Consider the following 111441-nt stretch of genomic DNA (forward strand, 5'->3'; position numbering starts at 1 on the left):
TCACTCATTCAACAAACAAACAACTTCCATCTGCTGTCACTAAATGCCGGCCTCAGCCAGGTCAAGAGCTGGAAACTCAATACAGATCTCCCACCTGGGTGGCAAGAACTCAATTATTTGAGCCATCCATACTTCCTCCCAAAATCTGCATTGGCAGGAAGCTGGAGTCAGGAATCAGACCCAAGAATCAAACCTATGTTCTTTCAGGTAAGATACAGTCATCCTAACCAGCATCTTAACTGCAAAAGATGCCCCCACTCCAACTTTTTAAAAAAATTACTGACTTGCAAAAGTTCAATATCACAAAAATAGCTGTAGCATACATAATACAAATATAATTTTCTTGCTTATATTTGCATTAATATGCCTTTTGTTTGATATCAAACTTAGAAGACATTTCAGGGCCTAGCGCCATAGCGTAATGGCTCAAGTCCTCACTTTGCACAAGCCAGGATCCCATATGGGCATTGGTTCTAATCCCGGCAGCCCCGCTTCTCATCCAGCTCCCTGCTTGTGGCCTAGGTGAGCAGTTGAGGATGGACCAAAGCCTGGGGACTCTGCACCCACGTGCAAGGGAGACCCAGAAGAGGCTACGGGCTCCTGGCTTTGGATCAGCTTAGCTCTAGCTGTTGTGGCCACCTGGAGAGTGAATCAACAGACAGAACATCTTCCTCTCGGTCTCTCCTCCTCTCTGTAAATCTGATTTTTCAATAAAAATAAATCTTAAAACAAACGTCTCCACTGCACCAATATTGAAAACAAATATGCAAACATGTTTTCTTCTAGTATTGCCAATGGTTCAATTTTTTAAAAAAGATTTATTTTTATTGGAAAGTCAGATATACAGAGAGGAGGAGAGACAGAGAGAAAGATCATCTGTCCAATGATTCACTCCTCAAGGGCTACAACGGCTGCAGCTGCGCAGATCCGAAGTCAGGAGCCAGGAGCCTCCTCCGGGTTTCCTACGTGGGTGCAGGGTCCAAAGGTTTTGGGCCGTCCCCGACTGCTTTCCCAGGCCACAAGTAGGGAGCTGGATAGGAACCAGGGCCACTGGGACACAAACTAGCTCTCATATGAGATCCCAGCACATGCAAGCTGAGGACTTTAGCCACTAGTCTACTTCTTCGGGCCCCAAACGGTTCAATTTTTATTTTTAAATACTTAATTGACACATACTTTGTTTTGGTATAAGGAAAGATAAGTAATCCAGTTTTTATTTTTCTCTAATGTTTAGCCAATTAGCCTCAAATTGCATGTTGATTATTCCATTCTTTCCCAACTGATTTAAAGTGCTTTTATTATGTACTGTATTTTCATATATGACTTCAAAGTTTGTGGGAAAATAGATTTTTTTAAAGATTTATTTATTTTTATTGTAAAGTCAGATAAATAGAGAGGAGGAGAGACAGAGAGGAAGATCTTCTGTCCGATGATTCACTCCCCAAGTGAGCCGCAACAGCCAGTGCTGTGCCAATCTGAAGCCAAAAACCAGGAGCTTCCTCCAGGTCTCCCACGTGGCTGCAGGGCTTTGGGCCGTCCTCAACTGCTTTCCCAGGCCACAAGCAGGGAGCTGGATGGGAAGCAGGGCTGCCAGGATTAGAACCAGTGCCCATATGGGATCCCAGCGCGTTCAAGGTGAAGACTCCAGCCACTAGGCCACCGTGCCAGGCCCCGGGAAAATGGATTTTTAAAAATATATATTTTTGTTCAAAAATGTTGTAATTTATGCCTAGTTTATAATATGCATTTTAATTAACTTTCTAAAGTTTATATGCATGGATATCAAAAAATTTTGCACCAAAATAAACACCTTTTAAATCAATTCCAAGAATTTTCTTAAGTATATGTATATTTGAAACTATTTTAGGACCTCTGCTCTATGGTCCGTACTTTCTCCCATATTACACGTTATATCTTGGTGAAAAAGGAAAACAGGGCACTGTTGCATAATCGACACAACTCAAAAGACAAACAGCTATCCAAAAACACCTCGGACTTACTGTAAGAGAATACTTCGTCTGGGTCACTCTAGAGGACAGCACAGCAAATAGGGTGGGAGTTAAATTACAACAGGTTTGAAATGCATCATATTAAAGATCTTTCCAAAACTTGTACATTCAACAACACACTCTCTCTTCATAGGGCTGCAAACTCTTGGCTAACCGTACTGTTAACACTGAACATTCTAAAATGCTTCACCATTCTTACTTCATGACTAAACAAGTTATGCGCATTGCTAAATGAAATAAATATCTACTTTTAAATAAAGTTGCTTAGCCAAAAGAGTAAAATTAAAAGGACTAGAATATACAATTTTTCAAAACTCACCAGTCATCATCCTTGTCATCCGACTCGTCATGTTGGTCAGGCTTTTTAACCGACCTGTCCATGACTGTAATGAAGACAAAAATAACGCTTTAAAAAAACCAAATGAACCTGTTCTGTTGTGCAGCATGGTAAGTCACTGCCTGAAACTCAGGATTCCCACATAAGCATGGGCTCAAATCCTACATATTTCTGTGAGTTTCAAACAAAGAAAAGTTAAAAGAAAGAAGGCCCGGCGCCGTAGCTCAGTGTCTAAAGTCCTCCCCATGCACGCGCCGGGATCCCATACGGGCGCCAGTTTGTTTCCCAGCGGCCCCGCTTCCCACCCAGCTCCCTGACTGCGACCCGGGAAAGCAGTGAAGGGCAGCCCAAGGTTTTGGGACCCTGCACCCGCGTGGGAGACCTGGAGGTAAAGGTTCCTGGTTCCCGGCTTCGGGCGGCTCAGCTCCGGCCGTTGCGGCCGCTTCGGCCGCTTCGGGAGTGAACCAGCGGACAGAAATATCTTTGTCTTTCCTCCTCGCTGTATATCTGCCTTCCCAATAAAAATAAATAAATTTTTTTTTAAAAAGTTAAAAGAAAGAAAACCAGAACTCAGAGAAAATGCGGCATTTCTACATTACGCATTTCTTTTTTCTTTTTTCTTTTTTTTTTTTTTTTGTTAAGATTTTCTTTTTATCGCAAAGTCAGATATACACAGAGGAGGAGAGACAGAGAGGAAGATCTTCCGTCCGATGATTCACTCCCCAAGCGACCACAACGGCCAGAGTTGAGCCAAACCAAAGCCAGGAGGCAGGAATCTTTCCTTCCAGGTCTCCCACGCGGGTGCAGGATCCCACAGCATTGGGCCATCCTCGACTGCTTTCCCAGGCCACAAGCAGGGAGCTGGATGGGAAGCGGGGCCACTGAGATTTGAATCGGCGCCCATATGGGATCCCAACGTGTGCAAGGCGAGGACTTCAGCGGCTAGGCCACCATGCCGGGCCCCATCACGCATTTCTTTTGCGGTAGCTTTTTCAGTCTAACTTAAAACCAAAACTGTGTTCTATATATCAAGAATTACAGGTGTTGCTGCAGACTTAAACATGGACGGAGAAAACTACAGCGCCTACCACCAATATCACTTTGCTTTAACCGGGTTCTTGGCCGAACAGAAAGCCTCAAACAAACCATGGTTCCCACGTTAAATCAAATGGTTCACATTACAACAGAGACATGCAAGGAAGACATTAACACCAGAGAACTTTTGGCCGCACTGTGAAGCTTCAGCGTGGTAACTCGTACTAGGGTCTACATTCCGTGCTCTGTCTCATGCTCAAATGGATTCCAGCGTCTACTCCCCGCAACATACATTCCGCGGCTCTTGCACTGACTCATCCTTTCCCAACCCCTTCGCAATACCTTCAGTCCTAACCTCACCCACCCTACGAATCTGCCTAATGCGCGTGGTGACCTGCTGCCCTCCTCTATTGCGCCCATGCCTTTATTCTTACCTGCTCTATCCTTGTCCTCCTCAACCCTCAAGCAGCTCATCTTCTGCCTGTCCCAATTTAAGATTCCTGCTTCCCTCTGGTCTTACCAACAGCCGTTTTCCCAGCCGTTCCTTCCATGCACAGCCTGTTCCCCCCTGGACCTGGGAACCGCCACCCGCTTATTCTCGCGGCGTTTCTCGCTGTGTAGCCACCGCCAGCCCCCTATCGGGTCTAGCGGGTCTTGAAACCGCCTCCCACAACCCCCAACCTCTCACGTATTCTCGCGAGTGTGTGCCTCACCCCACCCCGCTGCTCCCCTCACCAATCACTTCAGTCACTCTTCCACCAATCAGGCCTCAAACCCGCCCCCTATCACGAGCTTATTCTCGAGGAATACCACCCCATCCCATCACCCCCCCTCTTCAGTTGGGCCTTGAAACAGCCTCCCATCCCCCACCACGAGGTATTCTCGCCGAACCTCCTCTCAGGCACCCGCCATTTTTGCACCAATTAGGCCTTGACCCTCCCACCCTTCCCCCACTACTCTCGCTTCCCTTCTATAGACCCCCTTTCATCGCTTTTTACATTTCTCACCACATTTTACATCTCCCACTACTTTCGAATGCACCAGACATTAGACGCCCCCAACACCCGTCTGCCATGTTCACCGGCCGTCATTTCCAGTCCTACCACCTCAACTTGCCAGCCATCAGCACTTAACCCACTCCCACACCTCTACTTTCCGTACTTCACAGACAAATCACCGTCTGTCCTTAAGTCCCCCACAACCATAACTGGGCTCCCCATTCTACCATCCTCTACCCCCGACTCAAGCCCAATCGGTTTTCCGCAGTCACAGTCTGGACCGGCCCAGAGCTGCTGCCCCCTCTTCTGCCCCTAACCCCATAACGCCCTAACCAACACCCTCTATGCCTAGGCATCCAGTCGCACATCTCCGTAAAAATCGACATCCACCGCCATTCCCAAAACTCTATTTCAAAGGATTTTAAATCGCCGAGGCAAAGAGCCTGCCCGAATTTCAGTACCAAGTCTCACAGGCAAGGAATATGGTGGTCCCCAGATTTAATCTGACCTGCTTAACTAAGATTCATTCTTTTTTTTTCTTTTGATTCATTCTTAAATCATTCCCACTTTTACACCCATTTCGAATATCTCCACTACTTACTTGTAATTGTAGCAACTGCTGGGTGCAATTGCAGGAGCGCGAAAGCGACCCGAAGTTGTTCTCACTGACTCCGGAGCAGTTATGACGCCAGCCGCTTCTATGAAGAACAGACGATGGGGGAGGGTAAGAACTGACGCACTCACGCATTGTGTGTGCCAACCTATCAGCGTGATGGCGGGCAAATTTGAATTTCCCCAGGCTGAGATTTTTCAATTTCGCGCCCAACTACAGTTAGGGAAATAACCAATCACGTCCCACGATGGTTGCTTACTTATAAAAAAGGCAGCTTTTGACTAGAGTTCGGGGTCCCAAGCCTGTAAGCGAATATACAACTTTCTGCGATAAAGCACAATTTCACTATGCCTCAGCGTCCTGAGCCCATTCTGTGAGTGAAGGTCTCAAACATTTGAAGTGATGAAGTTAAATCACTCCGAATTCCCCCCGAGGTTTGAGTTCGAGTATTGCGCCAGGCATAGCGCAGTTGGAGCCCGTACTGACTGCACGACTTGTGCGAGAAAGCGCCATTTCACTACACCTCAGGGTCCCGAGTACATTTTGCGAGTAAAGGTCCTTAACATTTGAAATAATGAAGTTAAATTATGCCTAATTTCTCCGAGCTATGAACCCGAGTATTGAGAGGATTAAAGACCAATTTGGGGGCCTGGCGGCGTGGCCTAGCAGCTAAAGTCCTCGCCTTGAACACGCCAGGATCCCATATGGGCGCCGGTTCTAATCCCGGCAGCTCCACTTCCCATCCAGCTCCCTGCTTGTGGCCTGGGAAAGCAGTCAAGGGTGGCCCAAAGCGTAGGGACCCTGCACCTGCGTGGGAGACCTGGAAGAGGTTCCTGGTTCCCGGCATCGGATCGGCACAGCACCGGCCGTTGCGGCTCGCTTGGGGAGTGAATCATCGGACGGAAGATCTTCCTCTCTGTCTCTCCTCCTCTCTGTATATCTGACTTTGTAATAAAGCAACTAAATCTTTAAAAAAAAGATTTATTTATTTTTACTGTGAAGTCATATATATATGTGTGTGTATATATATGTGTATACACACACACACACACATATATATATAGAGAGAGAGAGAGACAAAGAGAGAGAGAGAAGGAGGAGGAGGAGGAGGAGAAGGAGAGATGATTCAATCCCCAAGTGAGCCGCAACGGCCGGTGCTGTGCCGATCCGATGCCGGGAACCAGGAACCTCTTCCCGGTCTCCCACCGGGTGCAGTGTCCCAAAGCATTGGGCTGTCCTCGACTGCTTTCCCAGGCCACAAGCAGGGAGCTGGATGGGAAGTGGAGCTGCCGGGATTAGAATCGGTGTCCATATGGGATCCGGCGTGTGCAAGGCGAGGACTTTAGCTGCTACGCTGTCGCGCTGGACCCAGTCTCTTTTTAAAAAAGATTTATTTCCGGGATTAGAATCGGTGTCCATATGGGATCCCGGCGTGTGCAAGGCGAGGACTTTAGCTGCTACGCTGTCGCGCTGGGCCCAGTCTCTTTTTAAAAAAGATTTATTTATTTTTTGGGCCCGGCGGCGTGGCCTAGCGGCTAAAGTCCTCGCCTTGAACGCCCCGGGATCCCATATGGACGCCGGTTCTAATCCCGGCAGCTCTACTTCCCATCCAGCTCCCTGCTTGTGGCCTGGGAAAGCAGTCGAGGACGGCCCAAAGCTTTGGGACCCTGCACCCATGTGGGAGACCCGAAAGAGGCTCCTGGCTTCAGATTGGCTCAGCTCCAGCCGTCACGGCCGCTTGGGGAGTGAACCATCAGACGGAAGGTCTTCCTCTCCGTCTCTCCTTCTCTCTATATATCTGACTTTGCAATAAAAATATATAAATCCTTTTAAAAATAAATAAATAAATAAATAAATAAAAAGACAAATTTGGGCCCCTACTAACCTGGAGAGGGTCAAGGTGGATGGTAAAAGTGAGTGAGATAAATATTTCAATTTCACTCATGCAACCCCGGGCCATACCGACTAGGGGGTGTGAGGGTGGGGGAGTGCACTGCTATATATTTTTGTCTGACTATATCAGTGCCAGGAAACAAAGTCCTTCATTGTCAACCTAGAGACCCCATAGGGTTAAGAACTTTCTGAGGGTGTTACGTGAATGGTCTTGATTGTTCTGAGAGAATTTACTGACTTCATTGTACCAAAGGTGAGAAATTCTAAAGACTGTTGGCTATCCATAGCTACTTCAGTATGTCACAAACTTAGAAGCTTGCTGTAAAGCCTGACCTGGAGTGTTGTTCAGTCTGCTGGCCTTTACATCCTTAGTAGAGATATTTGAAGTCTTCTGTTGGCTTAGATGAGCCAGCTATCTTGTCTTTCTTGTGTTATCTGGGTATGCTCTCCATTCTTGTATGAGAGTCATCAACTGAGGTTGCTGCAATAAGTTCTGCCACGAGTGCTCTGGGGTCGGGCCACCTATCTAAGCGATTTTCCCTATGTAATTTCCCTTGAGGTCAGGGATCAAGCACAGCAGTCTAGCTGGGGATTCCACTAAGAAACCCCTGAGTTGGGCCCGACGGCGTGGCCTAGTGGCTAAAGTCCTCCCCTTGAACGCCCTGGGATCCCATATGGGCGCCGGTTCTAGTCCCGGCAGCTCCACTTCCCATCCAGCTTCCTGCTTGTGGCCTGGGAAAGCAGTCGAGGATGGTCCAATGCTTTGGGACCCTGCGCCCACGTGGGAGACCCGGAAGAGGTTCCTGGTTCCCAGCTTCAGATCGGCGCGCACCGGCCATTGCAGCTCACTTGGGGAGTGAATCATCGGACGGAAGATCTTCCTCTCTGTCTCTCCTCCTCTGTGTATATCTGACTTTGTAATAGAATAAATAAATCTTTTAAAAAAAAAAAAGAAAAGAAACCCCTGAGTTGCCAGGTCTCCTAGAGTGATAAACATGTAAAAATTGCAGGGTGGAAAGTGGGTTTGGGGCCATGGCATGGCCTTTGTTTCATAAAATAAAACCCTGGATTCAGAAAAAGAGGAAGAAAGAAAGAAGGAAAGAAAGAAAGAGAAATAACAAAAGACGAAAACCCTAAGAGGTCCTCTAACCTGGCTCCCTGTGCTCTGGCCAAGCCCAGGCCACCCACTGCACCATCCCAAGCACATGCTGGTAGGTGCTGCTGCCTGGCCAGTCCTGCCCCCGGCCCAGATTTACACACATGCTGGCAGGTTCTGAGGCTTAGTTGGAATAACTGCAAAGAATCACTACCAGACCCGCCTCCAGCCCCAGTTCTCACACATGTGGAAAGAAAAGCGTGACTTGCCCCCCACCTCAGCACTGAAGTGTACTTACAGGTGCAGCAGCTTACTCCACCCTGGCTCATCCTAGTCCTAGCTCTTGCCAGCCCATCACAGCCCCAGTGCTGGGTCTCATGCATCTCAGCAGGTGAACCCAAAGAACCCCTACCAGGCTGACCTCTAGTCCCAGTTCAAATGCATACAGGCAGGTCTGAAGCCCAGCCCAGCATGGCCCGCACCCAGCTCCAGCACTCACTATCGGATACTATGGCCTAGATCAGCCCAACCCAATCCCAGTCTCATCTTTCACCAGCAGGTGCGATGACCTAGCCCAGCCTCAGCTTTTGAATGTTGCAACCTAGTCCAGTCCAGTCCACCCCAGCTAAATTTAGTCAAGGCAACTCCAAAAATACCCTACTAGGTCACTTGTATTTGCGGCCACTTGGGGAGTGAATCAGTGGATGGAAAATCTTTCTCTCTGTCTCTCTTCCTCTCTGTATATCTGACTTTCCAATAAAAATAAATAAATTTTTAAAATATAAAGATAAAGATTTCTCTGCACACCCCTCCTAAAACTGTTCTGCACCTCAGGTGTTAATATATGCCTTGTTAGAGTTATAAGCCAGTTTAGACTATCCTAAAATCTGCCAAGTTCAGCAAAATTATGCTTCAACACTATGAACTGCTAAATACTAAAATGAAAATAGACACGAGACAGCAGAATAGAACCCTATAGCCATTTTAAGAAAAATAGAAGCCGGTAGTATATAAGCTAAAATTGAAATGTCAATGAAGTAGTCACAGGATGTGGTTAAGAACTTGCATTTTTTAGCATATTGGTTACTCAATACCATGTCAATTCCATAATGTTGTAAATTGTTGTTGATGCTCTGTTGGGGCTTTTAATTGATAGGGATGATATTCTGCCAACTCTACCTTCAGACCAGAGATGGTCTCCCCAAGAAACTGTTGAATTTATCTGGACAATAAGATACTGGACTCTATGCTTGGTAGATGCTTGCAATGAAAGAATTTTGACTGAATTTGAACTGTAACACTGGAACAAGGTGGAGGAATCCACTATGGGGGGGAGGGCATGGGGAGGGGTTGGGGAAATTTCAGAGCCTATGAAACTGTGTCACGTAATGCAATGTAATTAATAATAATAAAACAACAACAACAAAAACCGAAATCCCCAAATGGGGAAAAAAAAAAATAGATTTACTGGGAGAAAGAGAGACAAAGATCTGCCATCTGCTGGCTCACTCCCAAAGTGGCCAAAACAGCCAGAGCTGAACCAATCCGAAGCCAGGAACCAGGAGCTTCTTCTGGGTCTCCCACACGCATGCAGCATCCCAAGGCTTTGGGCCTTCCTTGACTGCTTTCCGAGGCCACAAACAGGAAGCTGGATGGGAAGTGGAGCAGGTGGGATACAAACCAGCCCCCATCTGGGATCACAGTGCTTGTAAGGTGTGGATTTAACCACTAGGCCATCATGCTGGGCCCCAGGGAACATTTTTAGTGATAAGGAAGATTGCATTGAATCTTCCAGACTATAAACTTCAGCCTTGCAAGCAGGCACAGTGCTCCCAGAAATAATCCACCACTCCACTGCAGAATACTTACTTGTGACACAATGTGCACTCTCTGTAGAACACGCAGTCCTGTGGTTAAAGGTCCCTCATTTTTTTTAGGATTTATTTATTTTTATTGCAAATTCAGATGTAGAGAAAGGAGGAGAGACAGAGAGGAAGATGTTCCATCCACTGATTCACTCCCCAACTAGCTGCAAGGGCTGGAGCTGAGCCAACCCAAAGCCAGGAGCCAGGAACTTCTTCCAGGTCTCCACATAGGCACAGAGTCCCAAGGCTTTAGGTTGTCCTCGACTGTGTTCCCAGGCCACAGGCAGGGAGCTGGATGGGAAACAGGGCTGCTGGATTTAGAACTAGCCCGCATATGGGATCCTGGCGCTTGCAAGGCGAGGACTTTAGCTACTAGGCTACTGTGCTGGGCCCAAGGTCCCTAATTTGTAAAAAATGACTTATTCAAAAGGTAGAGTTGGGAGAGAGAGAGAGAGAGAGAGAGAGAGAGAGAGACAGAGATTGCTGATTCGTTCTCCAAATGGGCATGTAAGCCAAAAAGCCAAAGCCAGGCCAATTGAAAGCCCAGAGCCAGGGTTCTTCCAAATCTCACCAGGCTACAGCAGTCCAAGCACTTGAGCCATTCTCCAGTACTTCCCCAAGCACAACAGTAGGAAACTGGGCCATAAATGGAGCTGTTGGGATTCCAACTAGCACCCACACGGGATGCTGGCAACACATAGCACTGGCCTAGGTCCCTAAATTTTTTGTGCCCCTAGATTTTTTGTAAGTTTTTGACACTATTTTAAAAATTCATACAAGGTGAATAAAGATCATGTATATCACCCTGCATATTTGAAAGCATAGCAACACTTCCCAGCCTACCCTCCCTCTTGCCCACATTCAGCACCCACTCTCCTTCTTCCTCGTTTATTCATATGGGCGCCGGTTCTAATCCCGGCAGCTCCACTTCCCATCCAGCTCCCTGCTTGTGGCCTGGGAAAGCAGTCGAGGACGGCCCAAAGCTTTGGGACCCTGCACCCGCGTGGGAGACCCGGAAGAGGTTCCAGGTTCCTGGCTTCGGATCGGCGCTCATCGACCCGTTGCGGCTCACTTGGGGAGTGAAACATCGGATGGAAGATCTTCCTCTCTGTCTCTCCTCCTCTCTGTATATCTGGCTTTCCAATAATAATAAAAAAAATCTTTAAAAAAAAAAAGACATGGGTTGTTCAACTTGTCCTTTTTTCCATCCTTTAAAGAGGCATTTAAAGTCTTCTGTTGGCTTAGATGAATGTCTTGTTATGTTCTCTATTACAAAGGAGTCAGCAACTCAGATGGCAGTCCTGAAACATGTGCTGCAGAGTCAGACCACATGTCCATGTGATATTTCTGAGATCAGGGATTGAGGACAGTGATTCACTTGGGGAGATCAATTAGTGCAGGGCTGGGCCCCATCCGCTCCTTGCACCAGACCATGCATGTACCGGTAGGTGCAGCTGGCTAGCCAGCCCAACCCCCCACCTCCAACCCTCACATGAACCAGTGGGTGCCTGCCCACTCCAAGGGCTGGCTCACCCAAAAACCAATAGCTGCTATAATCTAGTTAAGGTAATCCCAAAGAATCCTTACCAAGCCAACCCCTACCCCTAGTTTTTGCTCTTGCCAGAATGTACTGCAAGCTGGCCTGGCCCCGGCCCACCCCCTGTCCTAGCTCACATGCACGCTGGCAGGTGTTGCAGCCTGACCTGGGCCAGCCCACTCCCAGTCCCTGTGTTTGTGCATACCAGCAGATTCTGTAACCTAGCAGGGATGCCCCCAGAGCTCCCTTACCAGGCTTATCCAAGCCATGGATGTCAAGCACACCAGAGGGTATTGTGGTCAAGGCCAGGCGTGGCCCATCCCCCACCCCCCAGCATCTGCTGGTGGGTGCAGCAGCCTAGTCTAGTCCAGCCCTGCCTGGACTAGGCTTCCAAGTTCTGCCCTGGCTTTCAAGTGTGCCAGTGGGTGCTGCAGCCTAGCCCAGCCCTGCCTGCCCCCAACTCTAGTGCACATCCCAGTCCTAGCTTTTGTGCACAGCAGCAGGTGCTATGACCTAGTAGGAGCAACCCCAAAGAACCCCTACCAGGTCTGTCCCAGCCCAAGCCCTCAAATGTGCTAGTGGGTGTTGCAGCCTAGCTAAACCCAGCCTTTTTCCAGTCCCAACTCTTACTGGTGAGTGCTACAACCTATTACAACATAGCCCGGCCTGTCCCCAGGCCAGTGGATTCTGAGGCCTAGTTGGGGTGAAACCAAATAATTCCTACCAGACCCACCCCCAGCCCCAGCTCACAAACACACACCAGCCTATGCCTTGGTCTAACCCAGGGAAGCCCTCTGGTCTCCCCTATCTGATCTACCCCATCTCAGCTCCCTCAGTTACCTGCAGGTACAGTGGCCTGCGGTCCATGGAAGACCCCAGAAATCATCATATACCTGCCAAATAACCTCTCAGTGACCCCACCTTCCAATATGTCCTCAGACTCCCTTCCCTGGGTAGTACACACACACACACACACACACACACACACACAATGCAGCACATGCCGGTTGGGCATGATTGTGACCCTGGTCAGTGTGGGGCCCACATTGGTACAACAGACACTCTGCCTCCTATCCCAGCTGGTGATTCACTTCCAAAGTGACTGCAATGGCCAGTGCTGCACTGATCCGAAGCCAGGAGCCAGGAACTTCTTCCAGGTCTTCCACATGGGCGCAGGGTCCCAAGGTTTTGGGCCGTCCTCGACTGCTTTCCCAGGCCACAAGCAGGGAGCTGGATGGGAAGTGGAAGTGCCGGGATTAGAACCGGAGTCCATATGGGATCCTGGTGCATTCAAGGCGAGGACTTTAGCTGCTAGGCCATCACGCTTATTCTTTTTGCTTATTTCTTAACTGGACTGTTTTTGTTGTTGTTCAGTCTCTTGAGCTTTTTTAGATTCTGGATATTAATCCTCTAACAGTTGCATCATTAGCAAATCTTTTCTGTTATACTGTGAGTTGCATCTTCGCTTTGTTGATAATTTGCTTTGCAGTTCAGAAACGTCCCAGCTTGATGTAATTGTATGTTTATTTTTTTGCTTGTTAACTGCTTGTGCTTCTGTGATCTTTTTTAACACTTCTTTTCCTACACCTATATCTTGCAGAGCGTTCCCAATGTTTTCCTCTAGTAATTTGATTGCATGTCAGAGATTTAGATACTTGATCATTTTAAATTTAGTTTTTCTAACAAAGAAAAGGTAGGGGACTAAAGTAGGGGTCTTGTTTCATGCCTTTGCATAGATTCAATTTCCCCAGCATCATTTGTTAAGAGACTGTTCTTTTCCCTGGATTTGTTTCTTTTTGCTTTTCAAATGTTAATTGGCTTTAGATGTGTGGGTCTATTTCTGGGATTTCTATTCTGTTTTACTGATCTTCAGGTATGTTTTTGCGACAATACCAGGCTGTTTTGATTATAACTGCCCTGTAGTATACCTTTGCTACTAATTTTACTTAAATTTTTTTGAAAGATCTATTTATTTTTATTGCAAAGTCAGATATACAGAAAGGAGGAGAGACAGAGAGGAAGATCTTCCATCCGATGATTCACTATCCAAGTGGCCGCAACGACTGGAGCTGAGCCAATTCAAAGCCAGGAACCAGGAGCTTCCTCCAGGTCTCCCACGCGGGTGCAGGGTCCCAAGGCTTTGGGCCGTCCTCGACTGTGTTCCCAGGCCTCAAGCAGGGAGCTGGATGGGAAGCAGGGCAGCTGGAATTAGAACCAGCGCTCATATGGGATCCCGACGCGTTCAAGGAGAGGACTTTAGCCACTGCGCCACTGGACCAGGTCCTAATTTTACTTAATTTTTAATATTGATTGTGTAAATGAGAGGATTGCATACCCATGTAAGCCTCTGATTAGGGTGGGGAAGGAGGAAGTATGGAGAAAATGAGTGAGATACATGTTTCAGGGTTTTTTTTCTCCTGTGTTTGCAGGGACGAGATGGAAGGGGAAGAGAATGGAAGAGGCTGCTGCTCGCTGTCAGATTACATCAGCATCCAGGGAAGGAGACAGTCATTTGATGTCGTTTTGGAAACCTCAATGTGCGGAAGAATGTTCTGAGGGTATTACTTGAGTGTCGTGATAGTTTTGAGAAGTTTTCAACTTTGTGCATCAGGGTTGGGAAACTCATTCAAGGGTCTATTGGCTGACAATATCTTCAGTATAGCCTCAGACCTAGATGCTTCCTGCGAAGCCTGTCCAGGAGACTTGTTTAGCCTGTTCTGCTTTCCATCTTTTAATGAGGTAGTTGACATCTTCTGCTGGCTTAGATGAGTTAGCTGTCCCTTCTTTCACATGCATTTGGGTATGTTCTCTATTACACAGGCATCAGCAACTGAGGTGGCCCAGTCCTGCAACGTGTACTCCACAAGGACGGACCACATGTCCTTGTGATTTTTCCTGAGGTTGGCATTTGAGTCCAGCTGTCTAGCTGGGGAGTCCCTCAAGAAACCTCACCAAGTCCTCAGACATGACTCTTGTGTGTGTGTGAGCCAGTTAGTGGAGGGTCAAGTTTGGTCCATCTCCTGCATCAGCCAATGCATATATCGGTGGATACAACTGCCTGGTCAGTCCCACCACCAGACCTGGCTCTCATGCTAATCAGCAAGTGTTGTGGCCTACCCAGCTTAGCCCACCTCCAGGCCCAGCTCTCACACACAGCAGCTGGTACTGTAACCTAGTCAGAGTACAAATAACCCTCACCAAGCCCATCTTTGGTCCCAGTTTTTGCATGTGCCAGCAGGTATTATAAGCCTAGCCCAGCCAGGCCTGCCCCCATCCCCAGCTCTCACACTCACCAGTGGGAGCTACAATCTAGCAGGAAACTCCCCCAAAGTTCCCCTACCAGACCTGCTCCTAGCCCTGGATCTCATAGATGCTGGCTGGTGCTATAGCCTAGCCTAGCCCAGCCCAGCCCAGCCCCAGCTCTCAGGTGAGCTAGCAGATGCTACTGTCCAGCCCAGCCTGCCCTCATCCCCAGCTCTCATGGACACAGTGTTCGTGCTGCAGGTACTGCAGTCTAGCGCAGATCCCCTATCAGACTTCCCCCAGCCCTGGTTCTTGTGCACGCTGATGGGTGTTGCAGCTTAGCCCAGTCAAACCCTCCCCCAATTCCATTTCTCATGCACACAGGCGGGTACTGTGGCCTGGTTGGGGAGACCCCAAATAACCCCTATCATGACTACCCCCGAGTCCAGTTCTCACATGTGTTGATAGATGCTGTGAGACAGCCTGTTCTGGATGGCCCCAAGCTCCAATTCTCATGCTTGCCAGAAGATGTTGTGGCTTAGCCTGATGCGGCCCTCCCCCGATCCCAATACTCACTAGAAGGTTATACAGCCTAGCCCAGCCCGAACTTTCACATCTGCCATCAGGTGTTGTGACCTAGACTGGACAGCTCTCATGCATGGGAGGATGCCTTGGCCTAACCCAGACATACCCTCCAGATTCCCCTTTATGAGCCACTCCATTTCAGCTTCATCAGTTGCTTGTGGGTGCAGGGCTGGCCCATGGAAGCCTCTAGAAGTAATTCCGTAGACTGTCAAAAAAAAGCTCTCAGTGTTGCCTATTCCAAATGGTCCCCAGACTGCCTTCCCTGGGCAATCTAAACCCCACTGCCCTCACATGGCAGCTCCTGGTAGGTTCCAGAGCCAAGATCCCTTGTTGTACATCTTTAAGTCTGATATTGTGGTGCCTCCAGATTTGCTTTTGTTGTTTAAGATTGTGTAAGCTAGTCTGGGTTCTTATGCTTCCATATGAAATTTAACATATTTTTTTCTAGATCTGAGACTATCACAGGTATTTTGATTGGGATTGCATTGAATCTGTATATTGCTTTCAGTGATATGATTTGATTATATTAATCCTAATAATTCATGAGCATAGAAGTTTAGTATTTTGGGGTTGTTTGTTTTTTTTATTATTATTTTTTAAGAATCTTACTTAGTTGATTAGGGTACAAAGGGTCAAGGGCTACAGGGTGGAAGTGGGTAATACCATTGTTTCCACATCAATATCATTTTACCCTGTATCTGGGGTCAGGGAAAAAACAAAGGGAAAAGCCCCACCCAACCTCCCACCCATCCCAGATCCCCAACGGGAGGTGCTCTGAGGGTCCTGCTCATACAGTTTTGATAGATCATCAGTTCTGGATTGCTGCCAATCTCTCAGTTCCAATCGCAATGAACCCTATTCAGAATCCACTGGCTGACAGTCTCTTCATGGTTGGGGTTCTAAGATCAGCAGTTCAGTTGGAGGGATCTCCAAAGAAGCTTCATCTGAGATGATCCCAGGCCTGATTCTTGTGCGAGTTTGCTAGTACAGAGTCCAACACCATCCGTCACACCAATCAGCTTATGCTCATGCTGGTCCTTGGGATTGCTGGGTTCATTCTGTTCTGTTTCCAGCCCTGTCTTCCTCGTGAACCAACGGGTGTTGTAGTCCAGCTCGATCCTGCCCACTTCATGTTCGGTTCTCAGGCAAACCAGTTGGAGCTGCAGCCTGTTTGGGGCGACTCCCCATAGCCCCCACCAGTTCTGCCCCCTACCCTGGTTCCCATGCTTGCCAGTACGCACTGCAGGCTTGTCAAGTCGGTCCCACATCCTGTTTAGCTCTCGTACGTGTCAATGGGCATTGAAGCCCAGCTCAACCCAACCAACCTACTATCCAACCCACACACCTACTGGCAGGTGCCCTTCTGTACAGCCACCCCTGCCCCTGTCCTGGTGTTCGTGCTGTCCAATGAGAGTGGTAGCCCCGAAGGAGGTGCCCACTATTTCCCTTCTAGGCCACACTCACTCCCAGATTATGCACTCTCCAGGTAGTTCTGGCATTTGACTTGACAGAATTAGCTCCAAGTGCCAGCCTCTGCCAGCTAATGCTGCGGCTAGCCCAACCAACCCTCACCCACTCTAGTTTTGCTTGCACCAGTCGGAACAGTCAGCCCACCGTGGCCCTTCCCACGGTGGGTCATTTGTTTTTTAAATTTTTTGTAATTTTCTTTTTTAAAAAAAAAGACGTATTATTTTCATTGGAAAGGCAGATATACAGATATAAAGATATATACAGATATACAGATATACAGGAGAGACAGAGAGGAAAATCTTCCGTCCGATGATTCACTCCCCAACTGACTGCAATGGCTGGAGCTGCACTGATCCAAAGCCAGGAGCCAGGAGCTTTTTACAGGTCTCCCACCCGGGTGCAGGATCCCAAAGCTTTGGACCATCCTCAACTTTTTTCCCCAGGCCACAAACAGGGAGCTGGATGTGAAGTGGTGCTGCCAGGATTAGAACCGGCGCCCATATGGGATCCCAGTGCATTCAAGTTGAGGACTTTAACCGCTATGCTATCGCGCCGGGCCCTTTTTTGTAATTTTCATCATACCGATCCCTTACATCTTTGTTAAATGTATTCCAAGATATAATTCTTGCAACTATTTTAAATAGGACAGATCTTAGAAGTTCTCAGCCATGTAATTGTTTATGCATGCAAAAGCTATTGACTTTCATGTATTGATTTTATATACTGAAAACTTACCAAACTCTCTTATGCATTCCCACAATCTCTTAACAGAATCTTTGGCTCCCCTATATAGAGGATCACATCATATGCAAACAGAGATAACTTGACTTCTTCTTTTCTAATTTGTAGCCCTTTGATTTCCTTTTCATGCCTTATAGCTCTGGCTAGAACCTTCAGGCATACTGAAAAGCAGTAGGTGTCAAATTTTCCGGATCCTCCTGAAAATACCTCTAACTCTTCCCTTTTGTTTTTTTTTTTTTTTAAGATTTATTTAGCTTTATTGCAAAGTCGGATATATAGAGAGGAGGAGAAACAGAGAGGAAGATCTTCCATCTGATGGTTCACTCCCCGAGTGACTGCAACGGCCGGAACTGATCCAGTCTGAAGCCAGGAGCCAGGAGTCTCTTCCAGGTCTCCCACACGGGTGCAGGATCCCAAGGCATTGGGCCGTCCTTGACTGCTTTCCCAGGTCACAAGCAGGGAACCGGATGAGAAGCGGGGCCGCCGGGATTAGAACCGGTGCCCATATGGGATCCCGGTACGTGCAAGGTGAGGACTTTAACCACTACACTATCACGCCGGGCCCAACTTTTCCCTTTTCAGTATGGATCCTGGCAATGTGTTTTTTATACATTACCTTTATTGTGTAGAAGAATGTACTTTCTACACAAAATTTGGTTATGATTTTTGTAAAGATTTATTTATTTTTATTTGAAATTCAGAGTTACAGAGAAAAAAGGAGAGACAGAGAGAGGGAGAGGTCTTCCATCCACTGCTTCACTCTGCAAATGGCTGCAATGGCTGTGCAAAGCCAAGTGCCAGCAGCTTCTTCTGGGTCTCCTTGTAGGTGTAGGGACCCAAGGAACTGGGCCAACTTCTGCTGCACATTAGCAGGAATATGAATAGTAAATGGAGCAACTGGTACTCAAACCAGTGCCCATATGGAATGCCAAAGATACAGGTAGAAGCTTAGCCTACTACATCACAGAATCGACTCCTGCTTAAGGTTTTAGCAAGAGAGAATGCTGTATTTTTCAAGTGCTTTCTCTGTGCCTATTGAGATAATCGTATGGTTTTTATTCTCCATCTTGTTAATGTACTGTATCACATTAATTGGTTCGCATAACTTGAACCATCCCTGTATGTCAGGGATACAACACAGTCCAGGTGAATGATCCTTCTGATACGTTGTTGGATTGGATTAACTAGCATTTTCTTGAGGATTTTTTCATCTATGTTCCTCAGGATATTGGTCTATGGTGCTTTTTCTTTGTCTCTTTTTCTGGTTTTGAAATTAAGGTAACGCTGGCCTCATAGAAGGCGTTTGGGAGGACCCCTCCATTAGAATTGTTTTGAGTAGTCTGAGAACTGGAACTAGCTCTTTTCTTTAACATTTATCTTATTTTATTTGAAAGGCAGATTTCCAGAGAGTACAAGAGTTACAGAGATCTTTCGTCTGCAGATTCACTCCCCCAAAATGGCTACAGCAGAGGAGCTGAACTGATCTGAAGCCAAGAATTTCTTCCAACTCTCTCAACATGGTACAAGGACCCAAAGACTTGAACCATCCTCCCATGTCTTCCCAAGCCATAAGCAGAGAGCTTGATGGAAAGTGGAGTAGCTGGGGGCCAGGCACGGTGGCCTAGCGGCTAAAGTCCTCACCTTGAACGTGAAGGGATCCCATATGGGCACTGGTTCTAATCCCCGCAGCTCCACTTCCCATCCAGCTCCCTACTTCCCATCCTTGTGGCCTGGGAAAGCAGTCGAGGATGGCCCAAAGCCTTGGGACCCTGCACCCGCGTGGGAGACCTGGAAGAAGCTCCTGCTCCTGGCTTTGGGTAAACGCAGCTCCAGCCATTGCAGTCACTCGGGGAGTGATTCATCAGATGGAAGATCTTCCTCCCTGTCTCTCCTCCTCTCTATATATCCGACTTTGCAATAAAAATACATAAATCGTAAAATAGAGAGAGAGAGAGAGAGAGAGAAGAACGTGGAGTAGCTGGAACATAAACCAGTGCCCATATAGGATTCTGGCACCACAGGCACAGGCTTAGCCCACAATGCCATGGCACCAGCCCCTAGAGTTAATTCTTAAAAATTTTGGTAGAATTCAAGGCCCGGCGCGGTGGCCTAGTGGCCTAAGTGCATGCCCCATATGGGCGCCGGTTCTAATCCCGGCAGTTCCACTTCCCATCCAGCTCCCTGCTTGTGGCCTGGGAAAGCAGTTGAGGACGGCCCAATGCATTGCGACCCTGCACCCGTGTGGGAGACCTGGAGGAAGCCCCTGGTTCCTGGCTTTGGATTGGCACAGCACCAGCCGTTGCAGTCACTTGGGGATTGATTCATTGGGCGAAAGATCTTCCTCTCTGTCTCTCCTCCTGCCAGTGCACCTTTCCAATAAAAATGAAATAAATCTCTTAATTAATAAAAATTAGAGATGCTCTTGTAAAAAAAAAAAGTTTGGCAGAATTCAGCATTGAAATTATCAGATTCCCCAGCTGCAGGCATCTTCTTGGGTGCCTTGTACATAGACAAGCGTTAAACTGCTGCAAGAAAAGCAACCAATCGCTGGCAGGAATTCTGGCCTTAATTAATGCCAACTCTGTGCTAATTATACCATTGTGTCAACATAGTTGCCTTTTCTATTTTTTTTTTTGAACATACGGGGAGAACTTCATAGACAACAAGGGGCAGAGGATGGCAGGCTAGGACACACCACCCAGCCCCCCCAGCAGGGGCCTACAGATTGCCTGTGGAAGGGGGTCTGGGTATGCGTTAGGTTAGGGACTGCCAAGGGCATATTTGACAGGTGAGGAGTGATTTCAGTGGGCTTCCACTGATCGGGCTACTGCAACTCACACCTAGGTGAGAGAGCTAAGATGGGGTGGTTTACAGCTGGGATGCCAAAGGGCATGTCTGGGTTAGGCCAAGGCACCTGCCCACATGGGAAACCTTGGGCTGCACTAGGTAGAATCATCCACTACCTGCTGGTACATGTGAAAGCTGGCGCTGAGAGGCTTACCTTACAGGGCCATTATGCATCCATGAATTTTGCAGCAAAGGGGTGGGCCATGTCAGGCTGGGAAGAGAATCAGATCTGGGGGAAGATCCTTTAGGGGATTTGTGGGTTTGTCCTTGTGGGACTGCAAGGCCTGCCAGTGTGCACAAGAACTGGAAGCAGTGATGGGCAGAGCCAGAACTATGAAACTCCTCTGATAGGAACTCACCTGGCACTCACAAGAACTGGGGGGTAGTGACAGACCATGCCTGGCTAGACCACAGAACTCACTAACATTCATGGGAACTGGAGATAGGAGGAGGCTAGAATAGGCAGGCTGCAACTGCACATGCAAAGGCCAGGACCAGAGGGTGGACCATGCCAAGTAGGGCCACAATACCTGCCACTAAGATCTGGGGCTGGGGGCCCGGCGCCGTGGCCTAGTGGCTAAAGTCCTCGCCTTGAATGTACCGGGATCCCATATGGGCACCGGTTCTAATGAAGTTCCTGGCTCCTGGCTTCGGGTAAACGCAGCTCTAGCCATTGTGATCACTTGGGGAGTGAATCATCGGATGGAAGATCTTCCTCTTTGTCTCTCCTCCTTCCTATATATCTGCCTTTCCAATAAAGATAAATAAATCTTAAGAAAAAAAAAAAGATCTGGGGCTGGGAGCAGACCTGATAGGACAATTTGGGGAACTGCTGCTAGCTGCAGCTTCCACTGTGGAGCACAAGAGCTAGAGCTAGGGGCAGGCCGTGCCAGGTCAGGCAAGGCTGAAGCACTTACAAGCATGTACGTGGGTCAAGACTGGGGGAAGACTTGGCTGGGCCAGGTCACAGCACCGGCTGGCACATGCAAGAGTCAGGAATGGGAGTGGGCCATGCCAGACCAGACTGCAGCACCCACTGGCGAGAGTTGTAACTGGGAATGGGCCAGACCAGATCTGGCTGAAGCACCTGCTAGCAAGTGCCAAGATTGGAGATGGACCATGCCAGGCTGAGGCAAAGCACCTGCCAGCACATGCCTGGGAGTGGCTCTGGTTGGGGAACTTTGGAGATTCCCTTGCTAGGCTGTAGCTCCCCCTGGAGTCTGCAAGATTCAGAACTGGGTGTGGACCAGGCTGAGCAAAGCCACAGCACCTGTCAGCTTGCGTGTAGGCTGGGTCTGGGGATGGGCTAGACTGGAATAGGCCCCAGCACATACTGACACTTGCAAGAGCCAGAATCGATGTGCAGAAGACTGGGATAGGTGGAGGCACTCCCTGCTTCATGTGAGAGGGGGACCTAGGGGTGTGCGAGTGTGGGATAGACTGTGGCACACACGAAAAGAGATGGAGTAAGTGTAGGCCAGTCAGGCTAGGTCTCAGTACCCACTGGTTAGTCCCAGAACTGGAGGCAGGCATGTCAGGCTGGGTCACTGCACCCGCTGGCATACATGAGATTTGGAGCTAGGAGCAAGACTGGTAGAGGAACTTAGAGGACTCCTCTACTAGGCCTCAGTCCTACCAGTGAGCATGAAAGCCATGTCTGGAGTAAGCTGGGTCAACCCAGGATGTGGACTGCAGTATCCATCAGCATACATATGGGCCGGCCAGGATGGGCCAATCTGCAGCACATGCTGGCATGAGTGAGAGCCAGGACAGAATGCAGGCCACACTTAGTTGGGCTGCAACACCTGCCAGGATTGGGTGTGGGTCAGACTGGATTAGGCTGCAGCACACACCAGTGAGTGGCGGGAATGGGGGCAGGCCGAGCTGAGCCAGGCTGCAGCACCTGCCAGTGAATGTTGAGACTGGGGGCAGACCATGCCAGACTGGACCACAGTACCCACCAGCATGTGCAAGATCCAGGGTTGGAGCAGGCCTAGTAGGGGAACTTCAGGGTCTCCCTTTCTATGCCACTGCTTCCACTGGTGAGCATGAGAGCTGAGACAGAGCAGGCAGGGCTGGGCAGGGCTGCAGTACCTGTCAGCCAACATGTGGGCTAGGTCTAGGGGCGGGCCAGGCTGGGCTAGGCTGCCATACCCACTGCTGAGCGCAAGTGCCAAAATAGCTACAGGCTAGTCAGTTTAGGCTGCAGCACCCACTGCCAAGTGCTGGGACTCGGTGCAAGTCATGTCAGTCTAGCAAGCACAAGATCTGGGGCTGGAAGCAGGCCTTGGTAGGAGGACTATGGGCACTCCCCTGCTGGGCTGAAGTCCCATTGATGAACACAGCAAGAGCCAGGCTGAGGGTGGGCCATGATGGTCAAGGCAATAGTAACTGTCAGCCTACAGGTGGGTTGGGTCTGGGGGCAGTTCAGGCTGAGCTAACGCTCAGCACCCATGGATGTGTATAAGTGCCAGATGGGGTGCGGGCAAGGCCAGGCTAAGGCACATCACATGCTGGCATGTGCAAAAACTTGAGGATTGCCCTAACTAGGCTGCAACACCTGCTGGTGTGCTTGAGGATCAGGTCTGTGGTGGGTTGGGCTGGGCTAGGCTGCAGCACTTGTCAGTTCCCATGAGACATGGGGCTGGGCGCAGAACTAAGCAGCCCGCTGCATCCACTAGCATGTGTATTGGCTGGTGCAGATGACAGACTGAACCTGACCCTGCACTAGCTGGAGCACACAGGAATCAAATCTGAGGTCATACTAGATGAGGTTTCTTGGGGACTCCCCAAATAGACTACTGAACTAAAACCCCAGTCACAGGGAAAATCACAAGAAATGTGGCCCAACCTTGGAGTGTACATATTAGGCCTGGGCCTCCTCAGTTGCCAATGCCTCTGCAGTGGACAGCATGCAAAGATGCACATGGGATACCTAACAACAAGCGCATCTAGATCAGCGTGGGACGTCAACTGCCTAATCAGAGGATGGGAGACAGAACAGATTGGACAATGTTTCTGTCCAAGTTTGGTGGCATTTTCCCGGGTCTGTGAATGCACTAAGGTGGACTTTGTCAAGCAATAGGCTTTGGAAAGATTTTCTCAACTGAGGTATAACAAAGCCACAACATCTGAGAACTATCAAAACCACTCAAACAACACCCTTGGGACGCTCTTCCCCACATTATGGTATCTAAGGCTTCATCAAATGACTGTCAGCTATCTCTGGGAGGTAATGTAGCTTGACAGCAAGGAGTGGCCCCCTTCACTTTCCCCACTGCAGACACAGTAGAAAAAATGAAGAAAAAAAAAAGAATTCAACAATTTTATCCCACCCACCTCCCTCAATACCTTAACCCTCCTCACCCTAATCAGAGACAGATGGACGTACGTTTCTCTTAACTATTTAAATAATATTAAAAACAACATAAACAATTTAAACATTAAAAAAAAAAAAACAGATGAGGGGTCCGGCGCCATGGCCTAGCAGCTAAAATCCTCACCTTGAATGCACCAGAATCCCATATGGGCACCGGTTCTAATCCTGGCAGCACCACTTCCCATCCAGCTCCCTGCTTGTGGCCTGGAAAAGCAGTTGAGGACGGCCCAAAGCTTTGGGACCCTGCACCCGTGTGGGGGACCTAGAGGAAGTTCCTGGCTCCTGGCTTCAGATCTACTCAGCACCGACCATTGCGGCCACTTGGGAGGTGAATCATCAGATAGAAGATCTTCCTCTCTGTCTCTCCTCCTCTCTGTATTCTTTGTAATAAAAATAAATAAATCTTCAAAACAAAACAAAACAAAAACAGACTATCTAGCCCTCCTTTGTTGGGAAAATCTTTATTACTGATTTAATCTCTTAGTTATTGTTCTAAATAGGCCTTCTATTTCTTCACGACTCAATTCAGGTAGACTGTATGTGTCCAGAAATTTCTCTGGTTTCTCTAAAATTTTCAATTTCTTTGCATACAGCTGTTTGTAGTAATTCCTGATTTATTGTATATTTATGGTCTCCTGTATTATATTTCTTTTCAAGTCTGATTTTACTGATTTGTGTCTTCTCCAATTTTTTTTTGGTTATTATTCTGCGTATTGCTTCAAAAAAAGAACTTCAATGAGCTTATCTATTGTTTTTTTTTCTATATAATCTATACATAGTTGATTAGGACAAAGGGTCAAGAGCTACAGGAAAGTGGGTAAGACCATTGTTTCCGCATTTTTTGTGTGTGTATCTGGGGTAAGGAGGGAGATAAAGGGAGAAGCCCCACCCAACCTCCCACCCATCCTAGGATCCCTGACATGGGGCATGCTCCGAGGGCACTGCTCAAGTGGTTTCGATCATTCAACGGTTCTGATTTGCTGCCAATCTCGCCACTTCAAGCACAATGAAGTCTCTCCAGAATTCACTGGCTGACATAGTTCATAGTCTCTGTTTGCCCAGATCCTCACTGCCAACACATGGCTAGGGTAGTTGATTGATTCGTTCTGTCCTCCATTCTCTGTTATGCTACCAAGTGTCCTCTGCAGGCTCCAATGGACCACCATTTCCTCCAAGTGGATATGCTGTCCACTGCTCAAGGCTCAGCTTTGAAACATGCACTCCATGGTTGAGGTTCTGAGATCAGCAGTTCGGTTGGAGGGATCCCGGATCCCCAAAGAAACTTCGTCTAAGGTGATCCCAGATCGGATTTTTGTGTGTGAATGCTAGTACAACACAGTCCGTCGCCCCAATCAGCTTATGCACATGCAGGTGGTTGCATTTGCTGGGTCATTTCTGTTTCCACATCTGTCTTCCACATGAACCAATGGGTGTTGCAGTCAGGCCTGATTTTTTAAAAAAGATTTATTTTGGGCCCGGCGCCGTGGCCTAGCGGCTAAGGTCCTTGCCTTGAATGCGCCGGGATCCCATATGGGCGCCGGTTCTAGTCCCGGCAGCTCCATTTCCCATCCAGCTCCCTGCTTGTGGCCTTGGAAAGCAGTCGAGGATGGCCCAAAGCTTTGGGTCCCTGCACCCGCGTGGGAGACCTGGAGGAGGTTCCTGGTTCTCGGCTTCGGATCGGCACAGCACCGGCCGTTGCGGCTCACTTGGGGAGTGAATCATCGGACGGAGGATCTTCCTCTCTGTCTCTCCTGCTCTCTGTATATCCGGCTTTCCAATAAAAATAAAATAAATCTTTTAAGATATGATGACAGATGCTGCCACCTCACACAGCCTGGGCCTCCCCTAGGCCTGACTCTCATGCACACCAGCAGAAGCTGCAGCCTAGCAGATGAGTGCCCACAGTGTCCCTACTAGGCCCTCTCCCAGTCCCAAATCTCCCCAATCTTGCACTTTCCAGGGAGTACTGTGGTCCAGTCTGACATGACTTGACCCTGTACCAACACTTAGCAGAGGCTGTGTCAAAGCCCGGCCAGTCAGCACTTATCCTGGCCCTTGCATATGCCAGCAGATGTAGTGGCCTCGCCTAGTGCTGCCCTCCCCCAAACCCAGCTTACATTTAGGCTGATGGTCGTTGCAGTTCTGCCCAACCCAGTCCACCCAATCCCAACTCTCATGTTCACCAGTGGAAGCAGTGACCCAGCAGGGAAATCCCCACAGACCCCCTGCCACGCTGCCCCGCCAGGTTCGCTTCCAGGCTGGGGTCTAGCTTGTGCTGGTGGGTGCTGTGGCCTGGTTTTCCATGGCCTGTCTGGCCTCAGCATTCACCAGTAGGTGCTGCAGCCTTGCTCTGCCTAGTCTGCACCCAGTTTCAGCTCATGTTAAAGGTTGCTGTAGCCTAGCCCAGCTCTAATGTGAATTGGCTGGTGTGGCCCAAACTGACCTGGTCCACTCCCCATCCTGACTCTCGCTCCTGTCAGTGGGTGTTGTAGACTTGCTCAGGCCGGTCTGCCCCTAGAACTGAATCATGTGTGCTTATGGACAACTGTAGCCTGACCTGTCTTGGACTGCCTCCAGCCTTGGTTCTTGCATACACCAGCCCGGGCTGCAGCTTAACAGGGCCATTCCCCAAGTTCTCCTATTAGACCAGCTCCCAGGCATGGATCGAGCTCACACTGGTGGGTGTTTGGCGCAGTCTGACTTGACCCATCTCCACTCCCAACATTCACCAACGGGCACAGTTGCCTTGCCAGACTAGACCACAACCGTTATGACTTACCAGTGGATGCTACAGCCCAGCTCTCATGTGCCACTAACTGGTCTAGCCTGTCCCACACTCATTCTGGCTCTTGTGCGCCAGTAGGTGCTGGAGCCTGGCCTAGTCTGGCACACCCCTAGATCCAGTCCACACAGATGCTGAGGGATGTTGTAGTCATGTTTAGCCCAGTCCCCTGCCCCCGCCCCATTCCCAGCTCTTGTGTTCACCAGTGGGAACTGTAGTCCAGCAGGGCCATCCCCTCAGCTCCTCTACCAGGCCAGCTGCCAGCCACAGATCTTGTGTGTGCCAGTGATTGTTCTGGCCCAGCCTGGCATGGCTTACCCCCTTGTATTGGTCTTCGCCATCAGATGTTATAGCCTGGTCTGGTCCAGCCTGCTCCTAGACCCAACTTTTACTGGTAGGTGCTACAGCCTAGCCCTGCCCAGCCTGTCTCCATCTCTGGCTTTCATGTAAACCAGTAGGTGTGAGAGCCTAGCCCGACATTGCCCATTGCCAGTGCCCCATCCTGGCTCCTGTGCATGCCAGTGTACTATGGCTTCGCCTGGTCCTTCCTGGGCCTCTCCCTGGAGTCAGTGCACATACCTGTCATTAAGTGGAGTAGCCTTGCCTGGCCTGGCCCACACCCAGCCCTGACTTGTGTTGCTTACCAGTGGGAGCTACGGTCTACTAGGGGAGTTCAACCACCAGGCCCACTCCCAGACCCAGAGCTCGAGTGTGCCAGCAGGTACCAAGCCCCTACCTGGCAAAGTCTGTCCCCCAGTTTCAGCTTTTGTGTTTGATGGTAGATGTTGTGGCTCAGCCTGCCCCACACCCAATTTTTGGATGCTCCTAAGGATGCTCCAGCCTGGACCAGTCTGGCCTGTTTCCAACCCAAGTTCCCACAAGTGTCGGTGAGTTCTACGGTGATGCCTAGCTTGACTGATAGCCACCCTCAGTTCCTGAGCCAACTGGTGGTTATTGTACTCCCACAAGGGTGAGCTGACGAATTCCCCACAGAATCTGTTCCCAGACCTGGCTCCCTATGTGCCAGTTAGTGAGTGTCCAAGATTAATGTGGCTAACCCCTTGCACTGACACTGGTGGGTACTCTGGACTAGCCCTGCCAGGCAGGCCCTCTTCCCTAGCTTTTGTAAGTGTTGGTGGGTGGTGGTCAATGCTAACTAGCTCAGTTCAGGTCTCCTGTGTGGGTGGGTGCATTGTTCAGACTCCAAAAGGTCCTCCAGTTTCCATCTTCCAAACCACCCGGTCTCAGACAACTTGTTTACCTGAAAGTATGGTAGCCTGGTCTGTGGAAGTCTCTCAGAAGTCACTCCTTACCTATACCATTCTCCCTTAGTGGTTTTCCGTCCCACACATTCCCATACACCCTTCCCTGGGCAATCCACAGCCTCTATGCCTGCAAGCATGCAGATAACCAAGCTCGGTCTTCCGGTGGTGTGGTGTGCTAGCCTGGGAACCTGCTTACCTGCCTGGGTCTTGCACATGCTCAAATGTAGGTGCCCAGACCCTATCTGCTGGCGTGCTGGGTCTGCCAGCATTCTGGCATCTGCCTCCACATAAATTAAAAAAAATAATAAAAAAAAGAGGGCCTGGTACGATGACTCAGCAGCTAAATCCAAGCCTTGCGGGCACCAGGATCTCATATGGATGCCAGTTTATGTCCCAAAAGGTTCCATTTCCCATCCAGTTCCCTGCTTGTGGCCTGGGAAAGCAATAGAGGATGGCCCAAAGCCTTGGGACCATGCCACCTGTACGGAGACCTGTAGGAAGCTCCTGGCTCTTGGCTTTGAAATGGCTCGGTTCTGGTCATTGTGACCACTTGGGAAGTGAATCAGCAGATGGAAGATGTTTCTCCTTCTATCTCTGTAAATCTGACTTTCCAATAAAAATAAATCTTTTTAAAAAGTAGAATAGGCAACTATGCTGTCACACTGCTCTAGATAACACAAATTTGGCATTAACCACGCCCAGAATTCCCTCCAGCTGTGCTATTAGTTGCTTTTCTCTAAGCAGTGTAACAATTGCCTAGGTATAAGGCAATACATGCAGTTGCCAACAGATGGGGACAATGCATTTCAAGTACCTAGAAAAACAAGCCAAGCCCCAAATTAATAGAAAGTAAACATAATTAAAATTAGAGAAGAAATACACGCAAGTGAAGCAAAAACAGTAGATAGAGTGTTCGGCTGTGAGGCTGGGGCAAAAGGAGCCCCCTGCAGCGTGGTGGTTGTAGGTAGTGCCCGAGCCAGGCCTGAACCAATGCTTGGGACTCAGGTTGTGATCACTGCTGCCACGTGGGGAGCAAGTCCTAGGCTTTGGTCAGCCAGTGCGCCTATTGGGCTCCAGGCTCAGCCTGCTGGCCATCCAGTGGCAAGCTATAGGGATTTTAGGGTATGTAATTGCTGCTTAGGGACGTCCATGGATAAGGCCAACGTGACTATAGGTGAGGGATGAATCCTGTGTGACTCCAAACGACGGGGTCATGAAACTTGCTGACAAGCGTGGGGACTGAGATCTGGTGGTTGACAAGGTAGCGTTCATAAGATCCATTTTGGCCAGACTGATTCACCAGCCCACATGGGAGTCCTGAGATGGGCTGTTAGCACACAGCATCACTGATTGCCACACACCAGTCCACATGAAAGCTATGGCTGGGGCCTGTCTGGCAGTGCTAGGTACTAGCACCTGAATGAGTGTTGGAACATGAGGATGGGTCACATTCGGCAGTGTCATGACATAATCAGCACGTGAGAGAACCAGGTTTGGAGGTAGATTCTGTGGGGGATGTGTGGGCCCAACCCTGTGGAAATACAAATCCCACTGGTTAGCTCAAGAGTAGGGTGGTGATGGGCTGAGCTAGGTGTGAAATGGCTCGGCTCTGGTCATTGTGACCACTTGGGAAGTGAACCAGCAGATGGAAGATGCTAGCTAAGGCAGCAGCACCTGAATGTGCATCCTAAAACAAGGTGTGGGGTGGGCCGGGCTGCAACGTTCAACACCTCGTACAAGGCCAAAATGGAAGGGCAGACTATGCTGAGCACTGGCCTAACACCTACTGGCATGTATGAGATCTGGGTCTGGGAGTGGGTCAACTGGAAGAACTTGGGAAATTCCCATAGTGGGTCACAACTCTCACTGATGATCACATGGTCCAGGCCTGGGGGTCGGGCAAGCTGGGAACAGTAGCTCCAAAGGCTGGCTAATGTGTGGACTGGTTATGGAAGGGGGCAGACCGGGCAGGGCCGAGCAAACCTTTAGCTCATAAGCAAGAACAGAAATGAAGATGGAGCACAGGTCATGCTGAGCTAGGCTCTTACACTGGCTGGTTTGCATGAGACAGGGATGCCAGGACACAGCATCGAAGGCAAAGGCCAAGACAGGTGAGGGGCTATGCCAAGCTGGGTCAGAGCAACCACTGGCATGCACACGATCTATGGCTGGGAACAGGCCTGGTTGGGGAGCTAAGAGAACACCCTGGCTGGGTTGGGGTTCCCACTGGTGAGGGCATGGGCCAGAGTGGGGGCTGTGTTCTGCTCTGGATATGGCTGCAGTGTTCCTTGGCACAAGTGTGGACTTGGGCTGGGCATTCTGAGCCTGGCTAGACTCCAGCACCATCTGGGTGCTCTGGAGGACCAGGGTAGATGTGGAACAGACTAGGTTAGGTCTCTGCCCCTACTGAGCCATGTATGAGCTGTGTCTGGGTATGGACAAGCCTTGGCTGGGCTGAAACATCCAACAGTAAGAACTGGAATGGGGTGAAGACCAGCAAGGAAAAGCCACTGTTCCTGCCAGTCCAGGCCAGGAGGTGAACTAAGTAGGGCTGGCCCATGTACCCCACCAGTATGTGCAAGATCTGGCATTGGGAGAGCCTGGGCAACTCCTCTGGCAGGACACAGTCCTTGCAGGTGAGCTCAAGAACCATGATAGGGAGCAGCCCAGACCAGGCCAGGCAACGGTACCCACCGTCATGCATTTGGCAGAGGTCATGGCAGACCAGGCTGATCCAGTTCACATCACCCGCTGGCGAATCCTAGCACCAGAATAGAGTGTGGGTCATGCCAGGTTCGGACGCAGCACATAGCAGTACTCATGAGGGCTAGGACAGGGTGCCGGCTGGGCTGGGCTAGGCTGTAACCCTCACTAGTGGGAGCCGGGATTGGGGGTGGGCCAGGCCAAGCTACAGCACCCACTGGCAAATGCCGAGGTGAGGGGGGCCCTGTCAGACTGCGCCGCAGCATCCAACCAGCACAAGTGAGAACTAGCAGGGGAGGAAGCAAAGCAGGCAGGGGGAATGTGGAGGGCTCCCTTGCTGGACTGCCACTCCCAGTGGAGAGCAAGAGTTAGGATGGTGGCCGACCAGACCAGGCAGGGCTACAAAACCTGTGGGCCTCATATGAGCTAGATCAGGGGAAAGCCAGGCTGGCCTGTCTGTTCCTACTGGCGTAAGCATAAATCAGAGTGGGTGAGGTTTAGTTGGGCTTTGCCCCAGCATCAGCTGACAGAGGCTGGCACTGGGGCCTAATTCTGTCAAGTTAAACTGCAGAATCACCTGCAGAGAGCATGATTTGGGAGTTGGAGTGGCACAGTAGGGAAAAAATGGGCACCTCCCTTTTTGGCTAACACTCCCACTGGAGAGCATGAAAACTAGGACAGGGGCAGGGATGGCTAGACAGAATGACACTCACCAGCATGTATGTGGGCTGGAAAGTAAGGCTGGTTGGGTTGAACTTGGCTTCAATGCCCATTGACATGTATAAGAGCTGAATGGGATGTGGAATAGAATGGACAAGTCTGAGGTACATACTGGCAAGCACAGGAACCAGGGTAGGGGGCAGGTCTGGTGGGGTTATGGGGAGTTGCCCCAACTAGGCTGCAGCTCCCACTGGTTTGCAAGAGGTTCAAGTGTGTGCTGGGCAGAATCAGGCTTGACGGGCCTGGCGCCGTGGCCTAGCGGCTAAGGTCCTGGGGTGGGGTGGGGTGGGCTGAGCTAAACTGCAACACCCATAGGTGTATAGAAGAGCACAATTGGGACAAGACCAGTCTGCTGCACGTACTAACATGTGCAGGAACGGGGCTGGGGGTAGGCCTGGTGGGGATTATCGGGGGTTGCCCCAACTAGGCTGCAGTTCCTGCTGGTGTGCAAAAGGGCCAGGTCTGTGGCACACTGGGTTGGGCAGGGCCAAAGCACCTGTTGGTTTGCATGAGTTATGGGGCTGGTACGGAACTGACCAGTAACTACAAGCACCAGTATGTCCATAGGCTTACATGGGCAATGAAATGAACTGAATCCTGTATTGGCTGGCACATGCAAGAGTCAGGTCTAGGGTCACCCCAAGTGAGGTTTCTTAGGAGACTACCCAACAGGACCAAGGGACTCAAAACATAGTATTTGTGATCCAACCTAGGAATGCACATATCGGTACTGGGCCTCCTCAATTGCTGATGCCTATGCAGTGGACAGCATGCCCTGATGCATACAGGGCACATGACAGCCAGCTCATTTGGGCCTGCAGAAGACGTTAAGTGCCATATAAGAAGACATCTCTTCTATGGGCCTGGCGGCGTAGCCTAGCGGCTAAAGTCCTCACCTTGAAAGCCCCGGGATCCCATATGGGCGCCGGTTCTAATCCCGGCAGCTCCACTTCCCATCCAGCTCCCTGCTTGTGGCCTGGGAAAGCAGTTGAGGACAGCCCAGTGCTTTGGGACACTGCACCCGCGTGGGAGACCTGGAAGAGGTTCCTGGTCCCGGCTTCGGATCGGCGCGTACCGGCCCATTGCGGCTCACTTGGGGAGTGAAACATCGGATGGAAGATCTTCCTCTCTGTCTCTCCTCCTCTCTGTATATCCGGTTTTCCAATAATAATAAAATCTTTAAAAAAAAAAAAAAAGAAGACATCTCTTCTGGCCAAGCTTTGACAGCAAGTGTCTGGGTAAGTGGATACACTAGATGAACCTTGGAAGGACATACTTAGCCTTGGAACAGTGAAACCAACAGCATCTCAGAACTATCAAAACCATTTAAATAATACCCTCAGAACGTTTCTTCTCCACATCAGAGTGTCTAAGATGTGGACATGGGCCCAGCACAGTAGCCTAGTGGCTAAAGTCCTCGCCTTGCACACGCTAGGATCCCATATGGGCACCGGCTTCTGTCCCAGCCACCCCCACTTCCCATCCAGCTCCCTGCTTGTGGCCTGGGAAAGCAGTCGAGGATGGCCCAAAGCCTTGGGACCCTGCGCTCACGTGGGAGATCCAAAAAAGGATCCTGGCTCCTGGCTTTGGGATCGGCTCAGCTCCGGCCATTGCAGCCACTTGGACAGTGAATCAGCAGACAAAAGATCTTCCTGTCTCTCTGTATATCTTTGTAATTAAAACTAAATAAATCCTTAAAAAGGAAAAAGGTTGGGCCTTTGTGATTTGGCTTTTACAAAAAATGTGGACACTCCCCACCCCCAAGTAATTATGTAATTTGGCAGCTTGGAGCAGCCCCCAACCTTCTGTTCTCCCTTCCCCTTGCCCCCACTCCCCATACCGGAAAAAAAGAGAAGAAAAACAAAATTAGAAGCATTTGTCCCACTCTCTTTCCTCCATACCTTGACCATCCGCACCCTAATCAGTGGTACCCATGCACATGCATTCTTGTCAACTATGCAAACATCAAAAATAAAATTAAATTTAAAAAAATGCACATTTGGGGCCCGGCGCCATGGCCTAGCGGCTAAAGTCCTCGCCTTGAACGCCCCAGGATTCCATGTGGGCGCCGGTTCTAATCCCGGTGGCTCCACTTCCCATCCAGCTCCCTGCTTGTGGCCTGGGAAAGCAGTCCAGGACGGCCCAAGGCTTTGGGACCCTGCACCTGTGTGGGAGACCTGGAGGAGGTTCCTGGTTCCCGGCTTCGGATCGGCGCAGCGCCGGCCGTTGCGCTCATTTGGGGAGTGAAATATCGGATGGAAGATCTTCTCTGTCTCTCCTCCTCTCTGTATATCTGACTCTGTAATAAAATAAATAAATCTTAAAAGAAAAAAAAAACACACATTTGGCATGACTCCCCAAAAGTGGGGAGGCCCAGCAAGGCTTCGGCATAGGTGCTTTTTGGACTGGCACAGGGACAGCCAGCCAGGTGGCATGACTCCCCAGGAGAGAGAAAGCCTGGCAAGGCGCCAGAGCACGCTCCCCGCCCCCTGCCTGGATGGTATTCAGACCAGCACAGATACGAACAGCTGGGCAGCATGACTCCACAGGGGAGGGGAGACCCAGTAAGGCCCCAGGCTTCCCAGTCTAGGTGCTTTCGGACCAGCACAGGTGTGCACACCCGGGCAGCACACTCTTGGGATTGGGGGTGTGGGTTGACATTTGGTCTGGGGGATAGCACAGGTGGGGGCAAGCAGGGACCTGAGGGTTCATGTCCAGATGAGGAAAAACTTCTGAGGCTCCCATGGACAAGGCCACTGTACTTGCAGGGCTACATCACGGAACACACCACTGAGTCAAGGAAGGGTAATGTGAGGCTGGTCCATGACACTAACTAGCACATGAGTGAATTACATCTGCTGAACAAATCTGTGAGGGAGTATGTGGACTCACCCATGTGGAACAGCAGTCTCCATTGGCACACACAAGCTATGTGACTGGGAACAGGCCTAGTTGGAGAGCTAAGAGGATGCCCTGGCTAAGTTGGGATTCCCACTGCTGAGCACGAGACAGAATAGGGGCAGCGGGCTGGGTTGGTCATGGCTGCAGTCTCTCCCAGCGTGGGTGGGAACTGGATCTTGGAAGTGCCAGATTGGGCTAGACTCCAGCATCCACTGGTACTCATGAAATCCAGGATGGGTGCAGAACAGGTTGAGCTAGGTCCTGTCTCCCACTGAACCACGTGAGGGCTGTGTCTGAATGTGGACCAGGTGTGGCTGGGCTGCAACACCCAACAGCAAGCACTGGATCGGGTATGGGCCAGTTTGGCAAGAACACTGTTCTCACCAGAACAAGAGCAAGACAAAGCCAACCTGGGCCAGGGACCCACGGGTGTGTGAAAGACCTGCGCTGGGAAGTGACCTCATAGAGGAGTTTGGGGAATTCCTTTGTCAGTGCAGTCCCTGCAGGTGAACACAAGAACCAAGGCAAGGAACAGCCCACACCAGGCCAAGCTAGAGTACCCACGAGCATACATGTGGGTCAGGTCAGGGGGTGGGCCAGGCTGGGTCAGCTCATAAAATCCACTGGCAGATCTGAGGAGCAGGACTGGGCACAGGAGGGCCCAGGTCATGCCACAACCAGCCAGTTCACACTGGGGCTGGGACAGGGGGCTGGCTGAGCCAGGACAGACTGTAGCACAAACCAGCAGGAGCTGGAACCAGGGGAAGGCTGGACTGATCCAAGCTGAAACACGCACTGGTCAATGCCAAGCTAAGGCGAACCATGCCATTCTGGGGGTAGTGGGTGCTGGGTCTATGAGCTCTGGGAACAGGGCTCTGGCGGGGTTTGGGTCGCCTGCCCCAGGTACTTAGTCCTAACTGCATAAGCACCTCGGGTGGGGGTTTTCGTGGGGCCTGGGTCCTTGGGTCTGTATGTATGGTGGTTACTGGGTCTGTGAACCCTGGGGGAGGGAGTACCCAGTGGGGCCTTGTCTTCTAATCCAGGTCCTTGAACCTGCCTGTGAGGTGGGTGCTGGGTCCATGAGCCCCAGGTGCGGTAGACCCAGCGGGCTCAGGGTTGCCTGGCCCAGATCCTTAGCCCCACATACACGGTGGGTGCTGGGGTCTGCAAGCCCTGGGGGGTGGGGTTCTGGTAGGGCCAGGTTGCCTGGCCCAGGCCCTTAGGCCTGCCTGCTAAAACTGGGCCTCCTCAGTGGATAAGACATAGTGGATTCTGGCTGGCCCAGAATCACACAGAGAACGTGGCAGCCCATGGGGGCCAGCAGAAGACATCTGCTACCACAGCAGAGGAAGGAGAACAGAACAGATTAGACAACTACCCCAGCCTAATGACGACAGCAAATATCTAGGCGAATAGAGACTCTAAAGTGGACTGTGTCAGCCAATGGACATTGAACATGTTCCCTTATCCTTGGATCAGCAAGATCAACATCTCAGAACTATCGAACTCGGAAAGGATGATCTGAGCGTATGCTACATCGGGACCTGGGTTGATATTAGGTGGCCACTCCCCATCCCTGGGTACTGGGGCAGATGGCAGGCTGGGTGTGGCTTCTCCCCTTATCTCCCTCCTCCCCCCAGATACAGGAAAAAGAATTTCTACTTTCAGACCAAGGATGGTCTCCCAATGAAACTGTTGAATTTATCTGGACAATAAGATGCTGGACTCCCCACATGGTCCATGCCTGCAATGAAGGAATCGTGACTGATTATGAACTGTACTACTGTAACAATATGGAGGAATTCAATATGGGGGAAGGGGCTAGGGAATCCCAGAGCCTATGAAACTGTGTCATAAAAATGATACAAAAATAAATAAATGGGAAAAAAAAAAAGAATTGGAAAACTTGGTGCTTGCTTCAGCAGCGCATACACTAAAAAAGAAAGGGAAAACTTGGAAACAATGATCACAACCACTTTTCCCTTGCCTGTGATCCTTTCCACCCTGATCAACTATGTATGATAATCTAAAAAAAATTAAATATACGTATATATGAATCATTAATTTTAAATAAGCCAAATCATTTACTTATATAAAAAAATCCTCCCACCTGGGTGCAGGGGCCCAAGCATTTGCATGGTTGTCCGGTGCATTCCAAGGTGCACTGGAAGGTAACTGCAAAAGCCTGTACTCCAACTTGTGCCCGCATGGGATACTGGCATCCCGGACATGGCATTACACGTTATGCCACAACACTCACCAGTTTCTAGCTTTTTAAATAAGCAAAAACCACACTGAATCTCGCAGACTTAAGTTTTGCCTGCAGGAACAGTTCTTTCAGCAAGAATTCATCATTACACAAGACTGCTTACTTACACCCCTGCGTATGTTCACTACAGTTCAGGATCCTGAGCAGATTCTAACAGTTAATGGTCCAGGCCCGGCACAGTAGCTTACAGGCTGAAGTCCTCACCTTGCATGCGCCGGGATTCCATATGGGCACCAGTTCTAATCCCGGCAGCCCCATTTTCTATCCAGCTCCCTGTTTGTGGCCTGGGAAAACAGTCGAGGACGGTCCAATGCATTGGGACACTGCACCCACGTGGGAGACCTGGAAGAGGTTCCTGGTTCCCCGCTTCGGATTGGCACAGCACCGGCCGTTGCAGCTCACTTGGGGAGTGAATCATCGGACGGAAGATTTTCCTCTCTGTCTCTCCTCTCTGTAAATCTGACTTTGTAATGAAAATAAATAAATCTTTAAAAAAATACGATTATATGTGCAGGTGTTGTGGCACAAGAGGTTAGGCTACCATTTGGGATGTCCATGTTCTATAACAAGCCCCATCTCTGCTTCCAATCCAGCATCCTACTAATGTGCGCCGCCCAGGGAGACAGGAGATGACAGCCCAAGTACTTTGGTCCCCTGCCACCCACATGAGTGATCTAGATTGAGTTCCAGCCTCCTCACTTTGGCCTAACACCCCTAAATGTTGCAGGTATTTCTGGAATAGATGAGCAGATGAAAGATCTGTCTCGAGAACAAGGAAAGCTTAGAACCAGACAGGAAACGGCCAGCGGGGATGCACTTACACCTCACTGGGTGGGACACAAAGATTAGTTACTCCTCACTGGGGTATGGAAGATTTCTCTGCACACCCCTCCTAAACATGCTCACCTAAACTGTTAACATATATCATGTTAGGATTATAGAGTTAGACCACCCGAAAAACAGCCAGGTTCAGCGAAATCATGCTTCAATGCTATAAACTGCTGAAGACTAAAATTAAAATAGGCATGAGACAGCTGAATAGCAATTTAAGTCATTTTAAGGTGTATAGAATACGGTTGAATATAAACCAAAATTGAAATGTCTATGAAGAGGTTGCAGGTTGTGGTTGAGAACCTGCATTTTCCTATTAACATATTGGTTAATCAATACCATGTCAATTAATGCCACAATGTTGTAAATGGTTGGAAATATTATGTTGGGGCTTTTAATTGATTGGGATGATACTCTGCCGGCTCTACCTTCAGACCAGAGATGGTCTCACCAAGAAACCATTGAACTTAGCAGGACAATAAGATGCTGGACTGTATGCTTGGTAAATACCTCCAATGAAAGAATGTCAACTGAATTTGAACTATGGAAATGCAACAAGGTGGAACAATCCGCCGTGGGGGGAGGGTGTGGGGAGGGGCCGGGGGAATCCCAGTGCATAAAAAAATGTATCACATAATGCAATGTAATTAATTTTAAAAAAATGAAATGCAATAAAAATATATGTTTAAAAAAAAGAAGTATCTGTCTATACGGCTTTCAAGTAAACTAAACTTAAAAAAAAAAAAAATAGGCAGGTATTTAACACCAGAGTGAATGGGTTTACTGGGAGTGTGGGGGTCACAGGCTTTCTCGCTGTCTTGATAGGATTACATAGTAGTTATGCCCCTCCACTAAGTATAACTGAGCAAACTCTTAACTTCACAAATACATTAGAGAAATCTGTTCATTCTATATAACTTAGAGCGTATACAAAAGCAAGCTGTATCACTAGATAATCCTGATATTCTGTCTAGTACTCAATATTTTAACAAGAAACAAAATATATCAGCCATATTAAGGGGAAATCATTCATTTATTATTTAAAGATCGCAAGACAACATCTGAATTTCTGTCGCACAATTTAAATGTTTTACTTTTTTGATAAAGCAGAATATAATAGAAAAAACAATTAGTTTCCAGTAATATCTATATCTCTATTCAGAATTAAGTCTTCCACAGACATGTTACCTGGAAATAAAAGCCTGTTACAATAAGCAAAGCTTCAACCAGAGCGGCTACTTTTCGTGCCAGGAAAAAGTTCACCCCTATAGGAGGAATGGTGTGCTATGTAAAATGACTGTGAAGCCACAGCCTTGAGGGCATTGTCAGTATATTATCCTATTCCACATTAAGTAATTCGGTGAACTACAAACATCAGTTTATCTGCAACCATACTGGCAACTTTCAACTTTCAATCAGGTAAAAAATAAATTAAGAAATCCCTTAACTGATGTTTCTTGATTCATAACATTAATGGGTACACAGTTCATTGACATGTAATCCAGCTTTGGAATTACATTTGAGGCTTCTTCCTCAGAATTTGGCTAGCAGTAATCATCTTTCAGAAGTTCAAGTTCTTATTCAGTAATTTGTCAGCTAGAATACATTCAGGTAACAGCTGCAACTACAGAAGAGGTGCACTGCCTCAGCACTTTGGAAAGACATGATCTAGAACACTACTAGCAGACAAAAAATGATCTGGGATTTGGATAGCATAATTGCAGTACAGCAAGACGAAAAACAGATTCATATGTTGGCTTCTTTAAGCCTCAAGCCCTCAACCCTTGGTTGAAAACTAGTAATTTTATTCCTATCGGTTTTAATGCCAAGAACTCAAGCTCCAGGAGGGCTAAAGTCTAACTTGTATTCCAAACCAAGTAGCAGTGCAGTTCACTATTACTGAGGCTGAATTCATATAAACTTCAAGACCAAGTTCAGAAGACATTATTATATAAACACCCTAGAAGGCCTGAAAAATAATTATTCATATACACAGATGGTCCTTCAGAGATTTTTACCACTAACAAGATTTTCAATTAAAGTTATACTATGTATTGAAGAACTGTAACGCATTGATCAAATATTTGAATACTTATACTTACCTGGGATTTCATTTCTGCTGAAAGAAATAGGAAGAACAGGACTCACTTTAAAAAAAAACAAACTTTAGAAAAGAAGGTAAACATCTTATCACACTATCACTTTTGGAAGCAGCATAGAAGGGGCAGTAAAAGGTAAAACACTGGCGAAAAAAGTCAAGATCAGACAAAAAAAAATTCTACATTACTATCAATAACAGTACCACAACTGTATCCTTTCTAATAATCACTCCTAAGAATTTTCATTTGGCACCAGATGATGTGATTAGGAAAACTCTTGGATGTTTTGAATCAGACTTGGTTTCATTCGCTGAGTTCTAAGAAAAAAAAAAATGTTTAAGGTGGGAGGGGGTGAGGGGAAGGGAAGGAGCTTGGACCAGAGGGGGGAAAAAAATCAAGAGTCATCATCTAAATCAACAAAGCACTGATAGCTCCAAACATCAGGTCAGACACTAAAATGACTGATATAGGCTCAAGTGGTTTATAAAACCTATAAAAAAGACTACACCAGCAAAGTCCCTGTTAATCTGTCAAAGTTCAGAAACTAAAACAGGGAACCACATTTTAGCTTAAAACCTTAGCTCAAGAGAATCATCCACACTTCACATGAATAAAAATACCTGAAAACCAAACATTTTAAAAGCTCCAACATCCAAAATATAAAGAAAAAAAATTAATTCAGAAGACTCATTCAATCCATGGAATCACAAAACGGCTGGACAATCTATATCTCCACTCCACACTAACCATCCCATGGAAGACCAAGGGAGATCAGACCTTCCAGACTTATGCACCACCTGGTTGCTGTCAAACTCTAATGAAGACTCCTTGTGGAACAGCAGTTTCCCATCGCTTGTGTCTCTCCCTATCATGCAGGAAGCAAGTCTGGCTGTGCTATCTATTACCATTACAGATCGCCCATCTGCAATATGGTACTGTACAGGTAAGCAAAAAGTGTGTTAGCTCATTCCCTTTCCCCCAGAAGGTTGAGGCTCAGGTATAGGACAATTCTCCTGTGCAGTCTTTATTTAGGCTGACTCAGTGACTTCAACAGGCTTAATCATGTGATCAGGCTTGTTGCCAGCTGCATAATGCTCCCACATCTGTAGATAGAGCCGCTCTAGTTCCATTGTGTATTGTTTGGTGTTGAACAGAGGGCTCGATATTCTCTGCTTCCAGACTTTGCCACGAATTTTCTTCAGGCTGGGTAATTAAAACAAGAGAGAACCAAGTTTACAGATCACAGCAGAAACAGAACTACACCTAAAAAATGTCTACTCACCTTGGCAGCAAAATATATGGCCAATGTTCACATTGTCTATTTAGCCCCTGTAACCTCAATGTTGAAAAAGGGTCACATAGCTAGCCCAGTGCATAACCAAGTTCACCCCAAGGTCATCAGAAAACATTTAGTTCTTTCCAATGCAAGAAATAAGCAGGGGACATGAATACAAGCAAGAATTGATGATGACACATGACTACTCTTAGCTCTTAACCTGTTACAACATATGAACTACTGAGGTCTGATGTTGTGGCGCAGTAGGTTAAGCGTGGCTCATGAAGCCAGTATCCCATATTATTAGAGCATCAATTAGAGTTCTGGCTGCTCTGTTTCCAATCCTGTTTCCTGTTAACACTTTTGGGAAAAGTGACGAAAGATGGTCCAAGTGCACCCACATGGGAAAACCCAATGGAGTTCTGGACTCCTGGCTTTGGCCCAAATCAGGCTCAAGCAATGCAGCCATTTGGTGAGTAAATCAGTAGATAAATTATCTGTCTCCTGTTCCCCTCTGCCTTTCGAATAAATTTAGAAAAGAACTATATAAACTGCGTATCTTTGTGGTAATTAAGAAATATGTATATTAAGAATTGTGACCCGGCACAGTAGCCTAGTGACTAAAGTCCTTGCCTTGCATGCGCCAGGGTCCCATATGGGTGGGCGCCAGTTCATATCCCAGCAGCTCCACTACCTGTCTAGCTTCCTGCCTGTGGAAAGCAGTTGAGGATGGCCCAAACCCTACAGTTGCATGGGAGACCCAGAGGATGCTCCTTGCTCCTGGCTTCAGATCAGCTCAGCTCTGGCCATTGCAGCCACTTGGGGAGTGAATCAGAGGAAGAAGGCTCTTTCTGTGTCTCCTTCTCTCTGTAAATCTTTCCAATAAAAATAAATCATTTAAAAAAGAGTAAGTGTTTATGACACTCTGACCTAATCAGTAACATTAAGGTATTGATTATATTCAAAATAGGTAACAAAGCATAAATCTAAGTATTCAGTTTATGAAGATCTTAATGAAATGGGATAATACTAAAGAAAAAAAAGGCATTTCTACTGCCATAATTTTCACTTGTACCTGAGTTAAAATACTTCTTCAGATATGCTTCTAATATCACTGGCACTATGGTACTGTTCCAATACAGAGAAAAGGGGGGGTCAACATTGTTGTACATCAGATTAAACTTATATTTGTGATGCCAGCAGCCCACATCAAAGTGCCATTAAATAAAGAACAGAATGCTGTAGTCAACACTACGGTTGAAGGACTATATTACTGCAAAACACCGGGGACAATGGGAAGGGGATTAAGGGAAGGGAGGAAGCCCTAAACTTGTTAAACTGTAAAATAGGAAAAGCAAAAACAAAGCAAACAAACAAACAACAACACCAAAAAAACACCCTGAGGTATCTACTTTCCCCTAGAATTATATTCCTGTTTCACAAATAATTTTTAAATTAAGCATTTAAAAAGAAAGTGCCATTGCAAATCCTAGCTGCTCCTCTTTCTACTAACATGCCTGGAGACAGAAGATACGTCTCCCCGTGTGGGATACCTGGATAGTCCTGGGCTGCTGGCACTGGCATGGCCTACTCCAAGCTATTCTAACTATTTGGGGAATGAGCCAGCAGATGGAAGATCAGTTCATCCCTTTCTCTCCATCCTTTCTGTTGCCCTGCCTTTCAAACATATATAGTTTAAAAAAAAAAAAAAAAAGGAAAGCAATCAATTCTTCAACAATAGGGGTTACGCTGTTATTTTTCACACAAGTATTCTTAGTTGAGGAATTACTTCAACAAAAAGCCAAAGTAATGCTGTGCATTTTAAAATAAAAAGTATTTGTTGTCAGAAACAGAAAAAAAAAAAAGCTGTGCATATCTGTAAGGCGTCTACCGAGTTGTGTTGCTATTACTGCTACCTCCCAAAGTGAAAGACGTCCACATCATGTTTTTATGTTTTCCCCATAAACTTGTGTGTTGGGACACGCACAGCCTACCAGAATGTGAAGAATTAGTTTCTAGCTTTGACTCAAGCTTCCTGACCATGGAGAGAAGAAGGGTGATGGCTCAAATAATTGAGCTGTTGTCACCCTTGAAGAAGAACTGAGTTTCCAACTCCCATCTTTGGTCCCTCCCTAGCCATCGCAGGGATCTGAGGAGTAAGCCAGATGAGAGAAGGTGCACTCTTTCTCCCTCTTATTCTCTCAAATTAAGTAGTTATTTTTAAGTCCTCGGTGTAAATGCAATGGTTTAAGATTATGAAACACCCATGATGAAATGCTGCTCAATAACAAAAAGAACCGCAGCGCATACTGCATGGTTCCATTTCTACAAAGAAACAAAACTAATTTTTGGTGGAAAAAAAAAAAATAATCCAGAACAGGGGCTGTCTCTAACGGATGCTGAGGGGGACTGATTTAAAAAGGCATGTTGGAGGGCCTGGCGCAGTGGCCTAGCGGCTAAAGTCCTCGCCTTGCACACGCTAGGATCCCATATGGGTGCCGGTTCTAATCTCGGCAGCCCCATTTCCCATCCAGCTCCCTGCTTGTGGCCTGGGAAAGCAGTCCAGGACGGCCCAAAACCTTGGGACCCCGAACCCGTGTGGAAGACCTGGAGGAGGTTCCTGGCTCCTGGCTTTGGATTGGCGCAGCACCAGCTGTTGCCGTCACTTGGGGAGTGAATCAACGGGTGCAAGATCTTCCTCTGTCTCTCCTCCTCTCTATATATCTGACTTTGCAATAAAAATAAATAAATCTTCAAAAAAAAAAAAAAAAAGGCATGAGGGAACTTTCCAGAATAATAGGGTTTTTTTTTTCCCTCTTTTTAAAAAACTTATTTATTTGAAAGTCAGAGGAGCCAGCATGGTGGTTCTACAGGTTAATCCTCTACCTGCTAGTTTTGGCATCTCACATGGGTGCTGGTAAATGTCTCAGCTATCCCAGGTGGCCTGGGAAAGCAGGGAAGGATGGTTCAGGTCCTTGGACTCCTGTACCCACGTGACATCCAGAAAAAGGTCCTGGCCTCTGCTTTTGCATCAGTTCTGCTCTGGTCATTGCAGCTACTTGGGGAGTGAGCCAGTGGATGGAAGAACTTTCTATTTCTCCTTCTCTCTATAAATCTGTCTTTCCAATAAAAATAAACAAGTAGTAATAAGCTGTATTAAATAAGAGTTAATAGAGAGGAGAGACAGAGAACTTTTAAATGCCTGCAAAGGCTGAGCCAGGGGGAATCCCCTGGCTCAGATCTCCCATGAGGATGCAGTAGACCAAAGAATTGAGCCAACCTCCAATGCTTTCCCAGGCACATTCACAGGGGGTTGGATCTTAAGTGAAGAAACCAGGACTCAAACGGGTAACCACAGCGGATACTGGCACATCAGAGAGCAGCTAGACATGCTACGCCACAGTGTCAGCCCCAATGTTTGGTATCTTGTGCTAGGTCCAACAGGGTAGCTGGGACAGCAGAGGCCTGTGGGATCCTGCCGAGAAGAGGCTCCAGGAAAGAGAAGGCGGAGGGCCTCTCACCCCGAGTGCACTCTTGCCCCCAAATAGTCCTTAGATGTGCTTTCGTGCTTCCCTGATACATGGTGAACATCTCTGCTTGGTTAGTCAATTATCCTAGACCAAAGTAGTGCTCCTTATCAGTATCTCACACCAATGATGCTTTGATCCAGGTACCTTGTTAGCTCTCCTAGAATTCCCTGGCATGAGTTGTATATCAAACCTGATCACTGTAACCGATGTCCGAGCTGAAGCATGAAGATGCTTTGCTGAATGTACACAGACTGGAACCCTAGAAATACACTCTGTCAGTTGCCCCAAGAGAGCACTGCCCCCCATTTATTTTCGATCACATCTCCTCGCATGGTAAACTTGCAGATGTGAGTTAGAAAACTGAACGGTTGCTTCAGATTTGTTCCACTGTATGGAAACTTTTGCCTCAAAAGAAAAGGAAATACTGATGTCTAATTCATGAAACTCATTTGGAAGTATTTAAGGAGAAGTATACCGATGCCTTCCATTTACTTCAAAATCTGTACTAAAGTGTAATGAAGTTAATCATAAAATAAAAGCAGTAAAAAAAAATTAAAGCAGTAGATATACAAGTGTTTATTCTAACATTTAAAGCATTCACAAGAAGATGTTGGGAAAAACAGTGTACAAACAAAAGAAAGTTCCAAAGACCTGAGAATCTTCATGCATCTGCTAGTTCACTCCCCAAATGGCCTCAAGGATCTGGAACTCCATTCATGTTTCCCAAACAGGTGCAGAGCCCAAGTATTGGGATCATTTTTTCCTGCCTTCCCAGATATATTGGCAGGGAACCGGACTGAAAGCAGAGTAGTCAGGGGACAGTGCAATGGCTCAATTGGCTAATCCTCAAGCTACACGTCCCAGCTACTCCTCCTCCCATTCAGCTTCCTATTTGTGACCTGGAAAAGCAGCAGAGAATGGCCCAAAGCCTTGGGTCCCTGCACCTGTGTGGGATACCTGGCGGGGGGCGGGGGAGGGAGTGCTCCTGGCTTTGAATTGGCTCAGCTCTGGCAATTGTAGCCATTTGGGGAGTGTCCAGTGGATGGAAGATTTCAATCTTATCTCTCCTCCTCTATGCAATCTCTTTCCAAAAAAAAAAAATACATAAATAAAAAAAATTAGAACTCAGGACTTGAACCAGCACTCCTAATGGGATGCCAGTTTAACCGCTGAGCCATGACACTGGTCACCTACATAATGTTCTAAATGATATATTAGGAAATGCCTTTTCTAACCTTCATAACATCTTCATAAATAGCATCACTAAACTCCATCTTGCAGGTAGAAAAACCAAGGCTCTTAGAGATCAACCTGCTCAAAACCACAAAGCTTCTAAATGGAGAGCCTGGATTCAAACTTAGGCAATCCGAGTTTTGTTTCTTTAACTTACTACTCCTCACAAAAATCATTTCAAAAATCAATCATAATACTCAAGTAATATTTGGGCTGATGTGTGAGTGAAGCCACTACGGGCAAAACCAGCATCTCATATAAGGGTGCCAGTTCATGGCTGCTCCACTTTCAATCCAGCTCCCCACTAAAGCTCCCGGGAAAGCATCAAAGAAGGCCCAAGTCCCTGAGTCGCGACACAGACATGGGAGACCAAGATGAAATCCCCGATTCCTGGCTTCAGTCTAGCCCAGGACCAACTACTGTGGACATCTGGTGAGTGAATCAGCAGATGGAAGACTTCTGTCTCTATCTTCTGTAACTCTGCCTTTCAGATAAACAAACTATTTAAATAAGAATTGTTTTATATGCCAGTAATGGATATACCTCAATATTGTTTTAACTGGCATGTCTACATAGAAAGCTTGAAACTGTTTCCTGTTAATTGTGTGTTCTACTTCACTGACTTGTCTGTTCATTTCCTGGTTATGTAGTCACGCTGCTAATATTCTGATACATGAAACAAACACTGTCTCCTCTTTTTTTTTTTATTTTTCTTGGATTCTTTTATTCAGACGTTACTCTTTAGATAGTAAAACCAAGTGGTGACTTTTCTAAATTTATAAAGTTCTCCCACCCAGGAATCAATCAGCTTTCTATTAGCCTTATTTTATGGTTTCATTTTGTAACAATATTCCCTATTCTTTGCCATATAATTTGTCCATGAAAAAGTTTACTTACTATTCTAGATCAGTTCCCAGTTTCACAGCTATGTCTTCATATTCTTGTCTATTTTTAGCAATAAGCTCAAGACAACCTAAGCAAGTGAGCTGGGAAGCGGCAACTCGAGAAGCAAGAGTCTCTCCTGTAATAGAAAAGAGAACTGTACATCTGAGAATATAAAAAATAGCACACATTTATCAATGTTATTTATGTTAAGCATCTACACAATACAGATAAGTAAAATGCAGCCAAGTATTCAGACTTGAATTAATCTTATTTTCTATTATCTTGGTTTAAATATTGTTCCAATATACCCAATTCCACCCAGGAAGAATTATCCCAGGAGATTTTTCAAAAAAAAAAAAAAAACCACTCAGTGGTGTTTTTTTTTCATACTGCTATAATTTGTTGTTGTGGCTGTGGTTGTTGTGGCTATTGTTCTAATTCATACCAGTTGTTGACCTTGTTTCATGGCTTCTCATTTATGGAAATGTATAGTGATGGAGTACTGGGATCTACCACATCCAGAGGTAGGGGTACAATGCAACATTCATCCCTGTTTCCAAACAAAAGATGAACTCCCAATGAAACTGTTGGAAATGTGTAGACAAGGCGATGCCAGACTGTCTGACACTATCTGTACCAGCAATATCAGGGTACACTTAAATAAGAGACTGATGGAATTATGAATCCTTATGAAGGACTATACCACAGCAATGTGGGGAAAACCTGTCGGCGGGGAGGGAGTTTGGGGAGGAATTCCAAATTAAAAAATAAATAAATAAATAAAACACAGAAAACACCAATGATTTTGCCCAGTGATCAGCAGCTTACCTGGCATAGTCACCATGGGTGTTCCTGCCCAGAGGACATCCATCCCCGTGGTGTGCCCATTACAGAGTGGAGTATCCAGGCAGACATCAGCCAGCTGGCCTCTTCTGACATGCTCTTCTTTAGGAGCCACAGGTGAAAAAATGATCCGGTTCTGAGGAAGGCCCATGTTCTGTGCATATTGCTGAATATTAGGTTCTCCCACTGCTGGAAAACGCAACAGCCAAAGCACACTATTGGGAACCCGCTTCAGAATCTAGAACAGGGAAAATAAGAATAATTACCAACAACAGGTGTGCCCTTCTCAACAGAGACTCCCATAGATTTCTAATAAGTCTACCGCACTCTATTCTTTTCCTCCAGCAAGTCTACTGTGTACCAAAATCTTCCTTACATCAATTAAATTTTTATTCCTCTTCTGCTGAGCTGTCCCCAGAGAGAATTTGAAAAAAGACAGAAGACTGATGTTAGAAGATGTAAATTAAGTTACTAATCAGCAAAATCTAAGGTAGCTATACCATGCAGGAACTGAAAACAAGCAGTGGGTTTTGTTAAACAAATTTCCACTTCAAATTTGAACTGTGCCACAATAAAACAGCAAAGTTAGTTATGTGATGGCACATTGCCAAGTGCTTAATGGCCAAGAGCTGAGCCAGGCTAAAGCCAAGAGCCCAAAACTCGATCCTGGTCTCCCACATGAATGAACAGCAGGGACTCGAGGAGTTGATCCATCACCTGCTATCATCCATGGAGGCAGAACAGTAGGAAACAGGATCAAAAATGAAGCTATGATTCAAACCAGGTACTCTAATATGGGAGACGATTATCAAAGAGGCACCATATATACCCACCGCACCAAAGGCCTACTCAAAGGGTACTTTTTCTGTTAAGGGGCCAGATAGCAAGTATCTTTGTGGCCACATGAGCTTTCACAATTGCTCAACCACTGTCACTTGAAAGTAGACACAGACAGTATGTGAACAAACAGGCAGGGCTGAGCCAATAAAATATTTACAAAAATAAGCAACAGGCTGGATTTGGCCCATAGGTCAGTTTGTCAACTTCTGATTTTCGTTTCTATTTTCTCAAGGTACCATGGAAATTCACAATCCGTTCTGTGAAAAACCATGAGAATGGATAGATTTCCAAATTCAGAATATTTCATATCTTAAATAGTACAGTGCAAATATATTACAAAATACCCTCAGTGGCAACTCTATAAACATATTAACATCTCTGCATTGAAATGCTAAAATAGTCATAACAAATAAAAAGACAATCAATAACCTAAGTGAGCTTAGTAGTTTCACTGCCAAATAGACATGATGCAAACTTATGAAAGTTTGGGGCCAGCACAATGGCTCAACTAATCATCTACCTGGCATACCATATGGGCGCCAGTTCATGTCCTGGCTGCTCCTCTTTCCCATCCAGCTCCCTGCCTGTGGTACAGGAAAGCAGTGGAGAATAGTCCCAAGGGCTTGGAATCCTGCACCTGTGTGGGAGGCCTGGAAAAAGCTCCTAGCTTTGATTGGTATAACTCTGGCTGTTGCAGTCATTTAGAGAATAAACCAGTGAATGAAGACCTTTCTCTCTGTCTCTCCCTCTCTCTGTAAATCTCCCTTTCCAAAAAACAAAACAAAACAAAAAACAAATAAATCTTCAAAAACAAAAAAAAAGACAAAGCTTTCAATTTTCAAGATTTTTGAGTACTAGAAAATGAGAATTAAGGTTATATGACCATAGAGGGGTAGAACTGTATGCATCTGCTTCCTCTTTTTTTTTTAAGATTTATTTTTATTGGAAAGTCAGATATACAGACGAGGAGAGAGAGAGGAAGATCTTCCACCCATTGATTCACACCCAAGTGACTGCAACAGCTGGAGCTAAACTGATCCGAAGCCAGGAGCCAGGAGCTTCTTCCGGGTCTCCCACGCAGGTGTAGGGTCCCAAGGCTTTGGGCCATCCTTGACTGCTTTCCCAGGACACAAACAAGAAGCTTGATGGGACGTGGAGCAACCAGGACCCAAACCGGCACCCATATGGGATCCGGGAGCATGCAAGGCGAGGACTTTAGCTACTAGGCTACTGCACCAGGCCTCACCTGCTTCCTCTTTTACTCCACCCTCCCCTTTCCTTTGAAAAAAAAGAAATGGGTGGAGGAAAAAAAAATGGGCGGAGGAAAAAAAACAGGTATTGGGTGGAGGTAAAAAAAAAAAAAAAATCAATTAAGGAATTATCTCTAGAATACCAGCAGGCAAACTGTCTCATTTGAATCCTAGGGATTAGCCAACTATGGATAGCTAATATCCTGTTTATTATACAAACAGGTCTGAGGAACTGATCAAGAAAAATTGGTGCAAATAAATTCCTGGTTACAACTCTATAATCTTACAAAAATGTTAAACACAGATAAGGTGGGGAGAGAGGGGGAATATGGATATACATGACAGCTTTTTTGTTATCACTTAAGTCCAGAAGATGACAAATTACAGCCTCTGAGCCACATCTGGCATGTTGCCAGTTTTTGTAAATAACTTCTTTGGAATACAGCCATACTGATCTGTTTATACTCATGCTGAATAGATGCACCAGAGTACAAACCACACAACTGAAAATATTTACTTCTGGTCCTTTAAGAAAAAACTTACTGATCTCTGACTTAGACATAACACCATTTTGAATATATAAGTGTAAAATTAAGATAATGTGATACTTAGATGCTGGGAGAGGAATCAAAAATGACTGAAAAGTGTACAATAGCTCCTAAATGAAGATAGGGAATCAACCTGAGCAAAATGGTCTGCATATACTCACATTCGCCCACATTTGCAAAGTAGACGGATCGATTTTATACAACTGATTGAAGTTACAGTACACGATGGCATCTTCCGGCAAGCCATACTGAGAACGGGTGGTTACAATAATGGTACGGGGAACCTCCTCACCAGTTGCAGCTTTGTTGTTGATCTAGAACAAGGAAAAGCATATGATTTGACTTAAATCCAAGACAAGTCCCTCTGTTTTCATGAGTATCTGCATCTTTTGGATAAAGGAATCATTAAGATGCAAAATGGTATTAATTCATGTCTTTAATAGAAAATATTCATATTTTCAGTTAAAAAAGGAAAATTGTTGCAACATTCTTAATTTGAGAAAGACTACACTATGAAACATTTTGCTCTAAGCATAAAATTCCCAGAACCCCATTAACAATTCAACAGCAAGCTTTTACTCACGTTTTTCCTCATGAATGAAATACCTCTTTTCTAAATCACATTTGCCTTTCAAGGCCAAAATGAAATATCCCTCCAAATGGTCTCTTCTTCTACTCATCTTTCTTCACACCAATCATCACTTCTGAGCTTTTATTTTATCTTGCAAACCCACACATGTGACAACTGCCCCACACAGTTATGTAATAATTCTAAGCAATACAGCTTTTCAACAGAATTTTCCACTCCTAAGAGGTCTAGGATCCTAGGTTCACACTCCTTAACAGAAGTAGGTACTCATTTATTCAAGAACACAATAGATTATTTGTGGAGTGCATATTACCATTACTGTGGTTAACACATGTGCCTTTGAATAATTCAATTCACTGAAGGACACAGACAATATAATGTCTCATGCTGAATGTAATTACATTATTTCAAATATTATAAAAATGCAGCAGAGAGGGGCCCGGTGGCATGGCCTAGTGGCTAAAGTCCTCACCCTGAATGCGCCGGGATCCCATATGGACACCAGTTGTTTTTTTTTTAAAAAAAGCCAATTTTTTTGAAGATTTATTTATTTTTATTACAAAGTCAGATATACAGAGAGGAGAGACAGAGAGGAAAATCTTCCGTCCGATGATTCACTCCCCAAGTGACCACAACAGCCGGTGCTGCGCTGATCCGAAGCTGGGAACCTGGAAACTCTTCCGGGTCTCCCACGCAGGTGCAGGGTCCCAAAGCTTTGGGCTGTCCTGGACTGCTTTCCCAGGCCACAAGCAGGGAGCTGGATGGGAAGTGGAGCCGCCGGGATTAGAACCGGCGCCCATATGGGATCCCGGGGCTTTCAAGGCGAGGACTTTAGCCGCTAGGCCATGCTGCCGGGCCCTGGACACCAGTTTTAATCCTGGCAGCTCCACTTCCCAGCCAGCTCCCTGCTTGTGGCCTGGGAAAGCAAACGAGGACAGACCAAAGCCTTGGTACCCTGCACCCATGTGGGAGACCTGGAGGAGGTTCCTGGCTCCTGGATTTGCATCGGCACAGCACCAGCCATTGCAGTCACTTGGGGAGTGAATCATCGGACAGAAGATCTTCCTCTCTGTCTCTCCTCCTCTATGTATGTCTGCCTTTCCAATAAAAATAAATAAATCTTAAAAAAAAAATACAGCAGAGAGGTAGTAATAGAGTAGGGTGCCAGTGGAGTAGGGTTGCAGAGGTTAGATTAATTACAGGAGCAGACTGTTGCAAAGAGAGATCTGAACTAAAAAGTCCAAGTACAATTTAGCCAGGGAATAGGCTAGACACTTCACCAAATCATAAGAGTAAAGCCACAGGCAGAGAATAATGAGATATTAACACAGTGAACCATCCCTAAGCAACCTGCTGGCTGAAAACCAGTCACTTTTAGCTTAGTAAGATACCAATTTCTACTGACCTCATATACTCATGTGTTTACTTCCTAATAAATGTTTGCTTGGTGACACATGCAATGCTCCCATTATTCTTTTCTCACCTGTGTGGTTGCCAAGCCATTGCTAATACTAAACCCATTAATTGTTATCTGAATTTGTCCTCTGTTAATCATTTCAATAACTGCTTCGGCAATAGTGTTCATAGGAATGACAGGCATGTTAAGAGCTGTGTTACTGCTGTCTGCATTGTCTCCACCATCAGGACATTTCATCTACAAACAAACAAACAAACACACAAAGGATACAATACACATTAGAAAAAAGATCCCAGGTGCAATTAAAGTTACTTCACTGAGAATACCAAGCAGAGTCTCACCTTCACAATTTTTACATCTGGTAGACTATCAAGAAATGCTTTGAGGTCGATGCCATTCAGAACTATCCGATTGTCATAAATGTGCCCATTGGACTTAAAATCAATGACTGCTTTTTTCTAATAGGAAAAAATAGTTCAGACACGTTTTAGGGTGTGCACGGACAACACGAAGAAAACGAATGACTACAATTCCTTGAATTCTTACTGCCCCCATCACTGTTTCCTACTTACCTTCAGATGAGGGAACATATTAGCATGATCTCCAATAAAGAAAGTGTGGGGCATATAAGCCAGTTTCTCAGAATATTGCTCAGCGACTTCCGCTGGTGACGTTTCTTGATCAGTGATGATATAATCCATGAAAAGTGCACCGCTAGTCCCAGGATAACCAAGCCACATTGCCTTCAAAAAGAGAAAGACCAGAAACCGATCAAAAACCTTCATCATTATACTTATCTCTAAACGCAAAAAGCCGCATGCATTAAAGGTGGACACATCTTTTTGTATATGAATCACATCTCAATACGGCAGGGGTTTTTTTGGGGGGGGGCAGGGGGAGAGTATTGTGTGTTTTTTGTTTTGTTGGGAAAACTCATTAAAAGGTTCCAAATTGAAGGGCTAGCATTTTGGCAGTGGGGTAAGCCGCTGCCTGCAATGCCAGCATCCCAAGAGTGCTAATTCAAGATCCAGCTCTTCTACTTCCAATCCACTTTCCTGCTAATGTGCTCAAGAAAGTAGTAGAAGCTGGGCCAAGTGCTAGGACTCCTGCCACTCAAGCTGGAATCCCAGATGAAGCTCTTGGCTCCAGACTAGCCCAGGTCCAACCATTGTTACTTGGGAAGTGAGCCAGAGGATGGAAGATTGATCAATCTCTAATCTCCCTCTCCACAACTCTGCCTTTCAAATAAATAAATCTTTGAACAAAAGAGGTTCCAAATATAAACAAATGAAAGCTAATTTCTTTAACCAAGGACAACAAAGTATTAGTTTAGCCATCTGATATATACTAAAATGCTTTTCCAATTTGTGTGATAGACCAACTGGCTATAGTTCGACCATAACTGCATGTCTCCATCCATGTACATATCCCCAGAAGCACTGTACTGGGCACTCAAAATTGTCCCAATACATTTCAAATAAAACACAAGCATGTGTGTTGTACCATTTCAAATGTCAGCTGCAGTCTAATACACAATTCCTTTACCTGAATAGGAGCTGGTCTGAGAGCAAAGAGTTCATTTCGTGCACCCTTGGTATAACCATTCATATTTACAAGGATGTGAATTCCATCCTGGTGGATACGATCAGCTGCTTTTCCATTGCATGGAATCTATGAAATGGAAAATAAGAATCCAACACATAGAATCTCAGAATAATTAGTTTTAACAGAATTCAGATTCCCAGAAGCACAAATGGTCAAGAACAGAAATTACACTGATAAAAGGCAAAATACATGTAAAAATCATGGACTCAAAACGTAACAGAAACAGGACACAGAGGAAGGAGACTGACAATAAAACCTCGGTAGAGGAACAGTGTGAATAAAGAATCAAGTTAAAGTACAAGTTAGGTTTAAAAATGTGACAAGGGGCAGGTTCTGTGGTGAAACAAGACAAACTGCCACATGGAATGGCTGCATGCCACATCACAAAGCCAGTTCAAGTCCCAACTACCACCTTTCCAATCCAGGTCCCTTTTAATGTCCCTGCAAAGAAGCAACCAATGACGATTCCTGCCACCCACACAGCAGATCACCTAGGAAACCTGGTTTCAATCTGGCTCAGCCAAAGATATTAGCAGTGAATGGAACCAGGGAACGGAAGCACTCTGTTGCTGAACTCTCATTTTATTCTCCCTGTGACTCTTTCCAATAGATAAATAAATCTTAAAATAGATATATGGCAAGTAGGTCACTTCTGTCTGGTACAGGGTTCACATGAAGGCAAATGCTACCAGCAAAAAAAAACAGGCCAGCATGTGGCAGAGCAGGTCAAGCCACTGCCTATGATGCAGCCACAAAAAAATCAGCACTGGTTTGAATCCAAGTTGCTACATTTCTAATCCAGCTCCCTGTCAACCCACTTGGGAAAACAGAGAGAAAATGGGCTGGGTGTTTGGCCCCAGTAACCAATGTAAGGCCCTGGATGAAACTCCTGGCTCTTGGCTTTAGCCTAGCCGAGCCAAAGCCATTTGGGATGATCTCTCTCACCCTTTCTTTTTTTAACTTCGAGTTTCAAATAAATAAATGAATCTTTTCGGGGGACCCAGTGCAATATCTCAATTGGCTAATCCTCACTTCTAATCCAGGTCCCTACTTGTGACCTGAGAAAGTAGTAGAAGATGACCCACAGCCTTGGGACCCTAAACCCATGCGGGAGACACAACGCCTGGCTTTGGACCAGCTCAGCTCTGGCCATTGTGGCCATGGCAGCCATTTGAGGAGTGAATCAATGGGTGGAACAGCTCAATCTTATCCCTCCTTCTCTCTGTAAATCTACCTGACCAATAAAAATAAATAAATCTTTTTAAGAACAAACACACACATTTTTTTAAGGTATTAAAAAACAATGTTGTGGCAAATTGAGTAAGGCCATGAAAGCCATATAAGGGTTCAGATTTTAGTCAATGACAGTGAGTAAAGTTGTCAGAGATATAGTGGTATTCTCTTAGTCACAAGAGTCCAATCATGCATCAGAAATACAAGGCTGGGAACAGCATTGTGGCATAGTGCGTTAAGCCAGTGCCTATGGCACCTACATCCTTGAACACCATTCCACTGCCAATCCAGCTTCCTGCTAATGTGCCTGAAAACGCAGCCAAACATGACCCAAGTGCTTGGGGTCATGCACCCACGGGGCAAACACGAAGGACACTCCTGGTTCCTGGCTTCTGTTTGGCCCAGCTGTGGCCATTACGGCCATCTGGGAAGTGAACCACCAGATGGAAGATTTCTTTGTCTCTCTTTAATTCCCTCTCCCTTTCTGAACTCTTGCCTTTCAAATAAATAAAACAAATCTCTTTTAAAAATTAATGAAAAGGGCCGGGTGGCGTGGCCTAGCAGCTAAAGTCCTCGCCTTGAACAAACCGGGATCCCATATGGGCGCCGGTTCTAGTCCCAGTAGCTCCACTTCCCATCCAGCTCCCTGCTTGTTTTTGGCCTGGGAAGGCAGTCCAGGACAGCCCAAAGCCTTGGGACACTGCACCCACATGGGAGACCCGGAGGAAATTCCTGGCTCCTGGCTCCGGATCGGCGTGCATCGGCCCGTTGAGGCTCACTTGGGGAGTGGATCATCGGACGGAAGATCTTCCTCTCTGTCTCTCCTCTCTGTATATCTGCCTTTCCAATAAAGATAAATAAATCTTAAAAAAAAAAAAGAACCAGATAAGATGTGGGACAGATACACACAGAAACCGAGGTAGGGGGGTTCTGTGGAGGATTACTTGGGGGACAGGGGGTCAGGGCATGAGGACCAGGCCTGTGGCAGGCTGAGCTGATATAGGCCATAACAACATTGGTTAGGTGAGCAATGAGGCTGGGGGGGTAGAACTGACCAGGCATCCAGCGGTTTGTGCATTGGCTAGTTCAAGTGACAGACTAAACCTGACCCTGCACTGACTGGTACACGCAGTGACCAAGTCTGAGGTCACACAGATGAGGTTTCTTGGGGACTCCCCAATTAGATGACTGGACTCAGACACCAGCCAAAGAGAAAATCACAAGATACGCGATCCAACCTTGGAGTGCATATACCAGGACTGGGCCTCACCAGCTGCCTATGCCCATGCAGTACACAGGATGCCCAGATGCACACAGGAAACATGACAGCCAGCTTATCTAGGCCAGTATAGGACCTAGAGTGCCTCATCACAGGATAAAAAAGCAGAACAAGTCAGATGACTTTCCTGGCCAAACTTTGCAACATGTTCCTGGGTCTGTGGATGCACTAAAGTGGACTTGATGAGCCAACAAAGCTTAGCAAGATTTTCTCAATCCTAGCACAACAAAGCCAAAGACATCTATCTGGGAACCATCAAAACCACTCAAGTAACACCATCAGAACATTCTTGCCCACATAGAGGTCTCCAACGCATCATCAAATGACTCCCCCATCCCTAGGCTGCTAATGTAGTTTGACACCAAGCAGTGGCCCCCCGCAACCTCCCCTGCAGACAGGAAAAAAAAAAACTGAAACATTTGTTCCACCTACTTTCTTCAATTCCTGACCCTCCCTACCTTAATCGCTGGTCCACATGGGAATATATTCCTCATCTAAACCATATTAAAAATAAAATTTAAAAGTTAACATAAGTTTAAAAAAAAAGTTAACATAAATATTCAAGGAAAAAATTCTATCTGAACTGAACATACACAGATGCTTTTCATGTCATCTTTCTCTGAACATAAGAACAGCTACTATTTACATAGCATTTACATTGTTCCCTGCTTTATGGAGCCCTGCACCTATGTGGAAGGCCTGGCTGAAACTCTTGGTTTCAGCTGTTGCAGCCATCTAGGAGACAGCCAGCACATGGAAGATCTTTCTCTCTCCCTCAGTCTGCCTGACTTTCAAATAAATACAAACTATTTTTAAAGATTTATTCATTTTATTACAGTCAGATATACACAGAGGAGGAGAGACAGAGAGGAAGATCTTCCGTCCGATGATTCACTCCCCAAGTGACTGCAACGGGCCAATGCGTGCCGATGCGAAGCCGGGAACCTGGAACCTCTTCCAGGTCTCCCATGCGGGTGCAGGGTCCCAAAGCATTGGGCCGTCCTCAACTGCTTTCCCAGGCCACAAGCAGGGAGCTGGATGGGAAGTGGAGCTGCCGGGATTAGAACCGGCGCCCATATGGGATCCCGGGGCTTTCAAGGCGAGGACTTTAGCCGCTAGGCCACGCTGCCGGGCCCAACTATTTTTAAAAATACAAACTATAGGGGGTCCCCTAGCGGCTAAAGTCCTCGCCTTGAACACACCAGGATCCCATATGGGCACCAGTTCTAATCCCAGCGTCACTGCTTCCCATCCAGCTCCCTGCTTGTGGCCTGGGAAAGCAGTCCAGGTGGGCCGAAAGCCTTGGGACCCTGCACTCATGTGTGAGACCCAGAGGAGCCTCCTGGCTCCTGGATACAGATCAGCTTACCATTGGCGCCTTTTAGGGAGTGTACCAGCAGATCTGTCTTTTCTTCTCTCTCTCTAATTCTTCCTTTCAAATAAAAATAAATACTTTTGGGTCTGGCACAATAGCCTAGTGGCCAAATCCTTGCCTTACATGTGCCAGGATCCCATCTGGGCACCGGTACATATCCAGGCTGCTCTACTTCCCATCCAGCTCCCTGCCTGTGGCTTGGGAAAGCAGTCGAGGACAGCCCAAAGCCTTGGGACCCTGCACCCACATAGGAGACCCAGAAGAGGATCCAGGCTCCTGGCTTCAGATCGGCTCAGGTCTGGCTGTTGCACTCACTTGGGGAGTGAATCATCAGATGGAAGATCTTTCTCTCTGTCTCTCCTCCTATCTGTATATCTGCCTTTCCAATAAAAATATATCTTTAAAAAAAGAATACAAACTGTATAGCCACAGTTCTATTCAAATTTGCTCAAAATAAAAATGGTGGAAATGCTAAGGGTTTCACTTACCTGAGAAAGATCAATGAAATGATTGGCTTCTGCCATCACCTTCACTCGGAAGTTTGTGCCATCATCGGGACTCAGGGCATAACAGAATACCTGAAGGGATACCACAAGGTATATTTAACAACTTGGGCTCCCGTCTTTCCAAAACACACTGGATTTAGCACCTTATGATGACAATAAGGCCACCACTATGAAGTTTTATGTTGTTTTCAAACAGCAGTGATTCTAGAGAATCATTAGCCTTACCTCAAATTTCTCTGGATTGTGCATGCCTGGAATAGACTGCATGAGGTGAGAAGTAGGATGGTTCCCAAAGTCAGAGCTCACGTATCCTACACGCAGCCGACCATCACTGAGCTTCAAGTCTTTTGGATGTTCATATGGTGGTTTATGAAGGACATTAATCTGCCACAAAAATCCAGTGCTTGTTAGCAAAGTTGGGTCTACACATTAATTTTCATCTGTGAAAACTGGCTAAAAACACACCAAAACTACATCTCCAATTTTTCGAAGTCTGCCCACGACACTTCATCTAATCCATAAAATCAGCACAATGAAACTCAATAGCAGCTAACAAGCTGTTATTTCTCAACTTAAACAGTGTTCACTAGTTAATTCATTAAGGCATACATTGGTTTGCATATTTTTTGCATCTGGGTTTTTGCTTACAACAGAGAGATTGAAATAAAAGAATCATACCTTATCTAAGCAGAGGTTCCCATGCCTCTCAGCAATGGCCTTCCTGAAGCCATGAGAAAGGGGATAGAGCATACTATGATGAGGATGCACAGAGGGCAACCTATTCTTCTCCAGCTGGTCGGCCACAATACTGACCAACTTCTTCATGCGCTCATCATAGTCTGTCCAATCACAGACAATCTAGGAGAAGTTAAAACACAACAACTGAGAAAATCTCACAGGACGTAATATCTTTTGTCTTTGACCTAATGCCACATAACCTATTAAAAATACTGTTTCTTTTACAGGCACTTAGCCTACCATTTAAGATGAAACCCAGCCCCAGCAAATTCTAGGTTCCCATTAATACGGCTCCCACAGATTAGTACATTATCACTAAACGAAGCGGGTCCCTAACATTCACATGGGAGATACAGACTGAGTTCCTGCTTCCAGTGCCAGCTATTTTGGACACCTGAGGAGTGAACTGCTTGATGGAAATACTTTTGAGTGCTTTCTCTTCTGGGGAATGAAACAGTTAAGGGAAAGGGAAGTCAGGCCTGGATTAACACACATTAACAATGAAAAAATTATTTTAGTGACTATACCCTAAAGGCCAGTTACTGCTCTGTTTTTCTTTACCTGTAGGCAATGAGCCAAGTTACAATAAGCATCAGGAAAATCAGGTTTAAGTTTCAGAGCTGTACGGTACGAAGCTATTGCTTCTGGAATATTCCCTGAATCCTGGAGGTACACAAAACGGATGGTAAGAACATCCCATAAAAATCAGACATCAGGTGCTAAGACCCATTTCCTCTAGTAAATAGCAGTACCTTGTGAATGGAAGCCAGGTTACTGTGAGCATCTGCAAATGCTGGGTTAATCTGGATGGCACGAGTATAACACTGCAAGGCTCCCTGAACGTCCTGCATCTCCTTTAATGTGTTTCCCATATTAGAGTAGGCGTCAGCAAAGGTAGGGCTGATTCTGAAGGACACAAGGGTTTTACTTCTCAACGGCAAAAGTCTCTAACTCCTTTGTACTGGTCCCTTTTGGTGTTAAAATCCACTCCATACTTGTCAAAGGCCAAACATTTCAAATTCGAAATTAAATTTAGTAAGTGTCTTACCGGATAGCCTCCTTATAATGCATCAGAGCTTCCTGCAGTTTTCCCTGCTGCTGCAATACACTTGCTAAATTTGAATGAGCAGCAGCAAACTCTGGGAAGACCTATAAATGAGTCAAAACCATAACTGAAGTTTAAGCAAAAAAAAAAAAAAACCAACTGCTGAAACAGCAGTAATATTTAGTACAATCTTAAGAACTTTATCCAAGTATCTTTATACCACTAAGCCTCATTTTGAAGGCTTTGCAGCTCACCCACTCCGTCCTCTATTTTATGCCTCCCCTTGTTTTCAACATGGTGCAGTAGACCTCTCAGTTTATGTTGAGCACTCCAGCACCATCGAAATTTCTCTATTCCAAACTCCTAGCCCTAGCAACAGTCATTAGAAATGGTATTTGTTTATTCACTGGTAACGTCTCGTTAACTGTGACTTACTATTCTATTTTACTGTAAAGGTCTTATCTATCCATAAAATAATGAAGTCTGAAGACAGGAATTTTCCTGAATGTCACATAGATCTTCCTATCACAGCTTTGACACTCTTTGAAATAGTTCAGGCCCAGCGCAATGGCTCAATCAGCTAATCCTCCCCCTGCAAACACCAGGATCCCATACGGGCACCAGTCCATGTTCCAGCTGCTCTACTTCCCATCCAGCTCTCTGCTTGTGGTCTGGGAAAGCAGTGGAGGATGGCCAAAAACCTTGGAACCCTGCACCCGTGTGGGAGACCCAAAGGAAGTTCCTGGCTCCTGGCTTAGGATTGGCTCAGCTCTGGCTGCTGCAGCCACTTGAGAGTGAACCAGTGGATGGCAGATCTTTTGGTCTCTCCTTGTCTCTGTAAATCTGCCTTTCTAATAAAAATAAATAAATCTCAAAAAATGATTGGTCCAATGAGTAACACCCTTAAACCACTTGTACTTTTGCCAAAGGTAGATGACATGGTAAGCCTGCCTTCCTTCTACCATCTCATAGACTAAATACCCAGCCTCAGCAGCCTCAACGTACTTCTAATGCTTTACGATACAAGCGAACGGCCTCTTCAATGTTTCCCTGTTCTCGTTTGATATTTGCTAGATTGTTCAGAGAGTCAGCATGAGTGGGACACAAACGGAGTGCAGTATTGTAACAATCCTCCGCTTCAGCAACCTAGAAAACAAAACAAACTACTCAAACACTACACGTAAGAATCATAGAGCTACCAATGATACTGTTTTAGCAATTTTAAAAATTGCCTTGGAAAGCTGGTAATGCTCCAGAAAAAAATAATATTTCCAATATTCATCCCATTAAAACTTCAAAGCAAACCAACATACCATATCAATACTCGTTAACAAAATGTACAAAAGAACTTTCTTAATCCTACCAGATAAAGAAAGAGATGGAATAAAAGTCCTTACACTGCCCTTTTCCTTGAGAGCATTAGCTAGGTTGCAGTAAGCATCAGGGAAATGTGGCTGTAGTTCAATAGCTCGCCTGTAGGTATCTATTGCCAAATCTATCAGGCCTTGCTCATAGTACACACAAGCCAGGTTGCCGTGCACCACTGCATGATTTGGACTCAAGCTTAGGGCGCGAAGATAAGCAGCCACAGCTCTATAAAAATAAAGAAATATAAATTAATAAATAAAACACACACACAGCCAACTCATCTTTAATAGATGCCTTGCTACAATTAATTCAGGCTGCAGAATACCAATTAACCCGTTCTATGCTATATCTCAAACCCAAATCATATCTTCATCAAATTAAGAAATGTTCGATTCCCACATAAGAAATGGATTTTCATTTAATGACTGAAAGTCAGGATTCATATGGCCTTCTGCATCACATCAAAGGAATAATCGAGGGACCAGCACTGTGGTACAAACGGGAAATCAAGCCACCACCTATTATGCTGCCATTCCTTATGGAAGCTACTTCATGCCCTGGCTGCTTGACTTCCAATCCAGCTCCCTAACGGCCTGAAAACACAGAAGATGCCCCAAGTGTCTGCGACCCTGTACCTACATGGAAGACAAACATGAACCTGGATCCTGGCTCTAGCTAGGCTGTTTGGACCAGCTGGGAAATGAACAAGCAGATAAAAGATCAATCCTTCTCTTTCCCACTTTTCTGGCTTTCAAGTACATAAATATAAAAAAAAAACTTAGTTAAAGAGATAAGCATTTCAATAGTTCAACAATAAAAAAAATTCAATTTAACTCTCAACGAGATGAACAACAGCTTTGAGGAAAGCAGACAATGAAAACTCAGGCAACAACATCTATAAATAAAAGGTAACCACAGACATTACAAGCTTGGAGAAACACACTAGAAAAGTGTTTTAGTGGACCATTATCACGATTTCAAAATAATGCAGACGTGAGAACTTCATCAAATAGAGCACTCTCTTACCTGTCAAAAATGCGTGCCTCTTTCAATACATTTCCTAAATTAATATAAGCATCCAGAAAATTTGGGTCAAGAGTGACAGCCTAAAAGTACAAAACAGAGAAGTTTGCCCGATTAACTTCCAATTACACTTTTATGAAAGATTTATTTTTAATTGAAAGGCAGTTACAGAGAGACGGAGAAACAAGACAGAGATCTTACATTTGCTGGCTCATTCCCCAAACAGCTTCAATGGCTCCAGTCAGGCCTATCTAGTATAAGCCAGGAGCTTCCTCCAGGTCTCCCACGAGGGTATTAGGGCTCAAGGACTTGAGCCACCCTCTGCTGCTTTCCCTGGCCAAAAGCTGTGATTGCAAACGAACAACTAGGACTTGGACCAGCACTCATGTGGGATGCTGGTGCCACAGGAGGAGGATCAACCTACTATGCTACAGCGCTGGTTCCACAACTATACTCTCATTCTAAGGTCATTTTAGACCTCCAACTGACTTTCTAGGCAAAATCTTATGATTAAAATCTAATTATTTAGGGGCCCGTCGGTGTGGCCTAGCAGCTAAAGTCCTCGCCTTCAACGCCCCAGGAACCCATATGGGCGCCGGATCTAATCCTGGCTGCTCCACTTCCGATCCAGCTCCCTGCTTGTGGCCTGGGAAAGCAGTCGAAGACGGCCCAAAGCCTTGGGACCCTTCACCCATGTGGGAGACCCAGAAGAGGTTCCAGGTTCCTGGCTTCGGATCGGCGTGCACCGGCACGTTGTGGCTCACTTGGGGAGTGAAACATCGGATGGAAGATCTTCCTCTCTGTCTCTCCTCTCTGTATATCTGACTTCATAATAAAAATAAGTAAATCTTTAAAAAATCGAATTATTTAGTATCTTCATTATTTACAAACCTCAGTGTTTATCAAAGCAACTTAAGACTCACATTCTTATGAACAAAATGGGACACAAAGAGAAAAATTAGATCGGATCTGCTCCAGTTTTATTGAGTTGTAAATCTTCAAACATAAAAAAATCAGAGCAGAATAACTTTTGCAGATCATATATTCCAACCTGCCAACTCCTCCCCCGCAACGGCCAGAGCATTTGACCAACTCCAAAGACATCATTCCATTTGAAATTATTCCGGGGATGGCATTACGGCATAGCAAGTTAAGACGCTGCCTGTGATGCCGACATCCCAAATGGGTACTGGTTCATGTCCTGGCTTCTCCATTTCTAATCCAACTCTCTATGAATGGCTTGGGAAAGCAGCCTAAGATGGTCCAAGTTGGGCCTGCTACAATGGCCTAGTGGCTATATCCTTGCCTTGCACACACGGGAATCCCATATGGGCGCCAGATGGCCCAAAGCCTTGGAACCCTAAACTTGCATGGGAGATGGGGAAGAAGCTCCTAGCTCTGGATCAGCTTGGCTCCCTTCAGTCGTTGCAGCCACTTGGAACTGAATCAACAGATGCAAGATCTTTCTCTGGTATGTCATTCTCTTTGCAAATATACCTTTCAATTAAAAAAAAAAATGGGCCCGGCGTGACAGCATAGCAGTTAAAGTCCTCGCCTTGAACGCACCGGGATCAAATACGGACACCAGTTCTAATCCCAGCGGCTTCACTTCCCATCCAGCTCCCTGCCTGTGGCCTGGGAAAGCAGTCGAGAACGGCCCAAAACTTAGGACCCTGCACCCGCAAGGGAGACCCGGAACAGGCTCCTGGCTTCGGATTGGTACAGCTCCAGCCGTTGCGGCCGCATGGGGAGTGAACCATCGGATGGAAGATCTTCCTCTCTGTCTCTCCTCCTCTCTATATCTGACTTTGCAACAAAAATGAATAAATCTTTAAAAAAAAATTGTTAAGTAAAAACTTGGGGGCCCAGCGCAATAGCCTAATGGCAGTCATCAGTTCTAATCCTGACTGCTCCACTTCCCATCCAGCTACCTGCCTGTGACCTGGGAAAGCAGTCAACCACATCACAAAGCCTTAGGACCCTGCACCCACGTGGGAGACCCAAAAGCAGCTCATGTTTCCTAACTGGCTCAGCTCCGGCTGTTGTGGCCGCTTGGAGAGTGAACAAGCAGTCAGAAGATCTTCCTCTCCATGTCTGCCTTTTTAATAACTAACTAAAATAAATAAATAAATAAATCTTTTTAAAATAAATACAATCAAAAGATTGTCCAAGTCCCTGGGTCCCTGCCACCAAGCAGGAGAATGGATGAATTTCATGGCTCCTAGCTTCAGTCTGGCACAGCCCTGGTTTTGTGATCATCTGAGGGACCCAGTGGATGAAAGATCTCTCTCTCTCTCTCTCTTCAGTGCTTTGCCTTCCAAATAATCTCCTTAAAAAAAGAAAGTATTTCAACATGTATTTCAGGGGCAAGGCAAGAATGTTCTCCTAAGCGGTTGACATCACTGGCCCAGTAACAGTTACTCAGTCGCTTGTGACACCAATATCCCACATCTGAGTGTTAACTGGAGTTCCTAGTTCTATTTCTGTCCCAGCTTCCTAATATTTCTAGGAAAGCAGTAGATGATGGGCAAGTAATTGGGCCCCTATCACCCACGTCACGGACCCAGATGAAGTTCCTGGCATCACTGGCTTGGGCCTGGCCAAGACCTAGCTGTTGTAGTTAAGACAGTTTATAAATAGATAATATTTCTTGGCTCCCTCTGCAAACTCTGTCACTCTACCATTCAAATAAATATTTTACAAAGAAGGGAAAAAATGGCAGCCAGCACTGTGGCACAGGAAGTTAAGCTGCTATTTGTGACAGTTCAAACCCTGGTTGCTCCAAAAACGATCTAACACTGTTATCATGGCCTGGGAAGGCAGCAAATGACAGCCCCTGCCACTCATGTGGAACTCCAAGATGGAGTTCCCAGCTCCTGGCCTTCACCTGTGCCACACCAGGCCATTGTAGCCATTTGGGGAGTGAACAAGTGAATGGAAGATCTCTCCCTCGTGTCACTCTGCCTTTGCAATAAATTAATAAATTGTTTTGTCAAATACTATTTCCCTTGTCCTCAATGCTGCCCCCTCAACAGCCCCTAGTTACCGCCTTTCTACTCTCATTTTGTTTTTTAAGCTTCCACATGTGGGCCCGGCGCCGTGGCCTAGCGGCTAAAGTCCTTGCCTTGAACATGTCCCAGGATCCCAAATGGGCACCGATTCTAATCCCGGCAGCTCCACTTCCCATCCAGCTCCCTGCTTGTGGCCTGGGAAAGCAGTCGAGGACGGCCCAAAGATTTGGGACCCTGCACCCGCGTGGGGGACCTGGAAGAGGTTCCAGGTTCCTGGCTTTGGATCGGCACAGAACCGGCAGTGGCACTCACTTGGGGAGTGAATCATCGGATGAAAGATCTTCCTCTCTGTCTCTCCTCTCTGTATATCTGACTTTGTAATAAAAATAAATAAATCTCTTTTTTTTATTAAAGATTCCACACGTAAGTATAATCATCCAACATGTTTGTCTGACGGGCTTATTTCACTTCACATAAAGCCCAGCAATAAAAGCAGAGAGATAAATTAACATTACATCAAATTAAGGATCATCTATGCAGTGCAGACAACCCACAAACTGGATGAAAACCTTTGCACACCATATCTAATAAAAGGCTGATGTCCAAAATACATAAGGAACTCACACAAGAAAAAATAAATCATCTGATTAAAACTGGACAAAACATCTGAACAGACATTTCTCATCAGAGAGAAAGAACTGGGGCCAGCCTGTAGTAAACCCTGTAACGACACTGTCTTCGATAACAGCATCTCATGTGGGCACAGATTCAAGGCCTGTTTGCTCCACTCCCTGATAATGTGTGTAGGAAACAACAGAAAAATGGCCCAAGTGTTTGGGCCCCTGCCATCCACATAGGAGACCCAGCTGGAGTTCCAGGCTCCTAACTTCAGCCAGCCCCAAGCCTGCTACAGCCATTTAGGGAGGAAATCAACAGATAAAGGATCTTTCTCTCCCTCTCTCTTTCTCCTCTTCTTCCTCCTTTCTCCTACTCATCCACCTCCTCCTTCCTCTCCTTCCCTCTCTCCAACTCTTTCAAAACAAATAAATCTTTAAAATGTAAATAAACGTTTATCTTAATCATCAAAGGAAAGCATATGACCTCACTTGTAACAGAATGGGTATGATCAAAAGGACAATTTTAAGTCTTGGTGGAATATAGGAAAACACTTGGGTTGGTGCCGTGGAATACAGTTAACACTGCCATTGCAATAACACTGGAGCTTTCTCAAAACATTCACTATCCTCTTTTTCAAAATGAGCTACTCCAGGGGCTCAACAGACTGATACTCCACCTGCAAGCACCAGCAATCCATATGGGCACCAGCTTCACGTCTCAGCTGGCTCAGCTTCCAATCTAGCTCCCTGGTTACAGCACAGGAAAGCAGAGATAGCCCAAAGCCTTGGAGCCTGCACCCAAGTGGCAGACTCAGAGGCGGAGCCTGGCTTAGGATCAGCTCAGCTCCAATCATTGCAGCCATCACAGGAGTAAAACAGCACATGGAAGAGCTTTCCGTCTCTCCTTTTTCTCTGTAAATCTGCCTTTCCAATAAAAAGAAATAAATCTTTTAAAAAAAAAAACTGAGCTTAAAAAAAAAGAGCTGCTCCCTATTATCTTCCAAAACTAAACACTATTTCTAGTATAAACTAGTATGATGGATTTAAGAAAAGTTGACAAACTTTACTATATTTTATATCATATTCCTATTAGTCACTGGAAATCTCAAAATTACTTCCTGAATTCTTCTGATACAATCTGAGTAATTCTGACACAAAGATATGAAAAGATATTCAAAGCAAATTTAGTGCATCTACTGCCAGACGTAGAATCAGCTTTTTAGAAGCCCAGTTTCTGTTTATTTAAAGTAAATACACCTAGGACTGGCATTGTGGAACCACAAGTTAAACCTCGGCCTATAATTCTGGCATCTCATGTAAGTGCAAATTCAATCAAGCCTCACTAGATCCACTTCTGATCCAGCACCCTGAAAATGCACCTAGAAAAGTAGCAAAAGATGGGCCCAGTCCTTGGCACTCCTGCCACTCATGCTATACACCCCAAATGGAGTTCGAGGCTCCTGGCGGCCTCCCTTGTAACAGTTAAGATTCTGTCCTTTCCTTTCAAATAATCTTTACAAGAATGTTTCTAAGTGAGTGTTCAGCCATGAGGCTGGGGCAAAAGGAGCCCCCTGCAGCGTGGTGGTTGTAGGTAGTGCCCGAGCCAGGCCTGAACCAATGCTTGGGACTCAGGTTGTGATCACTGCTGCCACGTGGGGAGCGAGTCCTAGGCTTTGGTCAGCCAGTGCGCCTATTGGGCTCCAGGCTCAGCCTGCTGGCCATCCAGTGGCAAGCTATAGGGATTTTAGGGTATGTAATTGCTGCTTAGGGACATCCATGGATAAGGCCAACGTGACTATAGGTGAGGGATGAATCCTGTGTGACTCCCAACGACGGGGTCATGAAACTTGCTGACAAGCGTGGGGACTGAGATCTGGTGGTTGACAAGGTAGCGTTCATAAGATCCATTTTGGCCAGACTGATTCACCAGCCCACATGGGAGTCCTGAGATGGGCTGTTAGCACACAGCATCACTGATTGCCACACACCAGTCCACATGAAAGCTATGGCTGGGGCCTGTCTGGCAGTGCTAGGTACTAGCACCTGAATGAGTGTTGGAACATGAGGATGGGTCACATTCGGCAGTGTCATGACATAATCAGCACGTGAGAGAACCAGGTCTGGAGGTAGATTCTGTGGGGGATGTGTGGGCCCAACCCTGTGGAAATACAAATCCCACTGGTTAGCTCAAGAGTAGGGTGGTGATGGGCTGAGCTAGGTGTGAAACGGCTCGGCTCTGGTCATTGTGACCACTTGGGAAGTGAACCAGCAGATGGAAGATGCTAGCTAAGGCAGCAGCACCTGAATGTGCATCCTAAAACAAGGTGTGGGGTGGGCCGGGCTGCAACGTTCAACACCTCGTACAAGGCCAAAATGGAAGGGCAGACTATGCTGAGCACTGGCCTAACACCTACTGGCGTGTATGAGATCTGGGTCTGGGAGTGGGTCAACTGGAAGAACTTGGGAAATTCCCATAGTGGGTCACAACTCTCACTGATGATCACATGGTCCAGGCCTGGGGGTCGGGCAAGCTGGGAACAGTAGCTCCAAAGGCTGGCTAATGTGTGGACTGGTTATGGAAGGGGGCAGACCGGGCAGGGCCGAGCAAACCTTTAGCTCATAAGCAAGAACAGAAATGAAGATGGAGCACAGGTCATGCTGAGCTAGGCTCTTACACTGGCTGGTTTGCATGAGACAGGGATGCCAGGACACAGCATCGAAGGCAAAGGCCAAGACAGGTGAGGGGCTATGCCAAGCTGGGTCAGAGCAACCACTGGCATGCACACGATCTATGGCTGGGAACAGGCCTGGTTGGCTGGGTTGGGGTTCCCACTGGTGAGGGCATGGGCCAGAGTGGGGGCTGTGTTCTGCTCTGGATATGGCTGCAGTGTTCCTTGGCACAAGTGTGGACTTGGGCTGGGCATTCTGAGCCTGGCTAGACTCCAGCACCATCTGGGTGCTCTGGAGGACCAGGGTAGATGTGGGACAGACTAGGTTAGGTCTCTGCCCCTACTGAGCCATGTATGAGCTGTGTCTGGGTATGCACAAGCCTTGGCTGGGCTGAAACATCCAACAGTAAGAGCCGGAATGGGGTGAAGACCAGCAAGGAAAGGTCGCCTCTTCGTACCAAGGCAGCAGGTAGACTAAGTAGGGCTGGTCCATGGACCCACCAATATGTGCAAGATCTGGCATTGGGACAGGTTCTGATGGAGAAGCCTGGGCAACTCTTCTGTCAGGACACAGTCCTTGCAGGTGAGCTCAAGAACCATGATAGGGAGCAGCCCAGAGCAGGTACCCACCGTCATGCATTTGGCAGAGGTCATGGCAGACCAGGCTGAACCAGTTCACATCACCTGCTGGCGAATTTGAGCACCAGAATAGAGTGTGGGTTGTGTCAGGTTCAGATGCAACATATTTGGCTAGGACAGGGTGCAAGCTGGGCTAGGCTGCACAAGTGCACATGGAGGCTATGGCGGGCCATCAGAACCGGCAGAGGACACCAGGTAGCACAACTGAGGACGGAGGACAGAATAAATCGACTATCTGCCCCAGCAATGTGTTGGCAGTTAGGATCTGGGCAAATGGAGACCCTAAGGTGGACTATGTTAACCAGTGGATTCTGGAGAGATCTCATCGTGCTTAGAATGCCAAGACTGACAGCAAATCCGAACTGTTGAACGATCAAAACCACTTGAGCAGTGCCCTTGGAGCATGTCCCACATCGGGGATTCTGAGATGGGGTGGGAAGTCGAGTGGGGCTTCTCCCTTTATCTCCCTCCTAACCCCAGATATACACACACACACACAATGTGGAAACAATGGTCTTACCCACTTGCCTGTAGCCCTTGACCCTTTGTGCCCTAATCAACTATGTAAAGATTATCAAAATAAAAGAAATAACAACAACAAAAGAAAAAAAGAATGTTCCAAAGATATAAAAACATTTGGGGTTGGTGCCATTGCATAGCGAGCTAAACTCCTGACTTCAGATCAGCCCAGCTACTGTAACCATTTGCCAAGTAAACCAGTGCATGGGAGATCTCTTTGTTTCGCCTTTTCTCTATGTAAACTCTGTCAAACTAAAAGAAACAAATCTTTAAAAAAAAAAAACTTTAATTGTGCCCGGCGCAGTAGCCTAGCAGCTAAGGTCCTCTCCTTGCACACATAGGATCCCATATGGGCGCCGGTTGTAGTCCTGGCCACCCTGTTTCCCATCCAGCTTCCTGCTTGTGGCCTGGGAAAGCAGCCGAGAATGGCCCAAAGCCTTGGGACCCTGCACTTATGCGGGAAACCCAGAAGAGGATCCTGGCTTCTGGCTTCGGATCCTCGCAGCACCAGCCGTTGTGCTCACTTGGGAAGTAAATCATCAGATGGAAGATCTTCCTCTCTGTCTCTCCTCCTCCATGTATATCTGACTTTCCAATAAAAATAAAATACATCTTTAAAAGACAAATAAAATATAAATTTAAAAACTTTAATTATAAAAAAAATGTAATTACCAACGTACATTCTCAATGCAGAACTACAGACTTCCATACCACATACTGTCCAGCAAACTCCACAATGTTAGAGAAACAAATGCATTATGAGACTGGTTACAGAAAGGCCTACTATTTATTTCTAGTAAAAACACTGTAAACATAAGTATTTCAAGAACTCCAGTTGATTTACTCACCTTTTCAAAGTGATGAATTGCAAGCCAAATCTCTCCTTGTGCATTGAAAACACAGCCAAGATTACTCCAAGCTACTGCAAAGTTCGGTTGCGTCTCAATTGCTTTCAAATAACAGGCCTTAGAGGAGTTAATGAAAGAAGATGGGAAGGGAAGGAGGTAAAGGGAAAGGGGAAAATTTGTAAAGGGGAAAAAAAAAAGATTGGGGAGGGGGAAAGAAGGTGATATCATTATTCCTTCTCTGACCAATCAAAAGTGACCCTGCAGCATAGGCTCGCTTGCGCCAAAACTAATGCGCTGCCGCAGCTGGCTGCTCCTGCGCCTGCGCCACCAGAACCCAAGTGCAAACCACCATGTTCAGTTCTGCCAAGCAATTTTCAATGGTAACCACCTAAGGGTTCCTAGAGGTCTTCAAGTGACAGCTAGAGGGCGCCATTCTAGTCCAAGTTTTCCTATCCCCTCCATTTCCTAAAGTGTGCTCTACTACGTATCACCAGGGAAAAAAAGGATTTCATGAGCAAATAACTTAGGAAAACTGACAACAGGGTTCTTTGCTAAACATCTTCCCTAAGCCTTGACCAATATTACAAGATTCCCTAAATTCACTTGACCATGGAACTCTTCTTTCATTGCGCATTCACACTCAGCGACAGCATTCCTCACTAACATCAGAACTGTGCTACATCTTCGTGCTAGTCTAAAGGAAGACTACTCTGTTATGTTGTCCTGATGCCCTGGCTGCAGAGGAGGACTGAAGCTGAAACCTCACATGACAGGACTGCACCTAGGTTGAGGTCCCTGTAATGCGAGCGCAAACATCGCCTGCGCAACCTAACAGCATCGCACTGCGCAATCGCTGCGAACTGCTGCGCTACATAGAACACCCCTAGACGCAGCAAACGGCCAACCAGATCCATTAATCTACTAGACAGGCCCACAGAGAATATTTGTTTAATGAGATTAGTTGGACTCAAGGTATGTTAAAACCCAATTTTATCCAAAACGGCTACAGAATAGGACTGAGGGAGCCAGTCAATCAGATTGCTCATCTAGTCAACCGTTCACAGGGGCTCATTCGCACGCAATGCGCATTAACGCTGCGCAGCCTTTGCGCTACTGCAGGGTCACAGCGCATCATCAGAAGAGCAGAATGCTGCAATCCAAACAAAGAAGAAAAAAGGAAAAAAAAATGAACAACAAGAAGAGTTAGAAGCTTTTTACTAGTAAATTATCTAATAATTTTAATATCTTAATTAACTTTTACTTATTTTTGACAGAATTGTGGCTATAGAATAAAACATTCTCTTACATAACTTGCTTGTAAATAAAATCATTTTAAGCTGTTTCTGAAGCCACAAGACAGAAGATTCAGGCATGGAGGCAAATTGTTTTTGCTGTGGCAGTTACAAACCCGTTACCATATTTCTCATCATGTGACTTTTCGGTGCGTTCCTTGCTGGAAGAGGAGGAGGAGGTTGTGTGTCTGCCCTAGATCCAGGCCTCGAGCTCCCTTCAGCGAGGCACCTTACGCATGGAATAGGAGGTTTCACCCACCTGAAACCTTCTAAATACAATATCAATGGTGAAAAACCAAAAACAAGAGAGAAAATAAAAACAAGATCATTAGTAAAAGTTCAACAAAGCAATTGAAATTCTTTGGATGTCTATTACATATGGGAATGAGGACAGTCTCAAGTCTGTAACATGGGAAACATGCAGAAGGGAGAGGGTTAATCAGGGCTATTGCATACAGCAGGGATTTTTGCTGGAAGAAAGGCTCTTCATTTACGACAAAGACAACTTAATTTTGCTTCCATCTACTAGGAATATGCTGGCTTGAATTTTCAAATGCACTGATTACAAAAGAAATACATTGCGTTTCACTCAAGAGTATTTTCTTGTTTACTAAATTCTTACAAAAAAAAAAAAAAAAAACCAGAGTAACATTTTTCAAACTAGGTGTCTCCAGAGCTCTGAAATAAAGAAGTCAGCAACCTAAGGCAGGCGCAAATGTCTCAGCCTAAACCCATCTCTAAAGCTGCGGTGAAGTGCAATTCATGTTAGCTGTCCGCTTGGTGGGATAACAATTAATAGGAGCTTATCAAATGTTTGTTCTATGAATTACCAATTAGATTTATCAGCTAAGATTGAAACAATTACAAGTCATTAGCTGGAAACCTACGTAAGGTTAACCCGATGTGTCAGCAGAATTTATGAGCTATGCACTGAAAACTAGTGCCTTTTAACATTAGCAGGTGTTGAAAAGCCTTCTCCCTCCCTGGACAGAGCAAACAGACAGCTACGCTGCGCATACACTCCACGTATTAGCATGCGCGTGGGGCTCAGAGCAACAGGTGGGAGTTTCAGAAGCATTCTGGTTTCTCCCCACTCCTCACCCCTGCAGCGCGGTTGCGTAAGGTGGCTTGTAACAAGACAACTGCATTTATAAATTTATTTTTAAATTATACCAAAAACTTTCATTAACCCAACCTGGTGTTCAAATTCATTATTTGGAAACACAGAATGCTAAAAGCCACCTTTCCACTTTGGCAAGTTTTCTTTCGATCAGTCCATTTCCCAAACAAACCAGCTTTGTCCTTCCGACTTTTGGTTTTGAAGGAGGTGGGGTGGGGAGGAATAAAAGGAGGAAGTGAGGAAGAAAAGAAAGTAGACAACCAGAATTTGAAAAGGGGGGGGGGGGAAGAAACTTGGGAAAGGAGTGAGGATAAAGGGCAGGATTGTCCAATTGTCAATTTATAATCATTTTTAACAGCCTTTCTTCCACTGTAAAAAGGGTGAGGAAGATGAAGGGAGGAAGGTTAAATAAGAATTTTAAATGCCAGTATTACAGGGTAACATTTGGATGAAATTCTTCTCCACTTACAAGCCACAAAGGACTTAGAAGAGCAGCATTTTCAATGGCACCTGCATCATATAGGAGTCTTGAGCCAAACCACAGGCGCTCTGCTTGTCACCAGCAGGCAAGCCTCAGATTTGAAGGAATGTTATTTATTCCCACATAAGATCATGACGGAGCCCATAGTTATAAAGTTGATCTAGCTCAGCAGAAAGGCTCCACAACGTTCAGGGTCTTGCTTTACCCCCAGATTTAGAACAGGTACGCCAAAGGCTGGCCCTGCTCTGGTCTGAGGCGAGTCATGCTGTCAGTTTTCCTCAGTTTCATAGGACTGTTTTGTGAAGACAGCTCAATGAAGAGTTGAAGACTTGGCAAAAAGTACAAGTTTTCGTAACACTGATGTTTATGTGTGTTCTATCAAACACCTACCTTGGCTTCTTCCAAGCGACCCAGGGCTTTGAGCAGGTTCCCCAGGTCACTGCGAACACAGTACAAATCCTAGAAGCCCAGAGACACACCATCATTAATTATACTCTGCTTCGTGGTTCAAATGATCTTGAAATCACTTTTATGGCTCTGGCTCCTCCACAATTTTCTTCTTTCAACTAAAAACACTGTCTGACAAGCCACAACGTTGTATCCGTAATTCCAAATCCCAAAATGTGACAAATACCCATGTGTTGGTTAAACTGAATCTGAACGGACATGAAGCTATTGACAGAATGTGCATAACTCATGTAGTATAAATACTTCCTCCTTTTGCAACAAATTTACATAAATACTTAATCTATGCATTTATTTTTATATATATTATATATGTGTTTCTTTCAACATAATATATATATATAGTGTTTTACTGTAAGGTACTGCTCCAGACCTGATGAAATTTTACATATGGGGCCCGGCAGCGTGGCCCAGTGGCTAAAGTCCTTGTCTTGAACGCGCCAGGATCCCATATGGACGCTGGTTCTAATCCCGGCAGCTCCACTTCCCATCCAGCTCCCTGCTTGTGGCCTGGGAAAGCAGTCGAGGATAGCCCAATGCTTTGGGACCCTGCACCTGCGTAGGAGACCCAGAAGAGGTTCCTGGTTCCCGGCTTCGGATTGTCACAGCACCAGCCGTTGCGGCTCACTTGGGGAGTGAATCATCGGACGGAAGATCTTCCTCTCTGTCTCTCCTCCTCTCTGTATATCTGACTTGGCAATAAAAATAAATAAATCTTTAAAAAAAAAAGAAATTTTACATATGGTACATTCAGCTTTCTAAAATCTGAAAAGATTAAAATGGTGAAATGCATTTGACTCTACCAGATCCAGACAAAAAGACTCTAGAACCTTATTCAAGTGCTCTCCCATCTCCAAATGTCAGCAGTGCTTTAAAAAAAAGCCATCAAAGGGCCCGGCGGCGTGGCCTAGCGGCTAAAGTCCTCGCCTTGAAAGCCCCGGGATCCCATATGGACGCCGGTTCTAATCCCGGCAGCTCCACTTCCTATCCAGCTCCCTGCTTGTGGCCTGGGAAAGCAGTCGAGGACAGCCCAATGCTTTGGGACCCTGCACCCGCGTGGGAGACCCGGAAGAGGTTCCTGGTTCCCGGCTTCGGATCGGTGCAGCACCGGCCCGTTGCAGCAGCTTGGGGAGTGAATCATCGGATGGAAGATCTTCCCCTCTGTCTCTCCTCCTCTCTGTATATCTGACTTTGTAATAAAAAAATAAATAAATCTTTAAAAAAAAAAAAAAGATCGGTCTCAACTGGAACTTTAAAAAAAAAAAAAAGCCATCAAACATTCGTTCAACTGTTTTATTCAAGGTTATGATGAATCACTCCTGTAACAAGGACTGAAAATTTTCCACAGCTGAAAAACACAGTACTCCATTTAGCATGTGATTACCTATGAGCAAACCTTCCCTTAGGCTGCCTTGACTTCATTTCACATGTAGGCTGAAGGATTACCATCCAACCAAAGCCTCAATCCTGGCACCTGCCACTAGATTATGCATTAGTATTAAGTACCATTAGAGTGGAGTGGGTGAATAATGAAAAGCAGTTGACTCTGCTTCTTATTAGCAGCTCAATTGTGCTGCTAGTCATCTGACTCGCCAGTATGTTCATCAGTGTGAGACACTCGTCAGAACAGCAAGCTCAGATTTTATTTGCCCTAGTTTGGCTTTGTCAGTAGAATGTATCAGTCAACAAGCAAAGATAATGGCAATTGGAAGCATGCTTATCATTCCAAACTGCTCTGCGGGTGAAAGTCTTAAATTAAGTCCTAGAAAGTGAAATTTTGTCAAATGTGCCAAAGAATCCTCATGTATATTATTCTCCCTGCCACTGTATTATGGTTTCCAGAATCAGTTGATTAATTTTACTAATTAACTTTTGTGGTTATATATTGTCATCCATTATGTGAACCCAAAAGTCAGCCAACGAAATACAGACTGCCCACAAAACACTCATCGTGGGCCATACTAGGTCAGCTCCCTGACCTATCTGACTCAGTACTGTCCCTCAAACAATTACTAATGTTTTGGGAAAGTATGGTTGTCTTATTCTAATCCTCAAGACATCATCATAAGTACCACTAATATCACAGACTTACCTGTCTTTGAATCAATCTAATAAGCACTTTTACTAAATTTGTTTACTTGAAAGGCAGAGACAAGAAATAGAACTCTCTCATCTACTGTTTCTGGCCCCAAATGTCCCCCTAAAGTCCAGGCAATGCCGGACAGAAGTCAGAGGCTGAGAACTCAATCCAAGTATCCTACTTAGGGGGACAGGGACTCACATCAGCAAGAAGCCAGAATAGGTGGCACAGCTGGACCTTGAACCCGTACACTCCAAATATTGGCTATCAAAATCCCAAGCAACTTCTTAACCACTACACCAAACACTTGTACCCTAGTAACTACTTAACAGCCCTACTTATATCTCAGATGTACTGAATTCTATAATCCATTCTTCTATGGCTTTTTCCCCCATAAACTTTCAAGGTTAGCCTTCTGTTTTGGCAGGCTGGCTGAATAATGCAATCTACTACCTGATAATTACAGTTTATCTTTGGACTTTTACCAACTGCTATGTCTTTTCTGAGCCATAATCATCACAAGTCTTGCAATAACTCTCCAACAATGACCGTAATTGGCTATACATTTCAGCCAACTGTTGCATAATTTTACCCTCTAGTTTCCATAGGCTTTTTAATGGATACCATCCAAGTCCTGACAGAGGTATCTATCTATATTTAGTTATATCATCTAGGTCTATTATGGTATAATAAATCAAGTTAACCAAATACACACAGTTAAAATACAAGGACATTACCATTCTCCCACTGTCCGTAGAACGCATCAGTTAACAAGCGGAGATGTGGGGCACAGTGAGTTTAGCTGCGTCTAATAATGCCAGCATCCCGTATGGGCAAAAGTTAATGTCCCAGCTGCTCCACTTCTGATCCATCTCCCTGCTAAAGTGCTTTGGGAAATGGTGGAGGACAGCCAGCCCAAGTGCTTGGGCCTCTACAACTAACTGGGAGCACTGAAGTTCTTGTCTTTGGCCCAGTCCAGCCCTGATCCCATTGTGACCATTTAAGTATTTGGGGAAGCAGCAGAAAGAAGATTGCCCCCACAACCCTCCACCTGTAACTCTGCCGTTCAAATAAATCTTTAAAAAGTGTTAAGTCGGGCCCGGCGGCGTGGCCTAGCGGCTCAAGTCCTCGCCTTGAAAGCACCGGGATCCCATGTGGGCGCCGGTTCTAATCCCGGCAGCTCCACTTCCCATCCAGCTCCCTGCTTGTGGCCTGGGAAAGCAGTTGAGGACGGCCCAATGCATTGGGACCCTGCACCCGCATGGGAGACCCAGAAGAGGTTCCTGGTTCCCGGCTTCAAATCGGCAACAGCACTGGCCATTGCACTCACTTGGGGAGTGAAACATCAGGTGGAAGATCTTCTTCTCTGTCTCTCCTCCTCTCTGTATATCTGACTTTGTAATAAAAATAAATAAATCTTAAAAAAAAAGTCTAAGTCATTAGCCCGGTGCAGTAGCCTAGTAGCTAAAGTGCTCGCCTTGCATGTGCAGGGATCCCATATGGGCACTGGTTCTAATCCCGGCAGCCCTGCTTCCCATCCAGCTCCCTGCTTGTGGCCTGGGAACTCAGTCAAAGATGGCCCAAAGCCTTAAGACCCTGCACCCCCATGGGTGACCAAGAAAAAGCTCCTGGCTCCAAGCTTCAGATCTGCTCAGCTGCAGCCATTGTGGCACTTGGCGAATGAACCAGCAGACGGAAGATCTGTCTTTCCTTGTCTCTGTAAATCTGCCTTTCCAAGAAGAATAAATAAATCTTAAAAAAAAAAAGCTAGGATATCTGTTCAATCAAAACTATACCTGCTAAAATAATATTTCTCAAGTCTAGCCCATTCTAGCCATCCCAATACCTTTCATGCCAACCTTTATCAATTCAACAATGTGCCTAGAATGCAGAAAACAATTCTGAGCCCTCCTTATTTAAGGGGCTTACAATATATTTGGAAAAATAAGGCACACATAATAAACACCCACCTAGTGTTTGAAAATTTTAGTGAAAAAATGAGCACAAAGGAGAAGTTTAAGCTGGCTCATGGGAAGCGGGGCCGCCGGGATTAGAACCGGCGCCCATATGGGATCCCAGCGCGGTCAAGGCGAGGACTTAAGCTGCTAGGCCACAGCGCCGGGCCCTAAGCTGGCTCATGAGGTTGAATATGGTATTCATTGAGGAGGGCCTTGTAAATAGGGGAAACAGTAAGGAGCTGAAATTAAGCAAAATTTTCTTACACACCCATCCTTCCTAAAATAACATGTTTCCTGCTTTTCCTCCTGGAATTCCCCTCCTGCTGCCACATCTACACTATACATACATATGACGTAAAACCAGGTTGCTGAAAACCTGCAGTTCTCAACTGCCTCTCAAATTCAGACTCCTCAGCCTTTCTAGTCTTTCTAAATCTTCCAACTGACTCCCTGCTACACTCATCCCTTGTTACTACTTGACTCACCACTTCAGCCGAGGAAGTCTACTTGTTATTTACCTTCCTACATAATGCTTAGGTTATAAGCACCCACTCGAGGAAATCTTCTGATTAACACTCTCCAACAATAATCATCTGAGGAACTTAGGCCTTTTTTTCCTTTACAGGTCAAGTCCTGTCTCATAACCCAAAACTTCACCCAACATGCCTCCCCAGTTTCTAACAAAGCACTCTCATTTTATTTCACAAAGTAAATAGGGAAATATTTAAATCTGACATTTACAAGGCAACCTTAACAAAAAGCAAATAGAGAGGAAAGAAATGCATGGTTCTGTACAGTTCAGCTATCCTACTTAAGTGAGGCTCACAACAGTAACAATTTAACAGTAACACATGATGGGGAGCCTAGTAGCAGTGCAGGAGTGCGATGGCTTAACATCCTGTAGATTCACAAAACAGAGCTGTTCTAGGTAAGACAATTTTCTCCTCTTCACAGAGGAATTTCTGAGCATGGGCAATTATAGTGAGCCATCATGTGAAAGAATACCAGCAGCAACATCTTCAAACAGATTTTTAGCAATAGTATTAAATCCTTCAAAGTTAGAGGAGGCAATACAGAATGGAGCAACATGAATCCGCTCTATGTCTAGAGGTAATTTCTAGAATCAAGTCACAGGGAATAAATTTTACATAAACCTACTAACTTAAATACTACCTTAACATTTCACTTTTTTTTTTTATTGTTGCAAAGCCAAAACTATGAGTTGATTTTTCACAGAAAGCCAACTACATCTAGGATTCAGGGCCATGGTACATGATGCCCATGTAAAGAACAGATTCAAGATTCCATCAGTATTGAATTGACAACCAGCATTTGGTAATAAGTCAAAGCCAAACTAAATAAATTAAAACACGATCTGTATGGTGTAAGTAGGGGAAATTAAGGACACGTGAACAATTCTATCTTTCTCTTACTGGTAAAAAGAGAAAAATGAAGCAGCACATTAAACACAGAACCAGGTGGGACCACATGGCTGTTCAATGCCTTCAAGAAGTAATTTCCTTGCAAAGAGGGAATCTCAACTGAACTTGAACTGTGGTTATGCAACAAGGTGGAGGAATCCACCATGGTGGGAGGGTTTGGGGAGGGGTGGGGAGAATCCCAGTATCTATGAAACTGTGTCACATAATACAATGTAATTAATGAATAAATTAAAAAAAAAAGAAGTAATTCAAATTTTAGTACTGTATATCACTCCTCCAGCAGGGCACAATTATCAGCTTCCTGTTCATAGGTTAGGTATTAAATAACATGGTTCTGCCTCCCACTTTCATTTTCTCTTAACATAGCCCTATGGTCTGGTATACTGTCAGCAGCAATGACTGCTCTGGTATACATATAGGCAACTGAGAATCTGAACCAAGGGGACCAGAGCTAAAGCAGGTCAGGACCACCGTTTGGTAAGTGTCTCCTCCTACCAAAGGACATTCACAGTGAGCAATTGAAGATGAAAGCAGCCCTGATTAACAAAGGGAAAAAACTTACTATGACAACTGGGTGCACACACGTGAACGTCGAGTCTTGGCAACAGGGTCCAAGCCCCAACAGCAGCACATACAAGATTCTCTAGAACTCTCTGTGGGTAACTCACTAAACAGTACCACAATAAAAATTAGAGAAGTCACTCAAATTTGAGTATCTCTGAAAGGACACCTGAGAAATTAGTTTCACTGGCTACCAGGAAAGCTAACTTGTGACTTTTCACTATAGTCACACAAAAACCCAGGGATAAAAAAGATAAACTTTTAAGCTCTCATAAGTAACTGAAAAATAATTGCTAATAGATGTCATAATGAAAAGTGACTTTGAAGCTTTAAGCAAGTGACTAAGTTTCTAGCTTCCTAACCTCTAATGTGGGGCACTGAAGGACAGCAGGATATGATGACCAACTTTCAAACTGCACTCAAGAACTGTCTTTTTGAAGCTAGGTGCCCTCTGGACACAATATGCCTTTTTATTCATATTTTTGCCATTTCAAAAAATACCTTCATTTTCTTCGAAGGTATTCAGGTTAAGGTTCACCAGTACTTGTCAGGTGCTCCCCAAAGTTACATGCTCTGACTCCTAATTCTCTCAAAACAAGAACTCACAAAGACATCGGAAATAACCCCACCTACCAACTTGAAGGATCACTGTGAGGATTTAGCACCAACCATCTGAAGTGGTTAACGCAATGTCTGAGAGCACAGTACACTTTCAATAGGTGGTAGCTATAGTAGTGAATAGGACCTATTAACCATTTCCAGAGAGGTCACAAAACTGAATGCTGACAAAGCTTAAGAATCAATTTTTCTGCTCTTTCTGGATTCCTTAGAGCCCTCACTACCTCTTACGTTTACTTACCTTCTCTGCATTAAATTTCTGAGGACAAGTCTTATGTTTTTACATCTTTCACAGACCCTAACATGGTATGAATTTAATCTCTGCCAACTGAGACTCACTGCCCACAGCACATCTGCATCTTAGGGAAAAAAACCTTGAAGAAACAGTCCAAGTCTGATGTGGACAGTGCCACTTCTAATTATGTTGAGAAAAAGTCACGTCTAAGTGAACAGGATGCTGAGGAACAAATTTTGAGCCTAGTTTTTGTGTCACTAATCCATATAGTGGCACCTAACAATTTTATATTACAGATTAAAATCCTTTACCCATCACTCCATAAGAATCAATTAACTGCTAGAAGCATCTACCAGAACTTACGCAAATTTAATCACAACAGCCCAAAGAAGCAAAGCCACATACCATTACTTCATGGGCATTATAGAAAAAATTGAGGCAGGGGACTAGAAGCAGTTAGCAAGCCTAGTGATTAAAGACACCCTCATCCTACATTGGAATGCCTGGATTCAATTCCTGGCTCAAGCCCCCGATTCCAGCTTCCCATTAATCTAGACCCTGGAAGGCAGCAGCAATGGCCCAAGTAATGGGGGATCTTGCTACTCACACAGGAAACCTAGATTCAGTTCCTAGCTCCTGGTTCTGAGGGAAGCATGCCCAAGTCTACTTGCTCTCTGCCTCACAAAAAAATGCTTTTAATTTATTCATTTGAAAGGCAGAGTTACAGAGAAAGGGAAAGACAGACTCATCTTTTATCTGCTGGTTCACTCCCCAAATGGCAACAGCAGCCTGGGCCAGGGCGAAGCCAGGAGCATGGAACTCCATCTGGAATTTCCACATGGGTGAAGGGGCACTTGGCCCATTTTCTGCTACCTTCCCAGATGCATTTAGCAGGGAGCTGGATCGAAAGTGGGATGACCACAACTGGAACCAGTACTTGCTCATACGGATGTCACTGTTGCATGCGGCAGCCTAACCCCCTGCACCACAACACCAGCCCCAAATAAAATATTTTAAGAGGCTGATGTAGAATTTCATACAACAATGGTAACAGGGTTTTTTTTTTTAATAAAACTTTCAATAGAAAAAGGATCTTTTTGGCATAAGTTAGACCAGGTCAAAAGAAGTTCACCATTTGAAATCTATAAACATTTTTAAACTTTTTGACTTTATTCCACGCAAAAACCTCTTAGCATTCAACTGTTTCTGGGTGTCTGTAAAGGGAAAATAACCATTAAAATTTTACTCACAGGATTGTACTGAAGAGCAGAGACGTAAGCTTGTACTGCCCCTTCCATGTCGCCTGCTGCTACTAATGCGGCTGCCAAGTTAATATAACCATCGATGAAATCAGGTTTGAGACGCAATGCATGTCGATAATGCTCAATTGCCTCCTGTAACTGCCCTCTTTCCTTGTACACGTTTCCCAAATTTGAATAGGCTTCTGCTAGAAGAGGGTTCTGTTTAATTGCCAGAGTGCTAAAGTGAGCAGATCTGGAAAGGGGAAAAAGTGTTGCTCCATGAGTATGCTTGTTCTATGTTGAAAAGAAGGTATAGCCCGTATGTAACTTAAACAGTTTCTGAAGATACCAAGCTATTGGTAATTAAGTAACATTATCTTTTAACTAACACATAGTAGGAAAAATTCACGGACATTAAAGTGTTTCAAAACTGGAAGTACTCCAGATTTCAAATTGGAAAGCTTTCTGAGATAAAATTCATACAAGTCTTATTATCAACTGCCACATTGTAACTGATGATCATAAAGATCAAGAATAAAACGTTATGTGCATTAGTCCCATTTTCCATTTGATTCCATATGATTTAATGATGCACATCTTCAAATGTCTAAATACACGAGAATGACAATTTATTAAAAGGACAAGAACAAATTCTTCCCTTTTGAGAAGCTCAAAGCAGCCTGTCTAAATTTAATGACAGCATTCGCAATGTGAAGCACATATACACTGCCTACCACAACTGACATATCATTTCTGAGTATCTCAGTCCCTAAAGCTGACAAGTCTTACAGAGACTGGATACTCAGATGTACACTAAAAAGAATTCATTAGCAGAACAGAGTTAAGCAGCAGAGCCAGGTAGAGAAAAAAAAAAATCCAGAAAACATCTGTAGTCACATTGGCAATATAACCACGAAAGCAGGGAGAAAAACTGGCAGCTGGGTACGTCACAAGTCAGAAAGAAAACAGATGTGTGTTGGTGGCTTAGCCAATACCCCGTAATAGAAAAATTCCAAGTTCAAATATTTAGATACCATTTTTAAGCTCAGCACCCAGAGGCAACAATCACCAGCAGGTACCCCCACATCTCCTACCTGTCCAGCCTTCGACACTGGAAGTGTATAGATGAAAGTAATAAAAGCACACCAGTATTGTCTGGCTCTTGTCTCCAGAGCTGCATGCAGTGTCTCTCAGCTGCCTCAAAATCTCCTGCCTGATATTCTCGATGTGCCAACTCAGCTAACCCTTGGAAGGAAAGCATACGTTTCGTTGGTTCTGGAGAATCATCAAAACATTTGAGGGAAGGAGGGGGGAAAACAAAAAGTTAGAAATGCAAACAAAAAGATGTAAAAATATGGTATATTAAACTAAAAGATGAAAATGCTTGAAACTATGTAAAGCACTAGAGTGTTCTGCCCGTTATTTACAGCCCCAAGTTAACATCAGGTGCATAACTGGCATTTTTAGAATTCACCCACTACTCCTCAACAAGAATATTTACTTCCAAATAAGATTACATTGTATGACAAAAACATTTTGTGTTTTTAAATTATAAATCTAGAGAATCACTAAACATTATGCCGTACAACTCAGTTAACATCCGGGAACGGGAACAAATGTGAAGGCAAAGGTCACAAAGATTTAATAATGTCTGAATAACCTACTGGAAACCTAATACTTGGTCTCATGTTGCACATTCCATTTTTGTGGGACAGTATTGGTAACTATCTCTTAACCTGGGTGGGGACACCAAATATTTTTTACTCTTTAAGTTACATTGAGGTTTCTTTCACAATTGAGTATTTTAAAATATCAACACAATAAACAAGCCTAAGGGGTAAAAATGCACTGAAAGTCAAAGTGCTATTTTTAAAACATATGATAAACAAGATATATTCATTTGTCAAGAGCCAACATACTTAAAGGAATTATCAAACATTTTAAACAAAGTTTCAAGAATCTATAGGTCCTCTAGCATACAGAACTCACGAGGAGACTAGATTAGGTAAATCCCAGCTCTGCTAGTTTAGCAGAAACATTTTCCAAAGAGCTGTCACTGACTAAAGGTTAAGGCACTGCAAACAATCCTATATAAACCAAGCAGTCATCCACAACTGCAATGGTATAAAAAAATGAGAAAACGTGTAGATAAGGCACAACAGAATAAACAACAAACAAAAGCACTTTGCCGTGAAATTATTCAGATACAAAAAGGGTACATAACTAAAGCCTGGAGATAGGGGAAAAAAACTAAGGCTCAAGAGGAAATATTTTAAGCAGTAACACATTACTGAAGTTCAGTACAGCACTTTGAAATAAAGGGGTGGGATGGGAAACCATGGACAAATTACCAAATTCTACCAAGATCATAGTGACATGATTAAATTTGAGCTTTGCTCCCCCCTCCCCCATCATTAGGGCAGACAACAGTTCTGCACCGGGAAAGCTAGGTAAATTTCCTCTTGACAGCTGACCAAGAACAAAACAGCCTTGTGTCCAAATCTGGAAGAGGTTATGATCTCTTAGTAGAAATTAGGAAATTACATTTCAGAGCTCCATATTTCCTAGCTCACTTTCCAAGTCGCTCATTTTAACACTTGAAATAACTTCGTTCAATAAAGTGACACTCATGGAAAGAGTAAGCTAGAACAGAATCTATATACATATTATACATATATATGTTAATATGTGGGTGCAAGGAGAGCTAGGACTAATGAGTCCCACTCCCTACAATCCTGTGTAAGATACTACTGCAGATCACCCATCACTTTCTACACAATGACCACAACAGTAACTAAAACCCTTGATTCATCTCAACTGGGAAACAACCAAAAGAAATAACCTCGTGGGAAACCTTAGAAGCGCGTCCCAATTCTCCACCCTCTCGCGCCCCAAATAGCCTCAAAATGGAAAGGCAGCCGAAGGACACTCTTAAAATTTGGTTGTTCTCTTATTTTTAGCATCAAATGCTCGCAACTGTATTGTCTAAAAGGGCAACAGCGTTGTGGTCTGTGCAGCTACACTCCAGTTGCTTTACAAACTCTTCAAGCAGGAATGGAAACTTAAATATATACAAATATACACACCCTATGAATAAAGAGATACCGGGCTAGAGAATGGGAATGGAAGACCCAGAGGCGGCAGCGGCGGCGGCGGCGGCGGCGGCGGCGGCGGCGGAAGAATACATCGCGAAAGTAACACAAAGCGACAATTGGGCGGGCAGGGTGGTCAGCGCCAAAGCAACAGTACTGGGGTGGTTTCTCCCCCGAGGGTAGGAAGTGGCCCGTAAGGCTGGCAATCTTCTCGAAGCAAAGGGTGTGGTTCCGCACGGGCGGAGAGGGAACACCGGGTGGGAAAAAGCAGGCTGGGGGCAGCGGGTGGAAATTGGGCGATGGCAAAGGGAATCCCTGGAAATTTCCAACCGAAACTGGGACTGCTCAACCAAAAGAACACCGGAAAGGCGCTGCCCAACGGGGCGCTGCCCAATGCCTCCTTTCTGGGAGGTTACCAGTACCATAGTGACGAGCTTTTGCTGCTCCTTGGGTGATGCAAAGAGGGAATATGATTACAACGAAATTGCACCCCCGCCCTACACTGGAAAAGAACGAAATCAGGCTAAGCGGAAAGGGCTGGAGGAGGTGATGGAGAGGAAAAGACAGGGCGATGGCTGGAATTTGGGGAGAAACCCGTTGCAAAGCAGAGTGGAAGGGCAGGGATTCCAATGCAGTCCATTCCAAGACATTCTGAGCGCGCACGTGCGGGAGAAGTGTCCCGAGAGAGTAAAAGGCTAGGGCATTTCTGAGAACAAACAAATCAAAATAAGTAACGGCAAACAAGCACGAAAGAGAAAATATCTGAACAGACAACAGCAGAAAACCCGAGCAGATGTCAGCGGACTGCGAAAAGCTCAGCACTGCTACTGATGCAATGGGGATGATGAGAGGGGAGGGAGGGAGTGATGAGAGGAAGACGGTGGCGCGAGACCCCAAAGGGGAGTCTGACCAGGTAGACTAGGACACCGGTACCTGTGCTGTCGGCCACGTTGCCCACGGAAGACGCCATCTGGAGCTTCTTGAGCGAGCGCAAGAAGGGGGTAATTGACTCTCACTGCCGCCACTACGGGCAAGAATAGTTCTTAGAGGTAGTAATAAGAGGGCAGCAACCGTACCAGAATTTTTGGAAGGCTTAAGCGGTGGCGGCAGTTACGGACTTGGAACCTTAAGAACTCTGGTTGGCCGTCTACCTCTCACGGTCTTGAAATGGCGGCGACGGCTCCTTGGCCGAAACAACACGGGCCGGAACTACTTTCAGTTACAATCAAGTACCCGGCGGAGGAATCGCGTAACCAGCGCTACGAAGCCCAATGACTCCAATCAAAGTCACTTGCTCTCCTGTAGGCTTCCGCTCAGGGCTCATTGCGACAAACAGAATTGTGTCGACAGCGCATGCGAGCAACTCTGTCAACTGGGCACCCTGTTAGAGCCCTCGCTGGGACTAGAGTGTCCAGGTTTTCTTTTCCTTTTTTTTTTTTTCAAGAGTAAGGCGGAAGAGTGAAAAATATCCTCCATGTACTTACGGTTACATATTTGCCAAAGTAGTAAACGTTTGATACCTGGCCACATGTACTACATTTTAACAAAAATGCTAAAGGCATCTACAAAACTTTAAGTAACTTAGTCCATGCCAATAATAATAATAATAAAAGAGTTTACAAAGGTGCAGGTTCAGTTCTACAAGAAAATTCAACGTGGGAGAGAAGGGTTCAGAGGGTCAAATGAACGCGAACCCAGACATACTCTGGGTTCGTTTGACCACATAGCCCAAAATTTCAAAATCGTTTTCTTGTTCAGGGGAGTTCTGCCCACAGTAGTGGGGCAAATGCTTAATAACTCATGGACAAGATTAAGGTTTGCCCCCCAAAGGCAACCATAAAAATGCAAAACATGATTCATTTTCTTCCAAATCCGTGACTCTCCTCCAAGTTGTGACTTAATGTCCACCAATTAGCTCCCCAAATTGTCACAAGGCCATCACAGGGAGAATGGAGACAAGTGTATTCACCTGGCATCAGCATGAAGCACACAGCTAGACTGAGTCAGGAACTGCCTCCGCTTCCTTGAACAAATCGGTCTTTGCACTCTTCCCGCAGTTTTAGGTCCACTGTTCAGTTTGTCATATTGATATTAATTTATAACTTTTCTTCCAGAAAAGATTTATGAGAAATTATTACAAGCCGCTAGAGGCTATAAGTTGGATCTCTTAGCGTCTTTTTATTTCAAAAACTCCTGAGCTAAGAAAGCATTTCAGGAAATGTTTTTCAAAAAGTTTCGACACCCTAACCCTCTTGTCTGTATTATGTATATGTGTTGCCGAAGCGAGCACCCTTGTCAACATTTCAAAACATGGTAAAACCTCGAATTGTGCTTCATTTTCTTCTGAAGAGTCAGCAAACTTAATTATGAATGTGAGTACAGAGACAATTTGTGATAATTTCTTCTATCCTAAAATCGAGTCACCTCATGCAGTAAAAAAAAAAAAGAGACAATGTTCACTACACAAACTCTTCTGTAAATTGCAAACCCATCTCTTTGTATACATTCATTCGTTTGTGTAATTGGTGGACCCCCCTGCACTACTCCCCAGGACAAGGGCCCCATTTGTAGTAAAGAAACAGCTTTTCAGCTTTTCAAACATACTTCTCCAGATTCCACCAGCAGCTGTTTAGGTTTTACTGATTAGTGGGTGCTAGTTAATTAGGTAAAACTCTTCTTGTTAAATGCCAGGTCATGCTGCCGGTCAAGTAGGCTATTCGGCCCCATAGGTACTTATGGTTGAGAGTTGCTTATCCTGAGAGAAGAGTCACGACGCAATTTGCTTTTGTGACAAGCTGTGTGGTAGGGGGGCGGGGAGGAGAGCTCACAGGGGCTCCATAAAGAAAGCCCTTTGCTGGAGTCGCAAGAATCCCACTGCAGACCTTCCAGGAATAGCACCTGGATGGTATGGTTCCGTTTGAAAGACTTATTCATTAGGCAAGCAGACCTTCTCAATCAAGTAACAACACTCCTTAGAATCTCTGTACAAGGCACTGTGGGAGACATAAAAATAAACAAGATCCCAGCTTTCATAAAACTTGAACCCCAGTTAGGTAGACACAAAAAGCCACTAGAGAACAACACAGAAGAATATTGTTTAGGTGATAAACTCCAGTGGCCTATAAATATATGAAGCAGGAAAAATCACTTCTGGCAGGAGGACGGTGATGAAGGCTTCTTTTGGGCATTGAATGAAGCGCTTGTGTGTTTCTTCTCTTTTGCATTGATTTCTGATTATTTTTTTTCTTCTCTCCCATTTATGGGCAGCAATACCAAATTTAAATCATCTGTAAAGAAATCAACCCCAATCCCAGACTTTGCCTCCCCCATAGTCCCTTTAACGTTGGGTAACAAATTACCACAGCTGTAGCCCTTCAAACATCACCCATTTCGGAGCACTAGCAGCACAAGGAACCTTCTCTGGCCGCTGCTGCCACTGGAAAACGGATCCAGAGGTTAAACGGAAATAAATGAGGGTATTAGAGTCGCAGGCTCTGCCATGTGTGGAGGTAGATAGTATTCACGGCCGAATTAATTCCCCTGGATTAGGCAGACAGTCACAATGAGGAAAATAAGTGTGAAAATCTTCCAGAAAGCTTTGAGCCCGAATAAGAGAAGAAACTGATTGCCTGATAGTACAACCACAATCACCAGTCAGTGAATTTCAAGACTATGATTCCTTATTAGGTAGCAGCACCAGTAACTGTGCGGGGTGGAAAAAAAAAGGTGGAAGAAGAAAGATCAAACACTTGAAAGCCTAATGGGTGCGCTGAAAAGGCAGCTCTTTGCAATACAAAAGCAGACCTGCAAGGGAAGCACGCCCTCTGGGAGTTTGACCGAAGGATGCCTTTTCCACTTTGGACCAGCAACACTCTTTAAAGATGTGCCTGTTCAAAGGCCACTAAACATCCACCTCCCTACGCAGTCATCTCAGTAATCCTACTCCTTGCCTGCAAATTGAGCAAACAGTTCGCCTATCACTGTGCAGGTGAAAGCCAAGGGCTTGGCTCGTTCTTCCAAGTCCAGCACCCAACAACGTTCCAAAAGATTTTCACTGACAAGCAGCAGCCTGAGGCTCAATGTAAAGGATAGATTCGTTAAGGAATTCAGAAGTGCAAAATAGAGGCTTGTAGCTTCGCGTCGATGACCGTGTGCCTGTAGTTCTTGAACTTGGCGCCTCAACGCTGATTTCCACGTTCTGTGCCCCGAGATGAAAAGCTGTATTCTGAGCCAGGATCTCGTGGCTATTGTCTAGACATCTGCTATTCTCCCATGGAAGTTTGTGCTGTTCCTTCTCAAGTGGAAGGCAACTCTTTCTTCATTTGGTGAGAATCTGGTAGAGCAGGAGCTGCTGGTTCACATCGGTTCCAAGGCCATCTGAGAATGGCTTGGTCATTGGCACCATAGGAGGCACACTGCAGAGCCCAAGAATGGGTCCTCATGATGTTCCTCCATTCTTGCCATCGCTACCTCCAATGCAGAATAATCAAATCCTGACTCTGCACCCAGGGTTACAAAAGTTTATGACCCTCTGTAAGGAAAGCGATGGTCCTGTGGCTGTGATGTCATATGAGCAGCTGAAAAAAAAAAAAGGCTTGCAAAATAGGGGTGCTGCTAGACACCAACCACACAGAGAGGCAGAAAGGAAGCAGCAAATATAGTAAATTGCTCCTTTTGTTGCTGTTCAAGATAGTCCTAATGATCACTACCTTTTTCAGCTTCAGCTCTCGCTCCCATGGCAAAACACTTCACACTAGAATTGAACACTCAAATGGTAGGTGTTGCTTTCCTAAACAACCAGATGTGGACGGGCAATTAACTGTTCTAATTGAACATTCAACCAGGGATTCTGAAAATGGAACCTTTTGTTTTTCGAGGTTTTGGTTGCCAGGATCTACTATTTACCACGTCAGAATGACCAACCCAGTATCACAATGTCTGCAGATTGATTTTTTTGCGGTACCTGGATCCTTTGTTTTGTATCAGCACACCAGGGGAGACTTACTTCAACAAACGTCCGACCTTTAGCCACCTACTCCCTCCAAAAACTAAAAGAAGGCTTATATACAAGAGCAGCTCTGCTGAAAGATTATCAACTTGTTTGTGGGGATGCAAAAGAGGTTGAAATAGGTTTTACAAATTTGTATCATTATCAACCTCTTCAGTCGTAACTGGCCCAATTTGCTGAAGGATGAGGAAGGCTGAGCAAGTTGTTTCAAGTTTGGTTCCCTAAAAAGGAAAGTCTTAAGGTTTTAGAAAGAATTCTTTCATATCTATGGGCAAAGTAATCACAGTGTGAGCTAGCAGATTCTCTTTAATCTGTCCTCGCTGTCCCTTTGCTGCTATCTGCTGAGATTTTTAGACAGAAAGTACATTCATGTGTATTCAACCAGAAGTAAAGTTGAACAAAACTTTTCGAATAAACATTGTTGGCTCTTTCAAGGGCCCCTTTTCAAAAGAGTTGAAGAATTATCATTGTGGGCTAAAACAAAATTGACATATACACCGAAAACAATTTTTAATCCTCTACTTTAGAAAGATTTAGAATTGTGCACTGACATTATCTTGAATAATAGAATACAGATCTGCAGCATGTCTTATAGAACACCCATTTCTAAATTGTTAAAATTCTGTACACTTTTTGGTGACAAATTCTGCTTTCATTTTCATATGTGGCTCGTCTATATTTAAACTGGATTTATGTTTTTCAATCTTAAGGAAGTGTCTGCTTCCAACTTAGACATTTTTTGTGTCATTAAACTCTGGTAAAAATTACCACAACATATAAAAACAACTATGACTATTTTTTTAAGGATTTATTTATTTTTATTGCAAAGTCACATATACAGAGAGGAGGAGAGACAGAGAGGAGGATCCTCTGTCCAACGGTTCACTCCCCAAGTGAGCGCAACGGCTAGAGCTGAGCCATTCTGAAGCCTGGAGCCAGGAGCTTCTTCCACAACTATGACTATTATCAAAGAAATACAAGGTAATCTTAGATTCTTAAGGGAACAATTCACTATTACTGATGCATTCTTTTAGTAAATATTTTACCTCAATCTCGTTAATCAGCTTTACCTTGGGTAAAACTTGGTTATACAATTAATTTTCACAAATGGATCAGATTCCTCTGCATCACTGAAGTTACATACTTGTTAAAATTTCTGGGCCCGGCACAGTAGCCTAGTGGCAAAAGTCCTCACCTTGCATGCACCAGGGTCCCATATGAGCACCAGTTCATATTCCCACCTGCTCCACTTCCCTGCCAGCTCCCTGCCTGTGCCTGGGAAAGCAGTAATGGATGACCTTGGGAAGCCTTGGGACTCTGCACCCACGTGGGAGACCTGGAAGAAGATCCTGGCTCCTACCTTTGGATGGGCTCAGCTCCAGCCATTATGGCCACTTGGGGAGTGAACCAGCAGCAGACAGATCTATCTTTCTCTCCTCTCTGTAAATCTGATCTGCCTTTCCAATAAAAATAAATGTGTTTTTTAAAACAACATAGTATATGTAACTTTGTGTTTTTTAAAATATCTATTTTATTGAAAACGTAGATTTACAGAGAGAAAGACAGACAAAAAGTCTTCCATCCACTGGTTCACACTGGGCCAATAACATAGATTTTTTTCCACTACTGTTTTTTTCTTTTAAGATTTATTTATTTTTATTACAAAGTCAGATATACAGAGAGGAGGAGAGACAGAGAGGAAGATCTTCCGTCCAATGATTCACTCCCCAAGTTAGCCGCAACGGCCGGTGCTGCGCTGGCCGGGAACCAGGAACTTCTTCCAGGTCTCCCACGCGGGTGCAGGGTCCCAAAGCTTTGGGCTGTCCTCGACTGCTTTCCCAGGCCACAAGCAGGGAGCTGGATGGGAAGTGGAGCTGCCGGGATTAGAACCAGCGCCCATATGGGATCCCAGTTTGTTCAAGGCAAGGACTTTAGCCGCTAGGCCATGCTGCCGGGCCCCACTACTGTTTTATATTGTAAAATCCAAGGTAACAAAATATTGCATAATCAGAGCCCTAAGTAAATCTTAAAATGTTTCAGTACACTAAATTTTAACAAAAGGAAATGTCTTGCTTATTGTTACAAAACTATCCCCTACTCTATATTTTAAAATATGAAAAACAAAATGCAGGGACAAGTACCACATAAAAGCAAACTACACAGAACCATGAATGAAACAGAATGTACTGCAAGCCAGAAGGTACATGTTACTTAACTAAAAACATGGCAATGTCCTTACAAATGGTAGGAAACCCTAATGTTAAAATGTTCTGTGTGAAATTTTTAAATAAGAGAACTGAATAATACATATTTTGGGAATACCATGTGATGTTCTAGTACATGCACATTGTAAGTTTACATAAAACTTGAGTTGGATTAAAAACAAAACACTGAAAAGAGAAAAACAAAACATTGTTTTGGAATTGAACATATATTTTTCTTTGATGTAGACACTATTAAATGTGCTATACTTAAATGCTGTGACCACAAGAAAAATAGTGGAAATTCTGGAATATGATGTAAGAAAAATTAAAGCCAAATCAGATATATGGGAATCAGTCTTAGTAGCATGTACATTATAGTTAAAAATAATCTTATTCATCTCTTATTGATTTGGCCAGGTCTCAAGTATTTTGGAATTATTAATCGTTTCTTCTCTGAATCAGTAGTCATGGGGAGAGCCTGGCATGATGTCTCAATTAGCTAATTCTCCACCCCCAAGTGACAAGATTCCATATGGACACTACTTTGTGTCACAGTTGTTGCACTTCCCTTCCATCTCCCTTGTGGCCTGGGAAAGCAAGAGGACGACCCAAAGCCTTGGGACACTGCACCCACATAGGAGACCCAGAAGAGGATCCTCACTCCTGGCTTAGGATGGGCTAAATTCTGGTCATTGTGGCCATTTGGAGAGTGAACCCAGGAATGGAAGGATCTTTCTCTTTGTGTCTCGTCTCCATAGATCTGCCTTTCCAAATCTTTAAAATCTTAAAAATATAAAGTAATGGGCCCGGCATGATAGCATTGTGGTTAAAGTCCTCGCCTTGCACGCACTGGGATCCCATATGGGAGCTGGTTCTAATCCCAGCAGTCCCACTTCCCATCCAGCTCCCTGCTTGTGGCCTGGGAAAGCAGTGGAGGATGGCCCAAAGCCTTGGGACCCTGCAACCACGTGTGAGACCTGGAAGAGCTCCTGGCTCCTGGCTTTGGATCGGCTCAGCTCCAGCTGTTGAGGTCACTTGGGGAGTGAATCATCGGATGGAAAATCTTCCTGTCTCTCCTCTCTGTATATCTGACTTTCCAATAAAAATAAATCAATCTTTAAAAATATATACATATAATAATGGAGTTGCAGGAGTTGATGGTCATCTTCATTTTTTTTTGTTATTGTCAGGTGCAAAATGTGTATTCACTGACATTGCTTTTTAAAAAGTTTTTTGATGATGTTTACATAAGTGAGAAGGATGCATGCCCATGTGGACCACTGATTAGAGCAGAAAGGATCAAGGAATAGGGGAAAGTGGGTGAGACCATTGTTTCCAATTTTCTTTTTCTTTGTGTATCTGAGGGAAGGAGAGAGAGAAGGGGAGAAGCCATACCCAGCATCTTAACCACATCAGTACCTGGGGATGGGGGACAGCCTGCTGATATCATCGCAGTATCCACAATGTGGAACATGTTCTGATGGTTCTGCTCAAGTGGTTCCAATAGTTCTGAAATACTGTTAATTTCGTTGCTTCAAGGATGAGGAAATCCTTCCAAGGTCCATTGGCTGACATAGTCCACCTTCAAGTTTCCATTCGCCCAGATGCTTGCTGACAGTGCTTGGCTGGAAGACTTGTCCAATGTCCTGTCCTCCATTGTACTAGACGTCCTCTTACATGTGCCAGTGGGTGCTAGGCACTTACCTGGCATAGTCTGGCCCCTCTGTCTCAACCTTTGTGTGAGCTGGTGAATGCTGCGGCCCGGCCTGTCCCACTCCCTGTCCCTGGGTGCGCCTATGGGTACTGTAACCTGGACCAGCCCAGCCTGTTCCCAACATGTACCCATAAGTGTCTTAGGGCTCCATGGTCATGCTAATCAGGCTGTCAATACCCCCCAGTTCTTGAGCAAACCAACAGAAATTGCAGTTCCACAGGGTGAGTCCACATATCCCCCACAGAATATGCCCCCCGACCTGGTTCTCTGGCGTGCTGGTTAGTGTCATGGTCGACTCTAACATTACCTTTCCCCTGTTCTGATTCTCACTGTTTGTTACTGTGATCCAGACCTGCCAGGTAGGCACCCAGCCCTAGCTTTAGTGTGGGCCAGTGGGTGGTGGTCAGCAGTGATTGATGCTAACTAGCCCGGATCAGGTCTCCCACGTGGGGGGGGTATCAGTCTGACCCAGAAAGATCTCCAGGTTCCCTCCTCCAACCTGCTCAATATCAGCCCCCTCACTCACCTGCAAGTACAGTGGCCTTGTTGGTGGAAGTCCCCCAGAAGTCATTTCTCACCTGCAACATACTCCCTCAGCGGTTCTCCCTCCCACATATCCCCATACCCTCTTAACTGAGCAATTGACAATCCCTGTGTCCCAGGGAGCGCATGGGTTCCCCCACCCAGTCTTTCCAAGTCCAGTCTTCAGATGGGGTGGCGTACTGGCCTGGAGCTCTGCTGGCCCACTAGAGACTCAAGCTCCTGGCACATGTGCTGACCTGGGACCCTACCCCTCCACCCAACCAAGATCAAAGCACTTTCACAGTTCCCCAAGCCTGGTCCTCCAGCAATACCATACAGCATGCTAACCTAGAGCTCTCCAACTCCACATCCCTCCTCCCCTACTCCCACCCCCACCCCTCACCCCCGGCCTCCCCCCCCCCCCCCCCCCGCCTGGACCCCCTGGATTGTGCAGGTGAAGAAATCCACAGACTCCTCCCCCCTCCTCGCCTGCTGGCCTCCAGGACCCCACGTGCCCCTGCTGAAACCATGCCCCAGGCACAATGCAAGACCACACCTCAGGTCCCCAGGAGCGCCTGCACCAGCCTCCACATTGCTTTAATGTAGCACTTTGGGATTGTGCTGTCCAGAAATGTTTCCAGTTAGCTCTAAAGGAAAGAATTCTCATGGAAGATGAAACATGTAATTTGAAATGGTTCTTCCAATGTCACTTTAAGAAAAAAGATTTATTTATTTTTTATTGCAAAATCAGATATACTGGGCCCGGCAGCATGGCCTAGCGGCTAAAATCCTCACCTTGAACAAACCGCAGGGATCCCATATGGGAGCTGGTTCTAATCCCAGCAGCTCCACTTCCCATCCAGCTCCCTGCTTGTGGCCTGGAAAAGCAGTCGAGGACGGCTCAAAGCCTTGGACCCCGCACCCTTGTGGGAGACCTGGAAGAGGTTCCTGGATTCTGGCTTTGGATTGGCACAGCACCAGCCGTTGCGGTCACTTGGGGAATGAATCATTGGACGGAAGATCTTTCTCTCTGTCTCTTCTTCTCTCTGTATATCTGATTTTACAATAAAAATAAATAAAATGTTTTTTAAAATCAGATATACTGAAAGGAGGAGAGACAGAGAGAAAGATCAACCAAGTGATCACAGTGCTGTGCCGATCCAAAGCCAGGAGCCAGGAGACTCTTCCGGGTCTCCCACGCGGGTGCAGGGCCCCAAGGCTCTGAGCTGTCCTCAACTGTTTTCCCAGGCCACAAGCAGGGAGCTGGATGGGAAGTGTAGCAGCCAGGATACGAACTGCTGGGATTAGAACCGGCGCCCATATGGGATACCTGTGTGCTCAAGGCGAGGAATTTAGCCGTTAGGCCACGGTGCCTGGCCCAATGTCACTTTTTTTAAGATGTTACTTTTTTAAAGATTTGTTTTATTTTTATTGGAAAGTCAGATAGACAGAAAAGAGGATAGAGGAAGATTTTGTCGCACATTGATTTATTACCCAAGTGGCCACAACGACCCGAGCTGAGCCAATCCGAAGCCAGATGCTTCTTCTGGGTCTCCCACATGGGTGCAGGGTCCCAAAGCTTTGGGCCGTCCTCGACTGCTTTCCCAGGCCGCTAGCCAGAAAATGGAAACTGAACCTCAGAGGGCCCAGCGTGGTGGCCTAGTGGCTGAAGTCCTCGCCTTGTACACGCCGGGAACCCATATGGGTGCCAGCTCTAATCCCGATGGTCCTACTTCCCATCCAGCTCCTTTTCTGTGGCCTGGGAAAGCAGTGGAGGATGACCCGAGGCCTTGGGTCCTTGCACCCATGAGGGAATCCCAGAAGAAACTCCTGGCTCCTGGGTTGGAAATGGCACAGTTCAAGCCATTGTGGCCAATTGGGGAGTGAATCAAAGCATGGAAGATCTTCCTCTCTGTATATTTACCTTTCTGATAAAAATAAATAAAACTTAAAAAAAGAAAGAAAGAAAGAAACTGGGCCACCAGGACATGAACCGGCACCCATATGGGATCCCATGAGGACTTCAGCCACTAGCCTATGGTGACAGGTTCCTTCCAATATATTTTTTTAAAAGATTTTTTCAGGGCCTGGAGCGATAGCGTAGTGGTTAAAGTCCTTGCCTTGCACGGCCCCGGGATCCCATATGGGCGCCGGTTCTAATCCCAGCAGTTCGTATCCTGGCTGCTCCACTTCCCATCCAGCTCCCTGCTTGTGGCCTGGGAAAGCAGTCAAGGATGGCCCAAAGCCTTGGACCCTGCACCCGCGTGGGAGACCCGGAAGAGTCTCCTGGCTCCTGATCGGCTCAGCTCCAGCAGTTGTGGCCACTTGGGGAGTGAATCATTGGAGGGAAGATCTTGCTCTCTGTCTCTCCTCCTCTATGTACATCTGCCTTTCCAATAAAATAAATAAATCTTCAAAAAGATATTTAAAAAATAAATCATTAAAAAATAAAAGCTTTTTATTCCAGCTGTAGGCAACTGCCTAGGTTGCCTTGTACCTCGGCAAGTGTTATACTGCTGGGAAAAAAGCAGCCAGTAGCTGGCAGGCATTCTGGGCCTGGTTAATGCCAAATCAGTGTTAACTGTACCAGTGTGCCAGCTTATTTGCTAACTATTTATTTATTTCCTTCCTTCCTTCCTTCTTTCCTTCCTTCCTTCCTTCCTTCCTTCCTTTCCAGGCCGGGACATGCCAGCCCAGCCCCCAGATTGGGGGGATGTAGACTGCATTGGGGAGGGGTTTTCGGGTTATATTGCAGTTGCAGCAGCTAGGGCCATGTTTGACGGGGAGGAATGACTCTGCAAAATCCCACACACTGGGCCACTGTACTCACACCTAAGGGAGGGAGCTGACATGGAGTGGTTTAGCGAAGAAAATGGAGGGCATGTCTGGGTCAGGCGAAGGTACCTACCCACATGGGAGACCTGGGCGGAGATAAATAGCATCACCTACTGCCCACTGGCACACACACAAAACCCGGGGCTGGGAGGTATTCCTGGCTGGTCTAGGCCACAGTACACACCTTTGAGAGTCAGAGCAGGAGGTGGGCCACATCACCCATCAGAACACAAAAGAACTGGATCTGGGCTCAGATTCTGCAGGGGAATTATGGGCTTGCCTCTGTGGGACTATAGAACCTGATGGTTTGCTTCGAGAATGGGGGTTATGACAGGCTGAACCAGGCTGGACCCCAGAACTCACCTGACAGGAACCCATCTGACACAGGAGCTGTGGCAGGAAGGAGGCCAGGCTGGGCCAGGCTGCAGCATCCACCAGCACAAACAAGGGCCAGAACTGAGGGCAGATGATGCCAAGCAGGGCTACAGCACCCCACTGACACACATGAGTTCTGGGGCTGGGAGCAAGCCTAGTAGGGGAATTTGGGGAACTTCCCTATGGGGCCATAACTCCAGCTGGGGAGCACAAGAACTAGGGCTGGAGGCAGGCCACTTCCTAACTCCTAGCTTCAATCTGACATATCGCTGGCTCCTGCAGGCATTTGTGGAATAAACAGCACAAGAAAGACAACTCTCTCTTTTCCATCTCCTCCCTCTCCTTCTCATTCTGCCTTTTATTTTTTATGGTTTATTTATTTTTTATTGGAAAGGTAGATTTACAGAAAGAAAGATCTTCCATCCTCTGGTTCACTCCCTAAATGGCTGCAACAGTGGGAGCTGAGCTGGCTTTTGGCTTCAGATCAGTTCAGCTTTGGCCATTGCAGCCATTTGGGGAGTGGACCAGTGGATGGAGCTTGTCTCTCTCCCTCTGCCTTTCAAATAAAGATAGATATTTAAAAAAAAATTTATCTCCATAAATGTGTATGCTTAAATATCCCCTCCTTACTAGTGCATTTAATAGTGCACCAACAGTACACAGAATTTCTAGCCAGTATCCTGAAGCATGATGCTGGATCTGTGGATGCACTAAGGTGGACTTTGTCAACCTGTAGACCTTGCAAAGACTTTCTCAGCCCTGGAGCAATGAAGCCAACACAGAAATCCACACAGGCTTGCATCCCTCTCACATATATAAACAATATTAAAAAGAAAATGAAAAATAATAGAAATCAGAGCGATATTGACACTATTACATATAGGGTATCATAAGAAAATGCAGGTAACAAGCTCCGTTTACCTGATACAATGGGTTCAGGTTAGTCCTAAGATCTTTGCATCATAATTTCAGGAGTAATACATGTAAGTGCTTCTAGAAATAAGAAGCCATTATTATTACTATACTATGGTTCCCAAGTTCCTGCAATAAATAGAGCTAAGCGAAGCCAAAGCCAATTCAGAACTCCATCTGGGTCTCCCACATAGACAGCAGGAACTCAAATACTTGGACCATCATTAGCTCCTTCTAAGGGGCTTCAACAGGATGCTGGATCAGAACAGTGGTAAGAGGACTTAAACTGGTACTCCAATGTGGGATGGGGTGTTGAAGGTGAGGCTTAACTACAATTAACTACAATGCTTGCTCCTAATTTTACTTTTGGATTCCATTGAATGGCAATTTACAAAAGACATCAGCATAACCTGTACCTGAATTTTTAATTTTTAAAAAATTCTTTCTTTTTTTTTTTTTAGAGGCTTAGTTATTTTTATTGGAAAGACAGATTTACAGAGAGAACTTCCATCCACTGGTTCACTCCCCAAATGGCAACAACAGCTAGAGATGAGCCCATCCAAAGCCAGAAACCAGGAGCTTCTTCATGGTCTCCCATGCGGGTGCAGGGTCCCAAGGCTTTGGGCCATCCTCTACTACTTTTCCAGGCCACAAGCAGAGAGCGGATAGGAAGTGGACCAGACAGGACATGTCTGGAGTCCATATGGGATCCAGGCACTTGCAAGGTGAGAATTTAGCCACTGAGCCATTGTGCCAGGCCCAAGATTTATTTCTTTTCTAATAGAGTTACAGAGAGAGGGGGAGAGACAGGGGTAGAGAGTGAGAGAATGATCTTCCATCTTCCATTACTGGTTCACTCCCCAAATAGTTGCAATGGCCAAAGCTGGGCTGCCTCCAGACTGGAAGCCTGCAGTTTTTTTCCATGTCTTCCCCCACATCAGAGCTGAGGCCCAAGCAAGCACTAGGGCCACCATCCTCCACTGTTTTCCCAGGCACATTAGCAGGACTCTCCTAATATGCACAAAAGCTGGGACTGGGCTGGGCCTGGAGCCAGGAATACAATCAGGTCTCCTGTGTAGATTACAGGGACCCAGATACTTGAGCCATCGCCTGTTGCCTCTTGCATTAGCAGGAATTTGGAATTAGGAGCAGAGCCAGGACTCAAACTCAGCTACTCCAATATGGAACATAGTATTTCAACTTCTACTTTAGCTGCTAGGTGAAAGGCCTGCATTGGTCGTGTCAGACTGGATGGACCACAGTACTCCCTGGAAAGTGCAAGACCTGGGACTGGGAGTGGGCCTAGTATACAAACTGTGCACACTCCTCTGTTGGGCTGCAGCTCCTACTGGTGTGCATGAGAGCTAGGCATAGGGGTGGACCCGGCTAGACAAGACAGCAGCACCCATCAGCATTCATGTGGACTGGGTCATAGGGTAGGATGGGCTGAGCTAAGCTGCAACACCCATAGGCATATATCAGAGTCCAATTGGGATGTGACACAGACCAAATCAGTTTGCTGCACATACTGGCATGCACAGGAATTGGGGCTAGGGTGGGTCTGGTGGGGATTATTGGGGGTCGCCCCAACTAGGCTGAAGTTCCCACTGGAGTGCACTAGGGCCAGGTCTGTGGAATGCTGGGTTGGACTGGGTCACAGCTCCTGTTGCTTTGCACAGGACATGAAGCTGGGGACAAAACTGACCAGGCAGCTACAATCACCAGTATGTGAACAGTCTGATGTGAATGATGGGCTGAACTGGACCTTGTACTGGTTGACACTTGCAAGAATCAGCTCTGGCGTCACCTCAAGTGAGGTTTCTTGGGGGACTACCCAACAAAGACTACTGGACTCAAGCTGACCACAGGGAAGATCATAGGATTTATGATCTGACCTTGAATGCACATATTGGGCCTCTGCAACTGCTGATGCCTGTGCAACGGACAACATGCCCTGATGCATATGAGGGACAAGACGTCCAGTTCATTTGGGCCTGCAGAGGATGTCAGAAGATGGAGAACAAAACAAGTTGAACAACTTTCCTGGCCAAGCTTTGACAGCATGTGTCTGGGTGAGTGGATGCATTAGGATGGACTCTGTTAGCCAACTGACCTTGGAAAGATTTTTCTCAACCTTGAAGCAGTGAAATCAACACCATCTCAGAACAATCAAAATCACTCAAGCAATAGCCTCAGAAATTATGCTCCACATCGGGGTTTCTAAGATGACATCAAATAGACATCCCCCATCCCTAGGTACTGATGTAATCTGGCAGCTGGGAGCAACCTCGTCCCCTTCAATCCCCACCCCGCACTCTGCTGCTCCCCATATAGAATAGGGAAGAAAAGGAAAATTGGAAGCATTTGTCCCACCCACCTTCCCCCATACCTTGACCCTCCCCACTCTAATCAGGGGTCCCCACGCACTTTCATCCTTGTAATCTATGTAAACAGCATCAAAAATTATATATATATATATATATATATATATATATATATATATATATATATTTTTTTTTTTTTTTTAAAAAAGGCCTGTACCTGTGCTTTTAAAAATATGTCCTCTGGAATGGGTGCTTATCAGCTAAAACACTGGTTAAGATGCCCACCTCCCACATCACCATAGCTAATTTCAATGTCTGGCTCCCACTCCTGACCCCAGTTTCCTCCTAATGTTGACCCTGTGAAGCAGCACGTGATGATTCAAGTAATTGGGTTTACTACCACCCGTGTGAGAAACCTGAAATGAGATCTGCCTTCCAGCGTTGGCCCTGGCTCATTCCCAGTTCTTCGTGGACATCTGCAGAGTAAATCAGCAAGGGGGAACTTTCTTTGTATCTCTCTCCCTGCCTCTCAAATAAGTAAATCAAATTTAAGGGGCAGGCATTTGGCTCAGTTGCTAAGTCGCCATTTAGAATGCCTGCATCCCAGATCAGAGAGCTTGGTTGCAAGTCTCAGCTCTGTTTACAATTCCAGCTTCCTGTGAATGTGCACACACCCTGGGAGAAAGCACGTGATTGCTCCAGTGGTCCCTGCCACCCCCATGGGAAATCCAGATGGAATTCTGAGCTTTAGCTTAGCCAACTGGTAATAGGCATGGGGAACCAGCAGATGAAAGATTCTTCGCTCTCTCTCTCTCTCTCTCTCTCTCTCAATCTCTCCTCCGCCCCTTCGAATTACATGAAAAATAATGCTTAAGATATTTTATACTTTTAGGGCCCGACGCAGTAGCATAGCAGCTAAAATCCTCACCTGGATCCTGGCTTTGGATAGGCGCAGCTCTGGCTGTTGCGATCATTTGGGGAATGAATCATTGGGAGGAAGCTCTTCCTCTCTGTCTCTCCTCCTCTATATATATCTGATTTTGCAATGAAAATAAATAAATCTTAAAAAAATGAAATTTTATATTTTTTAAAATGTAATTGCAATTTTAATGTAGAAAAAGAAAGTTTGGGGACAAGCATTGTGGCACAGTAGGTTAAACTGCTGCCTTAAACACCCATATTTCATATTGGAGTGTGAGTTTGAGTCTTGGTTACTCTGCTACTGATCTAACTTCCTGATAATGTGCCCAGTTTTTCTTTTAAGCTTTATTTATTTTTATTAGAAAGGCAGATATAAAGAAAGGAAGATCTTCCATCTACTGGTCCACTCCCTAAGTGACCACAACAGCTGGAGCTGAGCCAATCCGAAGCCAAGAGCCAGCAGTTTCTACCAACCCTCCTATGTGGGTTCAGGGTCCCAAAGCTTTGGGCCATCCTCTAGTGCTTTCCCAGGCCACAGGCAGAGAGCTGGATGGGAAGCAGGGTGCTTAGGATTAGAGCCGGCGCCCATATGGGTTCCTGGAGCATTCAAGGTGAGGATTTTAGCCGCTAGGCCACCGCACCGGGCCCCAAATGCAAATTATTAAATTTGAAAATGAAATTATACTACCAGTAATAGGCAGTTTTGTTGTATTGTCTAATAAGTGACAGCTTCCATTCTTCTATAATTTTCAATTTCTAAAATAAAGTTTTGGGAGTGGGAGTTTAAAACACCTCTTTGGACACTTGCATTTCATATCAGGGTCCAGATTTGAGTTATCCTTCTGCTCTCAAATCCAGCTTCCTGATAATATGCACCCTGGGAGGAAGAAGGTGATGTCCAAGTAGTCTCTGCCACACACATGGGAGACCAAGATGGAGTCCCTAGCACTTGTCTTCTGCTTGGTCAAGGACTGTTTTTTTTTTGTTTGTTTGTTTGTTTTACCCTCACCCTACCTCCCCTTTAAATAAAATTTAAAAATAAATACATTGAGGTCGGCTTGATGGTTCAACTGGCTGATCCTTTACCTACAGGTGACAGTATCTCATATGGGCATTGGTTTGTGTCTCAGCTGCTCCACTTCCCATCCTGTTCCTTGCTTATGGTCTGGAGAAGCAGAACCAAATGGCCTTGGGACCCTCCACCCATGTGGGAGACTGGAAGAAGCTCCTGGCTCCTTGTTTCAGATGGGCTTAGCTCCAGCTGTTGCGGCCATTTGGGGAGTAAACAAGTGGATGGAATATCTTTCCCTTTGTCTCTCCTTGTCCTGTATCTCTGTAATCTTCAATATAAATTTGTAATTAAAAAAAAAAAAAGGAAAGAATACTATGGCTTCCTTGGGCCCTTAGCACTCATGTGAAAAGACCCAGATGGTAGCTGCAGCTTCTGTAGGCATGTAGGGAGTAAACCAGCAGATAGATGATATTTCTCTTTCTCTCTCTCTCTCTCTCTCTGCCTTTTACTTTGCCTTTAAATTTTAAGGCAAAAAGAGCTTGAGGCTGGCACCGTGGCACAGTAGCCTAACCCTCTGCTTATTGTGCCAGTTGGAGTTCTGAGTGCTCCACTTCTGATCAAGTCCCCTGCTAATGCACCCGAGAAAGCAGTGGAGAATGGCTCAAGTCCTTGGGACACTGCATCCATGTGGGTTTCTTTCTTAAAAAAAAAAAAAAAAAGATTTGTTTTATTTTTATGGGAAACTCAGATATACAGAGAGGAGGAGAAACAGAGGAAGATCTTTCATCCAGCCCAAATGGCTGCAATGGCCACAGCTGAGCTGATTCAAAGCCATGAGCCTGGAGCTTCTTCCGGGTCTCCCACACGGGTGCAGGTTCCCAAGGCTTTGGGTCATCCTCGACTGCTTTCCCAGGACACAAGCAGGGAGCTGCATGGGAAGTGGGGCTGCCAGGACTAGAACCGGTGCCCATATGGGATCCCGATGCATGCAAGGTGAGGACTTTAGCTGCTGGGCTATTGCGCTGGTTCCCTAGATTCTGGTTTCAAACAGGCCCAGCTCCAGCTAATGTGTCCATTTGAGGAGCGAACTAGCAGTTAGAAAATCTTGCTGTCTTTCCTTCTCTCTGTAAATCTGCCTTTCAAATAATAACAGAAATTAAAATAAAAGGGCTCAGATGTGTAGGTCAGTTTCTCCCAAGATAATCTATTTTTGTAGTCAGCAGTGCCTAGAATTGTGTTTGCCTAATTAGCACTAGTGTACGCAGTTGGATGGGTTGTGGCGCTATGGAGGGCCCACCACAAATAGCAATGAGCAACGCTGAAGGAGGGAGAGTGCTAATGAGAACGATAGGGAAGGATCAGATAGTTTCAGGCACTGAGTTGGGCTTCCGTATGGAGTTCCAGCTCTTTCTACTTACCACATAAGGTCCTCCATACAACTGAACACTGTGAAAGAAGCAAGCCTGTCTACACAACCAATAATGGAAAAGAGGGAAAGCAGCGTGATTCCACAGCGTTCAAAGTACTAAATTCTTGTCTCAGATCAACTGAAGGATTTGGAAGAGGGAAACACTAACAAATAAAGAAAACTCTAGCATCTGAGATCAGAAGATATTTGTGAGAGGGACTGCATTGTCAATAGTCATGACAGGTGGTTCTGGAATAAAGAGCTGGGCTGTAAAAGAACACGAACAGAAAAGGAAAACTGACATGGCCTCATATTGCAGGCTGAAAATAGGTGAAAGGGTGGAGAGCTGAGAGAGCACACGCAGGAAATCAAAATAACTCTGCAATCCACCGCCTACCTCTGCTGCCAGAGCCACACCCCCTTACTGCGTTGAGCAATCAGCACAGCTCTCTAACAGAACTCCGGGATGCCAGTCCTACATGACTTGATTTTCCCACTTACCCTTCAAAAACATGAAAAAGAAAAGCAGAATGAAGGCAATTACTCTGCTTCAAACTCCACAGTGGTTCCACATCATCTGGCTTTAGTGCATAAACCCTCCCTCCATATGTTAGCTCTGCCTGCTAATCCAGCTTTGTCAGCTGCTGTTTCTGTACTCACACTTGGCACCACTCAGACCCGTTTTACTTCCTTAAAAAGATCAGACTGCTTCACACCTCCAATCATGCCTTTGCCCAATTTTTCCCCCTCTAGCTAGAATGGTCATTCTCTGCCCCCACCCCACCCTATTGCCCTCAGCCTAGCAAAATCTTGCATATGCCTCACTATCCCCTCCATAAGGAAAGATACCGGCAAACGGCCCAAGATGCCCCTCCTCACTCTAATTTCTGGTCCTCCCACATCACTGTCAATGGAAGTGACATAACCAGCAATATCTCAGTCCCTTACCTCACCCAATAACCCTCCCCATCCCACTTCAGTTACAAACACCCACAGCACCACATCTTGAACTTCACTGTGGTACAAAACTGGTCATGTTTCATAAATGCAACTCCAATGTTACAATTTAATCATCTGCCTCCCTTTCCTGCTCCATCAGGCCCTCACTCACACTGGATATTCTTTCAAAAATGCATTCAATTTTTTTATATAATAGGTAGAAGGAAGGGAGGGAAAGAGAGAAATAAATTGGGCTAAGTCAAAGCCTGGAGCTAAAACCTCAATCTAGGTCTCCCCTGCGGGTGGAAGGAGCCCAATCACTTGAAAATCATCCCCACTGCCTCCCATGGTCTGCAGCAGCAGGGAATTGGAATCAGAAGCTGGAGTCAGGTGTTGATCCCAGGGTCTCTGACATGGGGCATAGGTTATCTTACCTGCTAGGTTAAATACCAACTTCTCCGTGAGATTCTTATATCCCTTATGAGCCCCATAGCCATTTTTGGGGGGGGGGGTGTGCAGGAAAATCCTCAACACCATGGTGAGGAGTGACTAATCTTTGTGTCCCACCCAGCAAGGCATGAGCCAATCCACGCCAGCTCTTTCCTGTCAGATTTCAAGCTCTACTTTCTGTTATTTGTCTATTTATTTTAGGTTTTTTTTAGTTTGTATGATTGTTTGTTTGCTGTGAGGGGTTTTCGAAGCGATCCCGATGGTCACTGCGAGCGAGGGCGGGGGTCCAGAGGTGGAGCCAGGCTCGGACCAGAGAAAGCTCTCCTCCCTGGTCCCGAAGGACATTTATTGTTCTTCTGTGTCTACGGACCGCTCAGGGCTTCTGGTTGTCTTTCCCATGACGTTGGTTTCTGCGTGGTAGTGTTTGGACTTCTTCCATCCCCTGGGGAAGCTCCGGTTGGGGGTGGGTGACCTCAGAGTACTCGGCCTCCGAGGGCATCCAATTCCCTGTGGCCTCCTTGGCCCATAGCCCTTTGAACCCTTCATTTTCTCCCTGTTGTCGGTTCCTCCTGGCCTTATTTCCTTCTCTTCCCAATCTTTCTTAACTCCAGGTTTGATCACCTACACAATTTTGCCATCTGTATCCTTGATTTCCTTCACATCCCTCTGTCACACCAGCCCACAAACCTCCAACCTTCAGGCAGGGCAACAAACCACCCCTTCTCCTTCTTCCGTATGGGTGTTTGCAGCCTGCTATGGAGGAGCCACACAGCCATATCAATCACTATCAGAATATGAACTTCAGCCTCAGTTGAACCTCTTCCACAAACAACACTGCATTCACGGCTGTCCTTATCTCCATTCCATCTTCAGGTTCAAAGTTCATCCACTCACCTATGCCCTACATGCCCTTCTTTTCAATCTCTTTTAGAGCCCTGCTCCATTAATTACCCCTTCTCTCTCTCTCATTTTTAAAGAGATAGGTACTCAGATTTTATTTATTTCTATTATTTTAAAGAATTAATTTAACTTATTTGAAAGGTAGAGTAAAAGAGAGGGAGAGACCAAGAGAAAGAAAGAGATCTTCCATTACCCTCAGGCCGAAGCCAGAGCCCATGAGTTCCATCAGGATCTTCCAGATGGGTAGTAGAGGCCCAAGCACCTGGACCATACTCCACTGCTTTCCCAGGTGCATTAGCATGGAGCAGGAGGAGAACAAAGCATTGGGCCTGGCACAACAGCCTATTGCCTTATACACCTTACATGCAGCAGGATCCCATTTGGGTGCCATTTCGTATCCCGGCGGCTCCACTTCCCATCCAGCTCCCTGCTTGTGAACTGGATAAGCCATGAAGGACAAAGCCTTGGAACTCTGCACTCCCATGGGCGACCTGGAGGAGGCTCCTGGCTTTGGACTCGGTAAAGCTTAACCCACTGATACCACACCAGCACCCCTTCCTCCACTCCACCCTCCCACACCTGCCCATCCATTTCACTCTATCATGTCTTTCCTTCACCCTTAAATATGGTTGGGTCCTGGGCCTGGCATGGTAGCCTAGTAGCTAAGGTCCATGACTTCTACAAACTAGGATCCCATAGGATGCTGGTTTGTGTCCTGGCTGCTCCATTTCTTTTTCTTTTTTTTTTTTTAAGGTTCATTTATTTTTATTTGAAAGTCAGATATATAGAAAGGAGGAGGGACAGAGAGGAAGATCTTCCACCCATTGATTCACGCCCCAAGTGGCCCCAATGGTTGGAGCTGAGCCAATCCGAAGCCAGGAGCCAGGAGCCTCTTCCAGGTCTCCCCACATGGATGTGGGGTCCCAAGGCCTTGGGCTGTCCTCGACTGTTTTACCAGGCCACAAGCAGGGGATGGGAAGTGGGGCTGCCAGGATTAGAACCAGCACCCATATGGGATCCTGGTGCGCAAGGCGAGGACTTTAGCCACTATTCTACCACGCTGGGCCCCCAGCTGCTCCATTTCTCTCTTCCAGCTCCCTGCCTGTGGCATAGAAAAGCAGTAGATGACCCAAAGCCTTGTGATCTTGCACCTGCGTGGGAGGCCAGGAGCTATTTTTGCCCATATTATCACAATAGTGTTACAACTTTACCTTTGTGATATTTAAATGTATTTTGACATGATAAAGGCAATAGGAGAAAACCTAGTATCATAATGTAGGGGTGTATTTATAAATTTCATTGGGAATCTTACTTTTATTTGGAAGTAGAGATGTGTACTGCATTGTACCTTTATATACCAGTATGTTAGCTTCCCTTGTACAGTCCCTCTGTGTGTCGTAGTGTATATATATATATATATATATATATATACACTTACTTCACTAAGCATAGTAGATTCTGCCTGGGACGATTTTGATGCAAATGGCAATATTTCATTCCTCTTTATGGCTGAGTGTATTCCATTGAGTGAATATACTGCAATTTCTTTATCCATTCCTCTGTTGACAGGCATCTGGGTCTCTCTGTAAATTAGCCTTTCAAAAAAAAAAAAAAAAAACCCTAAAAAGAAAAATCCAGGACCAGATGGCTACACTGGTGAATCCCACCAAAAATTTGAAGTAATACTAGCCCTTCCTCAAACTCATACAAAATGTTGCAAGGTAAAGAATTTTAAAACAATTGTTTGAAAGTCAGGGGGGTGGCAAAGGCAGAGGAAGAGAGAGATCTGGTAATTTACTCCCCCAAATGACTGTAATGGGCCATGTCAAAGTCAGCAGCTTCTTTGGGGTCTCCAGTATGGGTGCAGGGGCCCAGGGACTTGATCCATCTTACCCTACTTCCGCAGGCTTGTTAGCAGGGAGGTGGACTGTAAGCGGAACAGCCAGGATGCAAATTAGCATCCATATGAGATGTTGGTGCTGTAGGAGGCATCTTTACTCATCATGCCACAGCACAAGACCCCAAGACTTCTTTATCAACCTATGAAGATAATACTACTGTGATATCAAAGCCAAAGACACTATAACTACAGACCAACATCTCCTATGAATGTAGGTATAAATATATTCAACAAAGTACTACCAAACCAAAGTCAGCACCACATTTTTTTCCTTGTTCAAAAGTTAATTATTGAGCCTGGCGTGGTAGCCTAGTCGCTTAAGTTCTGGCTTTGCATGCACAGGGATCCCATATGAGTGCCGGTTTGTATCCCAACTGCTCCACTTCCCATGCAGCTCCCTGCTTGTGGCCTGGGAAAGCAGTCGAGGATGGCCCAAACCCTTGGGACCCTGCACCAGCATGGGAGACCTAGAAGTTCCAGAAGTTCTGGGTTTGCGGCTTTGGATCTGCTCAACTGTGGCTGTTGCGGTCGCTTGGGGAGTGAATCATCGGACAAAAGATCTTTCTGTCTCTCCTCCTCTCTGTGTATCTGACTTTACAATAAAAATAAATAACTCTTTTAAAAAAAAAGAAAAAAGATTTATTTATTCTTATTGTAAAATCAGATATACAGAGAAGAGGAGAGACAGTGAGAAAGATCTTCCGTCCGATGATTCACTCCCAAAGTGAGCGCAACAGCCGATGCTATGCCGATCCGAAGCCAGGATCCAGGAACTTCTTCCAGGTCTCCCACACGGGTGCAGGGTCCCAAGGCTTTGGGCCATCCTCGACTGCTTTCCCAGGCCACAAGCAGGGAGCTGGATGGGAAGTGGAGCTGCCGGGATTAGAACTGGTGCCCATATGCGATCCGGGCACTTTCAAGGCGAGGACTTCAGCCCCTAGGCCATGCCACCAGGCCCTAAATCTTTTTTCTTAAAAGTTACTTATTTTTGGGCCCAGCACTAAGGCCTAGTGGCTAAGTACTCATCTTACAAGCACCAGGATACCAAATGGGCACTGGTTCATGTCCTGGATGCTCCACTTCCCTTCTAGCTCCCTGCCTGTGGCCTGTGAAGACAGTCGAGGACAGCCCAAAGCCTTGGGACCCTGCACCCACGTGAGAGACCTGAAAGAAGTTCCTGGCTCCTGGCTTCAGATTGGCTCAGCTCTGGCAGTTGTAGCCATTTGGAGAGTAAATCGGCGGATGAAAAATCTGTCTCTCTGTCACTCTGATTTTCAAACAAAAACAAAATAAATCTAAAAAAAGTTACTTATTTTCATGTTACTCAGAAGGCAGAGAGACAGAGACAATGAGACAGATCTTCTACTCACTGGTTCACTCTGAAATGCTTGCAGTGAGGACTAGGCCAGGATGAAGTCAGGAACCTGGAACTCAATCCCAGTCTTCGATGGGGCTGACAGGGACTCATGTCCTTGAGCCATCACCTGCTGCCTCACAGGGTACACATGAATGGAGCAAGGACTTGAACTCAGGTTCTGTGATATGAGATGCCAGCCACCCAAGTGGTAGCCTACTCACTGCACCAAACATCTGCCCCAACCCATCTTCTTTAGAACGTCTGTGGCAGCATTCTAAAAATATGGTAATAACAAGAAGTAACCTTCAACTTTCTGGAAGGAGTGGCGCAGGTGATAAGGGACAACTAAAGCAGATCTGTTCAACTTCTGAAAAGCATCCTTAAGGATCACAACCCTGCAGTTGTGCAGACTCAGGGTCCCAAAGATGTCTGTGTGGTATTAGAGGGATGGTACCCACTGATGGCTGCAAAACTGAAGGATGCGTCAGTCACACTGATTTCATAGTACCTGGACCTCACAAAACAGATTCTAACTTGTGCAAGGTGTACTATGCTTCTAGTGCATTGATGAAATGAGTTCACGTATCCTGTATGTGGAATTTGTGTCTATATTTTTAGTAAGGTTTGTTCACTTTTCTTTGTGGTGTTATATCCACTGGGTATGGTATGAAAATGAGGCTGACTCTCTCTCCATCCTTGTTTTGTGTGTGTGTACTGAACTGTTGTTATTCTTTTTAAAATTGTTTACATAATTCAGAAGTTAAGAGGGATGCATGGCCATGTGGGCCTCTGATCAGGTTGGACAGGCTCAGGTATGGAGCAAGGTGGGTGAGACAAATGTTTCAGATTTTTTTTTCTCCTGTGTCCACAGTGGAGAAGAAAGGGGAGAGGGGGCTGCTCCTTCCTGTCAAACTGCATCATTAGTACCTGGGGATGGGGGATGGTCCTTTAATAATGCTTTAGAGACATCATGGTGGAGAAGAATGTTCTGACAGTGTTACTTGAATGTTTTTGATATTTCTAAGATATTGCTGGTTTTGGCGCTCCAGGGATGAGATAACCTTTCCAAAGCCTATTTGATTGACATCCAGAGACCCAAAAACATGCTGCAAAGCTTCGCCAGGAGGATTGTACAACCTGTTTTGCTTTCCATCCTCTGAGAGTCAGTCAATGACCTCTGATGGCCTGGATGAGTTGGCTTTCCTGTCCCTCATATGCATTTGGACATGCTGTCCACTGTACAGGCATCAGCAACTGAGGTGGCCCAGCCCTGATTACATGCACTCTAAGGTTAGACAATATATATACAGGTCAAAATAGGTCCATGTGGCACCCAGTCCTAACGTCCAACAGGTTCCAGAAAGATCAGCGCAACCAACAACCTAGCTATATAGGACACTTGGTGTCTCCCTCATCCTGGGAACTGCTCCAACCGGAAGTGGGAGAAAGGTTGTACAGACAATGGTGCAGCCTCAGCATGGTATCACAGGAGGTGCAGATTGGTGAGCCAGGAGTTGGGGCTACAGAGTTCTTTGTGGAAATCTAACATAAGAACCCAGACCTGGAACTCACTGGAGAGATGGCACAATTGGCTGCAAGCAAAGAATTGTGTACCAACTGCAATAAGTAACCAAACTGTAGACCGGTCGATGACACAGCTTAGAAACCTGCCCCAAGGAGAAGACTCTGCTAACCAGAAGTACAATGACCAAGAGCATAAGAAGAGACAGAGGCACAATGAATATTACTGAAGACTCCCCTGCAAAGGAGCAAAACCCTTTGCCAACCTCAGAGTTAACTGAGGAAGACATCGATAAAATGGAGGATACAGAATTCAAAACACTTGTTGTAAAGCTTCTTATCAACAATGAGACGCACATACAAGAGTTCAAGCAACTTAAGGAATATGTCACACAGGAAATAGCAACACTTAAACAAAATCAAGCCGAATTACTGGAAATGAAGGATGCA

General features: G+C 45.8%; 1 protein-coding gene across 3 annotated transcripts; it reads right to left on the reverse strand.

Moving 5' to 3' along the window:
- Positions 1-38133: 38133 nt before the first annotated feature.
- Positions 38134-85894, reverse strand: OGT (O-linked N-acetylglucosamine (GlcNAc) transferase). Of its 3 annotated transcripts, none has more exons than XM_058658989.1 (22): positions 85766-85894; positions 82692-82872; positions 81607-81850; positions 73388-73456; positions 70105-70221; positions 61805-61884; positions 60808-61003; positions 60416-60556; positions 59414-59514; positions 59118-59271; positions 58927-59028; positions 58306-58485; positions 57853-58011; positions 57610-57699; positions 53175-53300; positions 52202-52372; positions 51971-52087; positions 51696-51866; positions 49785-49937; positions 46971-47223; positions 46155-46278; positions 38134-40421 (listed from the first exon to the last, which is right to left on the reverse strand). In XM_058658989.1, the coding sequence occupies exons 2-22, from the start codon at positions 82856-82858 to the stop codon at positions 40247-40249; spliced, it is 3090 nt and encodes a 1029-aa protein (XP_058514972.1). In that variant the 5' UTR covers positions 82859-82872; positions 85766-85894; the 3' UTR covers positions 38134-40246. The 3 variants fall into 3 exon arrangements, with proteins under 3 accessions (XP_058514972.1, XP_058514971.1, XP_058514970.1); XM_058658988.1 differs by having other exon boundaries at positions 82692-82842; positions 85623-85885; XM_058658987.1 differs by having other exon boundaries at positions 85623-85885.
- Between the last annotated feature and the right edge of the window lie 25547 nt (positions 85895-111441).

Source organism: Ochotona princeps, chromosome X (assembly GCF_030435755.1).
Source record: "Ochotona princeps isolate mOchPri1 chromosome X, mOchPri1.hap1, whole genome shotgun sequence".
Classification (NCBI taxonomy): domain Eukaryota; kingdom Metazoa; phylum Chordata; class Mammalia; order Lagomorpha; family Ochotonidae; genus Ochotona; species Ochotona princeps.

What these genes read in the sequence shown, in the direction of transcription:
- OGT (XM_058658987.1), bottom strand. Translation starts at nt 85,659, where the DNA reads ATGGCGTCTTCCGTGGGCAACGTGGCCGACAGCACAG. An exon ending in CTCTCAAGGAAAAGGGCAGT is followed by an intron (nt 60,557 to 60,807) that starts GTAAGGACTTTT and finishes TTTGTTTTCTAG; the next exon opens with GTTGCTGAAGCGGAGGATTG. An exon ending in ACTTGGCTCATTGCCTACAG is followed by an intron (nt 58,486 to 58,926) that starts GTAAAGAAAAAC and finishes AACTTCTCCTAG; the next exon opens with ATTGTCTGTGATTGGACAGA.